A 144,179-nucleotide genomic window follows, 5' to 3' on the forward strand; every position below is an offset into this window, starting at 1 on the left:
GCAAGTATAAAATCAATTTTTCCAGTATACACTGTTGACAGGAGTTTTATGTAAAGAATACATATTGCCTATAAAAATTTCTAAAACAAAATATGTATCTCTTTATTGATACCGTTGGTCTTATAAAACGATTCATTTCAATTCACAAATATTTTAATTCAATAACTGTTTTGACAAAAACAAAAGGTATCTTAAACCTCTGTCAACTACTCACCTACATATTGTAGTTGGATCTCATTTAAAATTTTCTGTCACCTTCAAATTTTAAGGAAAGCATATGAAAATGTCGAGTCTTCAGAGGCCTCATTTGCCGGTGTATTTCCATCTACATTATTATTCTTTACGAGTTTCTCCTCATTTCTTGGTCTGGAATTTACAGAGCACTACAAGTCAAACAAACATTGCTGATTATCTGATTAATTTTGACTTAGAAAGCTGTTGCTCCAAATGATCCAGGCCTGTTTCGCCCTAGTCCCTTCTCGTAAAATACGGATAAAATGCTTACATAAAAGAAATGTGATTGTGAAAATAACACTTGAAAGAGTAAGACCAACTATATTTATGTTTCAAACTTCAGAAAACAATTAAATGCTTAAGGAGGAAAAAACTGAGGAATGGAAAGGTTTCATCTAGTTTGTCGGTACTTGTTTTCATAGTCGTCTATAAAATTACTTTCTGAGCATTTACCATGGTGTTAAAATCAGTAATGCATAAACTATTTAACGTATTTTCTGGATACTTCTACCTATGCAAAAAATACGTGAGAGTGTTGAAGACAATGATACTACTAAGATTTTCTTTAAAGGATTTCTAGACTGAATTTTGTGTAAAATGTTTTCAAGTCTATGTTTTATTTTGGCAAGGGAGATAAAATATGTACTCTCTTGAAAATAACATATTCATAACAACCGTAATTAAAATGTTAAATTCTTCACCAGTATTGTTTAAAATATCGTATGTATTTCAAAAATATTAAAACACTTTTACTAGGCCTTTCTTCACCCAGGTGAGCTCTTTTAAAAATATTAGTTCTGGTTTAAATGCTTAATTTAAGTGAATTCAAAACACATTTTGTATATTTTTTTAGCGTTTTTAGTGCATTTAATTCAGATCGTGCATTCTTATATTCATAACTGGTTCTGAAGTGATTTGTTTGGTAAGTGATGATAATTTTTGTTTTTAAAATTATGCTCCTTTACACAAATAAATATGGATATTTGTACATTACTTAAATTTCAAAATTAGATATGTAAAAAACATGCTCTTAAAATACAAACTTTTTTTAAATGTTTATTTATTTATTTTTGAGAGAGAGAGTGTGCACAAGAGAGCATACACAAGCGGGCAGGGGCAGAAAGAAAGGAAGACAGAATACCAAGCAGGCTTCAAGCTGCCAGCTCAGAGCCTGATGTGGGGCTCAAACTCATGAACCACAAGATCATGCCCTGAGCAAAATTCGGGAGTCAGATGGTTAACCAACTGAGCCACCCAGGCGCCCCTTAAAACACAAACTTTAAAAAAAATTACTGGCTTTAAGGGCACCTGGGTGGCTCAGTTGGTTAAACGTCGGACTCATTTCAGCTCAGGTCCTGATCTCATGGTTTGTGGGTTCCAGCCTCACATCAGGCTCTCTGCTGTTTGCACAGAGCCCGCTTGGGATCCTCTGTCCTCCTTTCTCTCTGCTCCTCCCCCCTTCTCAAAAGTAAACATTAAAAAAAAAAACAAAAACTATTGGCTTTAAACAGTAATATTCCATAAAGTAGTCCCTCTTGTTCCTTTGTGTGTGTGTGTGTGTGTGTGTGTGTGCTCAGAATTCATGGAACTGGTCCAAACATCAATTTCTGAAGTATGAGAAAATACTATTAGAATAGATCCCAAAACCAGAACCAAAAAGAAAGGGAATCTATTAGATATTCTCTGTTGTTGTAGTCTAAATATAGGATATCTTGAAACTGATTAAGTTCTGGGCACAGTAATTCTGAGCATTACTGTGAGGCTCAGTTGAATTCAGTGTAGCTAAGACAATCTTGCTGTAATGGACTATGACAGAGAAAATAAACAGTAAATAAGCTTTCCACGATATTTCTTTTCATGAAGGGAAAAATTTTCCTTCCTTCCTCTTTTTTCTCTTACCTTCCTTTTTTTCCCCCTTCTTTCCTTCTGAAAACATTCAATCTCTCTCTCTTTAAAAATGTACTAACAATTTAAAGAACAGACTATATACGTAGGAAATAATTAATTAGATACATTCATCAAAGTGAACTTCTTTCAACATGTCTCTCCTTCATTTTCATTCTCTTATAGCTAAGCCATGGGTCATTCTGGCTGAAACCAGATCAATGAACTAGGAAATTAAAGTGGTGATCTTTATAATCAAAGTAGAGGGAAAAAAAGCCCAACCTGCTGTTGATTGCCAAACTGTGCTTATTATCTAAATCGTCTATTTGACAGAATTTTTTGGATGATTCATCAGCTCCCAATTTTCATACCACTTCAGTGGTGAAGTAGATACAAATTATGTGATGTAAGGAGTAAACTTGCCTGTCTTAATCCATACAAAAGATCAGTAAATTGTAATCATTTCAATCACTTACTGAATTTAAAGGTAAGTTGTTAGTTTTTATTTGTCTCTTAGAGAATTCTAAGACACACAATTCAATCTGTTCTTTAAATGTGATATTGAGTATGATTGCTTTGTTTCTTTCTAATTGTCTTACCTTTAAATTAAAATTTGCCTTCATCTCTTGGCCAACTGTATTTATTTTCCTTAAAAAAAAAATCAATTCCTCAGTCCTTCCTAGCTGAATACCACAATTTTAGTCAGTACGACTCAGATATTTCCATGACACATTAGTGCTTTGCTTCAGAATAAAGGCTCAAACTTCTTAAAGGAGCCCTAGAAAGACATGGTTTTTCTAGTGAGCATAACATTTTTTTCAAAATTATAGACTGGTTAGATACAAAGATTTGATATTAAAAACTATCATTTGATTCTTGTGTGCATTCCTTTAATGTTACAGAGTTATCTTGTTCTGACTCAAGTAGCTAACAAAATCGTGGCGTGGAAATCTTGATGATAGTTTCCAAATTTCACTTCAGAAATTCAAGAATATTCTCCCTTTTTCACAGTATCTTGCCTATAGAATTCCCTGTTTGCGAAGTTTAACAAAATTATAAGTTTCTTAACTTCAAGAAATGCTTTATCTTTTCAAGAAACTTAATTTCTTACTAGTGTAATAATTTAACCTGTTAAAACTTAGGCTTAAAATATTTGTTTGCCCATTATTATATCACATTTTGAGGATTTATATTTGATATTTTCCTGATACAACTATCTGAAAAATAAATATTTCAAAATGATACTAAATGATGAAAATATTGCTTAAATAGGAATTGTACTACTTAAATATTTTGAATAGAAGTTTTGGAGGAAAAAAATCCAACACATTCATGCAAAACCATAAGTAAGCATGGGCACTGTACGACTGGTCCCAGTGTCTTTAATGTGAGTGGCATTTCACTTTCCTTCACATATTAAGGCACTAATTCTATTGAAATGAATTTGAGTTTTATCTAAAAGTCTATATATATATATATATATATATATATATATATATATATGAAAGACTGTATGATGTGAGGGAGGGAAAAAGTTATATTTGTCTACATTAATTGTTGTAGCAACAATTATTTATAAATTTGTTAGGGATTGGATTAGATGTTTAATTTGAAAATAAAAGTTTTGTCGCCCCCTGTGAATTTTCAGTGTGGTCTTTTGACAACATATGTCCCAGAAGACTCAGTTTGAAATCCCTGAACTCTGTGATCATGAATGTACAAAAACTTGACCATTCAAATCCCAAGTCCCAATCTATGTCTTACCAAGTTAAGATATTTAATAAGAGAATGCATATAGATTTTATAAACCTCATTGAAATAATTTTGACCTATCCTCTCAAATGCCATGTATAACTCAGTTAGATATTTCTGTCTACTCTCCGTTTTTGGTTAAAATAACTTTAAAATAACAAATCCTATTTTCATTAATAGGTATCTCAAGGGTTTACAATCACTAACCATCAAAGAATGAGTGTTGGGGGCAGAGAGATGGTCTCTTGTCTATAGGTAATTTTTAAGGGTTTTTAACTTCCTTCTCTCTAGAAAATAAGCAGGTATGCCATGGGCAAAGATAAAATAGAATCTCACTGGAACACATAGTTAACACTTCTGGTTTCTCTTGAGTACTTCGGCATATTGGCTGTTTTCACTCCCCCTGGACCATCACTAAACTTTTCATTCTAAAGGAATACTTCCTTTCAACTTTCTTTGCATAAAAGCAACAGTCCTTATACAATCTAGAAAAAAAAAAGAATGCTAGAAAATATTTTGTTTCATAAAACTAACAAATGTACCAATGAGGCCTTTGAGAAAAGCTGACCACACAGATCTTGTAAACACCCCAGCACATTTTAATTGTAGTCAGAATGCAGAGGCCAATATTAAATTGGTTTCTTTAAAAAAAAAAAAAATTAACAGCCCAAAGGATACAATGTATTTTAAAATACTCTAAAACACTGTTTTCAATGATACTTTCTAATTCTTTGAATAATCTCTAAATTCTCAAAAGAAAAATTTATCAGCAGTGTCTTTCTTAATATTTGTGATTTGGAAGGAAAAAATCCATTATTAAGTTAAGATTGTTGAGTATTTATTTTGTTATTCTCAGCTGCACATAATTGTTATTTAAAAAGCACTTTGAGGCACAGTTCAGTCTGTTGGCTTTGAGCCTGCAGAATTTTTTTCAAGTCCAGTGAAAGCTCCAATGCTCTTTGCAGTAATCAAAGCAAAAATTTTTGGGTTTTTTTACACTTTCAGAATGTGTTCATCATAGTTTTTCTAACACTATAAAATGCATTGATTTTATTGCTGCAAACAATAGAGTCTGTATCTGTACAATCATGCTTTCTAATGTTCACACTTTGGTGTATTTCAATGGGTTACTTGCCAAGAACATACATATTCTATGTACATTTAAACAAATTCTTAATCCTGTGCTTCCTTCAAAGGAAGCTGAAATAAATGTACCTCTGGTAGAAAAATTCAGCTTTTCTAGTATCAAAAAACATATAATTAAAATTTTTGTGTGAGCCGCAAATGGACTCATCACTTGGGCCTAACACAAGTATATCTAGGCAAAAGAGGACAAATGCCTTGTAAGAGAAAGTAATTACACACGTATAAGAGTAACATGACAGCTATTTTGGAAACAATCCCTGTGAACTTCCTAACTTTTATACTCTCAAATTCACAACCATTTATTGTACGTATTTTCCTCTTTTAAAACAACATTTAAAAATCTACAGTCAGGCATTAATGCTTTCTTTTTGACACTACATTGAGTATGATTACAATAATCAACTCAAATTCTATTAGATTATTAACAATCAATGTTATACAAGGTCATAAAATACACATGTAATAAATGTAATGATCTCGGGTGTTGTTAATATTAACACTTAACACAACTCTGCCCTGTAAAGTATCCCCTATGTAAATCAGATACCTGGAAATTTTTCAACTGATGCTAAATTATTCCCTTTGTGTCCTGTTGTGAAACCAGGTGCTTTCTACGTATTGCTGCAAGTTTAAATGTTGATTATATTTATTAGAAACTTTTCTCCCCCCCAAAATAAGCACTAAATTATCCCCACAGAAGTGTCTCACCTGGAGTCTGTTTCAAATAATCGCTCCTGGAGGCTAAAACACCTTTCTTGCTCCTTATCCCCGCCCCCTCCCTCCACCATAAAGAACTTGCTTTTTAACTTTTTAAATTCTTGTGATCAAAAATGCGTAATCTACTTTGCTTCTTATTTTTCCCCCCCAAAGAATCATTTTTGTTCTCCAACTCCGTCGAAATACAAAGGCAAAGTTAAAAACTTTGGACAATATTTGAGTTTTTTAAGTTATGGATAGCTGAGCCAGGAATCACTTCTAATAAAACCCTTGCCGGTCCTACCTGTATTTTATTAAGATAACTGCCTGATATGTGAAGACTCTTTCATTAAAACCACAGAGATGTCATAAGCACAGCAGCACAAAACTTGTGTCCGTTTGCTTTGGTGGGGGGGGGGGAGGGTCGTTATTTGCAGCGGCATATACAATTCCAATAATTCTGTCAAATGTTTGCGGATAATTTATGAATCCCTCAATTATGGAAGTACAGGAGGACCACACGCGCACTGTACGCATGAACATGTGTGTACACACAGACACACACACACGCAGGAAGGAATCCACTGCCATATTCCAGGACTGACAATGAAAAAGGAAAAATAAACAAGAATTATGTAACTTGAGGTCTACAGCCTCACTCACAAAAGGGCAACGCTGGGAGGTTAAGCTGTTTGAGTACAAAAACCCCCCAAACCAGAAAAAAACACAACCAGTTGCTCTAAATGGGAGCTTCCCGCAGGCTTTCGCGCTGAGCGAGGAGCAAGGGAGGCGTAGTTTTCGGGGGGTGGGGGGGGAGCGGGGGCCGGAATCCCCACCTCTCCCTCCACTCCCCCCCAGGGGGTCTTTCCAGGAACGCTCCGGCGGAGCCCCGCAGGAGCTGGTGACGGACCTAGGTGAGCACCGAGGGGAAGAGAAAGCGCCGAGCGCGTCCACAAAGCGCCCGGGGCCGCCCCTCTCCCCGAGGCGCGGCAGCTCGCGCGGCTGGCCCAGAAGGAAGGGCTGGACGGAAGCCACGGCGCCGGGAACGGCAGGGGCGGCGGGCGACGGACGGTGGGCGGCTAGGCGCGCTGGCCGAGGCGCGAGCCGGGGAGGCGGCCGGGGAGGCCCCGGGCCGGGAGGCCCGCAGCCCGCGCCGCCGCCCGGAGCCGCGTGCGCGCGCGGCCGCATCAGCTGAGCGCGCGGCGCGTGTCACGTGGTGCGCGTGTCGAAGGTCACGGCGCGCTCACAATGGAGCTCTCGGAGTATGTGCAGAAAGGCTTCCAGATGCTGGCCGATCCTGGCTCCTTCGACTCCAACGCCTTCACGCTTCTCCTCCGGGCGGCTTTCCAGAGCCTGCTGGACGCCCAGGCGGACGAGGCCGTGTTAGGTAAGCCGCTCGGCTCTGAGCTAGATCGGCCTGGGTGGAGGGGCGCTCGGAGAAGAGGAGCGAGACCGAGCGAGAGGGGGAAAACCCCGGGAAGAGGAAGTCTCCGGGCTTTGCCCTTCGCTCCGGACGGAGTGTGGGGATGTGAACCCGGAGCGGACCCTGACCATTGTTCTGTCCCCAGTTGGCACCTGCACACAGCCGGCTACACGTTTCTGGTCTGATTTCTCCTCCCAGTCTCTTTGTTCCTTTGTAAAGCCCGTGTTCGAGGCTTGTTTGTGGCCTAAACATCTAAGGTCTGCAGCCTGGTCTGAGGCAAAGGCTAGTTGACACTTGGACTTCATCAGGGTAGCTCCCTGCAATTCAAGCGTTCAGTGCTAGGCTGGCAAAGGTTTTAAAGGCTCTGTTTCCAAAGAATTACTAGGTCACATAGTGTTGACATTTTCCAATCTAGAGAATACCCCAAGCCCCTGTGATCACTGCAGCACCCCAGTGAAGTATGTTTTGCACAGGTCCCACGCCTAGAACTTTAAAATATGGTGCATAATGTTTTGTTCCGCACCAGTTACCAGGAGACGAGTCTCTTTCAAGTGGTCCGGTCAGTGATTGCGAGTGCCGTGTCTGTATGGATTGAAAGCGTATTTTAAGACATCGCTTTTAGATAATTTTCTTAAATATAAATATCCCAACAATTCAAATTTTGTTTTTTCAGTAGTTTCATGATCTAAACCCTTGTACAAAAAGTATGAAAGTGGAAGTTCTTTAAACGAAAATAGTAACCACCACCTGGGTTAATCTCAAAAAAAAAAAAAAAAAGGATAGCTGTCAAAATCGGAAAATATTTTGAAAGTTGTATTTTATATTCTGAACCCGTGTCCCGCTCTTGATGTGTTAATGTCCTTGGAGCCAGTTATCCTAAAATTAATCCATTTTAGAGGGACAGTTTATTCATTCTTAAGTTTACACCATGTAAAATATTTGTCTTCTTATTTTCCTCTGAATATACTGCATCCAGCGTTGTGTTGACCACTTTTTAGTTATTTTTTTTTTCCTTTGGGGTTGTACAGTTGTAAAAAAAAACCACACACAGTGAAAAAGTAAGGCAAAATAAAAGAAGGCAATTGAGACCGGTAACAGAATTATTGATGTATGCTCATTATTGTTTTCCATTGACCTTGTTGTTCATCTCATTTACTTATAATTGCCAGTCTTTAGAGTTGAATTCTTTTTGTTATCTTGTTAAAGGGGATTTTACCCAAATTAAAATACCCATTTTAGAAACATGACTATAAAGAATTTATTATCACAGCCATCACTAGCAATTAATTTATTTTAGATCACGCAGACTTGAAACATATCGACCCTGTGGTTTTAAAACATTGTCACACAGCAGCTGCAACTTACATACTGGAGGCAGGAAAGCAAAGAGCTGACAAGTCAACTCTAAGGTACAGGATTTATTTAAATATTCCTTTGTTTTCAAATAGTATCCCTAAGAGTCCAATTTCACTTTTTAAACTTTGGCTTTTCTCCCCCCCTCTAGCACTTATCTAGAAGACTGTAAATTTGATAGAGAGCGAATAGAACTGTTTTGCACGGAATATCAGGTTACTTATTTAAAGTTTTTTAAATTAATAGTTACTATTTTTCTTCTCTTTGCAAAGATGTGTTTTCTTTCTTTCTTTTCCCCCTCCAGAATAATAAGAATTCCCTAGAAATCCTACTGGGAAGGTAGGTACTGTATAAGGTGTCAAGCTGAGCCACTTTTCACTTGCAGGTATGAATGGAGAGTCTGGTGTGAAACAAAACAGGGCAAAAAGACAGGGATCTTGACCAAAAGAAAAGGGGCCAAAGGGCAAGTGAAACTATTGAAGTTAAGCTAATGTTTTTTTTTAAAGGTAAAGTTTATTGAGATAATTTTTTCAATGCTCTCTGACTCTTCAGAACTTGAAAATAAGGTTTAACAATTTTTGAATTCAGAGGAGATTGAAATTGTGTGTGTGTGAGGTGGGGAGGTAGACACCATTCTTGGTAGAGAGAAATACTCAAAAGTCTTTCTGTAGATATTATGTACAAAATTATCATTGTATTTTTTAGTATAGGCAGATCTCTTCCTCATATAACTGATGTTTCTTGGCGTTTGGAATATCAGATAAAGGTAAAGTTGGACAAACTGTTTTCTGGGGGGATTTAAGGAACTTGAAAAAAAAAAAAAGACTGAAGTGTATGTGTTGTGCTCTTTCAGACCAATCAACTTCATAAGATGTACAGACCTGCATATTTGGTGACCTTAAATGTAGAGGTATTTACACATATGCCTTGTCTAAAATTTAAATGTGTAATGAAATTTAAAATGCCCTTGATTTACATAAACAGCGTTGTGTTTTTTTTTTTTCTTCCATAGAACACTGATTCCCGATCCCACCCAGAGATTAGTTTTAGTTGCAACATGGAACAATTACAGGTACAGTATTAGGATCTGTGAATATGCCTGTTGGTTTATAGATGCTTGAGAGTTATGCTTAAGGAAAGTTCAAAAGAAAAACTAACCATCTGTCAGGAGACAGTGAAGGTTGGTTAAGGATTGAATGGGAAAGGGCTTCAAAAGCAGTATTTTAAAGTAGGCTTCACTTTTGAAACTAAGACCTTCCTAACAGAATTGGTTTATATTTGCTGTTCCCTCTGGTTAAGAACAATTTCTGAATTGTAGTGTTGAGTGTGAATTCCTTCTATTGGGATTAGTTTGATCCAATAAGACAAAGCAAAATTAAGGGCATGTCTTTGAAAATGCCTTCTTTACTTTCAGGAATTAAACTTTCAAACAATCTTTAAATGGTTTTAAATGACTTTTTATAAAGAGGAAGTATACATAAAGTTCTAAAACTCTTTCATATTGCCAATGTAAGACTGGAAACGTTCAAAACTACGTTGATTCCTGGACATGGTAACGAATTTATTTCTTGCCACTTAAAACAATGAAGAGCATTACTTGAAATTGTGATGAATTTTGAATTTTTCAAAAGGCATCTCCTGTGGAATTGTTTTAATGCAACCATTAATCAAACTTGAAACTTTCTCAGAAAGTGTGAATACAGCGTAATTTTTGTTAGGTAACTGGAGAAATTTAGTTCTGACCTATCTTGCCTGTTGAGAGGATTCGGTTAGAAATTGTATTTCAAATGTGAGGGGAGAGTGGCCCATTTGAAGATGAGCTATTTCAGAGGGGAACCTTCTTTTGATCGATAGTGGCTTGCCAAAGGTTAAAACCCTCGTGAATTTTAAACTCGTTTAGAAAGTGCCCCGACTTTTTTTCTTGCATCTTCCTCAAACTTGGATACTTGTGTCTTGTGTTTTATCCTAAAAACGTGGCATTATAAACGTCTTTTAGGACTTGGTGGGGAAACTTAAAGATGCTTCGAAAAGTCTGGAAAGAGCAACTCAGTTGTAACTTGGGAAAGTTAACGATCCGCCCGGGTGTCGAGGAAGACCAGGAACGCCTCGTCGTCGACCGAACCACCGTTTGTGCGAGCTGGATGTCCTTGTCTTAAGTAGAAAAAACAAAACAAAACAAAACGTTGCCTTTGGATTTATGCCGCTCGTCCATTTTGACACTTTTTTAACACGTGTAAAAGAGTTGAGGGAAATTCTGCCTATTTCAGACATCTTTAGCATAAACTGTACATTGATCCCATTTGGTCTTTTTCAAGTCTCACAAGAGGAAGTAGACAGTATTACACTCCGAATAAATAAGTTGTTCCCACAAAAAGAGTGGTGAGAGTTTGTTTGGATTTGAGTTGGTGTTAATTATTACTTTGCAGACATACATACGATTAGCGTTAACTTTTAACGATCGCCTTTTCTCCGGATTAAAGTTAAACACGGTGGGAAAGGATGCGATCTCCGGGGTTTGTGGAAGACCCCGTTTCGGGACTTGGGGAGCGGACGTGGTCGCCCCGCGGCGGGAGCGGGCCGGTCCCGTTACCTGAGCCGGGGCGGGGGCGGGAGGGGGGGGGGCGCTGGCGCGCAGTCGGACCCTCGCCCGCGGGGCTCCCGAGGCCCGGCCCGGCCAGCCCCCCGCGCGGAGCCCCTGGCCGGAGCGAGCCGCTGCCCGCGCGCGCGCCCCGCCTCGGCCGCCGGCGGGCGGGGAAGGGGGCCGGCGCGGCCGCGGGAAGACAGGGGCGGGCGCTGTTGTTTCCGCGAGCCCAACTCGGGCGCAGGTTCCGCGCCGCGGCGCCGGAGTCTGGGCCGCAGCCCGTGGGGCTGGCGGGGCCGGGCCGGGCCGGGCCGGGGGAGGTGGCCCGGCGCTTTCCTTGGCGGGAGCCAGGGGACGTGTGCGCCGCGGGTGGAGGCGGGCGGCAGAAAGAAAGAAATAACGGGGGGGTGGGTGGGGGGGTTGGGGTGAGCTGAGCTGCGTGCGGGGCCGAAGCGATGCCCGCGCCGGGAGCAGGGTGGCGCGTGTGGCGCTGTGGAGAAATGTCTCCGCAGCCGCGCCAGCGCCGCCGCCGCCGCCGCGCTGAGCGAGGGGGAGGGGGCCGGGTCGCGCCGCTCGGAGGGGAGGGGGCGGCCGCGGGCCCGACTACACCGACACTAATTCCCAGGCCGCCCTTAAGGAATGAGGGGAGCACGTGACCCGGTGGGGGGGCGGCGGGGGGAGGGGGCGGGCGGACTCTGAGCCATTTTGGAGCCGGTGTCAGTTTCCACTCTGCCTTCAGCGGTGCATTTTTTTTTTCCACCCTCCCCTCCCCCCTCCTCATCCTTCCTCCCCTCCCCCCGCCTCTCCGCACGCACACACACGGCGCCCCCCACTCGCCCTCCTCCCCCCACAGCAACTATGAAATAATAATCGTAGTATTAAAGGCAGAGATCGGGGCGAGACAATGGGGATGTTGGCGAGGGAGCCCCGATCCGGATTAGAAACACCTCCCAGCCCCGCAGAATAATACTGATCGCGCCCCCTCCGCGCGCTCCCTCCCCCGAGTGCGGAGCGGGAGGAGGCGGCGGCGGCCGAGGAGGAGGAGGAGGAGGAGGAGGCCCAGGAGGAGGAGGCGTTGGAGGCCGAGGAGGAGGAGGAGGAGGAGGAGGAGGAGGAGGCCGCGGAGGAGGAGGAGGCCGAGGCGGAGGAGGAGGAGGAGGAGGCCGGGCTCGGGAGGCAGCATGAGCCGAGCGCGGCGGCCGCGGCTCCTCTCGGCTGCGCTCGTTGCCCATTGACAGCGGCGTCTGCAGCTCGCTTCAAGATGGCCGCTTGGCTCACATTCATTTTCTGCTGAACGACTTTTAACTTTCATTGTCTTTTCCGCCCGCTTCGATCGCCTCTCGCCGGCTGCTTTTTCCGGGTACGTAGGAGGCGAGGCGCCTCCGGGACGGGGCCGGGGGGCGGCGGGGGCCGCGCGCGGGGCTCGGGCCGGCCGCGGGTGGATGGGGAGCGGCCCCCGCGCGCCCCCCCCCCCCGCGCCTCTCCCGCGCCGGCCGGGAGGGCGCTGACAGCGTGGGCGCCGAGCCCCGCGCCGCCGCCGCCGCCCGCCGGCCCCGCGCGCCGCCCGCCGGCCCCGCGCGCCGCCCGCGCCCGCGAGCGCGCGCGCCCGCCGCCGCCCGCCGACTCCCGCGGCGCCGGGACCGACCCGCAGCCCGCGCCGCGCCGCCGCCGCCGCCGCCGCCGCCGCCGCCAGCCGGGCTCGGCGCCGCTCCAGCCGCCGCCCGCTCCAGCCCCGGACGCGCCGCGCGCGGCCCCACGTTTTAGTTCCTTTCTCCCCCGAGCGCCCCTCTACACCCTCGCGACGCACATGGCCCCCGAGAAGAACACTTCTATTTCCAGCCTCTGCGGCTCTCCCCGCCACGGCGCCCTTTGTTGAGAGGTAGATTTGGATGAAACGGGGACGGGCTCCTGAAATCGGGAGCTGCTCGGGTCAAGTGGCTTCCCTCTTCTCCCGAAGAAAGGGCTTTGGAGGGGTTTGAACGTCCAGAGAACGCCCTCATCTTATAGGGACGGGTTGCGTGGGGGGCAGCGACCCCGCCGAGGTGGATGTTAAACTGGAGAGAGCCCGAACAAAAATGTTATTAACTTAAGTTGGAGGGACACTTGTGTGAAATTGGATGGCTTGTAAGATGGCGGTTCCCAGTTGTTTCCAAGGTCTCCTGCATTTGTGTTTAAAATGGTAAAGTTTTCAAGGTGTGATTTGTTGGGAGTCTTCGATGAGTTCTCGAAACATTACTTGGGACGCGCGCACTGGGAAGTGGGCATTTCGAATTTGGAGCTTTTTTTGGGGTGATGATGGTGGCTGGACGTTAGTCTTGCAAGAGGTTTCCTTTCTTCTTTTCGCCCCCCTCCTTCTTTTTCTCTCTCCCCCCCCCCTCCCGCCCCCCACCTCGGTCACTGCAATTTTTCTCTCAGCCTCTCCTATGGGATGCACTTGGAACCGTGACTTAAGTCCACTACGTTTTATAGGTTTTGCTGAATGTCAGCATAGGTCATGTGGTGAAGAGATGCTTTGGAAAAGGAGCACCAAAAAGTTGACTACGTGTGTTTACACAGCCTTTTGGGTTTGACAGCGATAGAGGATGGTGTTTTCCCCCAGAAATTTACAGTTAATAATTGGAAGTAAACAAGTAGAGAGACTTTGATCATTTCCAATTGCAATAAAAGGATTTAGTGGGCTTAGTGGTCACGGTCCAATATTTAAAAGAGAAGCATGTATTTAACCCCTTCTCTTAAAGTAGGCAAAATTCTGGGCATATTTCTCCAAATCCTACTGTAGGTGGGTGGTACCTAGAATGTTGTGAGTGGTTCTGCATATATTTCATAGGAACCTTAACCCCCAAGTTCTGGAAACCCATTATGAGCTACAATAAAGACTTGAAAGTTAAGGATGCAAATCGTTGACAGTATATACTTCATGTGACTATGTTAGTATTTGAATTTTATTTTAAGTAGATTGGTCAGAATCCCTTAGATATTGGGTTCATGAGCAGATTTATAAACTTTTAAGTATCTGAGTTCATTCCCATACGTTTACCCCAGAGTGCAAAGGTGTTTGAAATTACTTACCTGTGCAAATTACATGCATAGTAACAGTGTCTTTGAAGCCATATAAAAGTCATTGCGTGTGCATGTGGATACACACACGTGCTTTTGTAAGAAAATTGAGTATTTAATTGTACTTGATAAATCCATTAATACTCTACCAGCAAGTTCCGGGATGGATGGGTGTTAAGTACCCAACTCGGCAAAGCTCTCCCTCAGAGTCAAGTTAACCCAAACTTTACCCATACTTCTGGGCTGTGAACCCCAACTGGGGTTTTGGAGTTCATTTGCATTTCTTAGATTGCAATAGTCAAGCTGATTGTTAACATAAGAGCTTGCTTCTGTTTTGCTTCATTTTGACATGGTGTTAGGCCTCCCAACTAAACTGACAGCCCCCACTGAGTATGGTACAAAGGCAGGTTTTAACTATTGAGTATTTCTACTACTGTGTGGTGCATTTTTTGCTTGCCTGCCTGGCAGTTTCTGTATTGGAACCTAGGAGGCTTTCATTTCTAAGGTGCAAGGGATTGTTTGTTTCCTAAACCTATCAAGCATGTCAAACATTTTGGAAGTCATCATTACATTGCCAGTACTCTCAAGTGGTATACAAAGATAAAGAACTGATTTTTATGTAAGTAATGAAGTGATATTTACTGGCATTATAAATGGCGATAGGACTGTGGCCAAACCAGGTGATTGTGACTTACCTGTTAAAAGCCAACCAGCAGATTTCCCTCCACTGAGGTTGAACTGTTCTGTATGTTAGTATTTGTGTTTGGTGCTTTCTGTACAGCAGAGAAATAAAGGCATCTGTTTTTATTGAAGTCCCTTCTCAAACTTCATGTTCGGTGACATTAGTGTGATATGCTATCACAAGGAGACCTAAGTATCACCTTGTTATCTTTCTAGGAAAGGTCCTGTGGTTTCACAAGGAGAGTTTGCTTTAAGAATTAAGGTTTGTCTTTAATCAAGTACAATGGATTTAAATATTGCTACTCTTTTGGGACAGTGCTCCACCCACAACTCCTCTACAACCCCAATTAGATTTATTTTAACAACATGTTGACAATATTCTTGTAAACAAGTAATCCAAAGATAACTGAGGAATCACACATGAAGTTTTCTGGTTGAAGTCACTGGTTGCTACTGTGATCACTTTCATAAAAGAGGCTTTGTTTTGTTTTTGCCTTTTTTTTTTTTTTTTTTTTTTTTAGTACTCTAAAGCTGTTAGTTTCAGCCATTGAGGTATGTTGATTGGTATTTCCTTCTTCTGCATTAAAATTCCCTAGGAATTAAAACCTCAGATGCATCTTCAAGTTTCACAAGTTCCTAGATTTCTATTCAGAGCAGTTTTGAGAATGTACTCCACACAGGTCTAGAAACGTGGTCCTATTTTAGGTTCTGAAATGAATGAAGTGGGGGTAAGAAATATATTTTTCAAGAGCACTACACGAATAATTGACTTTCCTGATTGTCCGCTGGTATATTGTTGCTGACAATTCCCCACCGTGACTTTTCTGTAATATATGGTATCTTTTGGGAATATTATTTCATCGTGTGGGGATTTGTATGGAGGTTAGGCTGAGAAAATGACATTTGTTTTTCTCTCCTATCGTTGCTCTGGGTTGACAAGGTGTTGATTTAGCGTTGGGAATGGGCTGGTCACATGATTCTTTACATATTGTCACTACCGTACCGATTAAAGTAGTTTTTCTTGCCTCCAGCATAGTTCAAATAAAACACACGGCTTTGCCCCCTCCTTGTCTTCTTGTGGTACAGATTTCACTTTTTAGCCTTAGCAAAACTTTGTATCGCTAATCTAATCTGCAGGAGAACTTCATATTAGAGAAGAAAGCTTTAAAGAGGTTCAGTTCAATAAACATCTCTGCAATTTGAGCCCTGACGATTTTGGGCTAAGTGCACAGTTGGCAATTCTCAAATGATCCCTTCGTGAAATTTTTGACCTAGTGATTGCTAACAGGAGAGACCGAGTCAAGATCTGAAAGAAGTTCTTCGCACCGAGTCGACTTGGAAAGAGGCCCCCAAGAGTGTCCGAAATGGCCGGGAGTTCGGTTTGCATTTTTCCTCCACCACTCGCGCGCTCCGGGGGCCCCCCAGGCTGCCCGCCGGGTTGCCGCGGGCTGGGCTCCTGCTCCCCAGCGCCGCGGGCCTCGTGGGGCTGCCCCACCCCCGAGCCGCGCCGCCCGCACCCCACCCCGCCCCCGCGCCAGCCCCGCCCCCGCGCCGCGCCGGCCCCTCCCCCGCGCCCGCCGCCGCCTCCGCCCCGCCGCCCAGCCGCCCCGCACGCCTGCCGAAGCTCCGGGCTCGGCCCGGCTCCGCGCGGAGTTGCAGCGGTGGCCGGATGCCAAGTGTAAGTGTAAGTTGCTATGGAAACCCCGACAGAGGCGAGTTCCGAATCCGGAGCGAGACGGAGCCGCGGGCGCCGCCGGATCCGCCCCTCGCATCCCGGCCCCCGGGCGTCCGCGCGCTCAGGCCCCAGCCCGAGGCCGACTGGAGGTGCTTCTGCGGCCCCAGCACCCAGCTCCGGAAATGCCAGGGATGCAGATAGGGCAGAATTTGTTTTCCCTTTGTATCGCGTGAAAACGTGCCAGGTTCTGGTTGCTGGAACCGCCTAAAACAACAAGAACCCCTGGGAAGCCAGGGCATGCTCACGGATTTTCAGCTGAAGATCCATAAGGAAGTTTTACAATAAATTTGGAGACCTGGAACAAGCCCTGGCGGTTGGTAAATATCTGCGGGGACTGTGTGGCGTCTGCAGCAGCCTTGGGGCTGCTAGGCTAGAGGACAAATGGAAGAAAGAGACCCGAATACTCTCAGCTCCCAGCCCCCACCCCGGACCTTTTCTTCTCCCTCCTGGAATGACCTGAGGGACCAGAAGTTATTTTAGTTGAATCCTCTTTCATCATTTCACTGTAATTGATTTAGGTCTGATTAGTGAATTCCTTCTGTAGAAAACGTTGGGACAGCCCAGCTGTACAGTCTTAAACGAGTTTTATGAACTCCACAGCACTTCAGAGTGTACGGTTACTAGAAGTTGGGACATAATCTCGTTTCTCTTTCTGTGGATTATAGCCAATATTTCTGTGTCTTGCAGGATCTTTTATCAAGCAGAAATGCATCGAACAACCAGAATCAAGATCACTGAGCTAAATCCCCACCTAATGTGTGTGCTTTGTGGAGGGTACTTCATTGATGCCACAACCATAATAGAATGTCTACATTCCTGTAAGTACAAAGTTTTAGACCTTTTTTAGTGTCATGTGTATTTCACATTTCTTTCTGATGTTTGAAAACTATAACAATTCCCTCAGTCCTTGAGAATGTTGGTACAAAGTGATGGAGTTGTTTTCTACTCTTGGATTTGGTGAATTTTTGTTAATGCGTATTTTAAACATTTTATAAGTACAAGTATGCAATGGACAAGTGTTCTCAGGATATTGATGAAGTTTATTTAATTGGAAATACCTTTTGGCGTTGAGCATTTTCTTACTACTAGTTTTCCATTTTTGACCCTGATTTTCATGCTTAGCATCTAATCTCTAAACTTACAAAACTTCATTTTTCTACGTCTAGTCTGTAAAACATGTATTGTACGTTACTTGGAGACCAGCAAGTATTGTCCTATCTGTGATGTCCAAGTTCACAAAACCAGACCACTACTGAATATAAGGTAAGAAAATGTTTAAAATTAGTCTGTAATTGTTACTGGAATCGCATAATTTAGTGAAGGCTATCTTGTTTTATTTCTTCACACAAAATTTACCCTTGAACCTTCACCTGATGTGTATGCTTTGTGGAGGTTGCTCATTTCTTGCCATTTTAATGATGACTAACTTTAGACAAAGTTGAGAACTGTTCAAGTGGATTTTAAGGTTTTTATTTACCCATCTTTAAAAATCCGAATTCGTTCTCCATTTCTGCATTGCTTTATTGACTTTATGACAAGCAGGAATGAGTGTGTTTAAAGTACTTCCATTCTTTTCTCTTTATTCTCTTTCCTATTAGCTAATTTAATAACTTGAAAGGCACACTTCTCTTGACTCCATGAAATGTGAAGAATTAATGAATATAAAATAAAAGTATTTTTCTATTGATTGAAGAGTACTACTACCTAAAGAAATTTTATTCTCATAATTGTTATCTTACTGATGGAGACTCTCACAATCAAGTAAAATACTATAGGAGAAAGAAAACGAAGAATGTATAGTAACTGATATGAGCATCTAAGGTTTTTGCCATTATAATTAAGAATTTACTTTTCTAATTCTTGTTCAGGTCAGATAAAACTCTCCAAGATATTGTATACAAATTAGTTCCAGGGCTTTTCAAAAGTGAGTAACTTGGTTACAAATGAGTTTTTACAAAGTATTTATCTGTTTTATCTACTATAACAAATGTTTAAGACTTTCTTTTTCCTCCTCTAGATGAAATGAAAAGAAGAAGGGATTTTTATGCAGCTCATCCTTCAGCTGATGGTAAAATCTTTAGAAGGGAAAAGACATTTTATTTGGAGGGAGAACTTATTATTCAGTAATTTATTAAAATTGAGTTTAATTTGAAGTACCACTTCCATCTTCCTACGTAATATTTTAATTACATATTTAATTTTCTAAAATTGAGTTTCAAAATGTCTTCATAGCTGCCAATGGCTCTAACGAAGATAGAGGAGAAGTTGCAGATGAAGATAAAAGAATTATAACTGATGATGAGATAATAAGCTTATCCATTGAATTCTTCGACCAGAACAGGTAAATTTCATAGGAAATGGGTTTTATGCTAATCCTTTCATGGGTACATTGTTCCACTAATAAAGTTATGTTTCTTAGATTGGATCGGAAAGTAAACAAAGACAAGGAGAAACCTAAGGAGGAGGTATGTTTCATGTCACAAAAACCTATAGAAGAAACAGCATTTGGCTTCTAGATTTTATGAGGGTGTATGCTGTGCTTTAGAATATGCTAGGGCCAGATGATGCTGTCAAATGGGAGAAAATGATCATATTTGATGTTTAAGAGTGATTTATATCTGATAGTAACTAGATAGAATTTATTTTGTATGTAGTTACTATTCTTACAGAATGCTTTAAAGAATTAATGCTTAATGCTTTGTTTTATTTAAAGTTTTCTTACTATGTCAGGAATCTGTTTATTTAGTATCAATAATAGTAAACTCAAAGTGTAGTTGAAAATATAGTCAGTCTCAGCTTTGGTATTCATACCTTTTATCATATTGAGGCAATCTAATTAAAACTTTTTTCTTAGCTGAAAAGAATTTTAAGAAACAACCTTTCTAACTGTATTCTTAGGTGAATGATAAGAGATATTTACGTTGCCCAGCAGCAATGACTGTGATGCACCTAAGAAAGTTTCTCAGAAGTAAAATGGACATACCTAATACTTTCCAGGTATCTGCCTTATAGTCTTGGTGCATTTAATGTGGATTTTTTTAAATACAGGACTTAATTGGAACTATCTCTTAAAGTGTTTAGTCTGAATTTTGTTTTATGCTATGAATATAAATTCCTTCATAATTTCAGGAAATATTTCTCCTCTTTTCCTTTTAAAGTTTCAAGGGGGAGTCTTTCTTTGTCCAAGTGTTTGGAGAGAATGTCTTTTGAGGCAGTTTTGGATTGTATTTAGATGACAAAGAAAATCTGGATTTACCTTTGTTCTTTATGGTACTTAATAATTGAAGTATCATTTTTCAATAGATCGATGTCATGTATGAAGAGGAACCTTTAAAGGATTACTATACACTAATGGATATTGCCTACATTTACACCTGGAGAAGGGTAAGTAGCATATCTAATACTTGAAGATTATTGCGGTAAACCGTATTTAAAGAGGACTGATTTTTTTTTTTTTTTCCTTTTAACTTTGTAGAATGGTCCGCTTCCTTTGAAATACAGAGTTCGACCTACTTGTAAAAGAATGAAGATCAGTCACCAGAGAGATGGACTGACAAATGCTGGAGAACTGGAAAGTGACTCTGGGAGTGACAAGGCCAACAGCCCAGCAGGAGGTATCCCCTCCACCTCTTCTTGTTTGCCTAGCCCCAGCACTCCAGTTCAGTCTCCTCACCCTCAGTTTCCTCACATTTCCAGTACTATGAACGGAACCAGCAGCAGCCCCAGCGGTAACCACCAATCTTCCTTTGCCAATAGACCTCGAAAATCGTCAGTAAATGGGTCGTCAGCAACTTCTTCTGGTTGATACCTGAGACTGTTAAGGAAAAAAAAAATTTTAAGTCCCTGATTTATATAGATATCTTCATGCCATTACAGCTTTAGAGATGCTAATACATGTGACTATCGTCCAATTTGCTTTCTTTTGTAGTGACATTAAATTTGGCTATAAAAGATGGACTAGATGTGGTATTCATATGGACGTTAATCGAAAAGAAAGATTGTTCCTACAAATTGGTTTCTGAGAAGGCAGGCAAGATGTTTTCCTGTGTGTTAGGAAAGATGGGAGATGGTTTCTGTAACCACGGTTCGGATTTGAAAATACTCTGCAGTGGATATAAACATTGGGCCATAGTTTGTTAATCTCAACTAACGCCTACATTACATTCTCCTTGATTGTTCTTGTTATTATGCTGTTTTGTGAACCTGTAGAAAAACAAGTGCTTTTTATCTTGAAATTCAACAAATGGAAAGAATATGCATAGAATAATGCATTCTATGTAGCCATGTCACTGTGAATAACGACTTCTTGCATATTTAGCCATTTTGATTCCTGTTTGATTTTTACTTCTCTGTTGCTACACAAAACCGATCAAAGGAAAGTAAACTTCAGTTTTACAATCTGTATGCCTAAAAGCGGGTACTACCGTTTATTTTACTGACTTGTTTAAATGATTCGCTTTTGTAAGAATCAGATGGCATTATGCTTGTTGTACAATGCCATATTGGTATATGACATAACAGGAAACAGTATTGTATGATATATTTATAAATACTATAAAGAAAATATTGTGTTTCATGCATTCAGAAATGGTTGTTAAAATTCTCCCAACTGGTTCGACCTTTGCAGATACCCTCTGTTTGAGCCTTATCAGCATAGAATATTTTTAATGTGGATTTCTCATTCTAAATTCTGTTTCATTGGAAGCAATTGGCAAATTATAATACTGATTTTCTCTAGTGATACACATTTACTTTTTAAATTGTTGCAGTAAAGAAAAACTTTTAACTAAGGAATTTGGAAATAGTGTCTTCATTTCCTATTGCTTTTGATGGAATGAATGTGTCTTTAAAATGCGTATCCATCACTATAATTCTAAAACAAATTTTTAAGTAAACCAGGAAATTGCTGGAAGAAGGCATTTTATCTGAAATTATTTTAATATGTTGGATAGCAGGAATTTCAAAGTTAAGAGTTGCATTTACAGCTATGAACAATGACATATGTCCTCTCTCTATTGTCTTGAAATAGAAGCAATTTATTTTTAGCTTCTCCAGGTATTAATTTTTAAACAGAGTGAACATGTTGAATTTAAAATATGAATAATCCCAACAGTTTTCAGTTTGTGTTTTGCTTTGGTCGAACTTGGTGTGTGTTCATCACCCATCAGTTATTTGTGAGGGTGTTTATTCTATATGAATATCGTTTCATGTTTGTATGGGAAAATTGTAGCTAAACATTTCATTGTCCCCAGTCTGCAAAAGAAGCACAATTCTATTGCTTTGTCTTGCTTATAGTCATTAAATCATTACTTTTACATATATTGCTGTTATTTCTGCTTTCTTTAAAGATACAGTAAATGAAGTTTTATGAAACCACGAAATACATATATTTTTATTTTGACCTAAATTTGTACAGTCCCATTGTAAGTGTTGTTTCTAATTATAGATGTAAAATTAAATTTCATTTGTAATGGGGAAATTCCAATAAAAAGGATATTCATTTAGAAAATAGCTAAGACTTTAATAAAATTTGATATGAAAAGCACAATGTGCAGAAGTTTTGGAAACCCTATTGTGGATTACAACAGGTAAAAAAACTAAAGAGAATCAATTGCTGTCTTAAATAGTGATGTTGCTAAGAAGTACATGCTTTGTTGTATAATAGCTTGAAAGCCCAGTTGAAAGATGTATCTGTTTATTTACTCTACAATCTTTGAAGTAAAAGTTACCCATGTTTGCCAATTTTGGTGAATTTAACTCATTTTTCTAGGCTTCTCAAGTTTTTCATGATGTTATCTAAGAAAGCAAAGTTAGTTAATGGAAATTGCAAATGATATTTTTACTTTGGATGATCATGTATATAAAGAATGAAAAAATATTTTTCAAAGACTAAAAAAACTTCAAATGCTAGTGGACCTGTCGCTTGACTTACACAAAATCAAGTTGTGAACTCAACACAGAACCCAAAGACTTTACATCTCAACCTTTTTATGATGGACTTATTTTTGGAATTCCTTATTAAAATATCAGATATTGCATTTATGGCTTCCTTAACACTGTTTTACCATTCTTGAAAACATGCATTTATTTTGCTTGAAAGGATTTTCCCCCCCATTCCCTTTGAAAATTGCTTAAGCGTTAAAGGGTATTTCAACTAAAATGTCTCTGTCTTTTAATAAAACAGAAGATTACGTTTTGCATTCCCCCATAACCAGCTTTCACAGTTCTGACAATTAAGATTGAAAACTTTTGCTAAGCTACCACTTTAAAACATTTCAATCTTACAACCCATATCAAAACTGCTAACTTTGTGACTCTAAGCAGTAAAAGGGGGTACGTGAAAAGTCGGATTTAAGTTTGGCTTTTGTTTCTGTAAAAGTATCCTAGGATTCTATACCAAAAAGTTAGTGCTAACAAAGTATTCCACAGAAAATGCCTAAATTGATTTCACAGATTTTAGCTTAAATGCAAAAAGAGAATGAGGCTGGCTTACTACTGTTGTGTAAATAGCGATCTATCTTGCTTTACACATGCATACCACTTTGCAAGTACTTTTTGCTTTTAAAATTGCCGGCCGTTAATTGCACTGAGTCGGGGAGGGCAGGGGGGGTGGAAAGCTGCCCTTCGGTTGACTTAACCTACCAACCATATTGCTTCGTTTCAATATTCGTACGGGCAAATGTTAGCATTTCTGGAGGTACAATGCGACATACAGAGTAAGCTCGCAGGGGCTTCCCCACGTCCTTCTCCTCTTACTCTTTTCCTAATAGTTTGGCATTGGAGTTTCAGAAGACACGTGGTATAGGCCTATCAAGATAAAGTTTCGTGAAATCAACATAGAACCCATGTGAAATACTACTTTCCAATGGCCAACAAGAAAAGAAAAAAAAAAATTTTTTTTAATACCTAAGGCAATCTTTTGAGGGGATGGAAGTTTAATTTTAGAAAAAATCTGCACATGGGACCCAGTCTCTTAGAATCTTGGGATGATGGAAGTGGGTCTTTTTTCTTTTTTTCATTTCTTTTCTAGTTTAAAGGTTTGGTAAATATGTATGTTTTTCTCATTGCCCCTGGAATGATTGTTGGGAATTCTGATTTAGTCTAGTGCTTCTAAGAAATGGGGGCTACATCATATTCTGAAATACTAGGATTGTTTCCCTCATACAGTCCTCCTCACACTTTATCCACAGCTAAGGTTTGATGAAATTACATTTAAGATGATCCTATTTAACAACAGTATGTACTTCCAAGACACCTGATGTGCAAAGAGAGCAGAAGGCAGCTTCAACAGAAAGCTTTTGGGTTAGAGAGCGTCATTTCACTTGAGGATGTTTCTTCAAGTATAAGATGAATAGCACAACAGGTGACTGTGTCTAAGATCGCTCTAAAAACATTCTGACTCCTCCCAAATAAAACCTTGTATTAAACTGGGACCACGATTCAGATAGACGAGCCCTTTACAAGGAAGAGAAAGTATCACATATTAGAACCTCCTAGTAAGTCAGATTTGGGAAATACCCCCGCGAATACCTTGAGCCTGTGGGTCTCCTTGCAAATCTCAAGATCGCCCAGTTTTGATTATGAAAGTCTCCGAAAATGTTTACACAGTCGAGTGTTTCCTGTTTCCGCAGTTAATTTTTTTTAACGTTTTTTTCTTCTTTTGGTTCTTGAAACGGATTTCCTTTATTTGCACCAGTTTCTTTTTCTTAGTGTGCAATTTCTAGAGGTCTCACATGAAGACTTCACTCTCAACCTCGTCTTCATCAAGTCGACGACATCAAAAGTCATTTATCACTGCAAAGGCTATTCTAGGATCCTTTTGAATTTTCTGAATAAGTTCAAGTGCATGTGGAAGACTCATCCCGAAATCTCATTTAACCCTCCAAATAAATAGTAAGCATTCAATAGAACTCCCAATGAGTTAAATTATTCCCATTATTCTCTTAAAATATACCTTCCAGACACTGTGAGAAGGAACTTTCAAAAATAGCAGGTGTCGTCCCCTTGGAGTCACCTACATTTCAGGAAAACGATGACTTCTTGCTCTGATTGTTGGGTCATCATAAAATCCAAACTTCACAGAATACATGATTTCAAGGTCGGTGCCTGTTTGGTGCTCTCAGTTCTGTCCCTCCAACTTAGCCAGAACTCAGATCGAGAGCAGAGACTTGGAAGACTCGGACCAGGGTCCTCGGGAAACGCGTCGAAAATTGGGATGGAAGGAATGAGGACGTTACCGAGATGGATAAAGATGTTACTGGAGATAGAGAAATCTGTCCAGGAACTTACAGTGTCTGGTCTCCATGCCCCCCAACAGTGGAAGACACTCAAGCAAAGCCGAAGACAGGAGCGCAGTGCGCCGCTCGGAAGAAAAAGCGGGGGCGAGGGTGATTAGGCTGGAAAGAGCAACGGCTTTAAAAAAAAAAAAAAAAAAGAAAGAAAGAAAAAGAAAGACAAGAAAGAAATGGCTTCTTATATTCTGGTGCCCGGTGGCAAAGGCACAGGACGACCGCCTGGAGAAAAACGACCTCCCCTTCCCGGCCGCGCTGTCTTCCCGGTCAGGGAGCCTTTACCAACAGGACACGTTAAGGAGGAAACCGCCATGCTCCCCGTCCTTAATTTTTAACCGGCCGCTCTCGGAGGAGCGTTCAGAGCTACCGTGCAGCCCGCGGTTGCCACGGCGCCGCGGGGGCTCCGCCAGGCCCTGCGCGTGAGCCAGGGCCGCGGGGCGCCGGGAGGCCATTTTGCGCGTGCGCCGCTCGCCTCGCGCCGCCCTGGGTTCGGCAGACTCGGATCCCGCCAAATTTGAAAGCAAGATTCTCAGGCCCTGCGGGCTCGGGAGGTGACGAAAGGAAGTCGTCCCTGCAAAGTGGGAACCCGCGGCAAGGGGAGGCGACGGCGGGGTGCGCGTGGCCTCCCAGGGCGGCCACCTTCCTGCCGAAGGCTTGCCCACCGGGCGAGACATCAGCAGGTCTGCCCGTCCGCGGAGGCACGGCGACCGGCCCCCGGGCCTCGAGCTCAGCGCGGGTAGGAAACGGACCCACGTCCGGGGAGGCTGCAAAGCCCACCGACGCGCATTCTTGCGGTGCCGTTCCAGATAGCCGCCTCGCTTTGCCCCCGACTCCTCCTCCGGCTTCAAATCCTATGCCCTTTCTCCTTCAAAAACGAGGGGTCCTTGCAGTTTGAGATTTCTTCGGATAGACTGCAAACTGAATTATTAAGAAAGCACAGCGTTGCCCTCTCGAAGGTCCCCCCAGGCCGCGCTTCGAGGGCGGTTGACTGGAAAGGCCGATGGGAGAGGGTCCGCCAGCTGAGCTCGCTTATTGGGAAGAACGGCTCCAATCCCCTGGGAAGGACATTTAGCCGGGTGGCAGTGTCAAAGAGGGGGTGGCTTCGCGACAGGAATCTCAAGATCCGGGAAAAGGCCCACACCTGGAGACCCACAGGCGACGCCCAAATAGGTCTCGGGGCCAGGCGCACCCGAGAGGTTTGGCAGCCTCACGCCAGCGGGCGGGGCGGCTGGCGGTCCGAGGCAGGGGAGGTCGCCTCCGAAAGACGCGGGGACGCCGCCGGTTTCCGACAGAGCCTGCGCCTGCCGGGTCCCCAGGGTGGCGACGCTCATCTGGCCTGGCACTCCCACTGGCACCCAAAATCCGGGAGAGAAAGGAACGGCGGGGGAAGGGGAGTCGGGGGGGGGGGGACGGCGGCGAAGTGAAAGCGGCCTAAAATGGGCGACGCCGGGCGAGTCCTCTTTATCAGCGCAGCAGACTGCAGGAGCCGCCATTTGGTGGCGGATTTTGGTATTTCAGTAGCACGTTGTGCCCAACGTCACAACTGGCTTGTCTACGTGGCAGGGTCATTTTTACGCCGCGGTTTTCAAACGTTCAAAATTCCCCCCTAGCCTTCCCCCCTGGGGGGCGTTGAACCCCCTCCCCCACTCCCGGCGGACCGCTCGGCTCGCCCCCTCGACCCCCGGGGCGGCGGACGTCTCCTCCGGGCGACGGCGGCCTCCACCCGCGCGCAAAGGCCGGGGTGGAGCGTGACGGGGCCCGGCGCACACCGAAAGGGGGGGAGGGGTTCTCCCCGTTTTTCAGAGACTGGGGCGACTGCGGGCGCCCGCAGCTCTCCTCCCTCCCCAGCGCGGAGAATCCCGCGGCCTTGCGGGCGTGACGGGCATGGTCTGGTCGCCGGCCCGTACCCCTGCCCCGGCCTCCCGCCTCACACCTCTCGGGCGGGAGGAGCCTCGGCCTAGCGGGAAGGAACCCACCCGACGAGAGGCGGCTCCTCTGGGACCCCGCACTGGCGCTTCCAGCCCTGCCCGGAGCACCTTCGGGGACCGGGAAAGCTGGACAAATCTGTAGGGCGCCAGGCGGCCCTGGTGTCCCGCCCAGGGTCGCCGGGCCTTCGAGGGTTTCCATTCAAAAGCCCCCGAAGCGTGAGGTGCCTACCGAGAGGAGAACAAAGGGCCGGGGGCTGAACGCGCGGCGAGTCCGCGCGCGCGGCAGCCCTTGGCTCGGCCCGGCTCGGAGTCGGGGGCGCGAGCAGGACTGGCTCCCCGCCTGGACCCGGGCCGGCGGGCGCTCCGCCGAGTCCGCGGCCCCCGCCTCCCCGGCCGACTGAATGAACCCAGTCTTCGAGCCGGAGCTGCCATGTTGCGTTCACAGAGGGCGCCAGTAATTTGACGCTTGCGAGGCGGCGACACCCCCAACGGAAGAGTCCTTCGGCCCTTCGTGCCGCACAGCTGCGGTCAAAGCCCGAAGGGACCGCGGGGGCGCGGGCGGGAGCGAGAGAGCCCGGTGGGCCGCCGAGCCGGCGTGGCCGCTGCGCCGCAGCCGCTTCCCCTCGCCACCTTCCTTCCAGGGGCTGCGGGGCTGCGCGCGAGGCAGAGGCTCGGTTGCCACTAGCAACCACACGACGGCGATTTGCAGCCAGGGCCGCCGCAGCCGCCGCTGGTTCGGCTGCCTCCTCTCCCACTTCGGGGTCGAGCATTTGCAACTCCGGGGGCTGCCCTCGTCGACATGCCTCGCCCCCGCCCCGGGTCCTCAGCCTCCGGGACCCTCAGCTCCTCTCGGAAGCCTGCTCCCCGGCTTGGCCCTGCCCCCACCACAGACAATAGGGGCGGCTTGGAGAGCACGCTGCGGCGCGCGCCTCGCTGAACAGGCACCTGAGCCCCCGAGATAGGGGCGCTCTGCTGAGTCCCAGCCCCAGGTGCCCTGGTCTCCAACTTGAGCCGACACGCTTTGCCAGTGGGCCGGTGCAACAGAAAGCTTTTCTTGACATCAGAAATAAGGACGGTGGTGAAGAAAGAGGTCAAGGCAAGACGCCCACTCCCTTTCTGGCAACGTGGACACAAAGAAGAGCTTCTGGTTGCATCTGCTCTCGGTAACGGTGGCTTTCCTCTGGGTGAGAGCCACAGGAAAACGTTACAACCTTCCGTCTTCTTGGACTACCACGAATATTTTGCGTTTGCGCCAACATTACAGCCAAATACTCGTTCTTGTCACGCATAAGCGGATGGAACATTTCCCCGTCCCCCCCCCCCCTTCATTTCATTTCATTTCATTTCATTTCATTTCATTTGATGAACCACATCAGCCCTTGGCAGTGTAGACTGAGTGGTCTGATGCAGAAAGAAAATGATTGACCTTAACCCTCAGGAATCTTTCTGCCTTTTCTAATAACTGTGGTTCTAGGACCCTGATTTAAATTCAACAGAACCTTGTTAGTGTTTTATACAGGTTTTTACTGAAGAAAAATCGGCAAAGTATCCAGCATAATCTTTCACTTAGCTAATAGGGTAACTTGGGAAATACGTGCATTGCCAAATTTCTTCACTCTGGAAAACTGTCCCTGCTTTAAATAGCCATTAAATTAGTTCTTCAAGGATGAAAATGTCACGTAAATCACAGATATGCTGAAATTTCTAAGTTTAAAGCACCTAGAGGACAACACCTGTCTTGTAAGTCTTTGTGTGCTCCAGAGTCCTTTTAACATAGCTCAACAAATATTTAAGTTTCTAGAGGATCCCAGAAGTTCAACAACCCTTGCTTTAAAAAAAAAAAAATATATATATATATATATATATATATATATATATATATACACGTATATGTATATATAGATAGATAGATAGATACCTACTATACAGCTTGGGTACCTTTAATGAAATCAGTGAAAAGCTAAACATTTTCCAAGTTAGTGGAAACCAGATATTCTCATTCATGCATGTTTTTACCTAATTTTATTTCAAGTCTGGTCGATTGTGCTAAAATTATCTGACAGATGTTTCCAGAATTCTAAGAACAATGATAAATTGTATATAAGAACTTGTAACTTTGCTATTTTCCCACTAAAGGTGTCTGAAAATTGGTTTAAATAGCCATATGGAAGATGAAATTTTAAAGTGCCTTTCATACTTTCATACAGCACAGGCAAGACATTAGCTTCCTGCACAGTTCAACAGGAACATTAAAGGGGCTAGTATTGGATGTTGCAAATCTACCAAGGCAATGCATCTTGAAATATCCTTTTTCATTTAAGTCAGCTTTAAAACACAGTGAAAGCAGCTAATATGTCTTAATTAATCATATCTGATGGTAAACTCAAATCAACACGCATCCTAAAATGACTCTTAGGTATGATATTTTAAAAGGGGTTCACTTTCAAGCTTCACAAAATGTCAAGTTCATTAAATAAGGCAGTTTACTTCAAAGAAGAAAGTTAGCACTACTTGGTTCCTGGAGGCAACATAATGACCTGTAGCTTGCCCAAACACCCCACCACCACCTTAAAAATAGGAAAGCAAGGCTTTAGTGAAAAGTTCCCTTCTACGGTCTTTCAAGAAAGAAAAGCTCCAACAACTTGCTTTGGACCAAGTTAAAGAGATTATCTCCCTTTTTCATTACGACTGTGTCTTTCAATGAATTGAAGGATAAGATCAAAGTGCATTCATATTCATGTGAATTATCGCTATTGACTTGAATAATGATGGATTTCATTGTTTTATTTAAACTGAAACCAGAAATGCTGCTGCTTTTGAGTCTACACCCCTAAGGCTGTAGAATTTCTTCTATGAGGACTCAAAAGCCAAGCAATTAGGTCTGACAACCACGTCATTTCCATAATGTACTTCCGTACAGAGGACTATTTATTGGAATCGGTTACATTTCTATAGAATCTTACCACGCAATTTTTGACTCCTTTCCAACCTTCTGAAAAAGAAAAAGAAAACCCCAAGTTTAATAAACACACTTCCAAAATACTTAAGTGTGACTCGTACTGGGAAGATAAAGTGATGTTTAGAAAGCATCTAGTTGTTCATGAATCAGAAAATTAATGTTATCAGTAATTAACTCAGGACAGTGTTTTTGCTTTGAACATGATTCATTACAGTTTGTTTTCTAATGTAACTGAAGAACTCGGTCAGAGTAAGCTTGGGAAAATGTGTTTACCAGCTGTTTCTTTCTAAATATGCCTCGTGACAATTTTCTTAAAATATTTTCACTTGGGTTCTCTTCAAACCATCCCATCATGTTCTATGGAGAAAGAGGTTCTGAGATGCACTGGACCCCAATCACTTTTACTAAATGTTCATTCTACTCAAATTATGCACCTATTAAAATTCTTATCACTTTGGAGAATACCTCTAAGGAAATTCATTACAACAAAGTAAGTTTACAACAGAATAATATAAGCATCCTTTAAAATAGATGTAAGAGAATGCATTTCATGAACTTTATATATACACAATTCATATAGGCTCTCCAAACTTGAAGAGAGACTCTAGTGCAATACAAGTCTGTTATATTACCATGGTCTGCAATGGGCTCTGGGAATATCCTTTCCCACAAAGATAACTGATACTAGTTACTTGATATCACTCTTAAATTCTTGCCACACATTTAAATCACACACAAGCACCACATGGTTTTTAAAGAGAATCAATGTTTTTCTATCCAATTGTGCAACAGAAGCCTCTATCTTCACTGTCCCCATTTGGTGTCCATAGTATTGTAAGGCATTCTTCAAGCCAAGAGTTTGTTAGTAAGTTTGTTTCCATTTGGGATTTGGCCATAAAGATACTGGCATTATTTATATATTTCTAAGTTTATTCGAACTTCTAAGAACTTTACTCTTGACTTACAATTAAAATGAAAAGCAACTACGTAGTCTTTCACCAGAGAGGGGTGGGGGTGGGGTGGGGGTGGGGTGGGGGGGTGGAGGAAACACTCCTAGAAGAAAAAGCATTACTTTATAATCATTTCCATTCTTGCTAATGGGAATGGTATTAGTATTTTCTTCATAGAGGTAGTCATTAATGTTTTATCCATATGAGAACCTTTATTCTTCCCCCCCCAAATAAATATGGGGTAACGTTGGAGTAGGAGGCAAATTAAAGTAACCCAGCTTTAGCAATATTCAGATGTTTCCTCTAAAACACCGGTTTTAGATATGCTGTGCCGCCGCGCCTTGCATCCTAGTCTACGTTTTAGCGGAGCTCACTTTCGGCTCTGCTAATCTCGGTGGGGGAAACCGACATGCAGAGTGGATAAACAGCCTATGCCGTTTTTGTAAAAGAAACCTTGAAACTCTTCTCTCATTACTTTTGCACTGTTTCCTAGGGGTCAGAGCATAAAGTCAGTTGTTATTCAGAGTAATCATTGAGCAAGAAGTTTTGGGTTGGGACTTGATATAACAAAATGACGTCAAACACTTAAAAAAAAATTGAGGTTCGCACATGCGCAGTGAGGTATGGCTTTTTTTTTTTTTTTTAAGTGAGCTTTTGGCTTTTCACCCCGCCTCTGGGATCGGGCCTGTGCCGCGGGGTCTAGGGAGCTGGCTGGTGTAAGGTGGTGCGGGGTTCCCTCCCCACCCCGGCAAAGAGAGTCTGAACCTCCTGGCTTTCCCCCCGCTAACGGGGCTCTCTTTATAACTCCTGGCTGGACAAAGTCAGGGGGAAGCAGGGCCGACCGGAGCGGCCGCGGCGAGTATTTCTGGCTGCGCCAGCGCTGCGGGACCCCTCGGCTCCCGGGGTCCTGGTCTCCGCCCGCTCCGGGCTGGCCTCTGAGACTTGGCCGCACCTTTGCCGGGCCCACGGGTCAGCTGTGGCGCGGGGAGGCTCGGGCCGGGACCTCTCCGCGAGAGCCCGCGTGGCGGTGCGGTTCTTGCTGGAGGCCTGGCCCGGGAAAGCAAAACGAAAGGATAGAGGCCTTCTTTTTCCTGCAACCCGCCCCCCAGCAGACGCCGGCTGTGCGGGACCTGCGGCCCCTTCCCTCACCATCCCCAGGCCGGCGGGCCTCGGGGCTGTGAGGATGCACGGAGAGTGGGACTTCCCCCCCACCCCCGCACCCCACCTCGCTCGCACCCTTCGGCTTCGCAGCGGCAGAGCGCACAGCCAGCTCGGGGAGGCCCCGCGGGAGGGAGGCCGCCGGGCCGAGCCTGCGCCGCGCTTCCGCACTCGCGCCTTCGGGCCGCGCGCCCCCGCCTCTTCTTCCTGCCTGCGCCCCCGACCCTGACTCCCCCTTTTCGGCCTAGCCCGTGGCCTGGCGGCGGGGCCCTGGAGGGTTTCCAAACTACCGCCTGACCGCGGCCCCAACCGACTCCCGGCGCCCCCTCCCTCGTTAGAAACTGCGCGGAGGTGCTCGTTGGAGTTTGAGAACTTGTGGGCTAAAAGAAAAGCTGAGGACGTCTGGGTCTCCTACGTTCTTCCCTTCCCCTCGGGCCCCAACACCCCCCTCCGCACTGAACACAGTTGCCGGCCGGGGCCAGCGCCGTCGAGCCGGGGACCCCGTGTCCACCCGGCGCCGAGACCCGCCTGCGTCCAGCTTTGCGGAGCCGGCCGAGAGCTTTGGGCTCGGAGTTGGCGGAGCCCCGCGCAGCTGTGGCGCTGGACCCGCACCTGAGGCGTGCGGGGACTGAGTCCTCCCAGGTCTTGGACCGGATGCAGGCGTGGTGGGCTCCAGGGGTCGTTTCCTATGTGACACCTTCCCTTCCATTTTTGTCTCTTGTATCCTGTACTAATAAAAAGATGGGAGAGGAACAGTACCTACCTTCCCTGAGACAAGTCCAACAACGCCAAGGTTTTAAAGAGGTGGGGGGCATGGGAAGTGTTGAGAGAGTGGTTAACATCTGTGTCTAGGAGCCCAGAGATCTCTATCTGGTGATGCGGGGTTTGGGTACAATTTTTAAAGAAAACTCAGTTCTTTAAAGACACACACACACACACACACACACACACACACACACTTTTATGCATGTCCCAGTGCCTATGTCAGAAGTCTACATCCATTTTTAGTATCAATCACTTTGTGCTATATGCTGCCTTTGGAAGCGAAATTATTCGTGTGTGGAATCCCCCTAACCACGGTTTACTTTGGGAATGGAAAAGATGAGTCCAGTCTCAGCATCCATTGAATCACTGGAAAAGAAAGACATGTGCAGGTGTATCCTTTGGGCCAGTTCAACCACTGTCATCTTAATATTTTACTGACCTTAACCCTGAAACGTAAACACTTTAAAGTTTAAAATGTACAGAATTGACTTTAAAAGGCTTGAAAAGCAAAGAATAGGTAAGACAAATACTACATAAGCATAGAAATGTTAATCTTCTCCTCCTGGATAGGAGTGACCCAGTCCCTTTTGCACTGCCGACAAACCTAATGGCACAATGGAAGGTCTGTTGAGACCTAAGTGTAAAATCCTGATGTTTCCCCCCACAAGACTGCCGGAGAAACATTTCAGAGTCATATGTTTGCTTTCATCATTATAGATAATACTTTGAGTCCCCTAATTTGGTTATGGGGTATATAGTGCCTTTATTTTTAATTCAAGTATGCAAATATAGAGTTATTTCAGTAATTTTAGACTTGTTGGGAAAATGATTATTGTATTCTATAAGTTGAATGATTACATGCAATTGCCAAGTGAATGCCTACTTCAATGCTAACAGTATTTTAATCCTTTGAGGGAGGGGAGAGGGAGATTTCCTATCTAGATAAAACCCAGTTAATTTTTCTTAAAGACAAGAAGGCTTTTATTATTTAGGTGATGTAGATATTCTCATTTCTTCACCCAGGTTCCCCTAAGTCCCTTGTCTTTGCTTCCAAAGCACTTATGTGGTTTAGAGCAATTACCGCTCTTAAAACAGGGGCAGGCTGCAATGTATACTTGTTGAATGAATTAACACTTTGTTTACATGTCTTTCTCCTACTTGATTTCATGTGCTAGGAGACAGGCACATTCTGTTATTAGCAATCGTCTGGCACACCTTGATACTTAATATGTGTTTGGCTTGGTAGAGGAACACACACACTTGATTCACCTCCACAATTTTTAAAATGTGGATGTTAATATCTAAGTAGCACATATAAAGCCTTAACTTTTAAAATTCGGCTAGGAGCTGAAGAAAAAAAAATATATGTATGCTAAAATTAGCAAAATTTCTTTTAGGCATGGGTGGAATATATTCCCATGATAATGGGATTTTTCTGAATTCCCTAAGCAGATTTTTAGAGAAAAAGAACAGGATATTTAAACTGGCTTTATAATGTTGTCTTTTTAAGTCTAATTTTCATAAGTAAAAAAATTAAATGCAAAAGTGAATTTAAAGTTACACATGACTAGCTTTTTACAAAAGGAGCCACAGGCTTCCAAAAAAATCTCTCATAGAAACACTTTTGCAATTTCTTCAGATAACATGTTTCATCCTCAATCAAATGTATAGCTTAATAGATCAAGTACAGTGTATATCTGTATTTAAGGTCAGATGGTACTTTAAGAACAGTCATCTTAAACAGCACTTTTTTAAAACCTGAACTATCCTTTTGAACAGTTTTCTTTCTCATTACTTAACTGTTACAGGTGTGTATGTATGTGATCATGGGGCATTCAATTAGCTTTGAAAAACAGAAGGTGTTTTATTTTGAAGTCAGTAAGTTGAAAAGTGGCTCAGAAAATATAGATTGGCTTTCTTGTCAGTAAAAGTAACCTGCTGCCATATTTTATATTTGAATTGCTGATACTTCATTTGTATGTATATTATAATCATTCTGTTACATTTCTCCATTTAATTTTAAAGACTGTTTTTCAAAAAAATCTAGAATAAAGAGCAAAGATCTACTTCTTTAATGTGTCCAATTTCAGATATAAACTAGGAATCCTATACTATGTTTTATTAGAAACAATACAATTTAACCCAGAGACACTGTTAATGACAGATATTCAGAACCTATAGTTAAAAATCATTTATGTACCATTTGAACTGAAGCTTTTAAACTTCGTAGCATTCCAGAAGTAGACTTGTATACGTAGTATAAGACTTAGACATTTTTTTTCACTATCAAGTTCCTATCTCAACACTTTTAAAGTAGAAATCATACTAAAACAATTACTAAAAATGGCAGCTATGGTGGCTTAGGAGTTTGAATTATTTAAGGACTGAAACCAAATATGGAACCTTTTAGTTTTACGGGGATTTTTTTTTTCATAATGCAACAAGGAACTGAAAACAAAATTACAGTGAAGGTTTTATTTGCCATTTTAATTATTTGCTCAATCTGTTTTCCCCTATGCCTCTAAATGGGAACATACAAAAACTTTAATTTTAAAGGACCTCTTTCCTTGGAGAAGTGTGGAGATCATTGTGAAACTGATGACTTTGGAGTTAGGTGAAGGGATTGTGAGTATCACTGACTTCTGAACTTGCGGAGCAAAAGACCTCCACCTGCTCGGGGCAGAGCAGAGACCCGAGTGAACACACTTAACTCTTCTCTCTTATTACTGGTCCTTTCCCTAACTACCTGCGGCTCCACTAAATATCAGGACTGCGTCAGAAAACCCAAGTCAGGGTGAGATCTTAAAGATTATAGAGGACGCACCCCAAATATGAGAACAGCTAAGTCTGCCTACTCCCTTCTATGGATGAGCTATCAGGAAGTTTCCTGCCTTGTCACTACTCAGCAGCAGCTGTGGCTATCTATTCCATTGGCACCTGGAGAAATTGTAGTTTCTGATGGAGAAACATTTAAAATTGACACCTGTCATTGAAACATTTCCTATACACTTTTCAGGCAAGCTAGAAACCAGTGACAAGACTAAGTGCTTAATTTTTGTTAAAAGAAACTGGGTAAAAAAAAAAAAATTAAAGTTCTACAAGCTAGGGAAGTCTGGTTAAGATAATTAGAATCAAGACTTTCCAGGTGAAGATTCTCTCTCTCTTTCTTTTGGAGATGTCATTTAGGCAACAAAATGAAGGCTAAATTTAAAAGACAAAGACAAACGTTTAAAAGTCACAAAAGTGAGGAAACCGCAAAGTTAGTAGTAACTAGGAGAAAGTCACGGAGGACAGGACATTTATCCTACTGTTTTCCCGTCTGCTTTTCTCATTGAATCTCTAGGAGTTGCTCATCACATACTTTTAAAGCAGTATAATTAAAGTTACGAGCATGGTTGGTCTCGACCCTCCGGGAATCCTGAAGCCAGAAATGCCAGGTGACATGAAAGCTGGATTAAAGGGGAAAACCATCTGGCTTTAAGGTTGCACCGACAATGTCTGCATCAGATGACACAAGGTCACACGCGAGACGTCTCTTGACCGTCTAAGCCAAGACGACTCCCCTGGCGTAGCTTTCTGGCCTCTCGGGGTTCTCTTGGGGGCTCCCCCCCCCACCCCCAACCCGGACCCAGTCGGCGCCGCAGTCTGGAAGCTTCGCGGCTGGGGGTTCGGTGAGCACGGACGCCCGCACTCCTGGCGCACGCCCGTGGCCCGCAGCACAGCGACATCCACGGTGCACGACTGCCACGGCGACTGGGCGACTGCAGCTCGGCCCCCCGGGGCCCCTGCAGGCGCAGCTCCCCCGGGGCTGGCCGCCGGCGCCCGGGACCGCGGCTGTGACGTCACGCCCGGGCCGGCCGTTGCCGCGAGACGGTCGCGTTCCGGTTCCGGTCGGTTGCCCGGGAGACGCGGGTACACAGAGAGACCCGGCTCCCGTCGGAGGCCGAGGCGTCGCGGCGGTCGCCCCCTCGGCGTCCTCGCAGGTCGGGCGCGGACCGGCCGCGTCGCCGCCGGGCTTGTCGCCATGAGTCAGAGGCAGGTGTTGCAAGGTAGGGCCCGGGGCGCCCCGACGGGGCTGGCGGCGGGGACGGCGGGGACGGCGGCTGCACCGTGTCTCTCCCCCCACCCCCGCAGTGTTCGAGCAGTACCAGAAAGCCCGGACCCAGTTCGTGCAGATGGTGGCGGAGCTGGCGACCAGACCCCAAAACATCGAGACCCTGCAGAACGCGGGTGAGCCCGCGCCCTGACCGCGCGTCGCTCCGCGCCCCCGGCCTCGCCCCTGCCCCTCGAGGTCCTGGTCCCCGCGGTGCCCCCTGGCCTCCCTCCCCTCACCCCGGATCCCGGGCCCCTCGTCGGCCAGTGTCCCCGGCCGCCTGCCTCAACCCCGGGCTCCCCCGTCGCCCCGCTCCCCTGCCGGCTGAGCTTTGGGAGACGAGCAGGGTGGGGACGGGAGGGCGGCGTCCCTAAGTTCCAACAGCCCGCCGCGCACGCTGTAGGTGGAGGGATTCGTTCTCTTAGCGGGTCTTTCTGGGCGTGAGGCCGAGAGGGCAGAGCCTCCAGACGGGCGCGAGAGGGGCCCGGCGTCCCCCCCTTGCATCTTTCTCACAACCAGGCAAGTGTCAGGCTGAAAGTCAAGGCCGTACGAACTGCCTGGAAGTCATTTTACACGAATGGGAATCCGCCTTAATCAGACCCACTTTAGGCGGGTGCCGTTGCCTGTCACCCTGCCTTTGATCACCTTCGACTTCCTCACACCAAAGGAATTCCAGAGCCGTGGACACATTATTTCTCGTCTTGCATTAGTGACAGAGCAGAGGTTTGCTTGAATAATTTCCAAGACATTCCAAGTAGGCAGAGTGTTAGCTTTGAGAGGTCCCCCCAGCCCGAGCTCAGGCAACCTCTAGAAAGAGGAAGGGGGGGGGGGGGAGAGGGAGGTTTGCTTCTTATCAATTAACATAAGCAGATGGAGAAGATAATGGTGGATTAAGGACGATTCCACCACCATCTGAACTCAAACTAAGGTAGCCTTTTATCGCTACTGTGTTGTAAGAAGCGTTCAATTTATAGGACGTGATCTTTCAAACTCATTCAAATGAACACGGGATTAAAAGAACTTTAAGAACGCATTGACAAGGCAAGAGTGCTTAGACATAACGTTTACTCTGGCTTCTTTGAGGGGAATGACTGTTGTACCTAGACGGCAGTTTCTTCTGTCCCTGAGAGGGATTTGGGTGTTTATTCCGTGTTTGTTTTTGTAGGGGGAGGGGTTGTATTTGGAATAGAGGAAGTGTATTTGATAATCATGTTTTAAAACTCTTTGTTTTGGATCATTGTGGATTTACATGCGGTTGTAAGAAATCATAGAGCTCCCCTGTGCCTCAAAAGTGTGTATGGTAGACAGTTGACACTGACAAAAGTCCATCAGTTTTATTCGGTTTTCCCCAGTTTTGCTTGTACTTATTTGTGTGTGTGTGTGTCTGTGTGTGTGCGCGTTTAGTTCTATACAGTTTTATCCCGTGTGTATCCATCCAGATAGAGAACACTTTCTTACTGCCAGGATCACTTTTTTTGGCCCTTTTAGAACCACACCCACGTTCTTCTTGTCCCTAACCCTGGACAACCACCAATCTGTTCTCCTTTTGAAAATGTCAAAGTTGGTAATCTTTTGTTCTGTGTTTGTTTCATGTGGATTGTCTTCTGCGTGTGTGTGTGTGTGTGTGTGCTTATGAGCAAGAGTATGTACTCCTCAAAGTACCCATAGCGGTGTTGGACACAGTATTTCATATATAGTGACTAGTATAAGTTTATAAGAGCATATTATATTTTTAAATGCACTTAAGTTTTAGTTTTTCCCCCCTCTCAGTCCTACTCAGTTGCTTTTGTGAATGGGCACTTACTTTTTACACAAACGTAATTTCTGAACTGTGTGTATACTATATTTTAGCTAAACTAAAACATTTTCTGAAAGGGAAAATGACTGGCATTATTTTAAAATTTTGATACTGAAATACAGGGGTATAAATAACACTTAAGATACAGAGCATCACATTTTAGTATAACAGTGCCAGGTTATCTCTTCCTGTATGTGTACAATGTAGAATATGTTATGGAATTTAATCATTAGGCTAAGTGATCATCAAAGTATAAGTGACTTAGATATGACATCTTAAATAGCCACCTATTTCCACTCATGGTCTGGCTTATGAAGGAATGGAATACAAAAGGAATATAACAGTGTTTTGAAGTTGTCTGCAATGTTGATAGAATGCTAAGATTGTTTTTCTTGAGGAAAAATATTTTTAACATATTTCATGTTACGTAGATTCAACTTAAGCACTCCTTTAATAATTTTACATTAAGACAGCTAGTGGATATTCCAATATATTTATTCTTTTAATTAAAATAATCATAATCTGTAAGCTTTGTTATGAGCACTTACTGGTCTATAAACCATTCAAATGGTTTGTTCTTTAAAAAAAAAAATCAACATGGATTTTAAAATACTTTCGAAAGAGCCACAATATACATGCATCACTTACCAAGCTTTTTTTTTTTTTTTTCCAGTCAAGTGACTTCATTTTGGTAGAATAAAATACCAGTGCATTTTATTCCTGACTTTCACATACTCTCTGCATACCTGAGAGGGTTTTGTTTTGTTTTGTCTTCTCACTTTTCTCCTTTAATGAACTGCTTTACTAAATACGTCTCTTGGATCCAAGATAAGGTGAAAAATATTTCCCATATAGACATCACGATAAATCAGTATTCACTTGTTGAGAATTTTTGAATTCATTCACTGTGGAAGGAACTTTAAAGGTAAAAACTATCAATGGAGTTTTGTTTCATTTAAATCTCTGATCTTTTTCATTACATCTCTGATGTGCTAATAAGAATATTATGTCCCAAGTTAATTACTAGAGCAAACAAAGGGCTGCAAGGTGTCATCTTCAGAGTATTTGGACAAGAAATGATTTTGATTTCTAAACAAAATTGTTGCTAGAAAAAAATGGTATACAATGTGTCTATAACCTAGAGTTACTTTTTCCTTACTGAGATTTTGTTCCTTCTAAATCAGAAACATAGGTGAAAACATTACAAAGTTTAATGTTTGTTATAAAATCTCTTTATGCACCCGCCAACTCTGTACTTAGAACCAATAATACATCCGTACAGCTATTTAAAGATGAATTTTGATACTCCCCCCCCCCCCCTTGAATAAGCAGTAACACATATAACACATTGTGGATAGTAGAGATAATACACTGTTACTTCCACCAGTTGTTGAATTTCAGCAAATGGAGGTGATTGTTTAGTTGCAAAATACAAGAAACATGTTTTGTGGCATTTGGGAATATCAGGCCACTCTTAGGTTGCTTAGAAATTCTGTCTTTCATGGTAAGCTAATATAAAAACTCCCAAGAAAATTCTTTTTAACCTGCTTAGCTATATGAACTACTTCTGAAGCAGGGATTTATGTAAGAAAAATCGGGGGTAAAGTTTAAAGTAATACTTTGTAATATTTAACATATAACCTATTGCAAAACAATAAACATTCCTAATCAGGAGTTATGCACGTTTTCAGTAGAGCAGGAATGGAGAACTGCTTGACACTTTAAACAGGCATCTGCCTGAAGCTAATTTGCAAATTTAGGCAATTTGATGGGTTTAGAATTCAAGGAAATAAGTCTTATGTGTTGACACAAAATGATTTTAAATTTCCTGTGTCTGGGGCCAGGCGAAATGTTTAGATTAATGATTTAGCATCTCAATTTGCTGAGAAGGGAAAAGCCTGTAGTAAGCATTTGTAATGTGTTTAAAACACCCTGGTAGGTACAAGTACCATGATTCTCTGTTCCAAAGGATATTGAAACTGAAAAGATAATGAGTAGAGCGACTTCAAAAACAAAAGACAAAAAGAAAAAAACAAAACAAAACAAAACCCCTTAACTGATCATGCTATTTAAATTTCATGAATATAAAAGGAGTCTTAGAAATGTGAATGCATGATAATTAAAGCACTGATCTTTTCTTAAAGGATAGGGATAGTGGTTTTTTTGTGTTTGTTTGTTTGCTTAAGTGGAAAACATTTCAGGAACTATAAATATTCTGAACTTGTGTACACTTAATAATATGTGTTAATAATACGCAATAATATCCTAAAACAAGATTATTCCAAATTTTATTCTGTGTTCCAAACCCTTGTTCCTTCATGGACATTTATCTGCTTTGTTATGTAACCACTGGTACGTAAGTAGAAAATAATATAACTAGGGCTAGGATATCATAGGTTTCTTAGGAAAAACTGGATGATTTAAAAAAAAAGAAAAATCCAGGCTATGGATGATCCTATAAGAGTGGGGCTTAGAAATGGCAAGTTTGTGTGGGGAAATTTTATGTGATAAATTAATGTTTTTGAAAAGTTATTTAAATATTTCCTAACTCCTCTTTACATTTCCATGTTTTTTCATGGCTTTTGCTCCTCTGACTAGAACTTTTCCTATACTTCTTCGCCTAATTAATTTCTGCTCGTTCTTCATGGCTCTGTTTAGATGTTGATTCCTCAGGGAAACCTTCCTTGAGCCCTCACAGTAAGTTAAGTCTCTTGATTTATGCTTTCCTTGCTCCTAATATTTCTCTTTAATGATACCCATCACGATACTCATCACGATTGATTTAGTTTCTGTTTTCTCCACAAAATGTAAATTCCATGCCTAGCATGATGCTGAGCGTGGAGCAGAGGTTCAACATATTTAAATAGAATGAAAGAAGGAATAATGATTTTTCTAGGTGTTTTCACATCTCTTTAAAAGTTTGTTGTTATAACAGGTCAGGTAGGTAGAGTACGACTCTTGAGTGTGGATACTTAAGCCCCCAAATGGTCGGATAATTGCCTTCATCACAGACAAAGTCAGTCCTGGCCAAACTGAGACTAGTACATGTTTCTTAATTGTTGCCTGACATTGCACTCTTCCTGCATACTTTGTAGGTATTAGTAAGCTATTTCTGGCTGGTTCTAGGAGTTCCTGACCACTGTTAAAACAAGTCATCTGTGTAGGCCTTTGGGTACCAATGGCTGTCCAGTAATTGTGTGTAATTGGCTTTGAGGTCTCCTAGAAGACCATTATGGGAGCTTGACTGGAGGCCAGACGCAGAGGAGTAACTTTAATTGAGAAGGACCTAGAAGTCTGAGGGAGTGGGAGTTGGATTTAGGGCTTATGCTGGACTCAGAATGCTAGAGGACCTTTCGGCTTCCTTGGGCTTCTAAGGGAAGCCTTATCAAGCCAGAAGCTCTTTAAAAGCACCCCAGGAAAAGTGAGTAATCCACTGGAGGTTGCAAACCGAGATAGCACTTCGGAGAGCTGTTAGACTGAGTGAGTCCCTGCTGGGATCGGGGAGAGGGAGAGCGCAAAGGAAAGACTTCACCAGAGCCCGAGGTGGTTGGCTGCCTTGGACTGCCTGCTCCCCTGGGCCTTCGGACAACCCGGGAGGTAGAGCACTTGAAGAGGCAGGCACTTGGCACTTGTCGGCTGGTCAATGTGAGCATGTATTTAACACTTGCCTTTGTTTTTTTTTATTTGGCCATGCTTTGTGTGAAGGACTTTTACTCCATGTTCATTGAGGTCAGATCTTCAGGGTTTCTACTGAGATGAACTGGCTCTAGGAGAACCCCAGGGCCACACCTTGAGAAAAATTGGGTCTTGCATTGTGGTGGGTGGGAACGGCTCCTCTGAACATGTCAGACTTCCCTAATTCTCAGGTGAAATCTTGGTTTTGCCACATACCCCATTTTCTGTCGTAAGGATGCCTCATTTTTAAAGTTACTACTTACTCAGTTTCTACGTCCAGGTGAATTATGTATGTGTGCCTGTGTCTTCAAGGAAATGATCTCTGTCCACTTTTCTGTATGTTCTAAGTTCCATCTCTGTGTCATTAGAATCACCATTAATTTATATCCATAGAGTAGCTTACATTGGTTTTCCATAGAAATGTCTTTGTAGAATCATTCTAATAGTATGCCTTTTTTTTTTTTTTGAGGGCTTATTTAAAAACGGATACTTAGAGTTCCCCATAGCCTCTTTAAATCTAAATCCCACTGAAGACATTGTCCATTTTGTTGTTAAAGGTTTTTTTTTTTTTTTTTTAAAATGTAAAGATACACTCTTTTATTCAACCAATCTTTATTAACTATTATGCATCCAGCTAGGCCTACGTATGAAATTTCAGGAAAAAAAGAAATTTGTTCCTGCCTCATTTTACAAAGTAGTTCCAGTTTTGCTTTTGCTGCCAGGAAACTCAGTGACACATTTAGAGTTCAGATGCAACAGCTATTCCAGCCTATATTTCTGACAAATAGTCCCCATCTCTCTACTACATGCCTCTTAATCGTTATCTTTGTATCTGTATCTTTTACAGTAAACTCTCTCAAAAAATTGTCAAGTAAGTGGAGTATGAATAAAATACAACAGTTTATCTAAAGATAGACTTCTGAGCTGATTACCTTCCAAAGAGCCCTCTCCAAATATGACCCATGAAACCTCTTGGAACAGACCATTCTTTTATAACCTATTTATTCTCTACTGACCCCACTGATGGACATTCCAATTTTCTGCAGGCAAGTGGGTATCAAAGGTACAAATTTAAAAGAGGAAACACACTGCCGAAAGAAGACAGACTAATCCAGTGTATGCAGCACTCCAGAAGACTTTCAAATTAGAATAGAATTATATCTATATGGGGTGATGCGGGGCGAGGGAACAGTTTAAATAACCCATCTATTTCAAAAACAAACTATGAACATGGGGCTCCTGGGTGGCTCAGTCGGTTGAGCGTCCAACTTGATTTTGGCTTCGGTCATGATCTCACAATTTGTAGGTTTGAGCCCCATCTCAGGCTCTGCTCTAACAGTACAGAATCTGCTTAGGATTCTCTTTCTTCCTCTCTCTCTGCCCCTCCCTTGCTGACATGCACACACTTTCTCTGTCTAAATAAACTTAAAAAAAAAACTATGAACATATATATTATATATATATGAACATATATATTATATATATATACTATATATATTTGTATATTATATATATATGTTCATCCATATCTTTTAGAATCCATTTTTTTCATTTTAAAAATAGTTTCTAAAAATCACTTGAGGTACAATTTACATACCATACAATTCACCCATTTAAGTGTAAAATTCAGTGGGTTTCGGTACATTGTTAATTTTTAAAAGTGTTTTTTTATTTAATCTCTATAGTCACCATGGGGCTTGAACTCACAACCTTGAGATCAGGAGTTGTTTGCTCTTTTGACTGAGCCAGCCAGGCACTCCGGTACATTGTTAATTTTTAAAAACTGTGGTAAAATATAGCAAAATTTGCCATTTGAACCACACAATTCAGCGACATTAATTACATTCCTAATGTTATGCAGCCATCACCACTATTTACCTCTAAACCTTTTAAAAAGTGACTCCAAACAGAAGCTTATTTTGTTTTTCTTTTAACTAAAATTGGCCTAAAAAGAGAAAGTTGCACATTCAATTTTGCAGCTCGCTCATTCATTGTTCAACATTTATTGAGTATCCAAGGGCCAGGTGCATGCTTAGATGCTGGCCATGCAAAAATAGAAGGCAGAGACGATACTTTTAAGGAGCTTATTTGCTACAGGAGAGATATATAAATGCTATTTGATAAGTGTCCAATATATAGACATACGGAGCACCTATGAAGGGTATCTAACTCAAGCTTTTGCAATGAAGGGTGCTTTCATGGAAGACTTCTAGAAGGAGATATTATCCACCTGAGTTTCCTAGGACAGCCAGATGAAGATGGGAGAGAGGAAAACTGTACTCAGGTAGAGGGAATGTTATGTGCAAAGGCACAGAGGCAAGAGAAAAGGTGGTACTTGATGGAAAAGACAAATGTTTAGATCTGGCAGGAGCTTCTTGAGATAATACAGCTGGGACAGGAAAGTCCGTGGCTGCAGAGGAAAACAGGCCTAATTATAAAGGACCTCATCCAAAGTTTGGCTTTATCCTGAAATTGGTAGCAAGCCACTGAAGGGCTTTCATTAGAGGAACAAAGGGATCTATTTTGTGTGTGTGTTTTTAAAATGTTTATTTATTTAAAAACATTTTTTTAATGTTTGTTTATTTTTGAGAGAGAGAGAGTGTGAGTGATGGAGGGGCAGAGAGAGAGGGAGACACAGAATCAGAAGCAGGCTCCAGGCTCTGAGCTGTCAGCACAGAGCCTGATGCGGGGCTCGAATTCACAGACCGCGAGATCATGACCTGAGCCGTAGTCGGAAGCTTAACCGACTGAGCCACCAGACACCCCAATCTGGGGTTTTAGAGAGACGATTTTCACAGCAGTGTGGAGAGTAGACTGGAGGGGATTAAAACAGGATCAGGAAGACCATGTGCCCATTTTTGCTTTAGCACTCATGCTGCATGACAGATCTGTAGGATTTGTGACTTCGTAGGAGGGGCAGGGGCAGGTCCGGAGGGAGAGGAGTTCAAGGTGACTCACAGTCTTCTGGTTGCCATTCCTTAATGGAGAAGGGATACAAAAAGCAGAAGGAAATGGCGATTTCTGTAATAGTGGTGAAGTTGAAGTGTCAGGGATATCTATGTGTCCATGCCTGTAGTAAGCAATTTGGATATATATGGCTCTGGGACTCAAGAGAGTGATCTTAGCTGAAAATAGAGGTTTGGATACACGGAATTCGCATGTTCATTGGAAAACTATATGGGGCGCCTGGGTGGCTCAGTCGGTTAAACGGCCGACTTCGGCTCAGGTCATGATCTCGCAGTCCGTGAGTTCGAGCCCCGCGTCGGGTTCTGTGCCGACAGCTCAGAGCCTGGAGCCTGTTTCAGATTCTGTGTCTCCCTCTCTCTGGCCCTCCCCGTTCATGCTCTGTCTCTCCCTGTCTCCAAAATAAATAAACGTTAGAAAAAAAAAAATTAAAAAAAAAAAGAAAACTATATTAAAAGCCCATTTGATATTTTTTCATGTAATTATAAACCCGCTAATTCCAATCATTGTATCTCACGTATTATGAATTGAACTTGCCATAACTTTTATGCTCTGTGTACTTACTCAGTTCAGATCTCTCATCTAGACAGTGGTGGCCACGACCCAGTTAAGAGTCGAAGAGTTGGCACTGGAAGAATGAATGAAATCTTGGTTTAATACGGTCATCAGGGAAGGGAGCTACAGATGTGTTAATGGTAGAATGAACCCAACAGATTATACCCTTTGGTATGCACATATAGGTCAGTTTTCATTGGCAAATGGGCTGTGATTGATATTGGGGAGGAGAAACGGGACAGCATAGACGCTAGAGCTATAAAATAGTATATGCCTCATAGAATGGTCATAATGACTGATGGGTTAATTTTTTTTTTAATTTTAAAAAACTTATTCATTTTTGAGAGAGAATGAGCAGAGGAGAGGCAGAGAGGAAGACACAGAATCCGAAGCAGGCTCCAGGCTCTGAGCTGTCAGCACAGAGCCCGACGTGGAGCTCAAACTCACAAACCATGAGATCATGACCTGAGCCGAAGTCGGCTGCTTAACCGACTGAGCCCCCCCGGGCGCCCCATGGGTTAATATTTGTAAATTTCTTAGGGAAGTCCCTGGTACATGGTAAAGTGTGCTTTGCGCCCTCTTAGAAGAGCTGCTAGCTGCCTGTGGGAGTCAGTGGTCTTGGTCCCAGCTTCTTCTCACCCCTCCCCACTTAATGACATACCGGATGTGGGAGCCCTTCGCTCACAAACACCTGAATTAACAGTGACTCGCCAAACAAAATTCAGAGGGTACTGTAGTTATGAGAGTACATTAAAAAGAAGAACATAGCTTTTTCTTGAATTACTTATCATTACAGGTGAATTCTGTGCAAAAAGACTATCCATACATTTCACAATGCATTCTGACCCTTTAAATAAGTTACAGGCCTCTCTGTGTGTTGTAAGGGATATAACATTTAAAATCATAATTGGTTTTATAGTTGTAGCCGCAAAGAAGTATTTCACAGAAAACAGGGCAAAGAGATATGATACCGAAATTTATGATTTCTTTTTTAAGTGTTTATTTTTTGAGAGAGGGAGAGTGTAAGCGAGGGAGGGGCAGAGAGAAAAGGGGACGGGGGATCCAAAAGGGGAGGGGACTCAAACCCACAAACTGTGAGATCATGACCTGAGCCACCCAGGCGCCCCTGACATTTTATGATTTCTTAATCAAATGAAGGAATAGTAGTCAGTGGTATATAATCACAGAGACTGGGAGAAACCAAATCAAGGCCTGAAAAATCTTAGCTCTAAAAAAAAAAAAAAAAAAAAAAAAAAAAAAAAAAAAAAAATCAAGGGAGGAACTCTTCAATATTTTCAAGTAAAAAATGACCAGTGAAGGAAAATGAGAACATGTTATCAAATGCATCAGTGTGATGGAAGTTGCTTGAGTAAAAATATAGTCATGTACATGTCATAACTTGCAGAAGTAAAAACATGTAAAATTGCGAAAATCAGTAAGCGTAATTAGACTTACTCTGTGATAGAGTAGGTAGTGCGTAGTGTAGTAAAATTGTAGTGGAGTCAAGATCACAAGCGCTTCCATAAGGGTTAGTTGTATATTCAGACCTGTGCCAGGTAATTTGATAAATAGAAAAGAAGTATAAAACGAACTCTGCGACTCTTAAATATGAAGAACAAACAGAGGGTTGCTGGAGGGGCTGGGGGAGGGGGGATGGGCTAAATGGGTAAGGGACATTAAGGAATCTACTCCCGAAATCATTGTTGCACTATAAGCTAACTAACTTGGATGTAAAGAAATTAATAAAATAAGAGCTCTTGGTGTATGGCATTTAAAAATCTGATTGTGGAAATCCTAAAAAAGGAAAACAAACTGCTCTACAGATGTTTCTTATTTTATTGAGAAGATAAGACATTTATTCACATAAAACCAATGAGAGAACCATGGAACATGCTACATCAAGGATGGCTGCTGCGCTTTGCACAACTTTAGAAGTGCCTTTTATATCATGATTTATGTGACCGGCATCCCCTGGATTTGTGCAGTACACAGCCTGCCCAGCCATCCATGTTAGACCTTGGAATTATTCAATGTCTTCATTCTCATTTATTTGCTTCCCTGAGAGTAAGTGGTATAAACAATAAGCTCCCCATGGCTTTCCATTTCACTTAGAATAACATCACAAAATCTTATTTTGATCTACAGCCAAATTTGACCTGGCCCCCATCAAGTTTTCCAGCTTTGTCTCTTGCCAGATCAGCGCTCCCACGCAACATTTCAGGCCAGTATGAATTTATCATGGCCTCTTCAACAGTCTGAGGCAATCATGCATCCTTTGTCCAAGCCAGAAACTTGGAAGTATCACTGACTCCTCCCTCTTCTTCACAATAATCTGTCTGGTTAATATCTCTTTAGATATTAGGTATTAGATGATATCTCTTTAGATGGTCACTTTTCTCTCTCCCTTTGCCATTAGTATTCTTCAGGCTGTCTTCACATCTGGCCTAGACTCATACGGTAGCTTCCTAACTGGTCTTCCTGCCTCCCATCTTGTCTCCTTTCATCCATTCTCCCCAGGGTGATTGGTGATCCTTCGTTACAAAGTACAAAAACACTGACGCTAATGTTCAGATTAAATTCAAAACAGTTAAAATAGTTTATTGGGCTCTTAAGTACTTTTGTCTCTGTTAATCTCTTAGGCCTCTTTTCCCAACCCTTTCTTTGCTCCCTCTTGTACTATAGTCATACTGCATTCCAAGTTTTGTCAACATATCAAACTCTTGGTTCTTTTTTAAATGTTTATTTATTTTTGAGAGACAGCAAGAGCAGGGGAGAGGCAGAGAGAGAGGGAGATACAGAATCCAAAGCAGGCTCCAGGTTCTGAGCTGTTAGCTCAGAGTCTGACTTGGGGCTCAAACCCACAAACATTGAGATCATGACCTGAGCTGAAATCGGACGCTTAACCTACTGGGCCACCAAGTGCCCCCTAACTCTCTTGGTTCTGAGCTTCATTTATATAGTTCCTTCTGTTTAGGAAACTCTCCAGTCCTTCCCTTCCCCACTCCCTCCAGTTATTTCAGCAGACAATCTGTGATCTGCCTGAGAGCCTTCAGACCTCCATGTAGATGTCCCTTTCCTTGGGTTGCCTTCCTCAAGGCCAGGGTTAGATGCTCCACTATATTTCTGCAGAGCACCCTCTATTTCTCTTAAAAAAATTTTTTTAATGTTTATTTATTTTTGAGAGAGAGAGAGAGGGAGAGACAGAGTGTGAGCAGGAGAGGATCAGAGAGAGAGAGAGAGGGAAACACAGAAGCCAAAGCAGGCTCTAGGCTCTGAGCTATCAGCACAGAGCCCGATGTGGGGCTCGAACTCACGAACGGTGAGATCAGACCTGAGCCGAGGTCAGATGCTTAACCGACTGAGCCACCCAGGCTCCCCCTCTATTTCTTTTTTAGTTGCATATCATAATGTTTTATTTGTTTACTTCTCATGACCCTCGTATCGCTTCCTTGAAGTCAAGGACAATTCTGTTTTCAATACCTTGCATATTCTTTTTTTTTTTTTTTTAATGTTTATTTTTGACAGAGAGAGAAAGAGACAGAGCATGAGTGGGGGAGGAGCAGAGAGAGATGGAGACACAGAATCTGAAATAGGCTCCAGGCTCTGAGCTGTCAGCAGAGAGCCTGATGTGGGGCTTGAACTCACGAATCAGGAGATCATGACCTGAGCCAAAGTTGGAGGCTTAACCGACTGAGCCAGCCAGGCACCTCTCTTAATAGATATTTCTTGAATTAATGGTGAATAATTATTCATGCCATAGTAATTCTAAAACACATAGTAGAAAAGCTCAATCTGTGGGGCCACAGAACTTTAAATATTTCTTCACAATGAAAGGAATTGATTAATTAATGAGTCATATGCATGAATAATAATAACATGTTGATGAAAAACATGGTCAACATAAGGAATTGATTCCTTTTACACTTTTATTTATTAAGCATTTACTGGTGTTTATTCTCTCCCAACTAATCTGTCTAGCACTTTAGAATCTTTGACCCATTTTAATTCTCACAACAACTTTATGAAGTTTGTCACCATTTTACATGAGGCAACTGAAACACAGAGATGTTAAGTAACCTTGTTGAGGACTGAGAAATGGCAGAGCCCAGATTTGAACCCAAACAATCTCCCTCTAGATACATACTTTTAACTACCTGGCTCGACATAGGCAGTCATGTAACAAGCAGGGCAAGAGAGTCCTATTTCTAAAGCATGAAGCTTCTTCTCCGTTCTTATTGGACCCCAAACAGAATGCCCCAGTCAGATGGAAACATTGACAGTCTAAGGTGAATCCTTTACTGTGTATTCGTTAATTGCATGTAGAAATCACTTCTAAAACTTAAATGAACTATAGCAGCAGTTTCATAGTAAATGGTCATGTAGGAAGATGTTTTAGATTACTGTTGGAATTTAAATGTTTACAGCTTTGTAAAATTTATAACGTTTAACATTTTGTGCTTATGGTAATTTTGAGTAAAGTTGGAAAGTAAAGAATATATATGGTAGAAATCATTTCACTCTAAGTCTAAAAAAACAAGGGCATCAAAGGACACCATCAAGAGAGTGAAGAGACAGTTCATAGAATGGGAGAAAATATTTACAAAGCACATATCTGATAAGAGATTAATATTCAGAATCTCTAAAGAACTCCGACAATTCAACAGTAACAAAATCCACTTAAAAATGGGTAAAAGGCTTACATAGGTTACATTTCTCCAAAGAAGACATACAAGTGGACAACAAGCACATGAAAAGATGCCCAACATCACTATTCATTTGGGAAATACAAATCAAACCACAGCAAGATACCATTTCACGTCCATTAGGATGGTTATTATAAACAACAACAATTACAAATATCACGTGTTGGTGAGAATGTGGAAAACTGGAACTCTTTGTTGGTAGGAATATAAAATGGTGCATAGAAAGTTACCATGGAAAACAGTTGATAGTTCCTCAAAAAGTTAAACATAGAGTTACCACTTGGTCCAGCAACTGTACTTAGATAGATAGATAGATAGATATGTGTATATGTACAGAAATATACACATATATTTATATGTATGTGTACACACACACACTATACACACACACACATAAAAGAATTGAGAGCAGAGACTCCAATGGAAACATGTACATCCGCATTCATAGCAGCATTATTCAAATAACCAAAAGGTGGAAGCAACCCAAATGTCTGTCAACAGATGCACAGATAAACGAAATGAGGTCTCTACATCCAATGGAATATTATCCAGTCTTAAAAAGGAAAGAAATTCCAAAACATGGTGCAACATGGCCGAACCTTGAAAGCATTACGCTATGTGAAAAAAGTCAGACAGAAAAGGACAAATATTGTATGGCTCCACCTATATGAGATACCTAAAATAGGTCAAATAAGACACGGAAAGAAGAATAGAGGTTACCAGGAGCCTAGAGGTAGGGGGAAAGGGAAAGTTAGAGAGTGTTTGTTAGGGGATGATAAAAAGTTCTGGAAATGATAGTGATGATGGTTGCACAATTGTGCTTAACCAACACTTAATTGTACACCTAAGAATGGTTAAAATGATCAATGTTGTTATGTATATTTTACCACAGTAAAAAAAATAAAATGTTTTAAAATTGAAAAGCAGCACAAAGAAGGTGAGCGGTAACTAGGGTAACCAGAAATCTTTACTAGGGCTTAACAATGGACCCAAAGGCCCGGTTTGCAGGTACTTGTTTTTATTTTTTTTTTTTTTTAAAGATTTTTTTCAACGTTTATTTATTTTTGGGACAGAGAGAGACAGAGCATGAACGGGGGAGGGGCAGAGAGAGAGGGAGACACAGAATCGGAAACAGGCTCCAGGCTCCGAGCCATCAGCCCAGAGCCCGACGCGGGGCTCGAACTCACGGACCGCGAGATCGTGACCTGGCTGAAGTCGGACGCTTAACCGACTGCGCCACCCAGGCGCCCCTGCAGGTACTTGTTTTTAAAGGAACAAAGTTGGGATGGTAAATATCTTTATAAGGCACAGCAGATATGTGTATACATTATATACATTTAATAATAGAATGGGATTTTTTTTTTTTTTTTGTCTGACATTTCCGTCCCGGTTTACATCTGTAATTGGTGTGCAAAGTCAAAGTCATTAGGCCTGTGTTGTGTTAAAAGGAATTAAAAAAAAAAAAAAGAGCTGTGATTATTTTGAGTCTAGTTTACCATGTGCTCCCCTAGGTTATTAGTTCCTTGAGAGGAGGAGCTGTCTTTGCTCATATGTGTAATCCTAGCACTTGCCGGCGGTAAACCCTGGTCCATGTTTTGAACCAATGACTGTGGGCAGTCAGCAAAGTTGTCTTTGTTGTTGTTTTCGCATCACTGGATTTGCAATGTGGGTATTAGAAGCAATGTCTAATTGCTCAGACGGTATGGCCCTGGAACAAGAAAAATAGAAAAGAAACTCAAAGCGATAAAGTGGGGAGGGGAGGGATTGTAAAGATTTATCCTATAAATTTTAGAAACATTTCACACCGTTTAATCGGCTTTTATAGAGGAGACAGAACCGTTTTATAGAGATTAGAGTATAATATGTGAATTATTTTTAATATTAGATAGTACCTGTTGGCTCCTTCAGTAGAGACCTCAGGGAGGTCATTAGCTGTCACTAGAGACCTTGCTTATCAGATATTGCAGCCATTATTCAAGCTGCTGTAATTTATGCGTTCTAAATTTTCATGCATTCATTCACCAAGGACCAATCACCATGGATTCCTAATGGAGAAGAAGGTAAGGAAAAATTTCTTTTTATGTTGTATGTGCTTCTTTTCTCCTTTCTCCCTCCCTTATTACCTCCTTCCTTAGTTCCTCTTGCATCACTATCTGTGTTTTTAGGACAGACCTGTAATTAGAATAGCGAAGTTTCCATGCTCAACCTGCGTAAGGGATAAAAACATGTCCCTGGGGACTGATGATTATGAAGCACTAAGAGGCAATTCAAGGACTAGAAATTTGGGGCCATATTTTCTCTAACAAAAATGACCTTATTCGAACAAAGATATTTTAAACTTTTATAGGTGTATAGATGTAAAAATTTTCAAAAGTCCCATCGTGCTACTGTCTGAACCAAGGAATATAGGAAAAGAGTGATAGAGCAGAGGCATCCGCATAGAAGCCTAACTTGGATATTAAATACAGGGATAGAAGGAAAGGAATGGTGTGTCGGTTTATTGATTTTATTTTTCCTGGGCCAGCTGTGGGGACGGAGGAGAAAATACACAAAGCAAACAATTCTTTTGAATATATGGGCGGCTGAAATACCTGTGGGGGTAAAATATTTTACTGCTAAAACTACAAACTGAAAATTTCTGAAATGGGGAGACTTATGGTACAGTAGCTAAATACTATAATAATAAGCACAACTAAATTAAATATTATAGGCCCAGATAGATGAATTCATTCTTTAATTTTTTAACATAAAAGCTCAAAGTTCTCTAGATTTAATTCAAAATCTCTAGGATGAATAAGCCAGTATAGATTTTCCAATTATATTTCAAAAGACAATAAGCCACTGCCTTCACACACACATATATATATATATCCAAGGAGGAGGAAAAAAGGAAATAACCAGAATCATCAGGAAAAAAATAACATGAAACATAATTGTGATGCTTTTAAAACTATTCTAAAGCATACACACACTTTATATTTTTTGGCCTTGTTACTGTATTTATTATGAAACCTCAAATATATGTTAACAAATTTAGCTCTTTTTTTGAGAGTATGGCCTTATGTTACTGAAAACCGTGCGTATTTGTTATTAAAAAATCAAGTTATATTCAACAACTACAACCAGCCCAATTTAAAAACGGGCACATGACTTGAATAGACATTTCAACAGAAAACATGTACAATGACCAATATAAGCACATAAAAAGACACTCACCGTCATCATTGCTAGGGAAATGAAAATCAAAACTGCCCTGAGGCACACTTCACACCTGTTAGGATGGCTATTATTTGAAAACAAAAAACAAAACAAGTATAGGTAAGGATGTAGAAAGAGTTGAATCCTTGTACTTTGCTGATGGGAATGTCAAGTGGTGTAGCTTCTGTGGAAGACGGCTTGGGAGTTCCTAGACAGTGGTGGTGATTACACTAAACTGCACACTAGAAATGGTTAAAATGGTAATTTTTTATGTCATGTAGATTTTACCACAATTAAAAAACCGAAAAAAAAAAAAAGTAGGAAAGCTACTACAAAGAAGAGGTCAGCAAATTGTTTCAAATCCAACTTTCTAGAAAGAACCCATGTTAGCATTTGGTAGTCCTAATACTTTTTCTGCACTTTAAACTTCTTGTTGTGAGATATTTCAGAAATCACCTCTATAGAAAGTATAAATTGTTTTAAATGAATGCTTATTAATTTTTGAGAGACAGAGACAGCATGAGCGGGGGAGGAGCAGAGAGAGAGGGAGGCACGGAATCCGAAGCAGGCTCCAGGCTCTGAGCGGTCAGCACAGAGCCCGCCGCGGGGCTCGAACTCACAACCCGAGAGATCATGACCTGAGCCGCAGTTGGACGCTTAACCGACTGAGCCACCCAGGCGCCCCTCTAGAGAAAGCATAGCTAGTAGTATTAGCAACACCTGTGAGCATAGACATGTTCATTTGTTGAACGTGAACTATGACCGAGGCATGAGTAGACGTGCTGTGTGCCTGCAAAGTTAACTAGCCTGAGTAGGACTCAAACTTGCGACTGTGGTCTCATCCAGGATGACCTCACCAAGCCACCCTAGCCAGAAAAGTGATCACGAAATGAAAGTGGAAACTGTGAAAAGTCACGGATCACATCATGACATGTATATGTGATCAGTGCCATTATTCTCTGCTTATGTTATTTGGTAGTACTATTTATCTTAATTTGGTCTAATCCTAAGTGTTATCATGAATGTTTTCCTTTTATTCTATTTCAAGTGTTTCTGGATATATATAACATTATAAAAGAATATGGAGAATATTTGCTTTTCTAGATCCCTGTGGTATGTTTTTAAAAGAAAAGATGTAATTAAGATCAAGTTAAATCGCCTGCTGCAAATTAAGTAAAGTTTACAAAGTCAAGGGGCATTTTGTTCCAGTTTGAACTCTGTCATTACCTTTCTTGTAACCTTAGATGAAAACAGCTTTGGGGCGCCTGGGTGGCTCAGTCGGTTGAGCGTCCGACTTTCGGCTCAGGTCATGATCTCACAGTTCGTGGGTTCGAGCCCCGCATCAGGCTCTGTGCTCAGAGCTCTCAGGCTCAGAGCCTGGAGCCTGCTTCAGATTCTGTGTCTCCCTCTCTCTCTGCCCCTCCCCTGCTCACGCTTTGTCTCACTCCATTTCTCAAAAATAAATAAATGTGAAAACAAATTAAAAAAAAAAAAAGAAAACAGCATCATTAAAGCCCAAATAGCAGTTACCTATTTTGGGTATTTTACAGTAAGGCAAAGGTAATATGAAGAGTTGGAATATCCAATCAGATGACCAAAATGCAATTATTTTTTATGTCTCTTTCTTCACCTCCTCAACTTTCAGTGCACATTTATTCAGCAATTATCAATGAAGAAAGCCTGAATTTCTAACCTTGCTCCACCATTTATTAATTTTGTGATGATTTCTTAACCTTTCTCAGCCTTCATTTCCTCATCTGTAAAATAGACATACTAATAGGGCCAACTTCATAGACTTTTTATGAGAATTCAGTGAATGGAAACAAATCCTTAAAACAATGTGTGCATATAATCAGTGCTGGATAAATACAAGCTAACTTTTACTATGATTGCTGTGATGATGACATACGTACTGTGTATTCAACCCTAGAGTAAATATTATGAGAGCTAGTAATACAAAATACTTCCTTATCTCAAAGAATTTGTTTCTTTAGAGTAATATCAGAGATCTGGATTTGCATCCCCTCATGAGTGTGAGGCCCCAGCCAAGTGGTCCCCCTAGCTCTCCTGGCTCTGAGATAGATCCTGATAAAATTTCTGAAATACATTCAAGTTTAGTTGAAATCACAGAAAAGACCCAACAGTTGGAATGGGGGGGGGGGGGGGCGAAGGAAAACTACACAGAGATGAAAGGACCTGAACTGAGCCCTAAAAGATAGAATTTACAAAGGCTGGGGGACACCTATCCCCCCGCCCCTCCCCACCCCCCTACCATGTGCTAGGTAGGCATCAGACTACATACTCCACAGTCTTTCTCTACATTCCTCATGACAGTCCTACTGGGTCACATCGCTACTATTTGCCAAATCAGGGATTCAAACTCTTAACCTAAGTCCAAAGCCTTTCTTGTTTTCAGGCTGTGCTGCTGCTTTGATAATTAGAGGTTGTATTACTTTCTGTCTTGGCCAGTTAGAGGCCTCTAAATATCCCATTCGTTTTTAGTTGAAAAGTTTTTGTGTGTTTTTACTGATTTTTTCCCCATAATTTTCTTATCTGCACAAATGCTGAATTGTATATTTGCTTTTTCATTTAACTTTTGCTGACTTCTCTTCTTTCATAACTTAACTCAGGTGTAATGTCTTTGCTGAGGCCTCTTCTTCTGGATGTGGTCCCAACAATTCAACAGACTGCTGCATTGGCTCTTGGGAGACTGGCTAATTATAATGGTGACCTAGCAGAAGCAGTCGTGAAGGGCGACATTCTTCCACAGCTTGTTTATTCATTGGCAGAACAGAATGTAAGACTTAAAAAAAAATAAGTTATGCGTATTTTTTTTTTTAGATTTAAAAGATCTGCTAGTTTGGGCACAGTTGCAAGCTTGTGGGCATTAGAATTTTAGGACGTTAATATAACCTTCAATTCTTTGAACTGCACATAAATAATACCTTTAGGGTATTTTACTTTGGAAGTGATGGGCAGTTTTTCTCCCATCACTGTTAATATAAGAAAACAGATTACACAGTTTTTAAATGAATTGTATATAAGGCAGTATTTCTGTGTATGGGAGTCTTCAATTTGTAGGATCAGTCTTAGGTGCGTGGCCCCCTAGGCAAATGGAAAGTTGTTTGCAGCAATCCTTACATGCAGATGAAATCTAGTTAGTGGACACTGTAAGAGACAGCTTGGAAGCAGGGGGATAGAAGCATACAAAATGAAAGAGGATATGTGTAATGGAAGGTTTGATAAAGCATTTTATAGCAAGTATGCAAGCATGTCAGTCCTTTTCAGGGTCATCTACGAGTGCCACAATGTTTTCCCTCCTATCTTGTTCTGTACTCTGCCACCTGATCATAGTTAAGGATCTTTCTATAGGTAGGGTCTTGGTATGTTTATTCCATTTTGTTAGTTTCTTATAACCTAAGGATATATATTTCTTTTTTTAAAGTTTATTTCTTTATTTTGAGAGACAGAGAGAGCGAGAGAGAGAGAGAGAAAGAATCCCAAGCAGGCTCCATGCTGTCAGTATAGAGCTTGATGCAGGGCTCTGAAATCAACAACTGTGAGATCATGACCTGAGCCAAAAATCCAGAGTCAGATGCTTAATGGACTGAGCCACCCAGGTGCCCCAGGATATATATTTCTTGACACATTTTTAAGATTCAATTCCTATTTGTATAACCAAAATAAACCATCCAATTTAAAGATGGGCAAAAGACTTGAACAGACATCTATCCAAAGAAGACATACAGTAGCCAACCAACATGAAAGGATGCTCAGTAACGTGAGTCATTAGGAAATGGAAATCAGAACCACGGCAAGATATCACTTTACCTATGAGGATGGCCATAAAAAAAAAAAAAGGAAAAGAACAGAACAAGTGTTAGTGAAGATTTGGAGAAATCGGAACCCTCACACATCGCTGATAGGAGTGTAAAATGGTGTAGCTGCTAGAGAAAGCAGTCAAGCAGCCAAGTTAAACCCAATTACCACGTGACCCAGCAATTCTACTCCTAGTTAGATTTCCAAAAAAAATTGAAAACAGGTGTTCAAACAAAACTTGTACACAAATGTTGATAGCAGCGTTATTCACTAGAACAAAAGAATGACTAGATAAACAAAATATTGTACATCCATATAATGGAATATTATCAGTCATGAAAAAGGATGAGGTATCGATACAGGCTACAACATGGATAAACCTTTGCTCTAAGAGAAGGAAGCCAGACACAGAAGGCTACGTATTGCATGACTCCGTTTATAGGAAATATCCAGAATATGCAAATGCATAGAGACAGAAGCAGATTAGCAGTTGCCAGGGGCTGTGGGGACAGGGGAATGAGGAGTGGCTCCTTAACATGTATGAGATTTCTTGTTGGGCCGAGGAAAATATTCTGGAACTCGATGGTGATGTTTGCACAACACTGTGACTGTGCAAAATGCCACTGAGCTTTACACTTTAAAATGGTTCAAATGGCAAATCATATGTGTATTTTATCACAATAAAAAATAAATCCCAATTGTTCCCATCTTTGCCTTATTTTTTAGAGGCTGGAGACTCATTTCCTGCTTGTCTTATCTCTACAAGGAGTCTCAGAAATTTTGTTTTTCCTACAGGTGTTCCTTCTGTCATCAACCACTGTTAGACTTTGTTCTTCCTGGATTCTTGGCTCCTTCTTTTGGGGCAGGGTCTGTGTTTTGGTATCCCACAAAGAAGGTCCTCAGTAGAAGTTTTCTAGATGCGAATGAATGTGCACTAGCTGTAAAGCGACAAAAAAGTGCCAGGGCAGAGGTGAGGAGAAAGTCAGAATGTGAAGCAGTATTCACTTCGCCTACCAGTCCTTTAACTCACTTCTCACAGGGTTTAATCTCTTCTTTATGAGGTACAAAGTCCTCTGGTGTTGCTTTTTTTTTTTTTTAAGGCAATTCTTTTGGTGAGGAATGGGAGAGAAGAGAGAGGAATTTGGAGAAGCGGAAATTAGGAGAAAGGGGAAATGAGATCAGAAGGTGTGAATTATAGGCACTGTGGTTAGCAGTGACTATCGATGCCCTAATAAATCTATTAATTAAGTATAATGTATTATTTCGTAATCTAGAATCTATTTTACGATCAGTCACTGACATAAAGTTGGACTTTATAACACATTTTAATCTCTCTCTATGTTAACCTTTAAGAAACTAAAGAAAGATACGAAATCAAAACATCCTTATTAACATAGCATGTTTCTTATATCATCGACATAGGCCAATGTTTGAAAGATAATATGTTAAAATATACTTGGTATATTTTCTCTCTCTCCTATCGTTTTTATTTTATCTTAATCTTTTAGCCTAAGTAAATAGCAGGCTTTCAAAACAGGTGCTGTAGTCACCTGGTCACTTTCAGTAGTCACCGTAAAGAAATAGAAACTTGGAATCCAAAACAGGGGATTACCTGGGTTCTATTCATAGAAGAAAGAGACCATTAATGTGTCATGCTAACCATGAAACAACAGTGAGTGTCACAGCCAAATACTTCCTATACATTTAAATTTTTTAGCTATATGAAGAAAAACGTTAGCCTTGTGTTTCAGTTTTATTTTATGATTTTTTTTTTTAATTTTTTTTTCATCGTTTATTTATTTTTGGGACAGAGAGAGACAGAGCATGAACGGGGGAGGGGCAGAGAGAGAGGGAGACACAGAATCGGAAACAGGCTCCAGGCTCTGAGCCATCAGCCCAGAGCCTGACGCGGGGCTCGAACTCCCGGACCGCGAGATCGTGACCTGGCTGAAGTCGGACGCTCAACCGACTGCGCCACCCAGGCGCCCCTTATTTTATGATTTCTTAATCTGATAAAATTTTATATAGAAAATATTACAAATATGAAGCATTACGTAAAATTTACATAATACCAAGTCATTTGTATTTATCACTAAAAATATATATATATATATATATATATATATATATATTTTTTTTTTTTTTTTTTTTTTTTTTCTCAGAGGAGATAAATCACACATCCTCTTGTTTGGCTAGTTTATTTACCAGGAAGAGTTTTAAAATGTATCATGAGGGTTTCACCTTTATGTTTATCTGGTGATTGGTAAGTGCATCCCAGACCACGGTTGTTATTTCAGGATAACTTGGGACACCAGAAAGATTAGTTGAGGTCATGAAAGGCCTACCACGCTTAGAGACTGAGGGCAAGTAAAGGAAATGAATTTGTCAGCGGACATTTTTGTTGCACGTGCTAACAATCTAAGAGTTCCCCTGGGTCAAACAACTACTTTTCAGCGGACGCAGATACAGAAAATCGCATCATTTTAGGCATTTGTAGGAAATACAATGTTTATGTTTTCTTTTACACAATTTCCAAATGCATGTTGCAGGATAAAACATTTGAAACGAAATTTAAGACTTAACGTTGTTTCAGTTTAGCACTGAACAAAAAGCAATCGGGGAACACCAAAAGAGCGACGTTGCAGGATGTTTTTTTTATCTGTTGTATTCAAAAGCTGTTGAGCTTTATTTAATGTCATTTTTATGTTGGTTTTCGTCGATTTTAACTTTTGGTTTAATAAGTGCTTCATTCACTCTTGAGTTTTGTCTGCTTTATCATCGTAGCGTTTTTACAAGAAAGCAGCCGCCTTTGTGCTTCGAGCAGTGGGGAAGCATTCTCCTCAACTAGCTCAGGCGATCGTGGATTGCGGAGCCCTGGATACACTGGTGATATGCCTGGAAGATTTTGACCCTGGAGTCAAGGAAGCTGCAGCCTGGGCACTGGGTTATATCGCAAGACATAATGCAGGTAACGGAGCGTATTTGAAAACAGGATTACTAACATTTCGATTTTTTTAGGGAAATCGGGTTTTGCGGTTTTAATGATGTTTCCATACATTATGGGAGATAGGTTTTGAATGACGGCCAAGTTGTTCAGATCATAAATTCACGAAAAACCTACCCATTTCAGTCTTTACTTCAGTCAGCTGAAGAGCAGTGGGAGGATGGAAAGAGGGAGCGGCGAATGAGGAGAGGGAGAGATTGACAGATTCTCAAAGACCTTGGTAAATTGGTTCAGGGAAAACATTTTAGTTTGCCATCCTTCAGGGGATTTTGGATCTTTACTCTCTCTGATGATAGGGGTGCTCCAAACTAGGTGGGGGACACGTTGTGTGAATGAGTAATGTTGAAAAGATATGGACATGATAACTTTCTAGAACATATGTGTATTGAGCCCATATTGGGCAGGAAGGAGGGGAAAGAGAAGTACTTTCTCTCATAAACTGACAGCTTAATGACATCATCAAGAAGGGGCCTGGACCTGGGGCTCCTGGGTGGCTCAGTCGGTTAAGCGGCCGACTTCGGCTCAGGTCATGATCTCGCGGTTCGTGAGTTCGAGCCCCGCATCGGGCTCTGTGCTGACAGCTCAGAGCCTGGAGCCTGTTTCAGATTCTGTGTCTCCCCTCTTTCTCTCTGACCCTCCCCCGTTCATGCTCTGTCTCTCTCTGTCTCAAAAATAAATAAACGTTAAAAAAAAAAATTAAAAAAAAAAAAAAAAAAGAAGGGGCCTGGACCTCTTGTGCGAAGTTTATGCTGACAGACCCGATGGGTGAAGATTATATGGGGAATAAAATTGCCCCCACCACTTTCCAGAAGATGCTAAATAATATGAACAAATAATACAACAAGAAAACACAGTCTGAAACACATGTAAAAATGACCAACTTCTCTAGTAGTCAGAGAACTGCATATTAAAACATCAATGAACATGTCTTTCCCCAGTTATTATTACTTAGGGAGGGGAAAAGAGTAAATCAGAATTACAGCCAAACGGTCAAGAGCACTGTGGGATTAGACAGGATCTGAGTTTGAGTCCAAGATCTACCATTTAGTTTCTGCATGACCTTGGACATGGCTTTTAAATTTTCTGAACCTTAACTTCCCCATCTGCAGAAGAGCGTACCTAAAAGTAGGTACTTCAGAGATCTGTTGTGAGCACAATGAGACAATATATGCAAAACACTTGGGTCAGTACTTGGCACATGGTAAATATTCAATAAATCTAAGATATTAGTATTAATACTCAAGGTTGGAGAGGATATGATGGTTATGCCCATTGGTGGAGATACTACGAATTGTACAAACCTGTGCAAAGCAGTTTGGCAAGATTAATCTAAGCCACGAAAGAGTTTGTGGTTACTCTAAAAAGCCTGCTTTGGGAATTCATCCTAAGGAAAGAATTCCACAGGATGCAAAAGTTATATTCATGTTAATGTTACTGCAGTAGTATTTGTAATATCAAAAAACCTCAAATATTTGGCAGGAATTTAGTGGTTAAATTAGGGTAGTTTCCCTAATGGAATTTCCTTTGGCAAATTAAAAAGGTAATTATGAATCCTGCGTGGTAACATGGAAACATGATTGTAATGTAAAAAAAATACAAAATTATGTATTGCAGTTATAATAATATAAAAGTAAGTTTTTATGTGGACATAAATTACAAAGAAATACATGTTCGTGTTCCTAGGGTGATAGGATTCAAGGTACATTTTCTTTGTTTTCCAGATTTTTCAATGTGTATGCATGCATAAAATAATGGCTGTCACTTATTGAGTACTTACTGTGTGCCCGGCTCTGTGCAGTGTCCTCCAGATACGTTATCTTGTTTTTGATTACAGCTACCCATAGGGTAGGTGTTACTTTCCCTGTTAGAGGAAGGAAATATGACTTAGAAAGGATACCTGAAGTTATGGTAATTGTGGAACCAGAATTTGAGTCTACATCTGTCTGCCTCCAAAGCCCGTATTAACCACTGCCCGTAAACAGCTTCACTAAATATTTCTTTTTTTTTTTTTTTTAATTTTTTTTTTCAACGTTTATTTATTTTTTGGGACAGAGAGAGACAGAGCATGAACGGGGGAGGGGCAGAGAGAGGGAGACACAGAATCGGAAACAGGCTCCAGGCTCTGAGCCATCAGCCCAGAGCCCGACGCGGGGCTCGAACTCACGGACCGCGAGATCGCGACCTGGCTGAAGTCGGACGCCCAACCGACTGCGCCACCCAGGCGCCCCTTCACTAAATATTTCTTAAAAGAGCACCGAAGAAGAAATTCAAAACAGAAACAGGAAGAGGCTCTCCCATGGTGATGTTTAATTTGGTTCTTAGAATGCTGACGCTATTAGAGAGAAAAAGGAAAGAAAATTATACAAAAATAAGAAAGAAAAACTATTGTCATGCCTAAAATGATTCTGAATTCGTATGTTAAAATTATTTCCTCCCCATAGATGGATTTTGGTTTTCCAAATAGATTCTCATTAGGACTATTTTTTAGTATATGTTGGCTGAAGAAACTAAGGCAGTGTTTTAAATTAGAAGCTGGTTATCATGGGGAAACTATATGAATATATTTAGGTTTGGGGTTTTGTTTTTTTATGTTGTGTTTTTTGTGTTTTTTTTGTTTTGTTTTGTTTGTTCAGAGGAACTTATGGCAAACGGATTCTAACATGAGTATCTGAAAACGTGACACAAAGGAGCTTTGAGGGACAGCCAGACAGACAACACTCTCAGGCAGGTGCCTATAGACAACCTTTTCATCTCTCCCTTTTGTTGAGTCTGCGGCTAAATGATTATAGTTCATAAATAGGATCTGTCTTAGGGATTCCATTCCAATTTCTTGCTATAATCTGGCTCCCACATGGCATTCCCACTATAATTTCAGTATTTCACAGTAGTTAGGGGCCTGGGACCCAGAAGCTCCCAGAAGAGATTACTGCATAGATTTCTCAGAAGGAAAGAGAATTGTTACCCAGTAGGCAATAAAATAAGTCATCATTCACATCCTGAATCAGTGGAAATAGATGGTGTACCTCTAAATAACCTGATTTCTTTTTCAATGATCTCCTAAAAATAGAATATGTCAGATTGATGGGAGGGCGTTCATTCGGTGTTTTCTTCTTAGTATTAGCGGTAAAATGTTTTATTAGGCAGCTCAGGAAATATACACCTTACATGGAGACACAAGAGAAACAAAGTGTACCTTTAAGGGCAACAGAAGGAAAACGCTCTGTGTCTAGGAAACAAAAATAAAGTCAGCACACAGTTAGCCAAACAGGCACCATCTGACTTTTTCAAGTTGAAAAACACAGTTCCCGAAAGCGACTTCTAGATGTAGATTTGGAAGCGTTTTACAGATAATTCAAAGGGATCTGGGATGAACAACCTGAAATGGTGTTTTCGTTTTTAATTCTGTATAAATCCTGTCGTTAAATTTCGGTGGTTGAATCACCAGTTAGTGAATACACCTGATCCATGTACCGCTCACTTTGAAGAGAAGTTATTTCTTTATATTTTTTTCCTGCTCTTTAGTAAAAGCCGAGGCAAATTCTTCTCAGATCGGTTCTTCTTCCTCCTTGCTAGTCTCTCCCACTCTGCAGCATCGTTCCGCTAACACATCTTCCTCATCGGCGTCACCCTCTCGCTGTTTCCAAGGACCAGTCTTGCTTTGGGAGATACAAGGGGTGAGGCACACAGCCTGTGTGGACGGGGAGCGTGAGGGGTGAGGAGGAAAGCCACGGGGCTCTTGAGGGGCAGGACTGCTACACGGAAGGGCCCCAAAGGGCACTTGGCCATGCTCCCCGGCAGGCCCTCAGGCAGGCCCCGCTTCCCTGCTCCCCCCTGGCGGCCTCTCTCTGGCCTCCTCACTGTTCAGCAGCTTCGTGGAGGAGAGCGTCCCGTGACCTCGTGTCCGGGGTGTGGCAGCCGTGAGGGTGGCACGTGGGACCGAGGTGAGAGCAACCGCCTGGCTGCAAGCGTTTTATAGGAGTGGTTTTCCCCCATTTGGGCTCAAGAGGAAGTGGTACGTGTTTATTCTGGGAGCTTTAGGTACATAGGCCGTCTCCCGTGAACTCCCGCCATCTCAGAGCAAACTTTGTTCTCAGGCCTGGCCAAGAGGAACAGAGTACGTTTGGTCAGGTGTTCTAGAACACTTGAAGGATTCACGTGATTCCTAAATTATCTAGCTGAGGCACCTGAAGGAGAGGGGTGAGAAGGATTTATTCTGGCCAGACAGCAACCGATGGTGGAACCGCGTGGCAATTACTCGAAACCTTTCTCGGAGATTCTTCCTTTTCGTTGCGTGAGGAAAGCGTGTGAGAGCCCATCAGTCTTCATTGTCAGCCTCTTGGTGTATCTGAAAGTCTTGCCAGGCGCCTCTGTTTTTTTTTTTATTTAAAAAAAAATTTTTTTTTTCAACGTTTATTTTTGGGACAGAGAGAGACAGAGCATGAACGGGGGAGGGGCAGAGAGAGAGGGAGACACAGAATCGGAAACAGGCTCCAGGCTCCGAGCCATCAGCCCAGAGCCCGACGCGGGGCTCGAACCCACGGACCGCGAGATCGTGACCTGGCTGAAGTCGGACGCTTAACCGACTGCGCCACCCAGGCGCCCCAGGCGCCTCTGTTTTTAATCCCCCGATGGCTGGTTTCCACACGTGTGACTCCTCTTTCTCCGATGGGCTTGACTGACGTCCCCAGGGCTAAATCAAATGGCAGATTTCCACGCCAGCTCAGTGGCCGTCAGGGGAGGGGACTGCGGCGGCCAGAGGAGCAGCGCTGACAGGAACGGGCTGGTTTGGGCACCACGGAAACATTTAGTAGATTATCCCCTCTTTGCTAAGCAGATGATAGGAGGGAGGAATCCAGACCAGGCTGGCCAGCCTGATTCTTTTCCATCTTGTGCAGAATGACGAAATGGCAAAGAGAGAAAAGGATTTTAAAAATCGAAAATTCTTGCAAATGCCGCTCGTGTGGCCCTTCTGTAAGTACCCGTAGGCTAAATCCTGTGGAACAGGCTCAGGCAGCAGTAATTTACCTTTGAAAAATCCACGTTAGGGACACATCTCTGAGACAACTAGGGACTTTGTACCATGGGGTGGGGGGGCGGGGTGGGGGGGCGAAGGGGACTAAAGCCTGGTAACTAAAAATTATTTTGTGTTCACCTGTTTTGTTTCGTAAGTTCCACATATGAGTGGATCATACGCTGTGTCTTTCTCGGACTGACTTATTAAGAAACACAACAGATGAGTATAGAGAAAGGCAGAAACAATAAGATAAAAACAGGGGGAGGCAAACGACAAGAGACTCGTAAATACAGAGAACAAACTGAGGGCCGCTGGCGGGGTTGTTGGGTGGAGGGATGGGTAAATGGGTGATGGGCATGAAGGAGGGCACTTGCTGGGATGAGCACTGGGGGTTATATGTAAGTGATGGCTCACTAAATTCTCCTGAAACCATTATCACACTGTATGTAAACTACGTTGGATTTCAATTTTTTTTTTTTTCAACGTTTATTTATTTTTGGGACAGAGAGAGACAGAGCATGAACGGGGGAGGGGCAGAGAGAGAGGGAGACACAGAATCGGAAACAGGCTCCAGGCTCTGAGCCATCAGCCCAGAGCCTGACGCGGGGCTCGAACTCCGGGACCGCGAGATCGTGACCTGGCTGAAGTCGGACGCCCAACCGACTGCGCCACCGAGGTGCCCCGGATTTCAATTTTTAAAAGTTATTTTAAAAACCCTATAGACAACTGTCTTTACTGGTGCTTGTAGATAATAATGTTGATCTCTGTACTTTTGCTTTGTACAACTTATTTTATCTTGGAGGGGTTGAGGAACATACGCGCATGGAGGCAAATGATGTATATGGGATTATATGCATTACATGTTACAACTATTTTGATCCTAACATTGATTTCCACAAATAACTTTTCTATTTATTTAAGTGGTCGTGAAAAAAGATAAAGCAAAAACAAACGTCTTGTGTATTTTCTTTTGGCACCGAGGCCAAATGTGTTAAAGTAACACTTTAATTATAAGTTTACTCAGTAGTTACCTAATTTGTTAGTCACTTCTAGGGTTAGTGTGTGTGCTAGTAAAAGAAAAAAATAGGTTGTGAATTCTCCTGTATTTTTGTTTATTGTAATTTTTAAAGTTATAAACTCTTGGTTGATAAAACCTTCTGAGATTTTTTGTGCATTTTTTTATTTTTTTTATTTTTTAATTTTTATTTTTTTTAATTTTTTTTTTTTCAACGTTTATTTATTTTTGGGACAGAGAGAGACAGAGCATGAACGGGGGAGGGGCAGAGAGAGAAGGAGACACAGAATCGGAAACAGGCTCCAGGCTCTGAGCCATCAGCCCAGAGCCTGACGCGGGGCTCGAACTCACGGACCGCGAGATCGTGACCTGGCTGAAGTCGGACGCCCAACCGACTGCGCCACCCAGGCGCCCCTTTTTGTGCATTTTTTTAAGAATTCAGAATATACAACAATATCATATAATTCTGTAATCTCAGATTCCTGAGTCACTGAGACCTATAACTTCATATGTGAGGCTAGCAAACAATTTCTTTATCACCATCACCATCACTATAATCATCGAAAAGTATCTGAGTCACTTATGCGGAATGTTAGCACGTCTTCCTGACTATACAAAGTAAAGTAAGTCAGCTAATATCTTACCTGTAGGAGCTTATGATAAGATAGAAATATTGATATAGATGAGCATAAAGGTCATGCAGACAGCTGGGCACGCTGGACAGAAATGTACAATACGGTCTTAAGAGTACAGATAATACACTGGGTGATTCTAAGTTGGACCAAGGAAAAGAATTACGAGTTATGCTTTTTGTACCATTGCAGAAAGGGCAATGTTTATATCCTTCTTAAGAACATTGTTACATCCAGATAAGCACTGGACAGACTTTGGGCATAGAAATAAGAAAAAGGTAACATTGATAGTACAGTTTCAGGAGAAAGGAAAGCCCTCTACCCACCAGAATACTTCCTCTACCTGATTCCACCTAATATTCTTTTAGTCTGAGGCTTTGTTTTCTATCGGTTGCAAATACCTGCACAAGAAATGTCATGAAATTGCGTGCTGAGTGGATAGAGAGAAGGGTATTTGTATCTTACCAGTTTGAACAGGATATCAGAACTTATTTTTGGGGTTTGAACAAAATTGTCTTTCGAACTTGGTTTATTTTCCAATCACTAGTGTATAAAACCTTCTAACACCTTTTAGATATTGAGGGTAAAAACACTCTTTTATTTACACTTGAATCTCTAGAAGTACATCAGTCATAGTGTATTTGATATTTGCAAGTACTGCAATTAAGCATTTTACAAACATCTACAAGAGTTCACTTATTAAAGGCTCAGAGCTTTGTTAGCATAAGAATTGTACTTTGAGGGGCACCTGGGTGGCTCAGTCAGTTAAGTATCCGATCCTTGACCTCAGGGTGGTGAGTTCAAGCCCCACATTCAGCTCTGTGCTGGATGTGAAGCCTACTTAAAAAAAAAAAAAGTTCTACTTTGAATAAGTCATGTTCATTATCTTATCTTACCATACATTTTAAAATCCATTGTCTACAGGGAAAATAGTTACTGTATAATTACCATGTTGTCTGGCTGATTTTGCACAGGTAACTTTTTAGCCCACTTTGCTCTCATCTGTGCCTTTAGATAAATGAAGCAGCTTGCTATAAAGATGTAGTATAAGTTAATTGCACCAAAGCATTTTGCGCGAGATAGGACCTCTGGCCTTGGAAAGCTATTAACTGCAGTTGTTTAACTATTTGTGTGATAATTCTATTACTGGCCATTTCTCTATATCTCCTGTGATTTGACTTGATTTTTAAGTTTATTTATTTTGAGAGAAAGAGAGAGAGAGAGGGAGATTGTGTGTGTGTGTGTATGTGTGTGAGCAGGGGAGGAGCAGAGAGAGAGGGAGAGAGAGAATCCCAAGCAGGCTCCACGCTGTCAGTGCAAAGCCCAGTGCAGGGCTCAAACTCATGAACCATGAGATCACGGCCTGAGCCAAAGTCAGATGTTTAACTGACTGAGCCACCCAGGCGCCCCATCCTTTGATTTTAAACTACAGTTTTACCAATATGGTAGTGCACTAGTCACAGGTTACTATTGCATACTTGAATGGTGGTTAGGGCATCTGAGGAACTAAATTTTTATCTACTTCTAATTAATATAAATTAAAAAATTGATAACCAGTTCAAGTACTGGGAATATTTTAGGCATGACTGAAACAACTTGGGTATATAAATCTACTTTTTCATCCGTAAACTTTTTGAAATCTAAATACAGATCGAGTATTTCTTTCTTTCTTTTTTTTAATGTTTATTTATTTTTGAGACAGAGAGAGACAGAGCATGAACGGGGGAGGGTCAGAGAGAGGGAGACACAGAATCTGAAACAGGCTCCAGGCTCTGAGCTGTCAGCACAGAGCCCGACGCGGGGCTTGAACTCACGGACTGCGAGATCATGACCTGAGCCGAAGTCGGCCGCTTAACCGACTGAGCCACCCAGGCGCCCCCAGATCGAGTATTTCTAGTGAAAATTTAGTAGTTGAACTGAGATGTATCGTAAGTGCAAAATACACACTAGATTTCCAAGACTTGATATGGAAAAAAAAAAAACAACAATGTGAAATATCTTGTTACAGTTTTAAAATGCTGACCACATGTTGAAATGATAATGTTTTGGATATATTGCATTAAACAATGTATTTCTTTAAAATTAATTTCACCTACTTCTTTTTTGCTTTTTAAATGTGGCTACTAGAAAATTTTAAATTATATACATGGTCCGCATTCCTGTTGGACAGTGCTGACTTAGAATTAGCGTGCCTCTGCTTTGTGGTTGTTAAAAGGCAATATAGTGGCAATGCTGTGGTCTTAAAAAGTCATCCATAATTTTCATGTTTTTTAATCAGTGCAACTACACTGTAGTATGCAGTAAGTTAGGAATTTGGAACTACAAATACCACTTGGGGAGAAGTAAATGATGATCCGACTTTGAGCAGTCACTTACTCGACGTAAGGACTACAATGCACTTTATAAAATGAGTGGCCAGACTGCCAGTCTCCCACGTGGTGAGACAGGGTGGTGGAGACATATACCTGTAAAATAAACAAGATTGCGGTGCATTCGAGGTTGGCTTGTATTAGGTTGACCTGGACGAAATTGCCTATGTTCAATTGGTTCTGACGGAACAAAAACAGCAGTTTCATGTGGTGAAATATCAAGAACCCAAAAAAATGTTTGTATATCCTGTGGAATTCTAGATGTACGTGTGACCAGTGGTAGCCAGCCTCCAAGATGCCCCTCAGAGGTCGTGTGTCCTGATATTCACACCCTTGTGTAGTTCTCTCCTGCTGGGAGATTGGTCTGTGGGATTGGTCTGTGTGACCACTGGAATATGGTAGAAGCGATGGTAGGTTACTTCTGAGAATAGCTGACCAGCTATAAAAGATCGAGGCTTCTTTCCAGGGTCTCTCTCCCTTTCTGTATCCCATTACTTGTTCCGGGGAAAGCCAGCTGCTATGACCCAAAGACACTTGGACAGCCAGCCTAGGGAAAGGGCCACATGGTGAGGAGCTGAGGTCTCCGGCAACCAGCTAGAAGCTGGAGCTTCCCAAAAAACACACTCCGCGGAGTGAGCTCGGAAGCGGATCCTCCCCCAGTTGTGCCCTCAAATGACTGTGACCCCAGCTGACAGAGTGGCAGCAACTTTCTGAGTAACTTGGAGCCATAACCACTCGGCTAGGCTGCTTCTGGATTCCTGACCCACAGAGAATGGGGCATAGTGGATGATGTTGTTTGAAGCTGTTGAGTTTGGGTCATTTGTTACACAGCAATAGATAACCAGTCAGTAACCTTAATGCACAAAGAGGGGTTCACCACACTGTGCTTTGTAATGGCCCAAACCCAAACCCAAATCAAGCAGAACAAATGCCCCAAAGCAGGGGGATAGTTAAGTAAATTATGGCATGTATTTCCTCGGTGGGATATTATGCAATGATTAAAAGTGCTGGGCTGCATCGATCCTCAGGAATAAAAGTGAGCAGTGGGCACCCACGGGCAGCTTCTAGGAACCACCCAGAGGGAGCCACACCAAGAGCTACGGACCAGGGACCACTTTCACAAAAGCACCTAGGCAACCTTCTAATCACCCAGTATCTCATTTGTGTCCCTCTGCTGCCTCCTCTTTGCGTGTTCTTGGAGAGAGTCCACCAGCACCCCAGCAGCCCTTTGCTCTCTGGCCTCCTCTGTCAGCCCCAGCTCCTCGAAGGCAGGCGCTTACCTAAAACTGGGCTGGAGCAAAGAAAGAACGCCAGTGAAGTCTGGATAACAAGATGCACGCTTTCCGTGGCAGTTTTCTGTTGGTGATGCAGGATGCAAAATTGTAGGCAGAGTGAAACTACGACCGTGCCTGCAACAGTACATACCTATCCAACGGCTGGGGAACCAATGAATCCATTGCTAGACACAAAAAGTGTATTTTGTAAAGTATCTAAGTAATTTAAGATCAGTTTCTTCGCGGACAGAGCACTACAAACCCCCTCTGTATGGAGTTTTTTGCCTTCTTCCACTCGGCCGAGTCCTAGCTGTGAAGTAGTTACAAGTCAAACACTAAAAATTGCCCAAATGGGGGTTTTAAGAATTGCCTTAAATCTTATGTTACCTATTAACTTCCAAGGCCATACCCGAGTCTGTCTTGTTTCCCACGTTCTCTTTCTCTCGTCTCCAGCCCTTTGCCTTGCCTTATTTTGAAGCTGCTGGTTATGCTGGAGCCCTGTACGTGTGCCATCCATCCCAGCTGATTGTAATTTCTTTCTACGGCACCATTAACTCCAGATCAATGGCTTATTTGACTCCCTTGACTTTTTAAAGGAGCCAGAATTATTTAACCTTCAAAGCATGTGTATGTATGTTAACCCTTCATCTCTCAAACACTCAACCCATGTGTACAGTTTAGACCAGTGGCTCTGAAGATTGGACAGAAGTGGTGTGGAAGTAATAAGAGTGGGAAAAATATCGTCTGTGCGGTGGGGAAGATAAAGAAAAATCATATGTTAGACCGTTGCACGATAACATGCAAATTCCCTCTGCACCTTTCCCTCCCTCCCACCTGCAATGCGAGAGGTCTGTCTCTCAGCTCAGAATCAGAGTTATCATGAGCCTTGTTCCCTATGGAGGGATGTCGTCTCTCTCAGGTGCACTGATGAGGAATAAATCCAGCCTCCATGAGGCCCCCCACCCCCAGCCCTCAATGATGCCCACCTCCTCCTGCTCACCTCCTTGCGTTGCCTCCTCCCACATTTTGCCAGTGAGCCACAGCAGAAGTGACGGTCAGATCATGAAAGGTCTTGGATTCTCCCTTTTGGGTCATCCGCTCTGGGAGAGGCCTCCTCCTAAGCAGCCTCTGGAAAGGCCCCAGAAATGGGGAGGAACCGATGAAGGCTTCTTCCAACCTTCCCACGAGTGTGCTTAGAAGCAGCTCCTCTAGACCCAATCAAGCCCCGAATAACTGGAGGCCTAGCTGACTTCTTGACTGCGGCCTGGTGAAAGGCCCCAGCCCGAACCACCCAGTTATGCCACTCCCTGATTCCCCACCTACAGAAACTAGGCCACAGTAGATGTTTCCCCTTTAAGCAGCTAAGCTGGTGTGATTTGTTACATAGCAGTAGATAACTAAGTAAGTGGTGGATTAGCTGGGCTAGGCCGAAACCAGGAGAAATTTATTTTACTTTGGAAGTGACGTTCCTCAAATCATACTGGAGTAGAGTCAGTAGATAACCAGGTCTGGCAATTTTCCCACACCGTATTTGCTTTTACTATGATTTTACCAAATTATGAAAAATTGGGGGTGACTGATTATTACAACATAAGATTAACATAAGTGGTGGCCACATTTTAAATGTATTTTTAACCTGCTTTATTTAAAAAAAAAAAGGTTTTGAAGAGATGATGATACATTTTAGAGCCAGATGCAAAAAAAAAAAACCCTCCTCTCTTTAAATGGATAAACACAGCCCCCTAAGTGCAAAGAAATGATGATCCATGACTTTCTTTTTTTTTTTTAATGAAACAAAATGGAACTTTTTGTAGGGTTTAGAAACAGTGATTTAAAAGTGGTGTTTGCAAAGTAATTTAAAAAGCAATACAGTTAAAAGAAATTAGTGTTCCTGAGGTGTTTGCCTAATAATTTCTCAATTAGTGTGCTAAATAAATACATTTATTTTTTCCTTCTGGAGTGCCTCTGCCTCTTGAGTCCTTTTTATGACTTCACCTGATAGAACGCTTAATTTTGCTCAAACTCTTCTCTCCTGTATCCGCATTAAGAGCAGAAAATTAGTTAAGTATCATGACATATATTTAGATTAATTCTTTTTTTGCAGGCCAGTTTTTAGGGTTTCATCAATTTCTTGGAATTCACCTCTGAAATTTTCATTTCTTTTATTTAAAAAAAATTTTTTTTTCAACGTTTATTTATTTTTTTGAGGGACAGAGAGAGACAGAGCATGAACGGGGGAGCGGCAGAGAGAGAGGGAGACACAGAATCGGAAACAGGCTCCAGGCTCCGAGCCATCAGCCCAGAGCCCGACGCGGGGCTCGAACCCACGGACCGCGAGATCGTGACCTGGCTGAAGTTGGACGCTTAACCGACTGCGCCACCCAGGCGCCCCGGGAAGTGATGTTTAAATGTACCAGGACGTGCTGTGCATTGGTTACAAAGGCTGCTCTTTTCAGGGTAGAAAAAAGCACAGGACAAAAGAAAAGGGGAGAAGGAAGTGATGTGGGAGGCATTGCCTGGGACCCCCCCCCCCCCCCCCCCCCCCCCGTGTACGTTTTCCCTAGCCACGCCACAGACTTGACTCCTAGCCCTGCACTTGCAGGGGTCTGTTCGTGCATTCGCCCCGGGCTAAGTCTGCTAGGACAGAACAGTGGCTTATTCTGCTTCCCCAAGATCCGGCCAAGTTTCTCTCACTCAGCGAGCACTTCATGAACACCTGACGACCAGAGGAAGAGAGGAAAATGCGTACATTTACCGAGGAGGAGAGAGGACGGGATTATGCCAGGATGTTTTTGGCTCTAAGCTACAGAATATCAAGTACAAACGGCCTAACCGATAAGGACATTTTTTAAGTTTACGTGGCACACAAGTTCAGAGGCAGGGCAGTTCCGGGGTTGGTTATGCAGCCGAACAGTATCACGGAGGACCCAGATGTTTTTCATTTTTGTGCTCAGCCATCCTCAGAATATTGGCGATTTCTTCCGTTATAGTTGCAAGATGGATGTAGGAGTTCCAGATGTCATTCGTACACTTGCCCATGTCCAGCAAAGAGTCGGTGTTTCCTCCTTCTGTGTATCCATTTATGACAGAGAAAAACCTTTCACAGATGCTTCTAGTTGACTTCTCCTCAGGCCCCGGCTGACAAAGGCTACCGGGGGGACACCAACAGTGACTGGCACAGAAAGGCCAGAGACAGCAGGAGTAGGGAAAGGAGAAGGATATGCCGTAGGAAAAAGGGTAGTGACAGAGGCAGGATGAAATCGTCTGTAGCATGTGTAACATGGTACAGTGTGCATCCTCTAGGCCTACTGTGCTTTTCTGATGTTTGTTTCTTTGAGAGAGACGGAGAGTGAGCATGGGAGGGGCAGAGAGAGAGAATCCCAAGCAGGCTCCTCACTGCCAATGCAGAGCCTGACCCGGGGCTCGAACTGACAAACTGAGCCACCCAGGTGCCCCCCGGCCCACTGTGTTCTTACCTGTCTAGGCACTGCCTTATCCCTTGTGTATATGAAGGTAGTAGAATGATAGTGTTCGCAAATAACGACGTGTGTCTGATCCCAGTTTGTATAGGACCATATCCACTTGGAGACGCGACGTATATGAAGTCTCAAGCACAGGATTAGTCGGCCCCATCCATGTTGTGGGAAGCTTGCTACCTTCACAGGACGTCTTTCTCCAGGGCCATCCCTGGCCTTCCTCACATTTAACATCACTGTTCTGGACAGAATAGAGAACAGCTTGGGGGGCGCCGGGGTGGCTCAGTTGGTTAAGAATCTTTAGCACAGAGCCCACTTCAGATCCTCTGTCCCTCATCTCGGCCCCTCCCCAACTCAGGCCCGCCCTCTCTCTCTCTCTCAGAAAAAAAAAAAAAAAAACCCAAAAAAACTAAAAAAAGAGAACAGCTTTGGTTGGGATTGGGTAACAAGTCAGAAGAACAGAGTTTGCTTTATTATTAACATTATAGACTTTTATTTATTATTATTATTAACATGTACTATTAACACGATAGAGCTCAGGAAAAGGAGGGTATGGCACTCTAACACCAAGTCAAGAAAAGGATAAAATGCATGGGCATTACAAAGATAATAGATTTTTTTAAAAAAGAACCTCAGTGTTTATTAACTGTTTACCAGGTATCGTTACTCTTAGGAAACATTAAAAAAAGAAAAGTGAACATTCACATAGATGAACTGATCCTTCTGTTGTCTCGAAACAAAACGTGCAGCCCATTACAGACCTTCTCAACTTACAACAGGGTTATGTCCTGACAAATCCATTGTGAACCGAAAGGATCCTAAGTCGAAAACGCGGTTTATTTATTTATTTTTTAATTTTTTTTCAACATTTGTTTATTTTTGAGACAGAGAGAGAGCATGATCAGGGGAGGGTCAGAGAAAGAGGGAGGCACAGAATCCGAAACAGGCTCCAGGCTCTGAGCTGTCAGCACAGAGCCCGACGCGGGGCTCGAACTCGCGGACTGCGAGATCATGACCTGAGCCGAAGTCGGATGCTTAACCGACCGAGCCACCCAGGCGCCCCCGAAAGCGCGTCTGGCACACCTAACCTACCGCTTAGCTTCGCCGACCCTAAACGTGCTCCGAACACGTACATTCGCCTCCGGTTGGGCAAAATCATCAGACGCAGAGGCTACTTTGTAACGGAGTGCTGACTGTCTCCCGTAAGTTAGCGAGCGCGGCACGGAAGGCGGAACACGGAAGGGTCGCGTGGGTGCAGCGCGGTTGTGAGTGTATCGGTTGTTCCGCCTGGTGACGGCGCGGCTGCCCCGGGAGCTGAGGCTTCGCCGTCCCTGCCCAGCATCAGCAGACAGCCTAGCGCCTGTGTAGGTATCGATGGCCTGGGAAAAGCTCCGAACTCAGAATTCAAAGCACGGTTTCTGCTGAACGTGTATCGCCTTCACACCATCATCAGGTTGCAAACTCTTAAGCCAAATCACCCCAAGGCGGGACTGTGTATACATTCCAGGCGCTCTTAAATATGTACACATAAAGTTGACATTACTACAGCTCCTGGATTATTTGGACTGAATCGAATTAAGTAACATGTTACTAATTAACGAAATACGAAAAATCTATACATAAATCACATACGGTATCACACTTTACGTTTTCTTTCAATTTTCCCCGGGGTGCGACAGATAACAGTAATCACCTATTTCACCTGCTGTCTCCATTGGTCTTCAGGTAATTGCAGTAGAATCCCAGAGAAGCTTCTGGGGAATCTGTTATATTGGGAGGTTGATATTCCAGTCTGTTGCTGTTGTCCTTTTTTTTTTTTTTTTTTTTAACCATCTTCCTCTTATCTGCCTCTCGTTCTTGAGATTACATATTAACTTCCCATTGTATTTCATATTTCATGTTAGATTTTTAAAATGGGAACATGTTTGCTAATCAACGTAGCGTTAATTTGTGGAAGTGGGTCACGTGCACCAGAGTTGATGTGCGTCTGGCACATAATAACCTTCCATTGATACTCATCTAATGAGAGAAGGAATGCATCATTTATATAATATTGGAACTTCTAGGATAATTATAATAATTGAAGGAAAACAAATATTGGACACTGTAACCTGTATTTTCTGACATTATTTCCTTTTGGAAAATGTGATGTTACCAATCTTTTGAGAAATTGAACACCGTGTGTTTTTTTTTCTTAATGAAAGACTTTAAGTGATATGCTAAATAGGTATCTTAGCTTGGCTATAAGACATAAATTACCAAGGCACTACAAATCTGGGAAAATGAGAACATAATCTGAAAGGAAGAGATTATAGAAATGGGTATATGCGATTCAGTAAGAGAGGCCATGAATACGACGAGAGGAGAATCCGTAGCTATGTATGGTGTTTTATACTTCTCAAAAGACATTTTTTACATATGTTATATATTGTATATTATATATTATATGGGTCTGCCTGCTTGTTTCCCTCACTCTATAATTTAAGATGGGCTATTTTTACAGCTGTTTTTCTTGGACACACAAGTAAATCAGCATGTATATTCAAAAGGTTTTACTTCTGACATGCAAAATGGTTAAGAGAAATGCTTTCCTTTGTGTAAACATAAACATTTATGTATTAAAGCGTGTTCAGTTGTAGATCTCATTGTACACGTACAGTGAAAGTGCATCTTTTAATTTTGAACAAGTTAAATTCTTTTAAAAAGTACTGCAAGATGAAAGGAATTTAAAAATTGACATTATTGGCACAAGATTCATGTTAATGTTTACTCGTGTAAATAGCACAAAATACTGCCTAATTAGTGTGGTTGGTAAATTTTTGGTACTTTAATTTTCTCTGTTATTGTAAACCATGCATAAAATGCTTGCCTATTGAGAAGTGAAGAATTGTCAGAGCTTAAACAGCTGACATCTGCTTACTCTCTTAAAAAAAAAAAAAAAAAAGAATAACAAGCCATTTCAGCCCAATCTACCTCAAATGTGTTCATGTAAATGGAGGTCCATCTATTGACCTGTATTCTTTTCAGCTCAGGATTGGTCCACATGGTTTATGAAACCGGGAAGGCTGATTTGAAATGCAGATGTCGACACAGTGAAGTACACCCTCCCCTTTTTTCTTTGCTGTATCTGTCAGGGTGAAAAATGGCTTGCACAAGGGTCAGTCACCCATCCTCACTTAATTACTTTTCTTGGACCCACAGAACTGTCACAAGCTGTGGTGGATGCGGGAGCAGTTCCTCTGTTAGTACTCTGTATCCAGGAGCCAGAAATTGCTTTGAAAAGGATTGCTGCTTCGGCCCTCAGTGATATTTCAAAGCATTCTCCCGAGTTAGCACAGACCGTAGTGGACGTGGGGGCCATCGCTCACTTGGCCCAGATGATCCTGAACCCCGATTCCAAATTGAAGGTACTTGAAAATAAAGTTCAAACAAACAAACAGACAAATCGGGCTTCTGATTCCCTAAGAAAATGGAAATGGGAGGAGCTTAATATTATACATTTAAAAATAATTAGGAAGTTATTGAAAACAGATATGGGTATGTTATGTATTTGGTCTTTTAATATGTGGACCTTCTGCTGTAGAGATTAGACGATAGACATATCTGGTTAAAATCCGTGCAATGTTGTAGACTGCACGTAACATCAGTATGAACACTATTAAATAAGGAATTAATTACACAACGACTGAATCTCAGGGTGGGCAGGGCCCAAAGGTTTTCTAGCCCACCACTATTATGTTTAAGTTTCTTATGAAAATTGCCATGTTTATCTCAGTCATTTTGTTTTTAGTTTCCTTCACTGATTGTATCAAGATTTATTTCCATGTCTTTTTTTTTACAGCTTTCTACGATCTAATTTTCAGTGAATAGTCACTATACTTTCATATTCTAGTAGTTATTTTCTATAAGATTTTAAAATCTTAGTTAATGTTAACTCAGTCATGGAAAGTTCTTTGACACGGTATCAGCATGATGCCCCAAATAAGATGTTACTTCGGCTTGATCATTTTTGTCCTACATTACCGCCCGTGTCATAAATTAATAATGTGAGTGTTAATTAAGAAATATTATTCATCCAAAGGTCATATTCTTTGACCATCTGCATGGATAAAGAGACTTAAATAGTCCACAGAAGGATGAAGACATTTAATTTGGAGATTAGGGAATTTAAGAAATGGAGTATTTAGGTATAAGAGAGTAGGAATTGATTGTCTCAAGACTCCTAAATCTAAGGTTATATTAGAAATGTAGTTGTCTTCTCCCTTTTATCCAGGAATTTGAGTGTAAAGCTGTTCAGATCGGAACTCTGCAACAAGCTCTGTGTCACGTTTTGTTTTATTTTGGGCTTCGCTCCACAGCGTCAGGTCCTTTCGGCTCTCAGTCAGATTGCGAAGCACTCCGTGGACCTGGCAGAAATGGTGGTTGAGGCAGAGATTTTCCCAGTTGTACTCACCTGCCTGAAGGACAAAGATGACTACGTGAAGAAAAATGCTTCTACTTTAATTAGAGAGATTGCGAAACATACACCGGAGGTAAAAAACAAAAACAAAAACAAAAACAATATATATAATATATATAATATATTACATATAATATATATAATATATATTATATATAATATATAATATATGATATATTACATATAATATACTATATGATATATTATATAATATATAATATATTATATAATATATAATATATAATATATAATATATAATAATAATATATAATATATATAATATATTATATATATATATATTTTTTTAGGGTTTTAAGTTACAGGAACACGTAGTTCGTTTTTATGTAAAAGATCGGTTTGTTTACAGGGCCCGAGTGCTATGCCACATGATCTGGTTGGGTGAGGGCTTCTCATCCTCGGCGCTATGGACACGTTGGACGGGGTGATTCTTTGTTGCGGGGGCCTGTCCTGTACCCCATAGGATGGATGTTTAGCGGCCTTCCTGGCCTCTCCCCACTAGATGCCAGTAGTACCCCTACCCCCATCATGACAAAAATGTCTCCAGAGATTGCCAGATGTTTCCCAGGGGACAAAAAAGTGCCCCTAGGTGAGAACCACCGGGTTATGTCAATGGAGTTTGAGCCTAAAATCTCAGTTTTTTAATAATTTCCTGCTTTCCACTTCTAAATTGTGGGGGCCGTGGGCTTTTGACATCCAGGCCATTCTAGATCAGCTGGGAGTAGTGAGAGACAGTGTGCCTCTGGGTGTGAAGAGACTGCCAGGCCCACAGCCTCGAATCACCCCTCTACTAACTGCTTGAGTTCTCAGATGCTGAAGGAGTAAAGACGAATCAAGTCCGGGTAGATCCTCACGTTGTATTTTCTCCCGTGTATATTTTGACTCATCAATTTCATTTCACTAAACTTAGTTCAAGTCCTCATTCTTTTTGTCACCTAACATCTTCATCTGGTTGAGATGTTTCAAGATTGAAGACTGGCAATCAGCCAGTGATCATTGCTAGCAAAGGGGGGATAATTAGGCTAGAATATTTCCAGTCCGACACTGTCTCTTGGCATCCGGTGATTAATGTGCTCCAGACTCCCGCGTTGTGACTGGGGGTTTCCGTAGTTAGCTAGTTATGAACTAGCCCTAGGCTTAGTGTCTAGGTGAGGAATTTTGACATCCATTAAAATCAGGATGAAAGGTGTGCTGTCGATGCATGAAAAATTGAAACCACCGAGTGGCTCCTCACCACGAGTCTGTCTGCACTTTTGAAACCGCGGGATTATTGTACTTGTACGTTTCCTTAATGAATACAATAATCTCACTAAAGACTTCAAATTTCGCTAGATGTCTTTTAGGTCCTCCCTAAAAAAATTTGGCGAGACTAAAGTCATATTTGCAGATCGCCTTACGCTCCACGGTCACGGCGATTGGCTCTCCTTGTCTCCTAGCTTTCCCAGCTGATCGTTAACACGGGAGGAGTGGCTGCCGTGACTGACTGTATCGGGTCCTGCAAAGGAAACATAAGACTGCCTGGCATCATGATGCTCGGCTATGTCGCGGCTCATTCTGAGAACCTGGCGATGGCGGTGATCGTCTCCAAGGTCTGTGCTTGTGTCATTTCCTCTAGTTACTGCAGGGACGTGTTCTAACACCGAGCCACAGACACATGCTCTCCCACAGAGTATAAAGTATAACTGACCTACCTGAAGAAATGTTTTCGAGGCTCACGAATAAGTGTCCCAAAGCAACGCTTGAAATAAAGTTTACTCTGCAGGAGTTTACAATCTTAGCCAGTGTTTAGTAGCAACCAACTATCAACGCCTCTGAGTATTGGTATTTTGTGCGTTTAAATAGTCAATGTACTGGGCCCCTGGGTGGCTCAGTCGGTTAAGCGTCTGGCTCTTGGTTTCGGCTCGGGTCATGATCTCATGGTCTGTGCGTTCGAGCTCCGTGGCAGGCTCTGCGCTGACAGGGTGGAGCCTGCTTGGGATTCCCTCTCTCCCTCTCTCTCTGCCCCTCCCCTGAGCGCTCTTTCTCTCTCAAAAACAAATAAGCTTGAAAAAATATTCAGTGTATTTGGATCTTGAAGGATTGACTACACATTTACAGACACTTAAAGCACACTTTGATTTATGTATAAAACAACTGTGACAAACAACACTCCTGGTGGTCGTCTTTATTATTCTCTGACGTCTCCACATTATCCTGTTTCCCGTCACTTGGGTAGGAGATGACAAGGCTAGGTCTTCCCTTCTTTACCCGCCTTCTCTCCGTCAGCTTTCGTGAACTAATTTCTCTTCTCAGAGGTAGGCAATTCACAGCACACATCGGATAGTAATGTTTTTGTTTCCTTGCCCTCGGGATTTGGCCCTATCTCAGCTTGGTATCGACCCACCACGGAGTGTCGCCTTGGCACGTAGTAGGTGCTCGAAAAATATTTCTTGAATGAATAAATACCGATCTCCCAAAGAATGCTTCAAAAGCTGTATGCTTACAGTGTCCCTGGCAACCCTCTAGGGTGTGGGTTTCTTATCAGCATAGAAAACCTGCTGCTGTATGTTAAACAGAAGTGTGGATTTTTTTTTTATCCCTTGCTAATCCTCAGAATAAAGAGGAACCTCAGATCTTTATTTTCTAGCTATTCCTTGATAATTCTTTGCTCCCCTCCCTTTTTATCCTGCGCTTTTCCTTTTGTTCTTCTGTTACCAAAGACTGTGATAGCGACTCGAGCGGTGGTACCGCTTTCTGAAGGGTCACCGTGGGGATATCATTGGGATTTTCGATTTGCAGTTCTTTGCGCAGAGTCAGAAAGCTTGCACATAGGAAAGCATGAACGAAGCCATTACTTTTGCTCCCCGTGTTTCTTCCCCAAACTAACCAGGAGGCGCTCCCCTCCTTTGGTCTAGGGTCGCCGCTGTCCTCTCCCACCTACTTCGCCTTTCGGTCAGTGAAGAGCGGGGTGGAGGCAGCCGCAGTTTGAGGCAAACCACCCGGAGCCGCATTATTCTTGCCTTTTCCTCCGCGGTACAAGGCCTAGTAACAACTCCCATTCAAATAGCACTTGGTAGTTTTTAAAGCACATCCATAACAACCGAGGCCAGTAAGTCAGAATTTGGGGGGATGGGGAGAAGGTGCCTTCTCTCCCTCTTGCTGCTTCATTCGTGGTGTATCCCAGAAGTATGGGGTTTCTGGAAAGGTTCCTCACTCTGCAGACAGATCTGACCTTTTTCGTATTGGCAGATGCACATTTTTAGTTGTAAGAAGGAAGCCAGTGAAGAGATATGGCAGGTTTCTTCAGGAAATTGGTCTTACTAATAACCAAATGTAAAGGCAGACGAGGGACGCCTGGGTGGCTCAGTTGGTTAAGCGCCTGGCTCTTGGTTTCAGCTCAGATCGTGATTTGTGAGTTCAAGCCCCACATCGGACTCTGTGCTGACAGGGCAGAGCCTGCTTGGGATTCTCTCTCTCTCTGCCCCTCTCCTGCTCATACACTCACCCTCTCTCTCTCTCAAAATACATAAATGAACTTTTAAAAAAATAAATAAATACAGGCAGACAAAAAGAACGTATACACGATCATTTGGCCTTTGCTATGGTAGCCTGACCATGTGACAAGATTGGCTTTTATGATACTAAATTTAAGGTGATAATTATCCTTTTTTTATGACTAATTTTTTTTAAGTTTTATTTATTTATTTTGAGAGAGAGAGAGAGAGAGAGAGAGAGAGAACACGCATCAGCAGGAGAGGGGCAGAGAGAGGGAGACAGAATCCCAAACAGGATCTGCACTTGTCAGTGCAGAGCCTGATGCGGGGTTTGAACCCATGAACCGTGAGATCGTGACCTGAGCCAAAATCAAGTGTCAGATGCTTAACCGACGGAGCCACCCAGGCGCCCTGAGGTGATAATCATTATAGTCTCAAATGAGTTAGGAAGTTATGCCTGTACAGAATTTGGAATTATAAATTGATTTGGTTATTTGAGTCTTCCTTGGGTATATAAACTATGGTGTCTTTGAGACCCGTTAGTTAATTCTGCTTTGCATATCGAGATAAAAGTGAAGCCTGAGCAAAATATAAGCACATGCTATCTGTATAACAGAAGTAATCAGGGGCGCCTGGGTGGCTCAGTCGGTTAAGCGGCCGACTTCAGCTCAGGTCACGATCTCACGGTCCGTGGGTTCGAGCCCCGCGTCGGGCTCTGGGCTGATGGCTCAGAGCCTGGAGCCTGCTTTCGATTCTGTGTCTCCCTCTCTCTCTGCCCCTCCCCCGTTCATGCTCTGTCTCTCTCTGTCTCAAAAATAAATAAAACGTTAAAAAAAAAGTAAAAAAAAAGTAATCATTTCTACTTTGACATTTAATCATGTTAAAACGGAAAAAACTATCGTTTAAAAGTTAGCCAAAATAAGTGAAAATTATTTAGTATTCAGGAAAGTTTTTAGTGAAGGTACTTCATCTAAATGTTACTTAAATGGAATTCTGGCTCGTTCTTGTAATTTTGGATCTATAGTAGTTATTTTGTTGTCAGATCTATTATACTTGGTGAAAGGTGATTTTTTTTAAAGGATTCTAAATTAACTTTCTAAACAAAGGCCAATAAAAGGTTTCAGAACCCTGAGCACTTTTATTTTGTCACAGTGGAATCTGGTTTTGCCCGTAATATGCTAGCCTGGGACATCTGTTGTTTGGTTAAATGCCTATTTGGGGAGGAAACGCTAGCAGAGATGTTCTTAGTTTAGTTGGATTGTTACAGATAATTAAGGTAAATTAGTTCTAGTCATTTTATCGACTTGAAAAATGACAGCCCCTGTGATGTGCTCATTTATCGAACCGTTGAGGAAAAAAAGGATCAAGGCCAAAATGATGCCTTCTCATGTTTGGGAGACACGGGAGACTCTTTAATCCCGCTCTGGATTCATACCACTCGCTCTTTTGATGGACGCTGCAGGCTGTGCCCCAGTTGTCGGTCTGCCTGTCCGAAGAGCCAGAAGATCACATTAAGGCTGCGGCCGCCTGGGCCCTAGGACAGATTGGGAGACATACCCCGGAGCACGCGCGGGCCGTTGCCGTCACAAACACCCTGCCCGTTCTGCTTTCGCTGTACATGTCCCCAGAGAGTTCAGAGGATCTTCAGACAAAGGTAAGCGCTTCCTTTTTAACAGCTGGATGAAAATTTGCTAGACCTGACCCATTCTTAAAAATAATGTCATTTTAAAGGTGTTAAGTTATCATTAGGGATCATGCTGATCTTATTAGTCAAGAAATACAAACTTGTCAGAAGAACTGAGGTTGAGGTGGCTTTTCTTTGAAAATGAGTCACCCTTATCTCCAAAAGTCAGTGATATATATATGTGTATATATATATATATGATCTATGTATGTATATAGATCTATATATGTATGATCTATATATGTGATGATCTATATATATGATCTATATCAGATATCTATATATGATATCTATATATGTATGATCTATACATATGATCTATATATGTATATAGATCATATGTATATATATATGTATGTATATATATATATATATATTTTTTTTTTAAGTCAGTGATGTATTTTAAAGAAAGTTCTCTATAGGTGCAGTGTGGTTTGTAAAGTGAATGACTGGGTTTTGCATTCTGCATTCACGTTGACTTTTCTTATGGAATTGGAATTGAATAATAGGATTCTGGAGGTGGAATTGGTTAGAACTTTGGTCCGGTTAACATTAAAAAATTCAGTCTAAAAGAATTTAAGGTGCTTTCCAAAGGTATAATACAAGTGGTCGGAGGGTATTTCTGAAGCCATGATATACCTCTTCTAACTCCAAGTCTGCTTGATCTTTTAATTATATGTTTTATGTTTGTTCCTTAAAAGAAAAATGTCCATAAGATTCACTAAGTTAAACATTTATATATCATGCATTAACATTTTAAAAAAAAAATTTTTTTTTTTTTGAGAGAGAGAGAGAGGGAGACACAGAATCCAAAGCAGGCTCCAGGCTCCGAGCTGTCAGCACAGAGTCTGATGCGGGGCTCAAACCCACAAACTGTGAGATCATGACCTGAGCCAAAGTTGGACACGTAACCAACTGAGCCACCCAGGTGCCCTAAATCAAGTATTTTTAAAAAAGACAAGCTTTCTGAAAAAATATTACCAGCTACTAGAAAGATTCACAAAGCATGAGTTTCATTAGGATGGGTTAATAGTTTTAGAATTTCAAAGAAAGAAAAAATGTTTCCCAGGATAGTCCCTATACTTTTCTGAAAGCAGTTTGCAGAATTGACTTGGACTGAGGAAAGTGCACAGAAAAGATAATAATTCAAAATAACCTAACGATAGTAAGTTAAATTCCATTTAAATTTTAGTTAAAACAATAAATTAACAAATCGGAAAGCATGTTTGCTGAAGCAACTTTAGATGGTGTAACAAGGCAGGAAATTTACTTGAACTACACAGCTGAGGGGTTCTGAAAGTTCCAGAATCACTTGTTGGCTTTATAAACTTATAAAAGTGAATTTATGTTTGTTTGGTTATATTTACACGTTATTTCACTACCGATTCATCGAGGGAAGTTTACTTCTAAGACTAACGGTTTTTCGATTTTTGTAAGACTTTCCAGATCACAGCAATGATTTAATAGATTCAGGGCTTCCCTTACATTTCTCCAGTGTCGAGTGGATGCTGGCTGGCAGTGCTTGGTAGAGAGGAAGACTGACAATATGCCAAGGCCTTTCCCTGGCTAACAGTTCTGTGACTCTTTGGCTTTCTGGTGAGAAACCACAATCGCCTTTCCAGTTTTGAGTTGTCCAAGTACAGCTGATTTACATATGTATCATTTCAACTTATGTATGTAGTTCTCTTTTTGCCTCATATTTTTTTAACCCATCACCATGCTTGCCTTTTCTTCCTCCCTCTTTTCTCCCATTCGCACCTCCACTCCCCCCTCCCCCCCACCTCCCTCCTCATTTCTTACCCTTCCCACCCTGACCTCTAGCGGTCCAAAGACTACGGCCTCCCCTAGCAGGGTCTCCACAGGTACAAGCTGTGCCCGATATGTAATAACATAATAATAAAATAATAGAAATTATTTATTTATAAATTATTATTATTTATTTATATTTATTTATATATTTATATATTATATATTAACATATATTTATAGTATAATTTATAACTTATTATTTATAAAATAATAAAATAATAAAATAATAATAATATTTTCCTGTACGTTTTAGAAATAAAGGCATATGTTAGCTATAGACTGAATAATTAATCGCGGAGTCAAGAGTAATTATAGTTTGAGAAACCCTTATAAATAGTGTCTTAGCACTGTATACTTTTTATATGCTACTAAGTTTATATAACTTGGTTTTTAATGCATCGTTATCATGTTAGGTTGTATAAATATCACTAGAGTAAAATAAGTTTGAGAACTTCACCTTTTGAAATAAGATTGTTTTTATTGTGTGTAAGTTTAACAAAATTAGTTTTATTCAAACATTCAGGTTTACTAATAGAAGTTAAGGTTCCTTTTGTCTATGTTTGATACAATATTTATTTTCAGGAAATACAGTGGGTATTAAATTAATACCCAGCAATCCTGTCAGCAATCTTTCCAAGGCTTTTTAAGTCCATCCAAATATTTTCTTATTGTAGGGACTTGGTTATTATTTCTGCTTCCCCAAGGTTTCTTGGATTCTAACCTTGGTTGTTTTAAGGGCTTTACAATGAAAGTCCAAGTCTGTTTGATTTGACATTATCTCAGTAGGGAAAAATGTATCCAAGAGCTTTAGGAACCGTCTAGTGGTATTTCTCATTTGTTACTCTGTGGCAGCTTTCACATTAAAGGCCACGTTGAAGTTCATTTTGTCCCAAAGGCAGGTCAGCTTCTGTAAGCATTCTCTAATTGGTTCTGATCCAGGAGAACCAATGAGCAGTCCCTTGGAATTGCTCGCATGTTTTCACACAGAGCCTTCTATCTGCCTGCACCTAAGTTATTTCAAATGCCTTATTAAAAGCTGAAAAAAAAAATCTAACTTTTATCTAACAAGCTCACCTACATACATTTTGAAACTGTTCACACAGTTGCCTTTTCATTTGTTTTGATTTAGGGGCATCATACTGAAATGGTCCATCTTAGGTTGGCATCTGAGTAGGTTCATTCGATGACCTTCGTTACGAAAGTATTTCTAACATGACTTAATTATTGTGTTCTTCCCATCACAGTCGTCTCCCTTCGTTTTTTTTTTTTAAATTTTTTTTTTCAACGTTTATTTATTTTTGGGACAGAGAGAGACAGAGCATGAACAGGCGAGGGGCAGAGAGAGAGGGAGACACAGAATTGGAAACAGGCTCCAGGCTCTGAGCCATCAGCCCAGAGCCCGACGCGGGGCTCGAACTCACAGACCGCGAGATCGTGACCTGGCTGAAGTCGGACGCTTAACCGACTGCGCCACCCAGGCGCCCCCTCCCTTCGTTTTTTAGCAGCTTTATTGAAATATAGTTCATACGCCATATAATTCACCCACTTAAAGTATACAGTTCAATGGTTTTAGTACATTCACAGATGCAGTCGTCCCCACAATCGAATTTTAGAACGTTTTCATTCCCCCCCTTAGCAGTCACTCCATACCCTCCCTGCTTAGCTCCAGGCAACCATTAATTTACTTTCTGTCTTTGGAGATTTGCCTCTTCTGGACACTTCATTTAAGTGGAATTACACAGGGGCGCCTGGGTGGCTCAGTCGGTTAAGCATCTGACTGTGGCTCCGGTCATGACCTCGCGGTTTGTGAGTTCGAGCCCGGCGTCGGGCTCTGTGCTGACAGCTCAGGGCCTGGATCCTGCTTCGGATTCTGTGTCTTCCCCCTCTCACTGTCCCTCCCATGTTCATGCTCTGTCTCTCTCTGTCTCTCAATAATAAGTAAACGTTAAAAAAATTTTAATGGAATCATACATTGTATGTGGTCTTTGGTGCCTGGCTTCCTGTCACTTAGCGTAACTTTCAAGGTTCATCCATATTTTGTTCCTTTTCATTGTCAAATAATATTCCATTGCATCACCATACTACATGTTGTTTACCCATTCACCAGTTAATGGACATTCGGGTTGCTTCTACTCTTTTATTATCATGAATAATGCTGCTGTGAACATATTGTACAAGTTTGTGTGTGGATGTATGTTTTCATTTCTCTTGGGTATAAACCTAGGAGTGGCATCTGCGAGGTCATATCATAACTCTTTTTAACACTTTGAGGAACGGCCAAACTGCCTTCCAACGTGGCTGCACCATTTCCTATATTCCCACCAGCAGTGTATGGGGTTCCAATTTTTCCACATTCTTGTTGAGACTGGTTATTACCTTTGTTTCTTCATTATAGCTCTCCTGGTAGGTGTGAATTGGTATCTCAGTGTGGTTTTGATCTGCATTTCCCTGATGGCTAATGATGCTGAAAAATCTTTTGATGTGCTTATTGGCCATTTGTATATCTTCTTTGGAGAAATGTCTAATCAGACACTTGGCCCATTTTTAACTTGGGCTGTTACCTTTTTATTACTGAGTAGGAGTTCTTTATATATCTCAAATACAAATTCTTATCAGAGGTATGATTTACAAGTATTTTCTTCCATTCTATGGGTGGTCATCAGTTTATTGACAGTGTTTTAATGGGGTTCACTTTGTTTTTTCTGTTGTTGCTCGCCCTTCTGGAGCCCAGTCTAAAAAGACTTTGCCTAACACAAGGTCATGAAGATTTATATTCCCCCTTCCTTTTAATAACTGTGACTCTTTGGGCTACAGTGCTTTCAGAACAAAATTAATTTTTGAATAAGAAACATTATTCATTTTAGGCAGTTTTCATTAATGATCATCCATTAAGGAGAGCAACAATAATTTTTGTTATTTCTTTTGTTTTCTGTGAAAAACGAAGTCGTGTCAAGTATTGACAATTTCATCTTGTTAATTACTATTCTTATGTGTGTTGTGAAGAGATTAAAAAATAGTGTTGCTGGTCGCTTACTGTGGGTTTTACAATAGTTTTTATTAATGTGGACAGAGTCAGCTTTTAGAGATGACAGAAAAATGAATGAATATAGACCTGTACGTGGTATGCTACTTTATAGGAAAACCTGGCTCAAACCCAAGTTGCCCTAAATAGACAGTTCATGACTCCTTCTCTGATGTCATCATATATTATGTATATTTAAGGACAAACACTAGCTACTAAATGCTGTGACAATTAGAAAAATCCATAATCTAGTACTATTTCAAAGTAATAAATTACTTGATTTACTGAAATAAAAGAGTTTGTTTACACCATATACATTCTCTATAATTCAGAGTATGAAGTTGTAAGAACTATTTTATTTTGTTCACTGCCATAAATAACCAAACATAAGGCATATTTTCTTTTTTAATCTTTTTAAATTTTTTTTAAAATTTATTTTTGAAGTGGAGAGAGAGACAGAGTGTGAATGAGGGAGGGGCAGAGAGAGAGGGATACACAGAATCCGAAGCAGGCTCCAGGCTCTGAGCTGTCAGCACAGAGCCCGATGCAGGGCTCGAACTCACGAGCTATGAGATCATGACCTGAGCCGAAGTTGGGCGCTTAACCAACTGAGCCACCCAGGTGCCCCCATTAGGCATATTTTCTAAAGGCTAATCAATTTTAAACCCAACATATGACATGATCTTGTGTGTAGAAAATCCTAAGGAATACACACACACACACACACACACACACACACACACACACAAATACTAGAACTAGTAAGAGTTCAAGATCACCAGATATAAAATCAGTATATTAAAATATATCATAGGTTCATATGCTGGTAATAAACAATTTAAATATGAGGGGTGCCTAGCTGACTCAGTCGGTGGAGCGGGCGACTGTTGATCTCGGGGTCATGGGTTCAAGGTCCACGATGGGTATAGGGATTATAAATAAACTTAAAAATATATGAAATTAAGACAGTAGTTTCATTCACAGTAGTATCAAAAAGAATAAAATACTTAGGCATAAATTTAATAAGAGAAGTATAGATTTCTACACTGAAAACTACCAAACGTTGCTGAAAAAAGTTAAAGAAGGTCAGAATAAATGGAGAGAGACCTTCCATGTTCATGCACTGGAAGATTCGATATTGTTCAGATGGAAACACTGCCCAAATTGATCTATATATTCAATACAATCTCTGTCATAATCCCAACTGGCTTCCCCTCTCCCCTGAACTTGAGAAACTGATCCTAAAATTCATATGGAAATGCAAAGGACCAGACTAGTCAAAACAATCTTGTAAAGAGACTTATACTGCCCAATTTGAAAACTTACTACAAAGCTACAACAATCAAGATAGTATGGTAATCAAGATATATGGTACATATATCAATGTAACTGAATTCTGAAAATCTGAAATAGACCCTTTTACGGTCAATTGATTTTTCACAAAGGTTCCAAGGCAATTTAATGTGAAAAGGATTAAGTCTTTTCAGCAAATGGCACTGAGACAATTATTATATCCTCAAACATAAATATTAATTTGGACCCCTATCTCATACCATATACAAGAATTAACTAAAAATGTATCATAGATCTACATATAAGAGTACAAAACTCTTAGAAGAAACCTTGGTTTAGGCATTAATTTCTTAGAAATGACACCTAAACACAAGTGATAAACAAAAACATTCATCTTGTGGTTTTTATCAAAATGGAAAGCTTGTACGCTTTCAAAGACACCATTAAGAAAATTAAAAAAAAAAAAAAACAAACAAGCCACAGACTTGAAAAAATAATTTGCAAATAATACATTCAAGAAAATACCTGTATTCAAAATACATAAAGGGCTCTTACAACTCAAAAATAAGAAGACAAATGACCCACTTAAACAATGGGCAAAAGATCTGAATAAACGTTTTACCAACAAATGACCAATCAGTATGTGAAACAACGTTCAACCTCATTAGTCACTACAGAAATGCAAGTCAAAACCATAATGAGCTATTAATTCACACCCACAAGAACGGCTACAATTAATAAGACAGTACCAAGTGTCGATCATTATTTGGAGAGTCTCGAACCTTCGCACCTTCTTACATTACTGGTGGAAATGTAAAATGTTGCAGTCACATTGAAAACCAGTCTGGCAATTTCTCAAAATAGTAATGCTATCACATGGATGAACCCCAAAAACATTACACTTAGTGAAAGACACCAGACTCCAAAGTTCACAGATTTTATGATTCCACTTACATGAATGGTCCAGAAAAATAAAATTTATAGACAGGAAGTAGGTTAGAAGTTGCCCAGGGCTGGTGGGGGAGTCACTACAAATGGAATGAAGTTCCTTGCTGGGATGATAAAGATGTTCTAAAAATTAGGTTGTGGTGAGAGTTGTACCGCTCTGTAAATTTACTAAAAATCCACTGAATTATGTACTTAAAATGAGTGAATTTACGGTATGTTATATTTCAATAAGGGTTGTTAAAAAATCTAAAGCCCAGAAATTGACAAGTTAATAAAATATTAATTAATATACTTTCTAGAAGTATGGAGTCATAAATCAAGTATACTTCTTGACAAAGGATAGTAAAGTTCAGTGAATTTCTAGGATCATTAGACTCTTTTCTAGAATTCTCAGTTAATAACTCGACATATATCACCATGGTACAGTGGTTGTGATCTGTGTTACACAATTAGTAGACCTTATCACCAGTAGTGGTTAAGTTAAATTTGTCAGCCTGCTGAGGTCACCATGATCCTAAGACGGCTCACAAAGATATAACTAGGTGTGTCGGGGACTGAAAGTTTAGTCCCAACTTACTTGTGGAAGACAGTTGGGTTGCGTTTCTTACCTTCCTTGCTTTATTTCATCTAGTTTATGAAACAACGTTTGAGGACAAACGTATGGAGAGAGAAATTATGCAGAACTGCTTAGCCCGGGGTTCTGGGAAACCATAAAATTAACAGGGCCTTTACTGATAGCACAAATGTGATGAAAGTTTTTCCTGAATTTACAATTTTGCCAATTGTAAGATTCATGATGTGAGAATCAGAACGCTCCTTGACATTTCAAGAGCACTGTTAAACATTCAGTAGTAGGATCGCAGAAGACCAGGTTGGCTAAGGCCTGAGAGGGAATGGGTGATCGGAGGAAGGAAGCACAAAACCACATACAAGCAGGTGTGGGATTCCAGGGGGAAACAGCTGTGGGCCAACCTGACTGGGGAGCCTTCCGAAGTGAAGGGGGCAGGCTTTAATACAAGGAAACAGAATCACAACCAGCCGTGGCCTTAGAGGTGGCCTCAGGGATGCGCTACAGTCACATCAGGACCCTTCTTCAGCCACACTTGGTGTCAGTGTGAAATACAAAGTGCTGGGGACAGGGGGGAAGTACCTGTTCTTGAGCTTGTGGATAATACCTTCCCTGCTGCTGAGGGGACCTCTCCCGTATGGTCGGGTCGATCTTTGTGAATGGGGCAGTTTCACATCTGCAAATGTTCACTGAATTATGCACATAGAACCTTTCTGACTATATACCTAGAAGTCATGAAACCTTTTAGAGAACACAGAATGTTTGATAATGACTTTCTACAATGAACTGAGTGTTTTCTACTTGTTGGTTGGAAGGAATAGGACATATTGGTGCTCTCATGGCTTAACATATACAAAGTTTTACACGAATAAGATATAATACACATTAATTTAGAGTCTATAGCTTTATGCTTAATTTTACTTTGCTCATAGGTTATTTTAAGAGATCAGTAATACACCGCACATTCTAAAATTTAACATGAAGGCAACCGGCAGGTAGGTGAAACCCCCCCAAAAAATTTTCTAGATAGAAATTTTTCTGACACCCATCTTAAACAATGAAACACCTGCAGGTTGGACTGGAAATTCACTGTATTTTCAAATTCTAGGAACATGAGCCATGAATTTTGGTCACGCTTTGATTATTACTTTGGTCTGTATTTTGCTTTGCATTTCAATAGAGTAAGAAAGCCATAAAGAGTATCCTACAAAAATGCACCTATTTACCGGCCCTTGAGCCGTTTCTGTATGATGCACCCCCCAATATCCTGAAGCACGTGGTTGGACAGTTCAGTAAGGTAAGAGATGCTCTCTTTTCTGAAAGTGGGGGAAGAACATTTCAATGACTTGTTAATTTCTTTTTCCCCCCGTTGGGTCAATGTCTCCTTCCGAGAGATGGGGGCAGGGCTTTACTCCTTAGTTCTCACTGACTCGCGACAGGGAAGGCAACACAGGTTAGTAACATTCACATAAGTTAAAAAAGATTCACACACAAATAATTCATACTTCCTCCTTCACATTTTCCTCACAGCCTCTACTGTCCTTTTTAGTGTTCTTGAGGAGAAGACAGTACGTCAACATATAAAAACCCCATAATACAGACAGTTTATAGTGATAGGTAATTTAGCAATTATCCTGGTGTCTGTTGGTCTCACTCATCTGGGAACACAGCAAAGATCTTCTAAAGAAAAATAAAAAGGTCTCTGAGCCACGTATGACAAAGTCCGTGCACTCTTCTGGAGATGCTTTCAGAGCGTCATTTAGAGTTTATTGACTCATTTTCCGAACGGTTTTAACAAATATAGCCACCATATTTCTTAGATCATGGCAGATTAAAAGTAGTAAGGTAGAAAGGTCAAGCTGCTGGACGTGGGCTTAGCCAGCAGGACTGACTGACTGCTGCTAGCAAAGGCCGAGAAAGAATGATGGTGTTCCCACGGCCATCGAGGGCCAGGATGGTAACTCAGGCTGTAAAGAACCGATTAAATGGTGCTCAGGAGATTTCATTTAAGAAAACGGGGTCTCTGGAAGTAGCATCCCAGAGTGGTTATGAGCTCAGGCTCTGGAGCTGGAGGGCCCGGATTTCCCATTTACCAGCTGTAATATCTTTAGCAAACCCTTGACCTCCCTAAACCTTAGTAGGCTTACCCATAAAACAGGGGGTAATAAGAGTTCCTGTTTTATAAGGTCATTATAAAGATTAAATGAGATGTTATACGTAAAGAGTGTAGCTTAATCTCAGGCACATATTAAACACTCACCCCCCCTCCCGCCACTGAAAACCACACGATTTTTTTAAGAAATAAAACACAGAAGTGCTTAAGGTTGACTTTCATAAACTAATGCACATAGATGGGGGCCAAATTCCTCTGAATGGTTATAAAGCTAACGTAAAGGAGGTACTACTCTTCACATACTAGATTTCTCCAAACAATGACGAACGAAAACTATATATTGTTACAACTTTTAAACTAGGTCCTGTACCTGCTTAGGTCTAGTTTAAGGTATTCATCTGAAAGACAGTACTATCTTTCAACAGCCTTCAGTTCTCTCTCTGTCTTCCATGATCTCCAACAGCTTGGCTAACCCTCAAGCACCTGAGTCACTGGACAGCAGAAGGTTTCACATTCCTCGGGATATGGTTGCCTCGGGATATGGTTGTGTGTGTCCAACACTTATGTTCTGCTTCCGCTTCTAAAGAACAAGCCAAATCCGTCCCCCCGCCCCGGGTACTAGTTAAGAAACTGAGCAGCGATTTTGATCAACTAAAAGGGGAAGGGAGTGGGTTGCTGAGTGGCCCATCTACAGAGTCATCAGCTCTTTGAGAAGGAACAGCTGACATGATCTCTGAACGTTTTATTTTATGGTCTAGTCTTGAAGGCGACTGAGTGAGGTATTCTAGTTTTATTGAACTTGCTAAGAAAATGAAGACTGACCTGAACTGAGTTCAAAATAAAACCGAGTTCAAAATCCACTAAACCAATGGGATTTGTGGACGTTAAAATAAAGACAAGTACCACATAGCATATACTCTTACAAAAATGTGCCTTTGGGAGTATTTGCTTCAGGCAGAATTTTGTGTTCTTTTCTTTTTTAAGTTTATCTGTTTATTTTTGAGAGCGAGAGAGGGAGAGAGAGAAAGAACCCCAAGCAGGTCCTGCACTGTGGGGCTTGAACTCACAAACCGTGAGATCATGACCTGGACTGAAGTCAAGAGTCGGACGCTTAACCGACTGAGCCACCCAGGTGCCCCTGTGTCTTCTTAAGCAAACGATACCAGAGCACTAGACTCCTAGGAACTGATACATTTCTAAAAAGACTACATTTTACTTCTAACCGGCAGCAAACTTAGGTTCATTATGTTACAGATATATTGCACATAAATTCTCTTTTACATTTCCTCAGCTATATTCTTTCTTTTCACTAGCAATAATCCCACTTGGAAAAGGAAAGCTGACAATTTTACGTGCTTGACTTTTCAAGGTACTGCCACATGACAGCAAAGCTCGACGACTTTTTGTAACAAGTGGTGGACTGAAAAAGGTTCAAGAGATAAAGGCAGGACCCGGCTCTCTGCTCCAAGAATACATCAACAGTATTAACAGCTGTTACCCGGAGGAGATAGTAAGGTGGGAAAAACGGACTTTGAGAAGTTCAAAATTATAATGTGGGCTTTCTGTTTTGAGGTCTGGATTTTATATCCACCGTGTCAACACGTGGTCTTGGAAATACTACATAAGACCAACGTGTACCTTTAATTCTACCTTGATCTCTTTTTCCCCCTCAAATTTAATAATGTTCTGATTGACACACACACATCTCCAAGTCAAACTGGAATGTCATTTGAGACATATCTATACTAACACATGCTTTATTAAAGAGCACCCGAATGCAGAGTCCAAGGTAAATTAACAGTCTTTAATGTGAACTTGATTTAGAAAGGGCCTGTGGATGCTGATTTTCATGGTTTCCTGCATATTATTTTTCTGCCTTAGGCTCATATTTATATTAATAGGAGTCTAACAAATAGAAAAGAGATGTTGAGTGGTAAAAAGAAAGTTACTATCTATATTTGAAAAAAAAATCATGTTTGTGATTTGCAGGTGCCTCATAGTAGTGTAGCAGTTAGTTCTCTTCAAGATTAATTGTTTTAATAAGATTGATTTGTAGAGCATTAAACCTAAGCCTCAGTCCTTTTAAGTCAAAAGTACTATACCACTAATACCAAAATAAATACGAGCAAAGTTACCAAGAAAAGATAGAATGATTTAAACATCTGAGTTTTGAAAAATGCCCATAAACATTCAAGAATGTTTATCTGTATTTATCTGTATTTGTCTAATATCTGTCTACACATTTATCTGTATTTGTCTAATCCCACTTTCATTTCTTATTTTCTCTAAATATTAGAGAATATAAATTTGCAATGTTTAAACCAATGTTTAATATACTTCCTCCTATTTAATATCAATATGTGGTAACACTCATTGTAAAATCACAAAACAATTTTAAGATTAAAATTTGTCTTCTTTTCATATATATTCTTCCAGTAAGTTCTTTCCAGGGGTACAATTCAGGTACTTTTGTGAGCTTTATGACTGCTTGACTAAAAGAGTTCCAGTAAGCTAGCTTTAAAAATATTACTATTTAAAAAAGTATATCAAAGGAATAGTATATCATAAATGTATCTCTACTATATATAATATACAAATAAAATAATATACAAAAAGCTAATATAACAAACAAAATATGTGTGTAACCATTAAATGAATGAAATATGAATATCTTTTACCAGGAAAAGAAAATAAAAATAATTTGCATACATTCTTTAAGTTTTGGATAAAGAAAATGTGGTGTATGGTGGTAATATGCAATGGAATATTACTCAGCCATCAAAAAGAATGAAATCTTGCCATTTGCAATGACGTGGATGGAGCTAGAATTTATCATGCTAAGCGAAAACAAATACCATATGATTTCACTCATGTGGAATTTAAGAAACAAAACAGATGAACATATGGGAAGGTGGGGGGAGAGAAGAGAGGGAAACAAACCACAAGAGACTCTTTTTTTTTTTAATTACATTTATTTTTGAGAGACAGAGACAGAGCACAAGGAGGGGAGGGGCAGAGAGAGAAGGGCAGACAGAGTCTGAAGCTCCGAGCTGTCAACACAGAGCCCAATGCGGGCTTGACGTCACTAACTGTGAGATCATGACCTGAGCCGAAGTCAGTCGCTCAACCGACTGAGCCACCCAGGCGCCCCTAACCATAAGAGACTCTTAACGACAGAACAAACTGAGGGTTGATGGAGGGAGGTGGGTGGGAGATGGGCTAGATGGGCGATGGGTACTAAGGAGGGCACTTGTGATGAGCACTGGGTGTTGTACTGAATACATAAACAAAATTATAGAAAGATGAAGGAAAAAAGAAACTAAAGGGCCCAAAATGGAATGACCTATTAGAATTAACCAAAAGTAAGGTACTTTCTTGAATAGCAGTCTTCTTTTTACTCCTTTCCGGAATCACTTGCCAGAGCACTAAGGGAAAATGAAAACTCTGTCATATTAGAATGTAATCTGGAGCTTTGTCAAAATACCACCATAAAATTTTAACCTCCCATTCTATTTAGCTTATAATACCATTGTAAAATTTTAACCTCACATTTAACCTCACAATATTAACCTCAAATCTGTGATCTGGGATTCCATTTTAAAAATTAGCCAATTATCGGGGCACCTGGGCGGCTCAGTTGGTTAAGCATCCAATTCTTGATTTCGGCTCGGGACGTGATCTCGTGGTTGTGGGATTCAGCCCCGCATCGGGCTCTGTCCATACTGAGCGTGGAGCCTGCTTGGGTTTTTCTCTCTATCCCCCTCTCTCTGCCCCTCCCCAGCCTGCATTCTCCCTCTCAAACATTTAAAAATTGGCTAATTACCATGAAGAATTCTAATTAGCTTCTTCATGTTTGTTATATTTTGTAAAGAATTAGGTTCTATAGAACTTAAAGGTGTTTTGTAGAAATTTTTGAAACATTGTCTATGAAAATGGACAAATATAAACTTGGAATGGTTTTATTTTTGTAATCGTATAATTCTCAAGAATCATTGGGTGACTATTTTAGAACTAATTATTCCTTATGATACAGATTATCAATGGATACGTTCTTCCAGCTGTTATTAGCCTAAGCATTTGTTTCATACTGCCGTATTTAAAAATCTCTAATGAAGGTAGTTGGTGGGATGAGAAGGAAGCAGCTCAGGGCTAGATGTTGGAAGGCCTGAGTTCTAATCCTGGCCCATTCCACCGCAGGAAGGTATTTTTGGAACTCCTCTGTCTTCGGGATGGTTGCCTAGACTAGACTATATTATAATCAATGTAAAAAATGATGAATGAGCTATTTCATTTTTCGTGCTAAGTTTTTGAAATCTGGTGGGTTATTTTATCACTTCCAGTGCATCTCAATTCAGATGCTAAATTTTATTAGATGTACTTAGCTGTATTTAGATTATATAAAGCTTACAGTTGAAAAAGTAGATTCATAAGTTGTTTCAAAGACACCTAAAAGTTTCACCTAAAATAACCGAAGTATCAGCTTTTACGATTAAATATAAAAATTCAGGTCCTCAGTCATGCTAGCCATATTTTTTAAAAGTTTCTTTACTTATTTTGAGATAGAGTAAGAGAAAGAGCATGCGTGCCCATGAGCAAGCAGGGGAGGGGGCTGGGGGACAGAGACACAGGGAGAGAGAGAATCCCAAGCAGGCTCCATGCTCAATGCAGAGTCCAATGTGGGGCTTGATCTCAGAACCATGAGATCTCGATTCATGAGATCACGACCTGAGCCGAAATCAAGAGTTGGATGCTTAACCGACGGAGCCACCCAGGTGCCCCACACCAGCCATATTTCTAATGCTCGATAGCCACATGTAGCTGGTGGCTACCATATGAAACAGCACCATTTTTTAAGTTTTGGTTTTCTAAATCTACTTCTTACCATTAATATAAAAAGTACCTATCTTGTGTCTGACCCGTTTATCAGGTCTAGGAAGGTGAGGCCTGTTTTAAAATGTGTGACTAACTCAGAAACAGTCGTGACTTCCCCAGTGTAAGAGTACTTCAAAGAGACCCACTGTTGAAGGACAATTTTTTTCAAGGCCAGGATGCCTTGAGAGAAGAAACATTTTTGAGGATAATCTTTTATGTATGCATGTGTCTGTTTAACTATGCCTATAAATACACTGTTGAGAAAATACTGTTCTGTCTTGTCCACCTTAACTGGACAAATTGTAGAAGAAATTAGTGTAACATAAATTGTGAGTTTTTAAGTCACGCCTCTGAAGATAGAAGATAACGGGGACAAAGCAAATCTTGAACATCAGATTTTATCTGGAGAGAATACCTTAGGAGGTTTAATTGTTTTGAGTGTTTTGGAAAGTTTTGAATTACATTTACTTATTTTTTTTAATCTGGTTATTCTAGAATGCCTGCCAAATTTTATTTTACATACTTTTATGTGCACGTAAATTCTTTCCACAGATACGAAGCATACCATAATGCGTTAATCAATATATTTAATACTTTTATAGTATGTATTTTACAAAATGTTCAATTAGTAAATATAAACTTTAGTACTACAGATGCCCCAAATCAATGAAAATGACCGATTTCCTAAGTATGTATGATAGGATATTTGTAAACCATTTATTAAATAGTTCTTTAATGTGCATTATAAACCCAGAAATTTTTGTCTTTATGGGTCACCATATCTGATTAAAACATACAGTGAGAATAACCTGTAAGGCAATCAGAATGCAGACAATGATCAGTAACGACAGACTGTATTGTGTAACTTATGAAAAAACCTATTAGCTGTCCTCACTCAGGCAACATCAATCATTTAACATAATAACAGTCTCTATAAGAAGATGCTATCACTGGACCCAGGTATCTTGCTTTGAAAATAGTTCTGTGCACTAATAGCCCTTCAGTCTTGTGAGTTGGTGTTTTCTTCCTTCACAGTCCCTCATCTTATGCACAAAGCATTACTGGAGCTTAATTATTCAGGGTATAGTTGAGGTTTCACTGATAGAATTAATTTAGATAAATATCTTACATTGAATCTTTTGTGCCTACTGTGATGAATCCTTTCACAAGTATCTAATAGAAAACTTTCTTTTTCAGGTATTACTCCCCTGGATATTCTGATGCACTTCTACAGAGAGTGGACAGCTATCAACCACTTGCCAATTAAGCAAAGTTCTGTTTTCGTACTCTAATTCACAACAGGGCATTATGAACAGTAGCTGATAACGTTCTTGCCAAATATTTGAACTGAGCGCATTCCAGATTTATTCAGTGTGAAATACCTTTGGATAATCTTTTCTAAATTTATGTAAAAAAAAAAAATAGTGGCCTGAATGAGGAATGACTATTGGTCATTTGTTTAGGACTTGCTCTAAGGGTGAACTGTAGAAAGCCATTAAAGGGTGCTAAGGCATTTGTTATTTTTCCATTAACCATCCCCAGCCCCTAAACACACATACCTCCAACTAGATATAGGTGAAAAATGATGCTGAAAACTCTTAGCTATCCTGGCCAGTTCCTCCCAGACACAGGCAAGGAAAGTGGCCTTGCAGATTCCTCAGGAGGACATTGAAGGGAGATGTCAAAAGAGGAAACTGATGACAGAAGCAGAAGGCACTTGAAGAGACTCTGATGCTCTTTACCTAAATGCATTAACCAAACACTTGGAATCTATGGATAACCTGTCAGGTTCTCCTAACAACTTAGGAAACTCTCCTCCTCTTGATGCCAAATTTTCTAAGCTCTTTTTTTCGCCTCACTGAAACAGTTCCTTTACCTGTCATGGGGCTGGAGGAAGTCCGCATTAAGCATTATTCCACTGCAGACACGTTTCCCATTTCATTGAAGGGTTTCTGAGTCCAGCCCTGCTCGTGAATAAACAAGGAAGCAGGCAAGTAAAATGGGTCCTTAGTGTACCCTGTCCTAGCTTCACTTTCCCCCCAAGTTTTAACAATCACATTTCCAGGGATTTAAGAAATAGTTTAAAAAGAATACCTCCAGGCTTGGACTTTGCATGCACTTTCACTTAGGGAGCCGAAAGGGGGTGGCAGGGGGTTTCAATAAAATTTTAAACAAAAACATTAGAATTGGCCTCTGCATGTTTCCCGCAGTGTTAATTCTGAACTTGGGGAATACGTAAGTAGGCTTAAGAGTCTTGGTTAGTTGGCGTGTGAGTGTGTGTGTCTGTGTGCGTGTCTCTGTCAGTCTGTCTTTTGATCTAAAAGGAGATTCCTTACAGCGATCTACCCTGGAGGCCTGCAGAGGAGGTGAATGATAACCAGACAGCCCTTGGGCCACCGTGTTCCCAACCTGGCCAGCTTTCAGCTTTCCATCTTGGATTCTTTCCCCCCGCCCCCCCAAAAGAACCTACCCATTTAATTTTGGTATTTTCTGGATTCATCTGTCATCATTTCCTAACAGGGCATAACTTTGTTGCATCTTTTTTTTTTTAATTTTTAAAAATTGTTTATTCCTTTCTGAAAGAGTGCAAGCAGGGGAGGGGCAGAGAGAAGGGGACAGAGAATCCGAAGCGGGCTCTGTGCTGATGGCAGCGAGCCCGACGTGGGGCTTGAACTCACAAACTGCGAGATCATGACCTGAGCCGAAGCCGGTCGCTTAACTGACTGAGCCCCCCAGGAGCCCCTGTTGCGTCTTTATAAACTCCATCATACCCACGATGGGCCCATTTCTCTTCGCCTTATATCATCCTAGGATTGCCTGCAGTTTGACTTTTTAATACTTTCTGGGGTCTACTTTGTTTCTTTGATTTATTGCATAAGAAAATAATTTTTATTCTCAGTTGTGTAGGTTTCCTTTCCCTCCTTCGTGCCTGACCAGCTTCTCCTGTGAACCTGTCGACCACCTGAGAACATAAAGGTAGTTCTCATCTTTCTTCATTAATACCATTTTTCTTTGATGGCCATGTTGGTAATGACAAAAACCAGCGTGTCTGGGATGAAACCCCCTCAGCAGTTATGGGAACGGTGAATTTCCTATCACGTACTTCCTGCCACTGTGTGTTGATGTCGGTTTTCACTTCATACATCATTTCATACTTATCAAAGAAATAACACAGTTAGTAGTGTTTGGATACGTGCTGTAATTTTATCATACGCAATCTGGAAAATACATGCTGTGAAATGTTTCTTACTATAAAACACTTAAAATTAAGCTTGCTTTATTTTTAGAGAAGTCTATTATGAGACTTTCTTTTGAGAGAGAGCGCACATGTGCAAGCTGGGGAGGGGCAGACGGAGAGCGAGAGAGAGTCTCAAGCAGCCTCCACCCCCAGCACAGAGCACAACACAAGGCTGCCTCTCAGGACTGTGAGATCATGAGCTGAGCCAAAAGCAAGAGTCAGAGGCTTAACCCAGTGAGCCACCCAGGTGCCCCACGATCATGAGGCTTTTTAAAAACTAAAAAAAAAAATATTTTCTATTTGTGCTAGAGCAAAATAATACCTCTCATTGGTGGTATTCTCTTTAATACTTTCGCCCCTGGTTTGAATTTTGTCAATTCCTAGCCTCTGGGCAGAGCAACCCTGTCTCACTGCTCTCTCTCTCTGCTGCAGTTTATTTAAAAGTCAACTATCATTAGGATATTTCATTTAGCTTACACGACTGGCACTTTAGTTTTAGGACTTCAGGTCAGGAATGGAATGCTTGAATCTTATTATTGGTTGAAATTTATTGTTCATACAGTTTAGCTGTTGTGAAAATAGGTGCATTATCAGTGGTGCTGAAAAGAGATGTTGAATATCTGGGTTCTAGTCATATCTGTTAAATAGGAAGGGGTGATAGTCTTGCTCAGCTTACTCATAAGATGCTTATGAATTAACCTGCAGTGACGCATGTAACAATATTGTAAACTGTTCCGTTCTGCGCAAATTGACATGTGACTTAAGGGGAACTTGACAGCCAATAACAGATTACACATTTTGGCTGGCAACTGGGCACACCAGGCCCCATACTTTTAGGTAAGCAGAGTTGACGCCAGATGATTTATGATTCAAAAAAACCTACATTGCCTGCCCTCGTGGAGTTTACTAGTATAAACACATTTGCCCAGATGCAGGAAGTAAAATAGGCATGAGACACAGGCATATTTCATGTAAAAGCAAATGACAACCTCATATTTACAGGAGGTCGGCCTGTGGTTTCTCGGGTTTTTTTTTTTTTCAAGTTTTTATTTTACTTCCAGTTGGTTTTGACCTTTTCTTCTAATCTTTTCCTCTCAAAACTACCCCCTGAAAGAAAGGATTAAAGATCTGCTCATTTCTAATCTTGATTTGAGGTCCTGCACAACATGAACCCTGACCTTAAATTCCTCGGGGAGGTCATCTCCACTCCAAGATGTCAAGGTCAAAAACTGACCTTGGAAGAATGAAGGATTTGTCGGTTTTCAAATCACCAACTCTTTAAGTCAGGTGCCGGCGAGTGTTGAGGCCTATGTATACCGTGGCTTATTTTACCACAAAATTCACTGTCTAGAAAATACTGATTTGTGGCTATTCTGTTTCAGAGATTAAAAAGATTAAATGACACTCACTACTATAGCTGTTGTATTCACCAGTTGGTTAAGGGACTCCGGGCTTTCAAAATACAATTTGTCTATGCAATTATTTTTCTAGTAATATGAATCCTTTTGTTTTTAAGAAGACATTGTAGGACATACAATTAGACAATATTCCGTGATACTGCTTTAGAGAATGGTAAGTTTTATTGTATATGAATAAGTAATCTTTTTTAAAAAAATTAGGCAATAGAGGAAAGGAAAAAGCAAAAATATCATTCCAAATCTCACATCCCAGAAAATAATTGTCATTAACAAGTGGACATAGTTCCAGATACTTCTCTGAGCCTTTGTACAGATAAAACAAATTTAGAAAAGTGTATTAATACTATCCATGCTTTTTTAAATTTTATTAAAAAAATTTTTTTTTTCAACGTTTATTTATTTTTGGGACAGAGAGAGACAGAGCATGAACGGGGGAGGGGCAGAGAGAGAGGGAGACACAGAATCGGAAACAGGCTCCAGGCTCCGAGCCATCAGCCCAGAGCCCGACGCGGGGCTCGAACTCACGGACCGCGAGATCGTGACCTGGCTGAAGTCGGACGCTTAACCGACTGCGCCACCCAGGCGCCCCTATCCATGCTTTTTTTTTTATTTCAGTGGGTGTAGGGAAAAGGTCTCCTGCTAAATTAAGGATCAATATAAAGTATTTATAAATGGGCTTTTATTAATGATTGACTAGTATTTGCTACAGAGATTTTATCTTTTATATTTTTTGGTTTTCTTAAAAGACCTTGTTTTTCATAACTGATTCTATGAAACATACCATGAAGTTTAACGTACGTCTTTTTCCTCTCTCTTCAAACCTGAAGCTACGAGTTTGTGAATGGTAGACAGATTTTAAGTTGAATGCTATTTATGGCTTATCACTTTTATAACACTGGGTCAAGAATATTACACTAAAAAGATACCATTTTGCAAGGTGGGTTTGTGTAGATACTTATACATTAAGTGAAGCCTGTAATTTTTGCCACGTATCTAGAACTTGTGGTAATGCACTTCTGCTAAAATTTATACTAAAATACAAAATGTATACTGGTAAGTATTTGGTAAGTATCAAAGTATTTTTTGGATATAAACAAGTCCGATCCTTTGAGAACTACTGTGATAACCTGTATCAAGCTCTCTGTCCTCTGCAGCAGGTAGGTTAAACCCTACACATGGAATTAAAATTCCAAGAGAATGTCGTGGTTCTCCCACTTTTCCCTTCACTAACTCAAGTACGTCCTTTCTCTTGGACGAAACGTGCCCTGCTGTCTTCCGTCCCCAGGGGCCCCCAGCACTGCCGAAAGCACGAAGTAGCGGCAGCGGCCGGCTGGGCATCAGGGCAGCACAGCTCTCTGGCCACGTCTCTTCAAGTCCCTACACCTTAGTGTCCTGAAATGCCATCACGCAGAGCACAGGCTCTGGAGTTAGAGACCCACATCAGAATTTCGAAACTGCTACACCCTAACGCAGTGGCCTTCAGCGAGTTACCAATGGTATCCATTTTATAGGATCCCGAGGATCAAACAGGGTGAATGCGCACAGGGCCCGGCATGTAGTAAGCGGTGACGCCACCACCTACATGGTGTCTTTGTGTAACAGAAAAAAGGTGCACGGTCCTCAAGATACTTTACTTTCATCTGGCAGAAATTGTTGTAATATTCTGATTTTTAGACCAAGACACTTTACTGCCATCTGCTGGAAAATTCTCTTAATAAATATGCAAATCCATTTCTATGATGTGAACCACATCCCCTTAGATGTGCTGGTGCCCATGTGTGTGTAGTACACAACCTGTGCAACTGTGCATATCAGTGCTCAGTAGATCATATTTGCTACTATTCTTTTCACTTTTGTAAATGGGGTTTAGAAGACAAGCCAAGATAAACAATGCTATTGTATGAAGCAATTCATTTCAAAAAAACCAAGGAGTGAAAGTTTCTCTCTATAAATGTAAATCTCTAGTTACAAAGCCTGGAAACATTTGGGCTTACTACTTCCCTCACTTCCCACTTTCCACACAGAAAACTATGTTCTACAGTAAAATACGCAATTTAAGTTAGCAGAGCTACTAATTAAGCCATTATTCTGGCATTTATAAAAACCAAAAGAACAAACAGGGGATATACATATACAAAATCAAGGTATGTTTTGTAATAATCCATATAGCATTTAAAAAAAATTGTTTACATTTATTTATTTATTTTTGAGAGACATAGAGCACAAGCGGGGGATGGGCAGAGAGAGAAGGAGAGACAGAATCTGAAGCAGGCTCCAGGCTCTGAGCTGTCAGCACAGAGCCTGACGCGGGGCTCGAACTCACAAACCGTGAGATCATGACCTGAGCCGAAGTCAGATGCTCAACTGACTGAACCATCCCGGCGCCCCAACCCATTTTAATCTTGATGAAAAATTGGATCCAGAATATTACGTCGTTATTGCAATATGGCAGACCTCTGGAAAGCAACCCTGCTGGGGCTCTGTTCCCCTTTCTTCATCCCGGAACCTGGGCTGGGATATGATGGGTGACTCTCTTCTAACCAAATAGCCTTTATCGAAGGGATCGTTGTAGGACCTTTCTGTACACCAAAGGCAAAAACGTGGCTCATTTTCATACCTAGCAGTACAATCATGAAGAAGACCGACTACCGTTGGGTGAGGGAGAGTTTGTTGGTAATGAGAATACTCTCCCAGAATACAGGATTTAGCTCCCTGGCAAGGATCCTAAGTGCTAGGACGGCTCTTGGAAGCTCGGAGAAAGCAACATCACATACCAAGTGAAGTAGAAATGTTGCACTGGCCACGGCCGAAGATACCAAATGCCTCGGGGTGGGCGTGTCAGAGGGTGTACCTATACAGGGCTGGAAAACCCACCAGCTGACTCTGTCCTAAGAGAAGCCCAGAGGACACGCCATTTACCATAGTGGTAAGACATGCGTTGTTAAGAGGGTCACAACCCGCGAGAATCTCAGTGGTAATGCTCTTCCACATGCCACGGTTGACTGGCGAAGACTGTTATAAAACTGTGCTCCCCAACAGGGATGATGGGATCCCGAAATAACAGAGGCCAGGTGAATACTTAACCGTCAGAAGCAAGGTGTATGCAATTATCGCAAGGGGTTGCAAAACTGGAATGGCAACCAGGGATCCCATGCATAGACAGACATCAGCACCGTTAACAGAACTCAGTGTTTCCAGAGGCAGTCAATAAAAAGTATCAATTTGTAAAATGAAGATAGATAGAAAAAAACCAACAAGGATGGTCAGTAGGCTTAGGGCAGCTTGGTCACAGTCCCTTACCCAGTTTCTCAGATCAGGAACCAACTGACAGAGGACAGGCTGGTCGCTATGAGGATGGAACCTGAAATACCTCACTAAGTCTACTCAGTAGCTATTTCCCCCCTCATTTGAAAATACCGCCCCGGCCCTTTTACTGGGTGACAGAGCACTGCAGCAGGTCGAGGCCCCGGTGCAAGGAGACCTGCCCGATCACTCAGCAGGCCCCGTGGTATTAGAGGGACCTGTGGTGGGAAAGTGTGCACGGTTACTGGTAATCCCAGAAGAAGTGCAGCATAGGCTCCCGGGACTTTGGAGCAAGGACACATCCTCTGTAGCAAAGAGCTTCACAGCATTTGAAAAGAAGTTCTTCTAGATGAATGGCCCTGATTGAGACAGACCAAATGACCATGGGACATCAAGTAACTCCGCAAGCAGAGATAATCATGAGCTGGGTTCTGCCAGGCCCAGCAGCAAGAATCCGTCATAAAGTGGGAGTGTAAGATGCAGGGCCACGCATGAGCAGGAGGGCCAGAGGGCACACGTAGGCTTTTCCAGTTGTTGGCCCGCAACTCCGCGTCATCCACCACTACTGCTCCGGCATTCACGGCTACGGGGTCACAACTAGCTCACAACTACGGCTGCTTGGGGGTGTCTTTTCTGGCCAGCTGACAGAAGAGGAGAAAGGCCAACCTTCGTTCCTGGATGAGCTGGCTCAGCATAAGAGTGCGAGCCAAGAAGAGATACCGTCACACTGCGACTCTACTTGGGGTGACCCTGAAAGAGAGCGGTGAGGGGAAATTTCTGGCAAGGCACTTGGTTGTCCGCTTTGAAGCAAGAATAGTTCGAGGTAAGAATATACACAGGCTCATAGTGGTAGGTGGGGTGGCAATTCGGTCAGGGGCTTGGAAGGAGAAATACTAGAATATCACGGATAACGTGTGGACCCAGGTTTGAAGAATTCTGTGTCCCATGTTCGTGCATAGCAAAGTGCCACTATCAGAAAGACATTAAACGACATCCGTGAGTCAGCCATGGCCATCTGCCAGTCTCTCTAATCAGCTGCTGTATTTCTGGCACAACGGATACTTCAGTGGAGCAGTCATCGTGGTGGGGGTGGTGGCTACGAACAGGGCTTTGGCTCACCGGGCTTGGTCCAGCCACTGCTACTAACAAATGTCCAACCTGTCAACTGCAGAAGCGAGTGCTGACTCCCCAACACAGCACAATCCCTCAAGGTGACCAACCAACCATGTGGAGGTAAACTGACTATGATGGACCTGTTCTACCCTGGAGGAAGCAGGAATTCATCTTGACTAGGGTTATTATATATTCTGAGTTTTCCTTTCCTCTCCACAGGACCCAGCCAACATCACCAACTGAGAATTAAGAATGTTTGATCTACTGACACAAGATCCCATACAATACTGCCTTGGGCCAAAGAGTACACTAGTCTAGTCCCATACTGCATCACTGTTAAGCCACTGGCATTACAGAATGGTGGAATGGCCTCCTAAAGACACAGGGGAGGCACCAGTTTGGAGATGATACATCTTGAAGTTGAGATGCCACCCTAAATCAATAACCATTATGTAGTTCCCAATAGGTGGACTGGGTCCAGGAACTATGGCGAAAAGTAGGTGGCATTCCCAGTGGTACCCTTGGAAAGTTTGTGCTTTCTGTCCCCCAAATCTTAGGCTCTGTGGGACAAAAAGTCTTGTTCCCAGAGGGGTAATACTTCATCGTGGACACAGAGTCCCACTGTACTTTACAATACAGCTACTGCTCAAAGCGCTTCAGTCTCCTTATGCCAAGAAACCAGCAGGAAAGGAATCACTACACTAGCACGGATCATTGGTCGTGATCATCAGCAGAAGTGGAGCTCTCTCACAGAATGCAGAGAGGGAAGAATGTTTGGCACACAAATGACCCAATGCAGTCTCCCGAGGCTCCTGTGCCCAGTTTTAACAGTAAACAGACAAGAACAGAGGCCATGATCTAAAACGGGCATAGTGACCAGGTCCAAAGCCACTGGGAGATGAGGGTCTGGGTCACCCAGGCAATACGCCTGGACCAGCATGGGCCCTGGCTGAGGCAAATCTAGAACGGGCGGTGGAGAAGGAGATAAAGTATCGATTAGTGGAGGCTTGAGACCCACTGCCGCTGTAGCAACTGTAGTTTCCCCACAAACCTTTTTATAAGCTTCCCCAGCAATACAGGCCAACCAGAATCCTTGGAGTTGGGTTATAATCCTGGTTATTAGGTGGGTGGACTTAATCTAAGAAGCAGTTGGTGGCACATGAAAAGATACTCAGCATCACTCATCATCAGGGAAATACAAATCAAAACCACAATGAGATGCCACCTTATGTCTGTCAGAATGAGCAGAAGCAAAAAGACAAAAAAATAACAAATACTGGTGAGGATGTGGAGAAAAGTAACCCTTGTGAACGGTGGTGGGAACATAAACTGGTGCAGCCACTGGGGAAAATGGTACAGAGCATCATCAAAAAATGAAAAATAGAATTACCATATGATCCAGTAATTCCACTAGGTATTTACCCAAAGAAAATGAGAACACTAATTTGAAAAGATATATGCATCCCATGTTTATAACCACATGATTTACAACAGCCAAGATATGGAATCAGCCCAAGTGTCCATCAGTATATGAATGGGTAAAGATAGGTATTGTGTATGCACACACACACACACACACACACACACACACTGTAATATTATTTGGTCATGAAAAAGAATGAAGTCTTGGGGCACCTGAGTGGCTCAGTCCGTTAAGCATTTTTGGCTCAAGTCATGATCTCATGGCTCATGAGTTCAAGTCCCACATTCGGCTCTCTGCTGTCAGTGTAGAGCATGCCTGGGGTTCTCTTCCTCCCTCCCTCTCTCTGTGTCTCTCTGTCTCTCTCTGCCTCTTCCCCTGTCTCTTTTGAAGTAAACTTTAAAAAAATTTTTTTAAACTTAAAAAGAATGAAGTCTTGCCAATTACGACAACATGGATGGACCTAGAGAGTGTTATGCTTTTTTTTTTTTTTTTTTTTTTTTAAGGTGGGCTCAATGACCAGTGTGGAGCTCAAGGCAGAGTTTGAGCTCACAACCCTGAGATCAAGACCTGGGCTGAGATTAAGAGTTGGATGCTTAACTGACTGATGCTTAACCTACAGGTCCCCCTGTAGAGTATTACGACAAATGAAATAAGTCAGAGAAAGACAAATACCATACAATTTCACTTACATGTGGAATCTAAAAGACAAATGAACAAAGCAACATACAGGAAGCAGAAACAGACCTATAAATGCAGAGAACAAACTGATGGCCTCCAGAAGGGAGAAGGGTGAGGGGATGGGCAAAATGGGTGAAGGGGAGTGGGAGATACAGGCTTCCAGTCATGGCATGAAGAAGTCACAGAGACGAATGGCAGGGCATACGGAATATAGCCAATGGTATTGTAATCGCGGGGTATGGTGACAGGTAGTAACTACGGTTGTTGTGAGCACAGCATAATATATACAGGGATCGAATCACTATGTTGTACACCTGAAACTAATGTAACACTGTGGGTCAACAATAAAAAAGAAAAAAGAAGCAATTGGATCTGAACAGCACAAGGGATGAACTATAACGGACTCTAGTGTTCCACCTATATATTGCTCCCTCTTCAAGGCCAAGGGCCTCCCTTCTCCAGCTGCCGCCATTTTCCGGTCAGACCTTTCATGTCCTTACCGCAAATACGACCGAGTTAAATCCTCAACCCGCAACCAGAATGAGCCTTAATAATTTGCTGAGTCTTAAAATTAACACCTTAAGTTGAACCCCCCTCCCCCCGCCAAATTTAAGAACACTCAGGCAACTGGTTTAAACTGGAATCGAACCAAAGCAGAACATCCAGTTTTCTCAGGTCTAAACCCAAACCAACGTTTCAGACGCTTGGCACAGACAACCACGATTAGCCTCTCTTTGGCCTTAACAGCTCCTGCTAATCAGAAGCTTCTACTCAGATGGGGAAGAAAACATCAGTCCTCTATTTCCCAAAGTAATTCCACACCCGCCCGACATCATACCCTCTGAATCCCATCATACAAATACAGGACACGTGGCTGTGCTCACCTGTAAAGTCACCTCAGTTCTCACAGGATTTAGCCCAATGGAGGCTCTGAACATGAGCAGTGACATCTTAACCTCATTTACAATGAGATGGCCTCACTGCTTGGGCAAAATCTTTGGGTTTCTCATCCACCGTTGGGGGTGGGAGTGGGGGGAGGGAAGGAGGGAGTTAAAAAAAACATTGTTCATGGGGTAAATTATTCTTAGCAGTCTTTAGATGGCTGTTCACACAAGAGATACAGGTCTGGGTTTCAGCACCATCAGGTCAGGCAGGAACCACTCATCTTTGTATCCAGCGTATCACTTGGCACGGCTGCCTGGCACCCAGTAGGAGGTCAATAAATAGTTACTGCAGAGTTCCTTGAGCCATCCTGGATGCTGGCACCAGGGACTTGGGCCAGGACACTTTAAAAGTAGCCTGCCCGAGCAAGAATAGACTCCCTTCGAGCTCTGTCCTGTCAGGGCTGCTGGCTGTCACTTCACTCACACTGGGCATCGAAATCTGGCTGTACTGGCAGCCAGTCACTCAAGTTAGCACTGCCTCAACTAGTTCTTCTGGGACTTTATGTATTTATTTTTTTTCATCTTTATTTACTTCGAGAGACGGAGAGAAAGAGAGACAACAAGCAGGAGAGGGGCAGAGAGAGAGAATCCCAAGTAGGCTCCGTGCTGCCAATGTGGGGCTTGATCCCGTGAACGATGAGATCATGGCCTGAGCCGAAATCCTGAGTCAGATGCTCCACCGACTGAACCACCCAGGTACCCCTCTTCTTAGGACTTTAAAATGATAGCAAAAAGGGCCGGTTTCAAAGGAATGAATAATTTTCAGAGTTTATTAAACTGCCCAAGACTGAAAACATATGGTGTGTGTGTGTGTGTGTGTGTGTGTGTGTGTGTGTGTCCAACTCTCCAGGGAATTTTGGATTTGACAGAGAGACAGTGAGTGGCAGGTGGCAGCTGAGTCACTGATGGCAGTGCTTTGCAGGAACCAGTGGACTTCCTGGGCCAATCCTCCCAGAGGAAGGCGTGGTTGTTCCACTCTTCCCTGGATTCCACGAGATCCTAAGTATCCTTCTAGTAAATTTACACTTTTACTTAGGTTCCCTCCAGCTGGTTTCTGTTATTTGCAAACAGAAGAAATGCACGTTAGAGGAAACCAGCGTCTCTAAGTTGGCTGCGTGGAGAATTATGGCGTCGCTGAAGAAAGTGGTGGGAGGTGGGAAGGACAGCTGAGTGAGAGTTCGGGTGAAGGCTCTAAAAATAATCCCCTTTCTTCAGCTACAGGCAAGGGGGCTGCTGATGGAGCCGTGCAGAGGACTGCAAGGGGCAGTGCCGAGTAAGGGTGGGTTTTAAATACTCATTTTTAAAAAAAAAGCTTATTTATTTTGAGAGAGAGAGAGAGAGCAGGGGAGGGGCAGAGAGAGAGGATGGGAGAGCCCGATATGGGGCTCAATCTCATGAACCTGAGACCTTGACCGGAGCTGAAATCAAGAGTCAGATGCTTAACTGACTGAGCCACCCAGGCGCCCCTAAATATTCATTTTAAAAGCTGAATGCCTCCTCTTCCTCTCTTCTCTGCTTGCTCCAACCACTTGTTTTGAGTCTCCCTCCCTCAGCTTCTTTTCTTTCCAAGGTGCTAACTGCCAACAAAAGGGCCATGGAGTCTTTTGATTCCAGGATATTTCTCTGAAGTATCAGCCATTTTCAGGGAGCCCAAGAAAGGAACTCAAATGGTGACTTAATCCTCGTCCCTTCTCTCCACCTTCCCAAGTATCTCATCATGAAAACGTTGAAAGTCAAATCTTGTCTCTGGCCCAAGCCATCTACTTAGATGAGCTTACTGGATGCCACTGGGAAGGAAGGGCTAGATTGGGAAAGGGAGGTGAGTTGTGAATTTAAGAAACGACACCAAATCTAACGTGGGAGGAGGGAACGAAGAGGAATCTGGACCATTTATTTGCAGCATGTCTTACTGACAGTTAAATACGGTGGTTTGTTCTGTTTTCTGCCACTCGAGGGTTATTTAATTAAATTCATGACCTAAGATGCTAACCAGCCCCACATCTAAAATAATCGCTTCTCTGTTGGGGAGATGTAAAGCCGGGACTGGTCTTTCCCTGGCCGACAGCTCTCCTTTCTGAGTCTGGATTCTCATCTCCACTCTCCTCCCCACGTAATTTGATCTCTGTATTTGATCCCCATTTAGTAGTACACTTCGCTAAACAGATGTCCGAGTAATTAAAATCCCACATGGGCACACTAGCCTGTGAGTTACATCTATTTAATAGTCAGCTCAGAAACTTTTCACCCTCGGCTTTTCTCCCATCCTGGTGTCCTAGGTCACTGGCCTTTTGCAGGCTTCAGATACTAGAGTCCAAACTGGTTGCGTTTGTTTCCTGCATTCACAGAGCCTGTCCTCATTTTCTGACAGAATTTTCCTCGCAGATCCCTGATCTCTTTCTCCTTCAACTCACCTGGATTTTCTGTACAGTTTTCCACCAGCATTCAAATTCCCATTAGATGAATCAGCCTACATTTCATTCATGCCAGCACCAGCAATAAAAAAAAAAAAAAAAAATCAGAACAATGTTGTTAGAACCATGGATTAAGAGCACCTTTTATTTTTTCCCCCTGAGGCATAGCCAAATATTTCAGCCTGAACAATCCCCCATTTTTTATTTTTAACTATTTGAGATCAAATACGGGAAACCTGTTTGGTTGCTACAGGTCACCGAAAGATTTTGATGGCCAAAAAATTATACAAGAATGTGTGTTTGGAGTAGGAAAGAGAAGTTAGAAGGATTTATCGCATGCAATTTACTCACTTTTGAGAGACGATTTAGATGCAAGTTTATTTAAGAAAACGTAATGACAATGTTCTTATGATGAATCTTATGATACTGATAAAACATTACATTAAATTTTAGGTTAATGCTGTAATTTACAGTAGGTAAAAGAATTTCCATCGTAGGTGATGGTGCATATTGCCTTTAAGAATATTGTGAAATGAGTATGTATTTCTCTTTTTTGATACCTATCAATTCAGACTTGAACACAAGCAGATAAATACTTAAAAAAAATTTTTTTTTACTGTTTACTTATTTATTTATTTATTTATTTTTAATTTTTTTTATTTTTGGGACAGAGAGAGACAGAGCATGAACGGGGGAGGGGCAGAGAGAGAGGGAGACACAGAATCGGAAACAGGCTCCAGGCTCCGAGCCATCAGCCCAGAGCCCGACGCGGGGCTCGAACTCACGGACCGCGAGATCGTGACCTGGCTGAATTCGGACGCTTAACCGACTGCGCCACCCAGGCGCCCCTCTGTTTACTTTTTTAAAAGAGAGAGACAGAGAGAGGGCACAGAAGGGGCAGAGAGAGAGGGAGACACAGAATCCGAAGCAGGCTCCAGGCTCTGAGCTGTCAGCACAGATCCCAACGCAGGGCTTGAACTCAAGAACTGTGAGATCATGACCTGAGCCGAAGTCAGATGCTTAACCGACTGAGTCACCCAGGTGCCCCTGCCCCTGCCCCGCCTCCCCGGCAGATAAGTGAGTAGGTGACAGTCTACATAGCAAAATAATTCTTTATTTTTCTGCTTTTAAATAGACTTCCAGGGCATTTAACTGGATTATCTTATTAAAGTTTCTCAGAACATGCACGTTTCTTGTCAAGTTCCTTTGTATTCACAACATTGCAGGAAAAAGAAAATAATGTAATCAAAAAGCAAGCAACAAGTTCAGAAGTTAACCAATACTATTTTGCTTATATGTAAGGCAATTCTAAAACTATCTGTCTAAACTTTGTGGTCATGATTGTACTTAAAACCTAGGTGAAAATCCTATCGTGCAACGGACGCTTTGTTTGGCGATTTCCACAACTCCTAGCTTGTTACCTGAACTGGCAAAGGCCAGGTACATAAACAGAGACATAAATTAACAACAGGATTCTTAGACAAACGGTGATGTGGAGTAGGGAGCTAGTCTTGCAGGAAGGGTAGACGAGTTCCACATGATGGATGTGATTTCTTTCCCTGTTTATCACGTCGCATCCTTATGAACCTGATGGCTCCGGAGCTAGCTGGGCTCAGGATAACCTCCCCTGGCCTGTCCCCAGCCCCCTTCCCATCCATGCAGATTGTGCTTCCTCTAAAAGTTCAGGCCATTTCTTTCCCTGATCCAAGCCTTCTAAGGCTTGTTTCCCCTGCAGTCATTTCTTATCTCATACCCATCCAAGCTCTGCTGTCAGCTTCTTTAAGATCACTGGAAAAAAAAAAAATTACTAATTCCAATAACCCATTTCTGGCTTCCCACGGCCTTAGTGTAAACTGGGGAGAATTTTTCTTGAGCTCACAAAGTTGTGAGGGTCAAATGAACTCCTGTGGATGAAAGGGCTTTCTACATGGTTACATTGGCCACGGAGCTTGGGCTCCAGCTCCAACTGCCGGGTTCAAATACCATTTTCTAGCTACGAGAACTTTAGCAAGCTACTTAACTTTCCTGCACTCCAGTTTCTTAACGTGAAAACTGGACATCATAAAAGTACCTAAATCCTGGGGTTGTTCGGTGATGGTTACAGGAGACAACTCCTGCATATTACAAGGTCAGAACATGCTTGGAACAGTCCCGGTTTTAAGCCCCAGTAAAGTGTTAGCACAAATGCAGGCATCAGCTAATTCCACACAGCTTCGTCTCTCTCCAGCCCTGGGCCTTCGGGACCTGTCCTCATTTAGGCACTGCGGAAAGCCAGGCTATGTCCCTTGGGCATGGTCCGAGACAGCTAAGGATGGGGCAGGACGTAAGAATCCTGAGCACACGTGTAACTGGCAGGTACTTCTAACTTTTGCCCCTTTCTTAAGTCCTGTTCACTCGCCTTGGCTTCTCCTCTGATGACGTTATTTTGAATGATTTGTTTATCTTGCTATTTCAGTTGCTGCCTATTTGTACTTAAAGCCACAAAGATAAACCCTTCCTACTCTAGAAAATGGGGACAGTAAAAGTATCTATCAGAGGAGACAGGGATGCTTTTGAAAAAGAAACTGGAGCAAAAAGCATTTGTAATCCAACTATCATCACATGAAATGACGTGGAAACAAACAAAACATACAAACAACAAAAACCTGGCTTTCTGAAAATGGGATGATTCTTCCAAATAACCTTTCTTCCTCAAAGTGGTTCCATCTGAGTCTGTAATACATAGCACATAACTCATAATACAATGATGCTACTGTCGCCTAAAGTGTTGGGATTTTCTTCTTTGAAAAGGCTTTTAAGGACCTTTGTGCAAATACTAACTCTGCTGCTTTATATTTATGACAAATACCTTTCTACTTCTCAACTTATTATTTAGTACTTTTATCATTTTTGACATATAGAAGTTCTCAATGCTTAAGCAAATGTATCTATATGATATCTTCATTGTTTTGTGGTTAGCTTTTTCCATCAAAAAAAAATCACTTAAATATCCACTTAGATTTTTAGTCCATTACAGCTTCATTTCACATTTGTCTCTTTAATCCATCTAGGATGTATTTGTTTAGTAGGAAGTGACCATCTAATCGATATTTTTTTTCTCCCAAGGAATAGATACATTTATCTAGAAGCATAATAGATTTCTCAATATACTCAAATATTTTTGTTTTTGTGTTTTTTTCTCTTTTTTGGTATAGATCCCTTCTAGTTCTTGTCAATACTATTTATATGTAAATGGGGTCTTTAAAAAAATGTACATATATCCCAACAGGTTATTGCTGGATCACTGGAAAAGTTACTGATTTGTAACTTTTAAAAGTTATTTAAAAAAATTTTTTTAATGCTTATTTTTTGAGAGAGAGACAGCGTGAGTGGGGGAGGAGCTGAGAGAGAGGGAGACATAGAATCCGAAGCAGGCTCCAGGCTCTGAGCTGTCAGCACAGCGCCTGACACAACGAACCCCAAGATCATGACCTGAGCTAAAGTCTGATGCTTAACTGACTGAGCCCCCCGAGCGCTCTGGTAATAGTTATTTTTAATAAGAACTTTTCAATCAAGTCTCTTGAGTTTTCTAGGCAAAAGTATCATCTGCAAATAAAAGTAAATTTTCTTCTGCTTTTCAATATTTTACCTATTATTTCTGTCTCATGTCTTATTATAGAACTATTTTAGCATAATTTTATTTTTTTAAAATTTTTTTTTTCAACGTTTATTTATTTTTGGGACAGAGAGAGACAGAGCATGAACGGGGGAGGGGCAGAGAGAGAGGGAGACACAGAATCGGAAACAGGCTCCAGGCTCTGAGCCATCAGCCCACGGCCTGACGCGGGGCTCGAACTCCCGGACCGCGAGATCGTGACCTGGCTGAAGTCGGACGCTTAACCGACTGCGCCACCCAGGCGCCCCAGCATAATTTTAAAGAACAGTATTAATAGCAGGCATCTTCATACCTCTTGTCATATCATTAAGTACTGAAAATTTAAGACACATAAAAGTAGACTGAATACTAAAATGAACTCTCATGTGCCCATTACCTAGCTTCAACAATTATCAACATTTTTGCATACACTTTTAGTGCAATTATAAATTAATCTAGCCTTTCTGGATGCTAATTTGGAGATATCTATCCAAAAATGGGTCCAGCAATTCCACTGCTAAGCATTAATCCTATATCACCAATGGACACAGATTTTTTTTTTAACGTTTATTTATTTTTGAGAGACAGAGACAGAGACAGAGCGCGTGCTGGGGAAGAGGCAGAGAGAGGGAGACACAGAATCCAAAGCAGGCTCCAGGCTCTGAGCTGCCAGCACAGAAACCAACGTGGGGCTCGACCTCACAAGCGGCGAGATCATGACCTGAGCCCAAGTCGGACGCTTAACCGAATGAGCCACCCAGGCACCCCGGGTATAGATATTTAAGAACGCTCACTGTAATTGTATATAATTGTGAAAAACTAGAAAGTAGACAAAATGTTCCCCAATAGGCGAATGAAAAATTATGGCATATTCACATAATAATGCCCAGCTTTATGAAAAATTTTGGTAGACCTATATGCTGATGTGGAAAAATATCCAAGGTACTTTATACAATGAAAACAGCAAGTGCAGAACAATATGTAGAGTATGATTCTGGTTTTTTTTCCAAAGGGGACGGTGAGATACTTTTATGTGCCAGGAAACTTTCTGGAAGGATATGTAAGAAACTGTTAATAGAGGTCACCTCGGGGAGGGAGAATGAAGAGTGGGCATGGGAGGTTGAGGAGTTAACACTACATTTTCCCCTCTTTCTTACAATTTGGATGTCTTACCATTAGCTTTACAATTTTTATAAAACCTTATTAAAGGATATGATGTTGGCTATTGATTTAGTATTTACTAAGACGTTTTTAAAAATTTTGTTGTTGTTTTAATCAGAAGTGTTAAGACTTTTATCATCTATTAAGATAGGATGTTTTTCATCTGTGACCTAAATGTATGATGTTATTTCTATTATTTTCCTATTATTAAAATTCCTCGCATTTCTAGAATAAAAGCTACCTGATCATGTTAAAAATGAACTTCATTGAATTTATTTAACTTTCTTTTTTTTTCCTAAGATTTTATTTTTTTTTTAAGTAATCTCTACACCCAACCTGGGGCTTGAGCTCACAAGCGTGAGATCAAGAGTTGCATGCTCTACCAACTGAACCAGCCAGGTAGGTGCCCCTAATTTGCTCATATATTCAAAGAGAATTTGGTATTGAATTTCATATGAGTTTATATTTTTTGAGTGTTTTTGTAATATTTGATAGGCTTTATAATAATTATATTTGCTTCATAAAATGGGTTAAATTTTTACATCTTTATGCATTTAGAAAGTCCTTCGAAATTTGCAATGATTTGCCTACAGGGCTGAGCCTTTTTTGATTTCTTCTCCAATTCTGATCTACTTATTTTCTTCTATTTCTTGATTCAGTTTGGGTGATTTATGTTTTTCCAGAAAAAAATGTATTAGCTCATAGCTAACTATACATAGTATTCTCATATAATTAAAAAACAAAACCAAAAAATTTTCCACAGCTATTGTATCTCCTTTCTCTTCTTAAAAAGTTGTATCTTCTCTTTATTAAATAGATTTGCCAGATATTTCTCTTTCTTCCTATTTTTTTCCTAAGAAATTACTCTTAGAATTGATTCCATAATTGTTTTTTGTTGCTTTCTAATTCACTGATTTCTCCTTCAATCCTTCCTTAATTCTCCTTTTCTCAAAGTTTAATTTTTTGTAAGTATTACTAAGTTCACTTATTTCTATTCGTTCTTGTTGGATTTCCCCCTGCTAAACAGCGTTACTAAGGTTGGTATAGTTTCAAATGACTTCTGGGTATTTCTAAAAATTAAATCTACTCTTAGAGGAGGAAGTTTTTCTATCACTGATGTGATGATGCCATTTAAAAATTTGTGACTCCATCCCTTGTGGCAAATTTCTAAAGAATTTTTTAAATGTTTGACTTGCAATTGCAGCAAGCTTGTGGCCCATTCTGAAGGGGCCAACACCTCTTTGTACATATAAAACCAGTACATTTGCTTTTGCTAGAACATTATCTACCCTCATAAATTTGAAAAGAATCAAGTGACGGGATTTAAAGAGTAGCTCTCACCATTTGCTTAATGGGATGTCCTCTCACACTGCAATCTGTAACCAAAGGTATTTTTAAATGATTTTTCGTTTTGTGAAAATGTGTTTAAACGCCTTCCGCGTCAGCCTGGTTTCTTACTTGCTTGTAATTGAAGTTAGTGTCAAATAAAACTGTAGATTTTTCAAATGCAAAGGTTAAAAAGTGTTCACGTGAAAGGATGACAAAGTGTTCTCTGCAAAAACCAATTCACTATCATGATGTAGATGAAGGCAGAACATTTTTTTAAAACAACTTTTAACACTCTGATAGGCCAGATTATAAGCAATAAAAAGAAGTAATAAAAAATAATGTGCCTAGAGAAACTAGGTTTGCAGGTGTGACCTTTGCCAACATAGGTAGCAGATCATCAGATCCACGTGTTTGTAGATTATGTAACAGTATTTAAATGGCCAGGAAAGGAAGAATTTTGTGGTCAAGAAGGTAGAAATGTCCTTTTTAAAGGATGAACCTGGCCAGTCCCATCTCAAATAACTGTTGACCAAGTTACAGATGGTTGGCAAGGCAGGTCGGAGGAAACAGAAAGGTCTGACAGAGTTGCAATAAACAGGCCAAAAGCAAGTGGCTGTTATCATTAAAAATGCAAACTTACTGAAGTCTTCAATATTTAAAATAATGCAAAGAAAAGCTGTTTTGAAAGCATTCCTGAAAAAACTGCTTTAAAGGCTTTTACATAAAATCTTAGGACAGACAGAACATGGCTTTACGAATAAACTAAAAACATATAACTAGACACACCCCCAGTGAACAATTTTATGATCATGATGGAAAACATGTTTATATATATGTACACATACACATACATATACGTGTAGGTATATATATACATGTATACATACATGTATACATATATATACATATACATACATGTATGTATGTGTATATATATATATATATTTCTTTTGCACCTACTTGCATTTTAAGTTTTTTAAGCTTCCAAATGTTTAAAACATATAAGCGACTGTACTCTAGGAATTTGCTCTTGAGACATTAAGGAACCACTAAATGAAAAAGCAAACTTTTATCTCTATGGACTTCAAACAGAGGCGTGTATATATAAACTTATGTATTCAGCATTGGTCTTAACTGGTTGCCTTTTAAAGCAATTTAGGGTTAACAGGACAGTAAGCCAGAGCCAAAAATAACTTCAATTTTGTTTGTTACTGTGGCTGTGAAATTTTCAGTAAAGCACAGACCTAAAGCCTAAATGCTGCTGAAGGATTACCTAGAAAGCAGAGCCTGAGGCCAAGTTTAAGTGCTAAGATTTTATTAGGAGGTACAATCCCAGGGCAGCAAGGGCTGGGGGAAATGCAAAGAAAGCAAATACAAGGCAGCACATCACTGGGCTGAAAACAACTTCACAAGAAAGTACAGCTGACTGCTCAGTCCCAAAGGAGGACTTCCAGACAAACCATACAAAGCCATCCTATCTTGACATCTTCGGTCTATGGAAAAACAGGAGTTTACATGCTGCCTATTTCTTGCTTTCTGTCCTTTTTGGTGCAAGTTTGCCTCATGGGGCTCTAATGCCCCCACTCTCCTGGGTACGCCACATGACCTCTGCAGGCTATTGCCTGGGAAGCAAGAGCATGCTGAACCTCAAGGTTTTTTTACCGGAATCTAGGACTGATGGGAGGAGCCAGAGCCTCCTACCATCAGAACCCGGGTATGAGAGAGGCAGTGCTGAAGCCTGACTCTCAACTAGAGGGCTGCTGTCCCAAGAAGCCACAGAAGCAGAGGCCAGGCCTCTGCATTTGAGCAAGAGGCTAAGGGGGCTGGGGGGGGGGGGGATACTGAGCAAATCTGGGGAGTTGCAGAAACTGGGTCTGGTACCCTATTCCTAGTGGTGGTGTTCACTGATTCTTAGGGGAGGAGGAGTCCCTCAATTCAGAGAGAGCACACATTTTAGGTCTCAGATTTTGTAAGCCAACGTGTCCCTTATTCCTCCACTCTCCCTAGACACTACTTTAACTCCTTTCTCCCCCTTTCTTGAGGTGTAATTTGAATATAATACAATTCACCCATTTGGAGGCTACGGCGCGATAAACGCCAACTACATGTCTTACACCCACCATTCATTCCTATGAAGATGTGGGATTGTTCCATCACCCCCAAAAGTTCCCATCCGCTCCTTTGTTCCATCCCAGGCAACTGCTTTCCGTCACCACAGTTTTGCCTCTTCTAGAATGTCACATACAGAATTATACAGACTGAGGCCATTCGTGTTTACCTTTCCCCCCACTGCACAAGGTTTTTCAGCTCCATCCATGTTGCTGCACGTATTAACGGTACGTCCCTCTTGCCTCTGCTTTGGAGAACTTCCCATGTGTGCTAAGGGTCGGGTATGTTTACCTGCATTATCTCACCTGGAATGCTCACAACCATCCTGCTTCACCGTGGAGGGGCCCAAGGCTCAGGGAGCCCAGCCGTGGCGTCTGGGGAGGGGCCCCAGGCCGACTCCCGCCAGTCGGTCAGCCCGGCGGCTCCGCACACCACGCCCCGGAGCCCGACCTGCGGCACCTGCCGTCCAGCTCCAGGGGGCGGATGGGGCCGGGCCTCGCACAGGCTGGGGCCGGACAGCTCGGGACTGAGGCCGCGCGGAGGCTCCCCGAGGTCGGAGGCCCCGGCCCAGCCTCCGGCCTCGGGGGAGCAGCCGGCCGCCGCTGAGCGGCCCGCCGCGGCCACTTCCACGAGCGGAGGCGGGACCGCCGCGGAGTTCCGGGGGCGCGGAGGGGCGGCCGCAGCTACCGCCACGACCGCGTCACCGCGCGGGCCGCCGATCGGGCCGTGTGCCTGGGCGCTTCACCCCGCGCCGCCCCGGCGTTTCCCTCCGCGCGCGGACGGCGCTACTTCCCGCCTCGGCCACCGGGCGCGGGAGCCGGGTCGTCGGCGTGGGCGCGGCGCCAAGCGACGCCGCCGCGCTGCCTCCTCCGCCCGAGGGGCGACGGCGAAGCGCGCGGGCCTCCGCTTCCAGAGGTGGCCGCCGCGGCCCAGCCCCCAGAAGGGAACGGATGAGGTCGGCGGGCCGCGGTCGTTTCCCCCTCCGCGGCCGCGTCGCTACGGTAGTATCTGCAGACTTCATCTTAGGGACGCAGTGGAAACAAAGATGATGGTGTTTTGCCCTGTGGCGTGGAGCGGCCCGCCCGCCGCTATTGTCTGGCTGCCTGACGGGCGCAGCAGCTCTATTTTTCTTACTCCGAACGTGGTTATTCGGGGGCAGCAGAGGGACTTACAAGGTGGCTTTGTCTGCAGTAAAAGAGCTGTTGCGAAACGGCCTCTCCTGAATGGCCGCCCGGCCGCCCTCAGCGGGGACCGCGCAGGGGACCGCTGGCGATTTTTCCCCCCCATATCGACTAAAGAAAAGAAAAAAATCTGCATTTTCCTCCCCACCTTTTTCATTCGAATTGGAGCCTGAGTGTCGGCCGCAGGAAAGAGCGGCCAGCCGCCTTAAGTTACTTGATCTCCTTTAATATTTTATTTTTTAGCTATTCTAATTGTTTTGTTTTTTTTTAATGCAATCGAGTGCTTTTTGAATCCTTAAACGGCCTCTGCTGTCTCAGAAATAATTGAATTGGAAAGCTGTGGAGGTGGGCGATGCTCACACGGACGGACGGATGGTTTGTTTTGTTCAACCCACCCTGGTGCCTCCGACCAGAAACAGCCCCGGGTGAGGGTGTGGAGGAAGGCGGGGGCGGGGGGGGGCAGGGCTGTGGGAGGTTAAAGTTTTGCGGGGGGGGGGGGTGGGATCCCATAATCGTGTGATTTTTATGAACATCCACTGCAAATGCCAGGTGGGAGAAGGCGAGAGGCGACTAGACCCAAGAAAGGGGCTTCCGGTCCGCCACCTGCAAGGACAAAAGAGGGAAGGAAGTAAGAGTATTTTTTGATAGCACCAGAAATGTACAACTTCTGCTTATCTCCCATACCCCTCCTTTTCTTTCTCTTCACAGCACTTATAACCACCTGATAATGTGTATTTCACATATTTATTGGGTTCTCTCCCCACCTGATACAAACCTAGGAGAGCTGGGGGTTGCTGTGTCCTGTTCTGCCCTGGAGCCTAGTACAGTACCTGGCAAGGTACTGGAGGCTTTGTGAATATTTACTGACATCGGTGATTAAGAAACAGACGTGACACATTTTTTAAAGACACCGGGAAGAGGAACACGAAACCAAAAGCCGCCCGACACGCAAGGAGCATCCGGGTCTTCAAACCCGCTCTTTCCGTTGTGGAACGACAATTGATAAGGACAGCCAAGAGAGAGTCATACCGCCGTTCCATTTTCCAAAGAAGAACAAGAAAATAAATGAGCTCGCGCTTCCAGGGCGCTCTCCCTCCATTCTGGGGATTGGTTGTGCGAGTGAGGGGAGCCCCCCGAAAATCTGTGGGGAACATGGAAGTCCTTTTCTTTTCCTGCGTGACCCTCGGCACATGCTCACCTGTCCGCTGAGCACGACCCGGGGCTTTGGGACGTTCAGAACACGAGATGCGTGTCAACGTCCCGTAAATATTTTTCTGTTCCGGAGTGTCTAGGTCCTGTACAGTACACGTGTGGGGAATAATTAAATCCCTTTTTTATACCTGAACATCCTTTTTACACCTGGACTAAATTCTTTTTGTGCCTGACCATCCTTTCAAAAAATGGCCCCCCAGGCTGCTGATTCATAACTGATGGATTCTTTTTGAAGGAAATGAAAATGGAGTGCTTGAGGGTGAAGAGAAGCAGAATAGCCAGTTCCTTTAAGGAAATAGACCGTCTCAACCTCCTTTCTTTGGAACTTTGATTAGGAAAGGGCCGCACCTTGGCTAGGAAAGTTTATAATACCTGTCAGAGTATAGCGGACGGGTTGGAAAGTTCTTCATGAAGAGTAAGTTTAGGATCTTCTCATTTCGGTGCCTCAGGCATCAACTAATCATGGCATCCTGGTGAGCAAGACTGGAAGCATCCTGGGAGATCATTCATGCATTCGTTCAACAAGTATACTACATTTTTTTGAATGTTATGTATCAGGCATTGTTCCAGGTGCTGCAGATATAGCAGTGGGGGAAAAAAACAGACCAAATTCTCTCCCCTGTTATATGTTGTTCCACTTCCAAGCCTCTTCCATCCTTTCACTACATCTTTTAAAAATCAAGTCCTTTGGGGCGCCTGGGTGGCGCAGTTGGTTAAGCGTCCGACTTCAGCCAGGTCACGATCTCGCCGTCCGGGAGTTCGAGCCCCGCGTCGGGCTCTGGGCTGATGGCTCGGAGCCTGGAGCCTGTTTCCGATTCTGTGTCTCCCTCTCTCTCTGCCCCTCCCCCGTTCATGCTCTGTCTCTCTCTGTCCCAAAAATAAATAAACGTTGAAAACAAAAATTTTTTTTAAAAATTAAAAAAAAAAAAAAATCAAGTCCTTTTAAAAACCTAACTTTTGGCCAAAGGAAAAAAAAATCCGTCTCTCAAATTTTCCTTTTATGGCTATCGTTTTTTAATAGTTTAAAAATGACTTTCCTGGATTCCTTCAATCGGCTATTATACAAGTGAAGATAATTGCTATCCAATCAGCTTTCACCCTTCTATGAGAATGTTTCCTTTACCTGGCCTGCCTGCACCTGACCAGACCAGTCTTAGGGTAGCATATAATAACACATGATATGGAGAATAGCAATGTTAAAATTTTAAGAACACAGGCGTTCCTTTCCCAAATTGTGTTTTTTGAGGAGTAAACTGAATGTTAATATAGAGACTCAGAACATGAACGTATAACAAGGTTCTAAGTGCGTAACCGAGTACCAGAAGGAATTTCAAGCCTATATTATACTTGTACTAGCTCGGCTTTTTTGCAGCAATCTTCTCTAAATGTTCTTCCTTTCATTCAGACTAAGATGCTTACGGGCCCAAAGGTTCCCTGAAGACTGTGCCTTAACTACTAACTATGGCCTTGCCTACTTCACACTTAAATGTGTTGTAGTTCAAACACGCTTAAACATTCTTCTGAGCTATCCTATATTCCTGTTCATTCTCTTCAGCCTAAACAGAGGAAGCAGACCTCTCCGTCCTCCCCGGTTGCTCAAATCTAGGGGTTGGAACTGTCCCCAACATGCTAGTGACTCTCAACCCTGGTTAGCATGGTAGAATCATCTGGGAGGCTTAAAAAAATACTCGCTTCTCGGGCCTACCCCTGACCAATGAACTAGAATCAGTGGGGGGAGAGTTCCAACACTTGCATTTTTATAAAGCTCTCATGAAGTGTGAATGAAAGCCAGTGTGAGATACAGCGCAGTGGGCAACTCAAGTATCTAAGGCAGTGATTCTCAAACTGTAACACTTCACAATCACCCGCAAGAGCTTGTTAAAAAAAAAACACAGGTTGCTAGGTCCTATACCCTGAGTTTCTGATCCTGTGGATTAGGGGGAAGGCCCAAGAATGAGCCCTTCTAACAAGGTCACAGGTGATACTACTGCTGCTGATACAGCCGCCAAAACAAGGGCGCCATGAAACAAGAAAAACCAGAAAGATTGAATTTATTTCAAACAAAACTACGAACTTCACTGTCATGGTGCAAATCAGAAACTTTGGGGGCTTCTTTCCCTTTATTTTATGGTTTATATGATTTTTGATTTAGAATTGTATTTGGGGAGAGAGATGGGACTCCCCTAATTCTTTCTTTGCTAGGGGTGGCTTCTAAAAGTCTTAAGCCTTATAGTTAAGTCCCCCACAAACCAATACATCTCTTCCTGTAAACCTCAGCTTTCACCCTTTCAGGAGAATGTTTCCTTCACCAGATTTTGCCTGACAAGTCATAGTGGCCCACGACAGAACATTATGTGACGAATAGCAAAGTAAAACACACACACACACACACACACACACACGGGCACATCTCTCGCTTCTCCTGACAAGAAGCCGTAAGGCAGAAAGAGTGTTGATCTTGTCTTCCAGGTGATAGGTAGGTGAATGTATCTTGCATGTTTAATCCTATAACAGAGAACGTGACATTTGGAGGGCATACAAATACCATTGCAGAGGGCCTTGTCAGAGTTATGGAAATGAAAAATCCTTTTGCTTTCAAATAACTTTCCCATCTGTTTTGGCAGTTTATCTTCTCTCTACCAGCCCATGAAATATTTTACATGGAGGAAATCAGGTGCAGGAAGCTTTCAAACTTGCCCCGAACCATACAGCTCATTAGGTATGAAGTGAGTGCTCTCAGCTCCCAAACTCTGCATTCTTTTCTCTAGAACATGCTGTAAATCAAATGCCAGACAGTGGATCCGAAGGGAAGAGGGAAGGAATTTGAGATTTTTTTTCTTTAACACCGCAGAAGTGAAATCTAAAACACCACCACCAACAAAACACCCTACAGTTTTCCAGTCCATCGAAGTAACAGGGTTAGGTAGTTAGAATTTAGTGCAGTTTATGATACTTGAGGGAAGAATAACACGAAAAGGGAGCAAGACCGCAACATGGATGGACCTCGAGGGCATTGTGCTAAGTGAAATAGGTCAAGCAGAGAAAAACAAATATTGTATGCGCTCATATGTGGAATCTAAAAACAAAACAAAACCCAAAAAAAACCCAAGTTCATAATAGAGAACAAAGTGGTAGTTGCCAGAGGTTGGGGGTGGGGGGCAAGGGATGAAGGGGGTCAAAAGGTACAAACATCCAGCTATAAAATAAGTAAGTCCTGGGGATGTAATGTATATCATAGCAACTATAGTTAATAATACTGTATGGGATATTTGAAACTTGCTAAGAGAGTAAATGTTAGAAGTTTTTATCACACACACACACACACACACACACACACAAATCTGTAACTGTGTGTAGTGATGGATGTTAACTAGGCTTATTACGGTGATCATTTTATTTCACAGTATATACCAATATTGAATCATTATGTTCTACACCTGAAATGAATACAACGTTGTTTGTCAATTATACCTCAGTTAAAAAAAAAAAAGAATAAAAAAAGGTTTCTGGGTGGCTCAGTCAGTTAAGCATCTGACTCTTGATTTTGGCTCAGGTCATGATTTCATGGTTTGTGGGTCTGAGCCCCCTGTTGGGCTCTGTGCTGACAGCATGGAGCCCGCTTGGGATTCTCTGTCTCCCTCCCTCTCTGCCCCTTTCCCACACTCTCTCTCCCATGCACATGTGCTGTCTTTCTCATAAACAAACAAACAAACAAACATTTTAAAAAAAGAAAAGGGGGTAAGAGAAGTAGAAACGATTAAAGGTAAACTATTTGCATAGCTAGCAAATAGTCCTAGAGTCTGAAAGAAATCTGATGAACCTTTAAAGAAAACAGGGCAGCAGACTCAATCATTTCCATTAACTATCGCTGTGTTTCAAGCCAGCCCCCAAATGTAGTGGCTTAAACAAAGACCATTTTATTTGCCCATGATTCTGTGGGCTGAGAATTCAGTGAGGACGGCTTTTCTCTGCTCCATGTGGTCTTTGCTGGGGCACCAACTGGTGCTGGCGATCCAAGGTGGCCTCATCCACGTGTCCGGTTCTTCTCCACATGCCTCTCTCTCTCTCTCTCTCTCTCTCTCTCCATGTGGTCTCACATAATTCAGTGGCCTCGCTCAAGCATTTGCGCATGGCGGCTGTCTTTCAAGGGTGCAAAAGGGACCACACAGCGTTACTTTCACTGTGTTCTATCGGTCAAGGCAAGTCAGAGGGCCAGCATGGATTCAAGAGACTGGGAAGTAGACTTCACTCTTGATGCGAGAATGGTCCAGGCGCATTGCAAAAAGGATGTGCTTATGCTGAGTGAAAGAAAACTGACACAAAAGAGTACATTATGCATGATTCTTTTTATGTGAAATTCTAGAAAAGGCAAACTGATCTAGAGTGACAGAAAGCCATCGCTGGTTGCCTGGGGCTGGAGGGTGGTGACTGACAACAAAAGGGCATGAGGGACCTTTTGGGGATGAGAGAAATGTTTCGTACTTTGTGGTGCTTTACACGTAGGTGTATACATTTGTCAAAATGTGTGCATTTTAGTGTAATTATTAGGTAAGTTATTGTTTTAAAAGGTCAGGAAATGGGAAATAGAAGAGACTTAGCGATTATCTTGAGAAACAGTCTGCTGTACCTGACAACTGAGATCTGAGATCTGATAGAACCTTTGAAGACCATTGGGTCCATGGCCCAGCAAGGCCCGGAAAGAGGAACTTGCCGAAGCATTCTCTGCTAATTAGTGACAAAACCAGGATTGGAACCCAGACTTCTGACCAGCGTCTTCCTATCGCTTGTCCCACAGCCTCTTAGAAGTTTGGGGTAAAGGATGCCCTGGGCCTCTGTTTCCCTGAGACTCACATGTGAGTATGTCTGGAAATGAGAGCTGGACCATGAGAGCTATCAGCATCCCTTAGCACTCCAGAAGATTCTAGGGTCCAGTAGTCAGCGTCAAAAGTCAAGAGCAAGAGTTCTGTGCTCTGTTTCTAGTTCTGAGGGACTATAGACAAGTTCCTATGACTATTCCATAAGTCACTGTCTAAAATAAAGGTAGATGAAGCAATATTTATAAATAGAACAGGACACCATAGGGAAAAAAAGAAAAGAGCTATGTCACAGCATCTGTTGTCCGCATAGTATCTTTGAGTTATCTAGGGGGGTATTGGTGGGAAAGGACAAGGACAAGGAGAGCTATGGCACAAAATGAAACATTATTTACTTAGGTTTTTTCTAAATTAACAAACCCACCTTTCAGGCTGAAGTAAAAATTATTGCTAGCTTTCATAAAGTGCTCCGTAGAGTAAGATAGACTTGAAATAGTAATGCATAAGTCGGTTAAGCGTCCGACTTCAGCCAGGTCACGATCTCGCGGTCCGTGAGTTCGAGCCCCGCGTCAGGCTCTGGGCTGATGGCTCAGAGCCTGGAGCCTGTTTCCGATTCTTTGTCTCCCTCTCTCTCTGCCCCTCCCCCGTTCATGCTCTGTCTCTCTCTGTCCCAAAAATAAATAAACGTTGAAAAAAAAAAATTAAAAAAAAAAAAAGAAATAGTAATGCATAGTATTGCAACCTATAGTAATATGCAAAAGTCAAAACATACCTAGAAAATTTGAAAAAGTGAATACAGTCCATTCTCTATCTTTAGTAGACTGTCTTTACCCAGAAAAAAATGACTTTAGACCTTGTCCAAAGTGTCCCAGACATTTATCAGATATGCTTATCCAATAATGCCCTGTATTATTAAGTAATACCCTGCTGATCTCGAGCATTTACACAGAGAACTGTGGACTTCCACTGTGGATGGAATCCAGACTTCTCGCTCACATAGTCACGTTTGCAATTAGTTACCAAAACACACACACACACACACACAAGAATGATTCAGCAACAGAAGTCTTTGTCAAGAGAACATCACTCTGATAGATTTCTGAAGCTTGGGTTTTTCTTCATTTTAGTTTGGGGTTGTTATCTCCCCGTTTTTCGAATACGTATATCTTTTTTTGTAGGTGTTTTATTTTTTCTATTTTTTATTTTAATTCGGGTGTGAATCAGACTCTGCCCTTATATTAATGGGGCTGGGCGATGGAGGGAGCGAGAAGAGATGAGAACAGTGTGCTAAGGGGGCTGAGGAAATGACAAGAGTAAACTTCACCCACCTGACCCTCTTCCCAAAGACTGACTCAGAACACGTGTACAACATATTATGCCATCACTTCATGCCAAAGGCCCCAGCCACAGGCCAGGCTGGCTGGGCACCACCCAGGGTTTTCTGTGAGTGCTCAGATCCCCTGACCTCTCATCTCTTATCTCCTCTCTGCTGCTCTTGGCGTCTTTTCCATACACGGCTCCTTCTCCCCTTGGGCAAGATCAACTCTGTAAAAGCCACAAACTTCTCCAGAGACTGAGGAGGCGGGAACTAGCAGTTGATTTTCCTGAAGTAGAAATAGGGGGAGCGAGTTAAAGATATTTTATCCAGTTCAGGAACACGGCCCTCAGTGTTTGTACTTTGGCCAGGTAGATCTTTGAGTTGTGCTTATTTTCTTGTACAATTTTCTACCTTCACCTGTGCTGATGTGTTAGATTAGAAAGTTCCTCCTCTTCCTCTTTTGCTACGTTTTTTACCTGGAAAACTCCTACTCATCTTTCAAAACCTAGTTCAAAAGTCACCTCCTCAAGGAGCCTTCCTGAATGAGCTACTTGTTACCTCTTTGGGGCTTCTTGAGCAGCTATTTCACACTTTTTAAAAAACGCGGAACACATTGATTCAAATTCTGTTTGCATGCATTTCCTCCATTCTCATCTAAATTCCTGAGGCATCTTTGTTTCCATGACAACCAGTGATGATGGACACGTAGTAGGTATTCAGTAACAACTGAATGAATAAAAGGGGATGAAAACCAAAGAAACCACTTAAAAAAATCATACATATGGATCAAGCTTCCAAGTACCAATTTACAGAAAATCGAGGGCAGAAAAAGATGCCAAATGCGCCCCCCCCCCCCCCCGGCCCCCACCTGGATATAATCAGCAAAATTCTGAGAGAGGAAACTCTTTAGGACAAAAAGCCCAGTTTCTTGAAAAATAAATTGCAAGGGGGCGGTGGGGGGGGGGGGGGAGAAGGAGATGGAGGAGGACCAATAATTTATAAGAGACTTAAAAGATCTAGCAGGTCACTTGCAAAGCACGGACTTCGTTTAGATCTTGATTTTTTTAAATATTAAATTATGAAAGGTATGAAACTTTGGAAATCTGATCATTGATGGGATATTCGATGACTTTAAGGGCTGATTATTAATTGTTTTAGACGTGATAATGATAGTGTGTTTACTTGCAAGGAGAGTAGACATTCTACTTTAGAGATAAGCACTGAGATGCTTATAGGTGAGGTTATATAATGTCTGGGATTTGCTTCAAAATGCTACAGGATGGAGGAAGTGGATGAGAGTGTGAATGGGCAGGGGTCGCCACGGGGTTGGTGGTGGCTGAGGCTGAGTGATGGATGCAGGAAGAGTCACCCATATACCTCTTTTTATGTATGCTTGAATGTTTTTTAAATTTTTTTTTTAACGTTTATTTATTTTTGAGACAGGTAGAGACAGAGCATGATCGGCGGAGGGTGAGAGAGAGAGGGAGACACAGAATCCGAAGCAGGCTCCAGGCTCTGAGCTGTCAGCACAGAGCCCGACGCAGGGCTCGAACTCACGGTCCGCGAGATCATGACCTGAGCCGAAGTCGGCCGCTTAACCGACTGAGCCACCCAGGCGCCCCTGTATGCTTGAATTTTTATTGCATTGTTTAAAAATAACACAAAATTCTTTAAAACCTTTAATGTTTCACATTCACATCGTATGGTACAATAACTATGTTAATAACAATTAAAACGATGATTCCTCACCTCAATGTGAAAAAGTTGTAAAATTTAATGCGTGCATGTGTGCGCTTTTATTATTTATTTGTGCCAGAATGTTGTCCAAAGGAACATCTTTATGTAAATAAAAATAGGGGCGCCTGGGTGGCTTAGTTGGTTAAGTGTCCAACTTCGGCTCAGGTCATGATCTCGCAGTCTGTGAGTTTGGGTCCCGCGTCAGGCTCTGCGCTGACAGCTCAAGAGTCTGGAACTTGCTTCAGATTCTGTGTCTCCCTCTCTCTCTCTCTGTCTCTCCCCTGCTTGTGCTCTGTCTCTCTCTCCCTCTCTCTCTCAAAAATAAATACACATTAAAAACGTTTTAAGATAAATAAATAAAGATAAGTAAAACCCATTAGCAAAACAGTCTTTGTATTTAGACATTCCCTTTCTTAGCCAATTGTTAGAAACGCATGTTTTTTCGAAGGGACATGTATACTAGTAACTAGTTGAATCTATCAACTAATAAGCTGAAGTTTTTTACTCTTCTTACCAGGTGCAGACAGCGTTTAGGTACAAAGCAAATTTGGGAAAATGGCTTCCAAACACAGTCACCAGCAGGGTTAGCAAGAAGTAGATTCTGAAGTTTGTTCATTTCCGCAAAGTCCAAAGTTCGATGAGTTAAACAGTGAGTTTCCAAGGGTGCTTATCGGTGTGGTTAAACAAGGTGTGGTGATACCCACACAAGCAGGGCTTTTGAAAAACAAAAACCAAAAAACATAAGCTTAATCAGTTTGCACCCTACGGGTTACGTAGGAAGAATATTTTATTATCTGTATCTTCAACTTGACACGGCCCGAGCTGTTTTTTTCTGATAAATATCTTCTAAAACTTAAAGATTATGCATCAAAACTTGCGTTTTCTTTGGTCGGACTTGCCCAATGTAATCTGAGGACGAGGGGTTGTTATCCTGCGCTTCGCCCCCCGCCCCCAACCTGGAACTCTCACCCGGTGATTTATGGACACTGAATCAGTTAGTCCTCAGGACCGAGGGTTGACATTAAGTGTGTACGTTTGATCGATATAGCAATGTTAGATGCGCAAGTGTAACTTAAATATTTCTCAGTTTAATTAGAACGATTTCTGTTTTGAATGTATCTTGAGATTGTTTTTTCTTTTTATGGTTTGCGTGAGTGTTGCTGTATAACTGGGAAGCGGGGGTGGAGGGTAAGAACCTACATTTGTTGAAAGTCTACTATGTCGGTGAACATGTTTTTCAGATGTTCTTTCATTTAATCCTCCCAATTCACGGTCAAGAAGAGTTTTACTGTTTCTATTTTGTAGAGGAGGACATTAAGGCTCAGAGAAGATAAAAAAAAAAACAAACGAACTCGTCCAAGGTCACTGAGCTTATAAGCAGTGCAGCAGGGAGATGAGTGTTGGTAACCCTGGTTTATATTCTTTTCCCTTGTGACCTGTTTAATTATTTTCTCCTCAAGGTTGTGAGCCCCTCAAGAACAGTCTTTCATTAGTCTTTGGGGCCTTCATGGCTTCTTGATCCTAGTGGATGTTTAATAAATATTTGTTAGATAATCTCAACAAGTCATCCCAGTGTCAGAGTCATAGAGTCGTAACCTCCTTAGGCCCAGGAACCAAAAGTGCTTGGCCCACATTTTCCATGCTTACCCTTGGAACTGATTATGTATGCTTATCCAATAACCACTTAAGAAAAATGTTTGCGAACGCAGCTGAAGGCTTAAAACTACACAAAGAAGGGGCACCTGGGGTGGCTTAGTTGGTTAAGTGTCCTACTCTTGATTGTGGCTCAGGCGGTGATCTCACAGTCTGTGAGGTCGAGGCCCGAGTCCAGCTCTGTGCTGAAGGCATGGAGCCTGCTTTGGGATTCTCTTTCTCCCTCTCTCCCTGTCTCTCTCTCTCTCTCTCTCTGAAATTAAATAGATAAACTTAAAAAACAAGTACACAGGGAGAGTGGGAAAAGGAATGATGCCAAAGAGCAGGGTCAAGCTTGAGAAAAAGTGATTTAAATTTGGGAAATGACAAGCCAACCAGAAAGGTGGATGCAGTTTGGGCTTCACTACGCAGTCTTGCTTCGGAACAAGTGGAGACATTAACGAGCCATGGAAGAAAATTCCTAGAATCCTGAGAGTAAGTCGCAACACCCGAGCTTCTGGAAGACAGAATTTTCCAAGATAAAAATGCAACCAGACCACTCCTTTGGACTCCCTTCCCCGGCGCACGGCTGTCTGCCTGACCTCCTGTGGCCGTAACGGAGTATTTCCCTGAGGTGGCCTTCTCCACGGTGTCAGAGCAGCCTCATCAGAAATGAGGCACCTGATTCAAACTGCCTTCTGATTTGACACATATGATGGCTAATTTCATGTGTCGACTCGACTGGGCCAGATATGTGGTTAAACATTATTTTGGGTGTGTCTGTGAGGGTGTTTCTAGATGAGATTAGCACTTGAAACTGTTGACTGAGTAAAGCAAATGGCCTTTCCCAGCATGAGTGGTCCTCATGCAGGCCAGTGAAGGCCTGCATAGAACAAAAAGGCAGGGGAAGAAAGAATTCTCTCTGATGGACTCTCTTTGAGCTGGGATATTGGTTTTCCCCTGCCTTCAGACTTGGAATCAGGCTGGAACTACACCATTGGCCCTCCCGGGTGCCCAGCTTGTAGGCTATGGATCTTAGGACTTTTCAACCTACCTGTGTGAGCCAGTCAGTTATGATGAATCTCCCCTCTCCACCCCATCTCTCCATCTCTGTCTCTGTCTTTGTCTCTGTCTCTCTCTCTCTGTATATATCCTGTTGGTGAGATGTTAAAGAATAGCTAATAATATCATCTACTCTTTACCGTATGCCCAATGTCGGCCAGGGGCGTTACTAAATACTTTACACAACTTAGCTAGTTTCATCCTCAGAGAACCAAACGGAGCACCTGAGGCACAGAGAGCTGTGATTTTGCAGACGGAAGTGTCAGAAATTAGTCTGCTGAACTCCAAATCCCAGGCGTGTTCTCATAGGTTTTTACACCAGGGAAGGATGGCCGGTAAGTAGTATCAGGGAAGTAGATTTGTGTTTAATGAGTTCCTGTGGCAAAAGTCGGGGAGCATTAAGCATTTCCAAAGAGCCATACCCTAGAAAGGTGTAGAGGAAACCATGAAGGCACAGCCCCGAATGTAGGCCTGGCCCAACACCCCCAAAGAAGCCTTTAAGGAGAAGCTTAGTATTTAGCATTCTAAATTTTTTTTTTCAACGTTTATTTATTTTTGGGACAGAGAGAGACAGAGCATGAACGGGGGAGGGGCAGAGAGAGAGGGAGACACAGAATCGGAAACAGGCTCCAGGCTCTGAGCCATCAGCCCAGAGCCTGACGCGGGGCTCGAACTCACGGACGGCGAGATCGTGACCTGGCTGAAGTCGGACGCTTAACCGACTGCGCCACCCAGGCGCCCCGAGTATTTAGGATTCTAATTAGAAAGCCAAGAAAGTGAATTCACTTTAAGGCGAGAGTCTGAATTTTCAAAGAAAGGAAACTCGCTTCTAGGGAGGTGGAAAGTGAGTAGGTGAAACCATTGGAAATTTTGCCTCACTGTTTCTAGCACGTGTTCCTCTATACCTAGACGTGTGCCACCTCCCTGTTTCAGTTCCTCCCCGATCCGGTCTGCCGTGCCCAGCGTGGCCGGCCGCCAGAGACATCCTTCCAAGGCATCAACGTGACCTACCGTAAACTGCGTGAGGGCACGTCCTGGGTTCCTGACAAGGCTCTAACATGGGAGCAGCTAGGCAAATATTTGTGAACTGTTCCACGGCTCAGGGTGTGTGACGTCCAGGGGGCATCCTGAGTGAGAACCAGGGCCCTGTTCGCAATCTTCTCTCTTTCCTGTTGCCTAAGGAGCTCAGCCAGGAACGTGCCGGGCCTGCTGCTGCGATTATGCCGTTCGAGGCCCTTCTCGATTCTGCTGCAGGCTGACGGACCTGGCCCGGTGTGAGGACAGGCTCAGCTTTTCCCCAAAGCATCATTCATAAAATCCTTCCTTTTTTTCTTTTATCAAGACATTCAGCGGGAGGGGTGCCTGGGTGGCGCAGTCGGTTAAGCGTCCGACTTCAGCCAGGTCACGATCTCGCGGTCCGGGAGTTCGAGCCCCGCGTCGGGCTCTGGGCTGATGGCTCGGAGCCTGGAGCCTGTTTCCGATTCTGTGTCTCCCTCTCTCTCTGCCCCTCCCCCGTTCATGCTCTGTCTCTCTCTGTCCCAAAAATAAATAAACGTTGAAAAAAAAATTAAAAAAAAAGACATTCAGCGGGAGAATGGCTAAAATGAGAAAGGTATATGATACCAAGGGTCGGTGAGGATGTGGAACCGCTGGAATGATCCTACTCTGCCGGCAGGAGTATAAAGTAGTGAGACCACTTTGGAAAACTGGGAACACCTGCTAGGACTAAACACATGTAAGCCCTATACTCCGAGGCTCGGCAATCTGACTCCTGGGCATATTGCCGACGGAAGGGTATAGACTGTACTAGAATCCTGCGACCTGTGCTAATCGATTAGCCTCAAACTGGAAGCGATCAAAATGTCTACCTCCAGCAGAATGGATAAGAAAGTTGTGGCGTCTTCCTGCAAGGGGACACTCGACAGCCACAGCAAGAAACTGCGGCTGTGTGTTTGTCACCTGTTGGGCAAAAGAGGCCAGGCACAAGAGAATCCACACGGTATGATTCCATTTCCAGAAAAGTTGCTGTTTATATTAAAATAGAAGAACATTGGGGCGCCTGGGTGGCTCAGTCCGCTGAGCGTCTGACCTCTGGGTTTAGCTCAGGTCATGATCTCATGGTTCGTGAGTTCAAGCCCTACATTGGGCTCCACGCTGACAGCACAAAGCCTACTTGGGTTTCTCTCTCTCTCTCTCTCTCTCTCTCTCTCTCCCCCCCCCCTCTTCTCCCCCCCCCCAACGCTCTCTCTCTCGCAAATAAACTAAAAAAAAAAAAAAAAAGAAGAACATTTTCTAAAGCTGAACTAGTCTATGGTGTTAGAAATCAGGATTGTAGGAGTGCCTGGGTGGTCCAGGCAGTTAAGCGTCTGACTCTTGGTTTCAGCTCAGGTCATGATCTCACAGTTTCATGAGTTAAAGCCCCGTGACGGGCTCTGTGCTGACAGTGGAAAGCTAGCTTGGGATTCTCTGTCTCCCTGTCTCTCTGCCCCTCTCCCACTCCTGCTGTCTCTGTCTTTCTCAAATAAACCTAAAATAATAATAGTAATAATTAATTAATTAAAGAAATCAGGATTATAATTATGTGGGGGCAATATCGGGCATGGTGGGCCCCGGGGTGTTGGTCACCTTCTGCTTCTTGAGAAAGCTGTTCATTACACGGGTTTGTACACTTTGAAAATTCATCAAGCTGTGCACTTATGACAGGTCTACTCTTCTGTATGTATGTTACAGATGAATGCAATTTACCAAAACAATGGGCAACCAGTGACACTTCTCTTTAAAGAAAAGTCTTTACCATCACGAATTAAGTCTGACATTGCTTCTTTGCCAGGGGAAGTGAACTAAATTCTGAAATCTTGTAGCACTTATAATATACAACTATCACGATGTTTTTCTGTGTTATTAGAAATGATTTCTCTCAAAAATCTTGTACAGAACAGTAGTTTTCGGTTTAGAAAGGAACGTACTTGCTAGCATTTTTGTAAGAAGCATTTAGTGAGAAGCATGTGAGTTTCATCAGCCTGAAACTGCTTTTAGAGTTTTACTTCCTTAGAATGAAACTTATTACCACTCTGCTCGGGAACAGATGGCAGAGAACTGATAATTTCTAATCTGTCAGTTTGCTAATAAAATGGGAAATCGAAAAATTCCTGGCATCAGAGTGAAATGATAATACACAACTTTTTAAAATTTATTTATTGTTATTATTTTTTAATACACAACTTCTTAAAACCACAAGTAAACAGATACGCAAACTGTTCCCTGACACTGTAGGTCTTGGGAAGCAAACACTCATTTTGACATTTCTACCAGTTCAAGGTGCATCACAGGTGCTCAAAGGGAGCTGTGACTTTAAGGCAACAGACTCAGCAATGCTCTAAATTCAGACTCTGACCATAGACCGTTGTGTGATTAAAATCAATATGCTAAGTGTGAAGTGAAAATGGCCAAAATTCGGCAGTAACTCAAAAACAGAGACAGCACTGAAATCCAGCCGTTTAAATGCTCTTCCTCTCCCACCAAGTTGAACTGGAAATCTGTTTCCAGAAGCTGATTTCTCTCTTCCGTGACTTACATTCCCCTCCTGGGATAGGTTGGGTACTAGAGAAACCAACTTCGATTTCAAGATTCCAAGTCAACTTTTCAAAAGGGGTTTCCTTTTAGCTCAGGGTTTCCAGAAGTAGCCACAGTATGTTCCTTCTTGAGGGGCTCAGAAATAGTACCAGTAGGGATAATAACCACCACCACAATCATAATAACGACTAACATTTACATGATGTTTCTCATGTCCTAGGCACCTGTTTTAGTCAATTCGGGCTGCTCTCGCAGAACACCATAGACCAGCTGGCTTAAATAGCTAACATTTCTCATGGTTCTGGAGTCTGGGAAGTCCAGACCCAGATGCTGACAGATCTGGTATCTGGTGAGGTCCCTTCCCGGTGTGCAGATGGCTGACTTTGCCTCGTATTCTCACGTGATAAAGAGCAGAGAGAGACAACAAGCTCTCTCTTTTTTTTTTTTTTAATTCTTTTTTTTTTAACCTTTATTTATTTTTGAGAGAGAGAGAGACAGAGCATGAACGGGGAGGGTCAGAGAGAGAGGGAGACACAGAATCTGAAACAGGCTCCAGGCTCTGAGCCATCAGCCCAGAGCCCGACACGGGGCTTGAACTCACGAACCACGAGATCATGACCTGAGCCGAAGTCGGACGCTTAACCGACTGCGCCACCCAGGCGCCCCTCTTATGTCTTTTAATAATGGCACTAATCCCATTCATCAGGGCTCACCCTCATGACTTAATTATCTCCCCAGAGCCCCACCTCCGAATACTCTCATATTGGAGGGTAAGATTTCAACATGGGAACTTTGAGGGGATACATTCAGCCATAACACAACTGCTGTAGGTATTTTCCATGTATGGAACTATCTAATCCTGCCAACAACTCAGGTCACTATTCAACTCTCATCCTCATTGTCTCATTTAACAGGGGAGACAACCGAGGCACAGACTGGTGAGAAGGTTTGTCTGAGGTCATGTAGCTGGTAAGGGAGGGAGTCAGGATCCTGGCTCTGGGCAGTGAGTCTCAACCTCGATTACACTCTGGATTCACCGGGAGAGCTTTTAAAACTCTGATGCCTGGGTTTCACCTGCACTGTGCCCCACCCCACCCCTAACCCCAATTCCAGGGTCCAGTTTGCTGGGTCAGAAATTTTTTTGAATATTCCTTGGGCAATGCTAACGAGCTGCCAGGGTTGGGGGCCTCCGGTCTGGGCCTGGCATCGTAGCATCACACTATGCGAGCCGCGAGCAGTTCCTATCACTTCCTCCGTAGTCCCCAGTTGTGCAACAAACTGGTTAAAGGAACAGTCTTGTGAAGGGAATAATGACAACCCATGGGCATCCAGCTAGCCCCAGGGTTTCAGGCAAATGCGTCAGGACTTGGTTTTTTCCTCTGCAAAGCAAAGGGCTCGAATTGGATGATTTCCTGGTTCCTTCCAGTGCTATGAGTCTATGAAATCACTATATTAAACCCTTGATTATCCCTGAGTGGATGATCCACAGAAAACGTTTAATCCGAGGACTAGCTTCCTTCAGTCAACCTTCTTATCAGTTGGTGTATGCCCAGGGAAAGCACATCAATTTTATTTTTGGCCTACGCAGAACATAATGAGCAAGGAAAGAATCGCGTGTGTTTGCATATGTGTACATGTGAAAACCATTCAAAAGATAAATTAAATGATTTGGAGGGATTATCTGCTGTTTTGGATTATCCACATCACTGCCCCCTCCCATAGCGTTGATAATTGAAAGTTGCCTGTAGTCTGATTGCTGACAGCTGAAAGATCCATGTTGCCAAGGAACCTATGGCTGTGGGCCAAGGAACGACCTGATTAATTATCCTTTTCTTTGTGTTGCCCCAGCTCTCCACGCTCCTCCCTCCCCAGAGCGGTGTCCAGTTTCAGGTGTATGGAAGAGAACAAGTCCCCTAAATGAACAGTCCCTACGTCCCGAGGCAGAAAGTACATTCGAGCGACTTTTCATACCTCCTCAGGTCCTCCGCTCATGCCCCACTTGTTGGCTATACCGAAGACAGTAATTGAGTCAAGGAGGGTCTAGTCACGCTGGCTTTCCATGTGGAGGGCTTTGGCAAAAATTCTCTTGCTCCTTCAGTCGTCGGATGCACACGGAGGTGGCCCAGAACGGCACGTCGGAGGCTCCAAGGTAAGAACAAACTAACACGGCCAAGAGGCTAACTAAACCTTACCCCCCAGTGGCTTTACGCCGGCTGGGCCTAGAGGAGTCATTACCTTCAGGGTTGGCGTTTGGAGGCTCATACAGAGTTCTCACGGCCCTTTCTAAAACCAGTTTTGAACGACTGGCTTTCCTAAAGTGTTAAATGGACGCTGGGCGTTGACTGCAGGGCGCACGCGTGGGTGGCGGGGACTGCAGTCCCCGCCCCGCGCCACCTGAAAGGAGCAGGCAGCACGGGGCGACAGCCCGCTGAGATTTCTGCACAAGCATTTGTTCACGGCCCGGGCTAATGTCAGGGCCGAGGGCTACATCGTGCGGTGGCAGTTTGTGGACTCCAAAAGCTTTCCGTGTCCACGACTCAGTGCTGTCACCGAGTCCCCCCGTCGAGAGGCCATGCCCAGGGTTTTAGACCTTGTGCCATCAGGGCCCAGCTCTGCCCTGGTCTACTGGGGCTTCCGGTGCCCGGGCTCCAGGGCTCCAGGGCTGGCCTCTGGGGGGGGGTCGGCTTACCGGTGGGAAACAACCCCAGGAGGAAGAGGATGGACCCACTCACCGCCAGAAACTCTCTCGGCCCACAGGCCTTCCCGTGATGGCCGGACCTCAGGCGTCTGTGGCATCCGAGGCCGCCTTGGGCTCAGCGGTGGTAATTATTTCACGGAGACCCGGTCCGATCTGACATACACTTCAAACAAATCTTTTAAGAGAAGGGTCCTGTCCGGGAGGCAGCCGGAGGGGGAGAAATCCCCTTAGAACTGGAGCTTTGAAGTGACTTCCGCCAGCTATCTTGCTCTGAGCTTTTCGTGAATACAGTTGTAAATTGATTTGGGAGTTTGTCCTCACGGGCTGGAAAACGTGGCTTTCCTGCGTGGGGTGGCTCGATGAAGCCACTACTTTAAAACCGTTGGTTTATATGTCGATTAGATCTCAATTTTAAAAAAATGGTCACAATGGTAATAAAATAGTCCTGATGATAATAAATAAATATAACCACTGGAGTTTCCCAGAGCGCCCCCCTCCAATGAGATCTTTTCAGACTTGTCCAGAGGCCAATAAATAGAAGATGTTTCTGTTCACAGAAACGGCGAGTTCTTAGAGGCTCGGACAGTGGTTTAGGCATAGATTTGTGCCTAAACCACATAAACAGATTTCTCTGGTATCTAAGCCTTGTGGATACTGGATTTCACTATCTGTACATGCCTCTAGATATAATTTAATAGCTTGTCCTACTACCTTTCTTCCAAAGAATACTTCAGCCTTTAAAAAGAACATTGCTTTTGGGGCGCCTGGGTGGCTCAGTCGGTTGAGCGTCCGACTTCGCTCAGGTCACGATCTCACGGTTCCGTGAGTTCGAGCCCCGCGTCAGGCTCCGGGTTGATGGCTCAGAGCCTGGAGCCTGCCTCGGATTCTGTGTCTCCCTCTCTCTCTGCCCCACCCCCATTCATGCTCTGTCTCTCTCTGTCTCAAAAATAAACAAACAATAAAAAAAAAAAGCACATTGCTTTTAAAACAATAATATAGCTTTAAAGAGAACTTCAGCCTAGTCTAAAGTTGTTTTGCTGGTCTGTGCATTCCATAGATATACTGGGAGGTGAGGTACCAACCTGATGTTCTCTTTATCTACTCACTAAATTACTTTATGACTTTACCTACCATTCTAAGAATACTTGTTGGAAAATACGGAGACCTATTAAGTCTTCCTAGTCATCTAAGGAATGTAAATTGAAATTAGAAGATGGTGATTTTCCACCCGTCACATAAATAGGCACATTAGCAAGGAAATTAATAGTGCCCCATATTGCTGGTATGACGTCTAGGAACATATTCTGATACAGAATTACTTAAAAAAAATTTTTAATGTTTATTTATTTTTGAGAGAGAGAGAGAGAGCACAAGCAGGAGAGGGGCATAGAGAGGGGGGAAACACAGAATCCATGCAGCCTCCAGGCTCTGAGCGGTCAGCCCAGAGCCCGACGCGGGGCTCGAACCCACGAACCGTGAGATCGTGACCTGAGCCGAAGCCGGACGTTTAACCACCTGAGCCACCCAGATGCCTTCAGAATCACTTTTAAATAGGATGAAAAGCTTTATGGGCAAGTTACTCAGCACTACGCCAATTTATAGTGATAAAAAATGTTGAAGAACATCTAAACATGTAATTACAAGGGAATGGTTGAATGGCCATCTTGCATTTTAAAATGGCTCTAATGGAAAACATTGAGCATGTGTATGAGATATAGCTAAGTGAGAAAGAGGCTATAACACAGGGTATGGAGACCCAACCACATCTATGGGGTTTTCTGTTTTGTTCTGTTTTGTTTTAAACAAAACAACCTATGTATAAAATGTGTTCCTGGAGATAATCCCCACTCCCGTCCTTAGACAAAAGCCTGAAATTTAAGGCAATTCCCAGCTAGGCACAGCCTCCCTCCCACCTCCACAGTGGTTTGCTATTGTCAGACCAGCCTGCTCTCCAATACATCCTGCCTCCAGGCCTTTGCATGTTCTGCTCTTTCGCCCAGAAAATGCTTCTCTGTTCTCCACACCAGTGCCCCCCCCCCCCCAGTTCTCCCTGACAAGTGTTTTCTGCACAATATAGCTAATCAGTGAAGGCCTTGCATTCTGCTATAATTTTCCATGTGCTTCCTTTTTTTTTTTTTCATGTTCATCTAGGGCAGAAGATGAAATGTCCTAGGAAGCATATGATTATCTTAGCACGTTTACTAAACATGCCCTGAAATGTATTTCATGAGCAAACCAAGGAGTTATGGGTACCCAGATCCCTTGCTGCAGGTTCCAGGGAACCTTGCAATCGGTGCCTCATGATCCGGCCAAAAGTGGAGTAAAGTCGTATTTGAAAACATGTGACCTCTTGCATGACAAGCTAATGTTTGTGACTGAGGGCGTGGTCCCGGCCCCAGTAGTATCAGAGCCAGTGGTCCCGGAAGAGGAAAAACCTGGAAACAACGCAGCTCCCTCATGAGCCTGTACTTGGGATGCTGCCCTGGTCTCCCCAAGATCCGCCCTGGGCTTGGTGCTCTGTGTTTATCCCCAAACTGGACCCTGGCCCATCTTGGACCCAAGGTTGGTGGTAAGCAAAGCAGGGCAAGTGGCTTTCAGGAAGTCAGGATAACATAACAAAAATGAAAATGCTGTTCAAATCTTCCATGATTAGAAACCTACCGGTCAGGGGCACCTGGATGGGTCAGTCAGTTGAGCGTCCGACTTCGGCTCAGGTCATGATCTCACAGTCCCTGAGTTCGAGCCCCGCGTTGGACTCTGTGCTGACAGCTCGGAGCCTGGAGCCTGTTTCCGATTCTGTGTCTCCCTCTCTCTCTGCCGCTCCCCCGTTCATGCTCTGTCTCTCTCTGTCTCAAAAATAAATAAACGTTAAAAAAAAAAAAAAGAAAGAAAGAAACCTACTGGTCAGAGGCTGGGGTAGGATGCACGAAAGTGACTACAGAACGTCCCTCGGTATTATTTCTGACAATACAAAATCAATTTGCATTTAATACATTTTAAAATAATCAGCCCACCCATATTAGTTGATATTACTAATGAGAGCCGAAATTGAATCTTAATGTGGTTCCTGAGCATATTCAGCAGAGGTTTATTACTTCTGAAAATGCTTCGTGTAATCACGGTGCTTTATCGTTGAAAATGCCAGGTTTTGTGATACAAATATATTAGATTCATAATTAAAATGGTGTTGTCTGTTAACGCGACCGCAGCATTTTCCCCAAGCAGGCACTTAAAAAAAAAAAAAAACTTTCAAGGATGAGCGAGCTCCTTTTTTAGGAGAGATTCTTCCCTCCATATGCTTTATGTATTAAGATGATCGATTCAGAGAACAATAAACTTTAAGAATGAGAGTTAATGAGGCCCCGCCCAAACCGTGAAAAGGTCTCTCCAGGCTCCGCCTCTCTCCTGCGGGTTCAGAGTGGCTTGGATTGGGAAGCCCCATTAAGCCGTGTGGCCAGAGTCATCACAGGAAAAATATAAAGGTATAATGAAAGTTCTTTTACAAGTTGGTCACAATAGTTCATTCTGTGCCTGACTGTTTGGTTTAGGGAGGGATGAGGAGTCTAGTCCTACCCCCTCCCCCCCCCCCCGCTGCCCCTCCCCCCCTCCCCCCTCCCCCCCCTCCCCCCCTCCCCCATACCCACAGGGCTCTGGGACAGGAGAGGATTTCTACTCATTCGCCATAAGTGGCCAATCACAGGGGGTCTGCTGACAGCAAAGAGTGAGGCAGGAGTGGATCTAGGGTGGAAG

General features: G+C 42.3%; 3 protein-coding genes across 9 annotated transcripts; all 3 read left to right on the forward strand.

Moving 5' to 3' along the window:
* Positions 1-6,912: 6,912 nt before the first annotated feature.
* On the forward strand, positions 6,913-10,862 carry COMMD3 (COMM domain containing 3). The gene is made up of 8 exons (XM_043564333.1): positions 6,913-7,099; positions 8,433-8,544; positions 8,640-8,703; positions 8,793-8,827; positions 9,194-9,254; positions 9,342-9,398; positions 9,501-9,560; positions 10,485-10,862. The coding sequence occupies exons 1-8, from the start codon at positions 6,961-6,963 to the stop codon at positions 10,542-10,544; spliced, it is 588 nt and encodes a 195-aa protein (XP_043420268.1). The 5' UTR covers positions 6,913-6,960; the 3' UTR covers positions 10,545-10,862.
* Positions 10,863-12,097: 1,235 nt separating this feature from the next.
* BMI1 (BMI1 proto-oncogene, polycomb ring finger) lies at positions 12,098-22,284 on the forward strand. 5 transcript variants are annotated; one of them, XM_043564327.1, is made up of 10 exons: positions 12,098-12,429; positions 17,230-17,360; positions 17,709-17,805; positions 18,411-18,466; positions 18,560-18,610; positions 18,775-18,883; positions 18,962-19,007; positions 19,441-19,539; positions 19,846-19,926; positions 20,018-22,284. In XM_043564327.1, exons 2-10 carry the CDS (start codon positions 17,249-17,251, stop codon positions 20,345-20,347), a joined length of 981 nt encoding a protein of 326 aa, XP_043420262.1. In that variant the 5' UTR covers positions 12,098-12,429; positions 17,230-17,248; the 3' UTR covers positions 20,348-22,284. The 5 variants fall into 5 exon arrangements, with proteins under 5 accessions (XP_043420262.1, XP_043420264.1, XP_043420266.1 ...); XM_043564329.1 differs by lacking the exon at positions 12,098-12,429 and adding an exon at positions 12,725-12,948; XM_043564331.1 differs by lacking the exon at positions 12,098-12,429 and adding an exon at positions 16,379-16,491.
* A 14,214-nt stretch (positions 22,285-36,498) lies between these two features.
* Positions 36,499-100,621, forward strand: SPAG6 (sperm associated antigen 6). 3 transcript variants are annotated; one of them, XM_043561570.1, is made up of 11 exons: positions 36,499-36,642; positions 36,728-36,823; positions 56,210-56,376; positions 60,183-60,366; positions 77,384-77,589; positions 78,541-78,714; positions 80,096-80,248; positions 83,595-83,786; positions 92,637-92,753; positions 94,939-95,084; positions 99,639-100,621. In XM_043561570.1, exons 1-11 carry the CDS (start codon positions 36,618-36,620, stop codon positions 99,706-99,708), a joined length of 1,530 nt encoding a protein of 509 aa, XP_043417505.1. In that variant the 5' UTR covers positions 36,499-36,617; the 3' UTR covers positions 99,709-100,621. The 3 variants fall into 3 exon arrangements, with proteins under 3 accessions (XP_043417505.1, XP_043417507.1, XP_043417506.1); XM_043561572.1 differs by lacking the exon at positions 83,595-83,786; XM_043561571.1 differs by lacking the exons at positions 36,499-36,642; positions 36,728-36,823 and adding an exon at positions 52,375-52,441.
* Positions 100,622-144,179: the final 43,558 nt, after the last annotated feature.

The sequence above is a fragment of the Prionailurus bengalensis genome, chromosome B4 (assembly GCF_016509475.1).
Source record: "Prionailurus bengalensis isolate Pbe53 chromosome B4, Fcat_Pben_1.1_paternal_pri, whole genome shotgun sequence".
Taxonomy (NCBI): Eukaryota; Metazoa; Chordata; class Mammalia; order Carnivora; family Felidae; genus Prionailurus; species Prionailurus bengalensis.

Coding starts and splice junctions, on each gene's coding strand:
- COMMD3 (XM_043564333.1), top strand. CDS start 6,961: ATGGAGCTCTCGGAGTATGTGCAGAAAGGCTTCCAGATGCTGGCCGAT. Junction 8,545..8,639: donor GCTGACAAGTCAACTCTAAG/GTACAGGATTTA, acceptor CCCCCCCTCTAG/CACTTATCTAGAAGACTGTA. Junction 9,255..9,341: donor GTTTGGAATATCAGATAAAG/GTAAAGTTGGAC, acceptor GTGCTCTTTCAG/ACCAATCAACTTCATAAGAT.
- BMI1 (XM_043564327.1), top strand. CDS start 17,249: ATGCATCGAACAACCAGAATCAAGATCACTGAGCTAAATCCCCACCTA. Junction 17,806..18,410: donor AGACCACTACTGAATATAAG/GTAAGAAAATGT, acceptor ATTCTTGTTCAG/GTCAGATAAAACTCTCCAAG. Junction 18,611..18,774: donor AGCTCATCCTTCAGCTGATG/GTAAAATCTTTA, acceptor ATGTCTTCATAG/CTGCCAATGGCTCTAACGAA.
- SPAG6 (XM_043561570.1), top strand. CDS start 36,618: ATGAGTCAGAGGCAGGTGTTGCAAG. Junction 77,590..78,540: donor ACCCCGATTCCAAATTGAAG/GTACTTGAAAAT, acceptor TTCGCTCCACAG/CGTCAGGTCCTTTCGGCTCT. Junction 92,754..94,938: donor TGGTTGGACAGTTCAGTAAG/GTAAGAGATGCT, acceptor TGACTTTTCAAG/GTACTGCCACATGACAGCAA.